Below are 116,386 nucleotides of genomic sequence, written 5' to 3' on the forward strand. Positions count from 1 at the left end.
GCTGCAGAAAACTCGAGGTATTTGTTGGCTCACTGGTTTTGCTACATCCTTAGCAAGTAGATTGAATTGAATGCAGCATAAAACATGCGATTTAAAAAAAAAAAAAAAAAAAAAACTTGTTCAGGTCGACTTCAGTTTCAAACTACAGTAAAAGCACATAGATCCATGCCACACAATGTGCACAGTCACATTTTTAACTCCACAAAAGGTACGACACAGTCCATAAGGCAAACCCATGGCCAGAAAGTAACAGTTTTAAATGTGATCACCATCAATCAAAGAGGAGGTTGGAATGACACTGGCACGTTTTAGTGTTTGAGTCCTCTGATAACAGCGTTCATACAGGTAGAGTTAAACAAAGAGGTGATAATGTGGGACTGCTTGTGTTGCCTTGTGATGAAGAGTTGAAAAGAAAGAAACACTCGGTCAGCCACTGTTTACCACAACTTAAAAATGCCACTATCAGCAGAATGTAACTGAAAAATGTCTTTTTCTGTCATATTTTTCACTCTTGACCAATGTTGTTCAGATTCATGGATTCAAAGATTTATTCTGAAATTCAAGGTCAGAGTCACAGAAAATATAAAATCTGGATTTTTAGTTAAACCTTTAACAGTGAAGCAAAAAGTGTCACTATTTCTACTAGTAGACCTCAAAAATCATCACTAATATTACCAGTTGGGGCGTCGCAATAACACTTTTTGACTTCTGATACAATATTGATATTGCAGACTTGTATTTTGGCTGATACCAATATTAATCAAATACAACATTCTACAGAATTTTATTTTATTTTGTAGAGTGGGATGTTAGAAAAGACATGATCAAGTGATATTATTCAAACAGGGATCAATAGTCTGAACTATTAATACTAACCAATGGGTTACATACATTTTAACCTTAAATATAATGTAGATATTCTACAAATAATAAATAGAATAAATAAAAGTAGAAAACCCTAAAAAAAATAAAACCATCAAACTAAATTAATATTAACAAAAAACTTTATTGAAATTTAATAAAATGAATAAAAATTGGAAAAAAATCCTGAAAAATAACCTCAATAAAACTATGACAAAACTAAATTAATATTAATAAAAACTATATTGAAATGTAATAAAATGAATTAAAAAAAATGAAAATAACCTCAATAAAACAAACAAACTAAATTAATATCAACAAAAACTATATTGAAATGTAATAAAATGAATTAAAAAAACCTGAAAAATAACATCAATAAAACCATAAAAACTATATTAATATTAACAAAAACTATATTGAAATATAATAAAATGAATAAAAAAACTCTGAAAAATAACATCATTAAAACCTTAAAAACACTAAATTAACATTAACAAAAGCTATATTGAAATGTGATAAAATGAGTAAAAATAAAATAACCTCAATAAAACTATATTAATATTAACAAAAACTATAATTAAATGTAATAAAATGAATAAACATTTAAAAACCCTGAAAAATAACCTCAATAAAACTATAAAAAACTAAATTAATATTAACAAAAACTATAATGAAATTGATATTTTCATCAATAATAAAAACAAAGCTATAATTTCATGTATTTACAAACATTAACACCATCCCATATCAGGGTGATAAATTTTAATTGAATCTTGAAATGTAATTTACTAAAACTATAAAAAGTTATAACTGAAATAGTCCTGATGACTCTATTCAAACAGAGAATAACAGTCTTACCATTTAATATTAATCAATGGGTTACATACGTTTTAACATAATATAAATATTCTACAATTGAATAAAATTAGAAAACCCTGAAAAATAACCTCAATAAATCCATTAAAAACAAAATGAATATTTCCAAAGTTTAACTGAAACATTCATATTCTACAATGTATCGAGTGATTATATCAGAGCTTTTCAGTGGAGGCTGATATCATCCAATGCTTGTTTTTGTTGCTGACATCGGATCAATATTAATATTGGTTAGAGACACAATAACTACTAGTATGCATTATATGCTCATAAGGGGGTGGGAACAAGCTAATTCAGGCTGTCAAAAACATTACAACCAATCAGGGAGCTGGATTAGGTTCCATACCATTCTACTTCATTTGCTTTAGGTCTGCTAGTACTACTAGTGAACCCTTCAGCATTACTAGTACTACTAGTGAACCCTTCAGCATTACTAGTACTACTAGTGAACCCTTCAGCATTACTAGTACTACTAGTGAACCCTTCAGCATTACTAGTCCTACTAGTAGAATAAAAACAGTTTATTAGCACTAGTAAGAACGCAGGCTAAACACATTATTGTTATTTAGCTCCATAAAACCGTGTTAATAATGAACTGTAGAGGCACTAGCTGAGAACGTATCTTTCTTTTTAACTCTTCCATCACTCACAAAAATAATACTGTTTCAGATCTACAGGTGTGAGCTTTTTTTCAATGCAACATCAAGAGCATCATCAAGGCACATTGTGTATGGTGTGTGTGTGTGTGTGTGTGTGTGACGAGTGAGACGCCTACGCTTATAAAACTTGGATAAATGTATTTCCATTGGAGCTAATGTTCTGTGACAAGAAAGACATATCTGCAGTCAGTTTGGTTTAACTTTATACAAATCATGGCAAAAGTACAGCATGGTCCACACCATACAAAGTCCTCAGCACACAGTGGCCATGCATTAGTCCTCCAACAAGGCACAGGATGGGACGGAGGGTGGGGGGAAATGTAATTTGCATTGCAAGCACTGCCACAGTTCTGGCTGTTCTCTGACCTCCTCACTCCCCCTAAACAGCCACGTTAAAATACAATCCTTGAATAGTTTAAAACTGTGTTTATAAATATATCACGTAGTAGCACATTTACAGAATTACAAAATAAGATCTGTTACCCTGGAGGAGATGCAAGTGACTAAAGAGTTACTGGGAGCAAAACATACCAGACAAACCACAGCAGAGACAAACTCCAAACATTCTCCATGCCTTGTGCAGAACGTTTGTGCAAATGCCCAAAATCAGTTCATCGCAATGGCTGTTGTGTTGACCCAGAGGTCTGAGATTCATCTCTTACACAGTCTTTATCAGCTTGGGACCAAACACACCTCTGTCTGCCTCTATGGACGGAGCAGAAAAACCTCTAACATAGCGCCACACTCCAGTCTAAAGCTCATCTCGAGCAGCAAAAGCAAAGAGCAGAGCCCACAGACCCCTGCATGCACTGCAAAGCCTCTGTCGCAGGCTGCACTCAACAGGGAAAAAGCCAGAGATCAACTCGGAAGCTCGGGAGGCCGAGGTTAAACGACAGCAGTGCTAGCGTCTGAGCTACAGCCTGTTTTAGCCACAGAGCAGCCACTGCTTTCTGTGTTTTCCCCACTGCAGGGACTGGATGGAGCTGAGATGCTCTGGCGTCGTTGTCTCTCCTTGTTTAGCTCCTCCCAGTTAGCCCTGTTGGCTTTGATCATGTCCAGCATTGGCTGGAGTTTAGGATTCAGCTTCACGAGGGTCTAGACAGGGAAAAGAAAACGGGAGAATGATTAGCTTAAAATACAGTGTTTTCTGTGCTTACAGCTTAGCTAGGACATGTGATCCTTAGGAACCACACACATACTGTACGTACGTATCTAGGAAAATGTTGTCTTTAATCTTTATTTTTCCAAGCAAAAGTTGCTTTGAGAAGCATTTCTTTCATTTTACGAGTTCACTAAAGAAGGAGTTCTCAAACATTTTAGATCTATGGACCCCTTAATGGGGAGAAACATTTTCAAAGACCCCTTCATAATCCTCACAATGTTTGCGCTCTCTCTGTGCTCTTGTTTTGTATTTTATTTCTCATTTTGTGTATGTCTTGTTTTTTTTGTTGTGTATATTTCTGTCTGTTTTTGTGGTAATTTTGTGTGTTTTTGGAGCAATTTTGACAATTGAAGTTGTATTTTATGTATTTATGTTGTCATTTTGTGTATTTTTCTGCAAGTTTGCATGTTTTTATAAAGTCAAATTGTGGATTAAAAACAAAACAAAAAAAACATACTCCACACGTTTTTCGTGCTCTTAAATGCAATAGGAATGATCTATTGTTTTTAACGTTCCAACTGAAATATTTAAGATGTTTGTAGTAGAAATGGACATAAAAAGTGCCTGTACTAGTCTTGTATATATGACATAAAATGTATTTAATGTATTAGCAGTTTTTTTTAAAAGTGCACATGCATTTAAAAAAGAAAATTGCAGTGCGTCACGTGACTCATGTCCAGTACATAAATACCATGCATGATGTAAACTGTTTGTTTTACTGGTGCATTAGTCCACATGTGTTTTGTAATGACACAAAAACAGTTTACATTAAAACAATTCATAGACCCCTAAGTTACGGCTCACCCCAGTTTATGACAATGGCAGCCTATCTATGCTCTCTACTGCCACCTATTGTCACACAGAATTACCGTACTTATTCTATCTTCCATTTTTTGAAGTTAATGACGCTCTTGTCACACCACAGCATAAAAAAGGAACTTTCTCTGTTTTAAAACACACTGTAAAACATCTTGTATTTTTCTTTAGTGTCCTACTGACACTGCCATGCCCTATTAGCACAATAACTTAACCAACATGACATATTTTATCTTTGTTCAAAGTAAAGTATATCATAAGTTCTCAATAAATACAGTATATCTTATACTATTCATTGTTGTTTCTTTTTCTCTCCAGCTTCTCCACATGAACTGTCCTGTTATTGTACAAAAGCTCTGGTATAGATAGTTTAGTCGAGATTGTGTAACATTTCTACAAATGACCAAATGAGAACATTCTTTATTAAAAGACAAAGAGAATGAAGAAGAACTCATTAAGAGCTAGTTTGAACTTGTGGATCAGTCATTTCTGAAACTGAATTAGCTTTGTTTTGTGCTACTAATAATGAAGTTGTTTTCCTTTGATGTGCTGCATCAAACACTGCAGGTTAAATCACATATTTATGGGTTTGCTTCTAAAGCTGTTTTACATAAAACACCTTTATAAATCTCCAGACGGTGCATCATATGTGTTGCACTTTAGTATCAGTGTTTTTTTTTTATATTTCAAACAAAATGAAATAAACACATGCGCACAGTTGGCATTTGGTTAGCATTTTGTCAAAATCTGTGAAGTATTTTTGACGTATTCCTTCTAAAAAGCAAACGAATAATACATTTTGGTGAACTTATTACTTTGGCGGAGGTAATAATTGACTCACAAACAGTTTAGTACACGTTGTACATAAATATTCAGTCACATTTAAATAATACAAACTTTTATACAGTATGTTTACACGATGACAACTCTCTATATTTCCCTCGTGGGCCAAACTCGACCAAGCCAGATGTAGCCCACAGTCCATATGTTTACCTCTGGGGCTATAATTATTTACAATCTGCCTGAAATGATGACGCATAGACTTAAGTGTTATGTTTTACACTTTAAACACCATCAAATGATTACAAACAGTGGCCAAACAACTCAACTATGGCAGCAAAAGACGATAAAATATGAATTAAATATCAAGAAAATAAAAATACAAAACAACTGAATAAAGAGCTAAATAACATCTGATCCTTGATCTGTGTTGATAGATCTTTGAATCCAGTCTCTCACAATGGAATTTAAACTGAAACAGTTGTTTACGCCGTGGTTTGACGCTCATGAAGAGCGTTCTCTGTAGCACAGCATCATTATTCTACAGAGAGGAGAGGAGGATGCAGAGAGACTGTCATATGGTGGAAGCAAGGTTATGTAATGGGGGATTAATATTCTGCGAGCCACCAGGAGAAGGAGATCAGTGAGATCAAGGAGGAGCTTCTTTTCCTCCCACGAACCAAAGGCCTGCCCTCTTTGAACTCCCTCTGTTCTGCTCCCTTTGCAACTTTAATTGGTGTGATCAGGACAGTAAATATACACTATCTGCATTCTCCAAACATCAGCAGGCAGTACTGTATATGGAAACACCTACACACTTTTAACATTGATCTTGGTAGAATTCAGTGGATGAGAAGATGATAAACGGTTTGTTTGTGGGGCTTTTGACTCAGGTTGACTAGAGTAATGTCTTCAATATGACGGTGTTTGAAAAAAAAAAAAAAAAAAAAAAGCTTGTTTACCAGTACATTAAAGCAGCGTCATGGCTGCATTTTATACCTGACTATTTACAACCTCTTGTTCATAAATTTCCCCTTAGCACATTTCATCTTCTATCAGGCCTGATCCCTCAACTAAGCCTGCCTTCCTCTTCCTCCCACACAGCCAACAGCGGGAGGTGCAAGTAAATCACACACACACACACACTACTATACCAACAAAATTAGCCCATAAAGGATGCATCAGTAGATTTTCCTTTTCATTGGAGTGTCTGAATAAAAGTACATTTCACCTGAGCATTCACACAGCCATTCACTCTGCTACTCTCTGAAGAACAGGATGCATCCTTGAAGTTGTTCCCCCACCTTTCACTCTAACACATTTATTTTTCTTTGCCACTGCTGCCAAGAATGTCCAATAGATGTTGGAAAACAGTTTCACTGCTGGCGTCAGCAGCAGAACGAGGACAATAACTAGGGAAGGACAGCGAGTGCTGATGTCACACTTGGATGTGGAAGTGTTCCATTTTTTTTTTTTTTTTTACCTCGTACAGTGGAGCACATATTCCATCAATCCACTCCAGCTGAAGCCCCGGCAGCTCGTCCTTCCTGTTGCGGTCGAAGATAGCCTGAAACGTAAAAAGGTCACATGTGTTTACATTTATGTTTTATCTCACTATCTGTAGCAGAGATGGGCAACTACGTCCACAGAGTAAACAAAAATGTGACGGACACGTTATGAGAATCGATGTCAGTATTTAGAATCTAACCAATCTGAACAATATTATTGTATATTTTTGTATTTTTTGTTTTGTGTTTTTCCTTTCTGTTTGTCTCTTATTTTGTTATTCTTGATGCCATTTAATATATTTTCCTATCATTTAATATATTTGTTATTTGGTACATTTATGTCTCATTTTTGTAAAATGTTGTCATTTCATACATTTATCTCATTTTGTGTTTTTGTTGTCATTTGGTTCTTTTATCCTCATTTTGTGTGTTTTTGTTGTCGTCTTTGGTGTCATTTGTTTTTGTTTGGTAAATGTTTGTGTTATCTTTAATCTCTTTAATCTCTTTAATATCTTTTATCTTGCGTTATTTTTAAGGTCATCTTGTGTGTTTTTCTATCTGTCTTCTGTGTGTATTTGCCCATGTCTGATCTATAGCTTCTGCAGCTTTAGTTCAACTCAAGTGATGAAAATCACAGCAATGAGTTGTTCATTCACTCCATCCATCCATTTTCTTCCGCTTATCCATTGCCGGGTCACAGGGGCAGCATCCTTTGCAGAGAGGTCCAGACTTCCCTCTCCCCGGACCACCACCCCGGTCTGCCAATCCAGAGGCACTGCCCCCGATGTCCACGCAATGCTGTAGAGTCGTGTCAACCATGACAGCCCCACAACATCCAGGGTCTTGAGGAACTCCGGGTGGATCTCATCCACCCCGGTGGCCCTGCCACCGAGGAGCTTTTTAACCACCTCGGCATCCTCAGCCCCAGAGATAGGCGATTCGGTGGGATTGAGGAGGTCTTCAAAGTATTCTTTCCACCAATCCACAATGTCCTGAGTGGAGGTCAGCAGCGCAACATCTGTACCATACACAGCGTTGACGGTGGAGTGCTTCACCGTCCTGAGACTCCGAATGGTGGTCTAGAACCTCTTCTAAGACGTCCGAAAGTCATGGCCTCACCAAACTCCTCCTATGTCTGGGTTTTTGTCTCGGTGACCGCCGTGGCTGCACTCCACTTGGCCCGTTGGTACCTGTCTGCTGCCTCCGGAGTCCCACAGGCCAAAAAGGCCACATAGTACTCCTTCTTCAGCTAAACGGCATCCCTCACCCCTGGTGTCCACCAACAAGTTCGGGTGTTGCCCCCACGACGGGCAGCGACTACCTTGCAGCCACAGCACTGGTCAGCCGCCTCAACAGCAGAGGCAGGGAACATGTTCCCTGCCTCCCCGGAGACATGGTTGAAGTATTCCCGGAGGTGGGAGTGGAAGTTTCTTCTGACGGGAGACTCTGCCAGACATTCCCAGCAGACCCTCACAATACGTTTGGGTCTGCCAGGTCTAACCGGCATCTTCCCCCACCATCGGAGCCAACTGCTGAGTCATTAATGTGCAGGCAGAAAGTAAGAGGCTTCACTGAGGCTGTGCTTCAGAGATAGTTCCTGGACTCTGCTTTAGAAGTTAATTTCATTTCCAACACCCACACATGGAGCGGGAAAGGTTCGAAACAGGCAGCAGACCTGAGGCAACTGAATTACTTATTTATTGAATGCAATGTGGTCTGCTTTGATTACTCAGCAGCCATTAATTGCACAAACAAGGCTGTTGGCTTTCACCTTTTAAGGATTTGCAACACAGTTCAGCTTCAAAAACTCTCCTAATCAAGTGAGCGGTGCTCATTTAAAGGCTGTGGCTTTAAGAGTGAAAGCAAAAAACCTTCAACTCGACCAAAGACTTTATTTTCTTGTATTATCCTGCTTCTTTAACTTCACACACTATCAGCAAGGAAAAGATAGCAAATAAGTGCTGAAAAGCCACAAAGTCTGTGAATGTAAAGGTCAGCATTTGCTTTGAACTCAGTGCAGAAGGAGTTTTCATTCTTTTTCTGTCTACCAGTGACTGTGAGCAGGCTCACAGTTTGCTGTTGGCACAGCAGCAGTGCAGTGGAGCGATCGAGCTGACCAAACACTTTTTCTCACACTCGGACACGCACACGAGCCCTGGTGTTTCCTAAACAGTCGGAATGGGTGAGAACTGCAGAGAAAATACATCTTCATCAGCGCTCAGAGGTCACACAGGAGCCAAAAAGGCACCAAAGCAGGATTACTCACAGAAGGGGTGAGTTTCAGCTCCAACCTCTCTCTGTCTCCCTGCTCAAAGAACTCACTCGTCACCAGCTCAGCCACCTGAAAGCACACACATACAGTACCTTATACAAACCACACATCAGCACAAGATTTCTGAGTACAGTGTTAATATCCTCGTATTTATAATCAAATGATTTGATTGAAAAAGGAATCTCAAAACTTATAACATTGATATTGCAGCTATAATACACCACCTAGCCTCACAATTAAGATACCAGTTACAATAATCATGTGACTTTTAAAAACTAATCAAAAGCATTAAAAATAAATTATAAATAAATATATTTAAATCAGTTCAAACTAGTCCTGTTCAGTATAAGGCCAATGGTCTGAAATGGGCACCATGTAAATAAACTGAACAATTATCAGATCCATAACATTAAAGTAATTCAAGGCGTGCAGAATGAAAGTATGTTAATTCACATTATAAGGTGTAAAAAGCTAGTGATTTCAATTCTTTGGACAATGTTGCGATATTTGCTGATGTCACAAAGTCACGATTTGATTCCTTTGATCGATTTAAGACAGTATTATACATCCACTTAATACAATCTGTTAAATTTCATTGTAAGTTCATAGAATTCATGGTAAGTTTTGTCTCACTGATGATACTGATTGATGGTTTGAGTTTCCATCGATTTGATTGGATTGTTACTTAATCAATCCATATATCCATCAAGATCTATTATTCGTATCGTTAATACCTCTAATAATTCTAGTGCAACATTCATATAATCTTGAAAAAAAACTGGCATGTGCACATGTTTATATTTGATTTTTTTAAAAAGATAAAGTTTAAATAACTATAAATTGTCACCTTGCGTGATATTTCCCATGGCTTAGTGACAGCACCGAGGTCACAGGCAGTCATCATCATAGATCTAACACAAAGAAACAAGAACAATCAGCACAAGTTCACATTTATCTTATTATTCATCCTCATATTGATTCATGTGGGACTTCACCTGCACATGTCCCTGTGACCCTTTACATTCCAGTTGTATTCTCCTTTGCTCACCAGCTCAAAGAATGTGTTTCTGTTCCTGCAAAAGGACAGAAAATGCTCCCATCAGAGTGTAACTCATCTACTGTCCACCAGGGGGCAGTGTTAGGCTGGAATAAAACAGCCTACAGTGACATTTAGGGGTTGCTGGGAATATTCCAGTGTCAGTGAGCAGTATGTTTGATAGTACATACTCAAAGTAGAGTGTGAGGTCAGTGGCCAGGATGGACTGCTTCAGCAGCTGCATCAGGTTACTGTACTCAGTGGACGAAAGGTTGGAGAAGATGTTGTGACCCTGTAGACACACACAGAGGAGATCTTCACTAATGCAAGACATTCAGCATCTATCTATAATTTATCCATCAAAGCATCAAAGACAAGCTCTAAGACATGGGTTTCAAACTCATTTAGTGTCAAGTGGGCCACAGATTTTAGGTTGGGGTGGAAAAAAGAGCATTTTCAACATTAATGTGCCCTAGATTACACTTTCAGGTATAAATTACATCAAAAGTATAAAAGTGACTGACAATATCCAAGCATTAAGCGGCCTTAAACCCACTTTATAATAATAATACTAATATTAATCCATTTTATTCAAAAATATATAAATCAGGAAAAAGCAGTGTGTATTTAGTGTATGAGGGACATTGACTGCTAGAGACTAGATTCACATTTACTGTTTTACTGTTTGTTGACAGATATAGAAAGGGAAAAACAACACTGCATCACACAGAAAAAAAGAACAATGACATATTATGACAACAAATTCAAGCTGTTTGCATGTAAAGACTTGGGAGGTGAGACTATATAACACATTTTCAACATGACATAAGCATTTGATAATGTAGAAAACAGCTGAGAATTGAACATAATCATTTGCATGGATGTACCAAAGAAATACCTTCTCAACTGATAAAATGTACCGAAGTGACTGAGAAAAACTGTAAAATCTCTGTTAAATTTATTTTTGATCAGTCTCAGCAGAAGTTAGCGTCAATAGGCAACATTTATGTCAAAACTACAGTATTATTCAGTCTTTTTTTCAGTCTTTTTATGCCCGAAACATCAAAATGAATGTATAAACCTGTGAGACAGATTGAGAGGGTGGTACATCCAACTTTGTAAACTGGAAAAAACATTTAAATAAAAAAAAAAAAATACATTTATTAAATTAAAAAAAAAAAAAAGCTCATTTATTATTTTTGCCTTTTGCATCTCACAAAGCAATGCTATTGAGTCACACTTTTGCTACTTCACTGCTAAAGGATGTGATACAGTACTGCAGAAAACATTGGAACAAAAGACATTTTACATGTAGCGACAGAGAGAAACAGAAAGACGAACAACCTGACAAATGTCACATTTAACAAGACTCAAAAACATGCCTTAAACTGACCTACAGTAACCAGTAATCCCATCAGAAAGCAGTAAACCACACAGTCTCTCTTTGTGTTTAAGTCACAGCTATTAGTCCTCCATTCATTAAGTTACCAGAGTTTCTGTGAACAATTGATTTGAGAATAAATAAACAAAATCTACATTTTTAAACCATCAGGACAATGTAGAATATTAAAAAAAAAAAAAAACAGGCACTGTAACAGTTACACTATTACTCCCGTTTCCTGCAGGCTCACATATTAAGCCGTGATCTTTTTTTTTTTCCTCTCCTTGAATTAGTCACAATATTCATTTATATGCTAATTAACTAAAAACAACGTTAGCTCTAACTCAGCACCAGCTGAATCCATTATGATATTCCACTTATCAGCTTCCTCTGCTGTCAGCACTACGGTAATGAGTAAACTGTCCCTACTACTGCTGAGCCTTCACTGTAACACACCTCCATTTAAATCCACGGAAACCAGTCGCCTGGTAAAATATCTTTGTTGACCAATTATCAAAAAATCTATCGTTGCCAAAATGACCTGAGTGCAATTAACCCACTGTGGAATATTGTGAACATTGATGTCGGGCAGATTGAGGTGGAAGTTGGGTTTTTGACGATGACAATCTAGACAACGTGCTATACACCAGACACTGTATATAGCAATGTCGTTGTTTATTTATTTATTTATTTTAATAAAAAATGTACATACTGTTCACTTAACCTCCTTTATGTCCAATGTTATATTGTGTGTATATTGTTTATTTTATTTCTTGCACCGTTACTAGAGTTGGCTTGTTTTAATCTCATGGTACATGTGTACAGTGACAATAAAGGCATTCATTCATTCATTCATTTACAGTTTAGGTTAGATTGTTTTATTTTGGTTTGTATTTCTTGTTAAAAGATTAGTCTTATTTTGAAAAACTTTCAAGGGTTGCTAAAGAAAAGGCAGGTAAACCAGCATGAAAGCTAAAGCTTAAGTATAAAGTGGGAACAACAGCTAGTTTTTTAGGTTTATGTTGATGATTTCATGGACTTTATCTGAGTCTAAATGTGTAAAAGGGCGAAAGTTGTCTTAGGGAAGCGAAAAGGCTCACATTAAAACTATCTTATGGACTTTTTGATATGTTTACACGTTTTTTTTCTTCCTAAGTTCACTCCGTTTTGAAGACTCCATGTTGGCGTGCATTGATAATCGCATACAGCATACTGTACAGTATATATAATAAGCATTATGTCATTTCTTTAGTGCCCTTGACCTGCTTTGTAACTTCACATGGCTCAAAACACCTTGGATTGTCTTTCCAAAAACATTTACGGTGAATGGATGGACATATGAATGAATGGATGAATAGAGAAACCAATGTGAATGATTTTTTTATTGAACAACAAAGAGAGGGAACCACTGATCATAATGTAAGTAACAAACCAAATGTTTCAGCTGCAGATATTTGCTATTGAATAGTTTTCACCTTGAGTCCTGTAGAAATATGATTTGTAATAGAAAGTTAATTGACTGTGATAACGTTTTTCTGATTTGGTCTAATTGAAAATAAATGGAGCGTGTGTCGTAGTTTAACACCTCTGGGGGCATTTCAGCTCAGGACACTGCGAAGCGGAGTACATAGTCTTTGAAGTCACCATTTCTTTCTATATCTGAGCGTTGGTACACGACTGAGTGTGAGCAATAAGCAGGAGCAGTGTGGTAACTGCATTGCAGCAGATGCAGAGAACGTGGCTTACCTCGCTCTGCAAAATCATCACAGCGTGGTTGAAGTGGTGATGCTCCAGTGTAGCAGAGGTCCCATAAAGCAGGGCCAGAGCTGAACCAGTCCTAAAGAGTCAAACACACAGTCACACACGGTTCCAAGTTAGAAGTAGAACCCTGTGATTTCATATCTGCTGAGCGGAACCAGCGCAGTCGCTACTTTTGTTGCCAAGTCATGGCTCGATGATAACTAAGTTTGTACTCCATCTGAAGGCTGTTCTCAGTGGAGTAAAAATATCATCAAGTGTGTGTAAAGTACATCCATGGGGAGTGAAGATGAGACTTTTTATGCATCATTGGTGTGTTTCTGGTGATGTCGTCTTTAGTTTTTAATTTACTCTGTGTCTAAAGAGCCTTTGTCATCGTTTTTGTATACACGAATAATTCTAAAACAAAGACTTTCAAACCCAAAACAACATCACAAACATGAGTGTTTAAAGACATTTCAAAACAGGCAGATTTTCAGTAGTTCAAGCTGTGGCTCCATCCATTCTTGCCCATTTTACAGGAAGGAAACCTGTTTTTTTTTTTTGCAAACTTCCTGAAGTGTGTTTAGGTGAATTTGAATCTACCATGCACTCGGGATCACACTCGGCTGCTTATTTCGTGCTGCCTATTCCAGCTCATAGAGACAAACAATTACATTCACACTCCCACTCCCACCTGTGGTAAATTTAGAGACTCAAATCAACTAACAGGCATGTTTTTGGACGGCAGGGGGAAACCTGAGGAACTAAAAAAGAAAGTGAAAACACGTGGAGAACATGCAAACCCCAAGCAGAAAGGTTTTAGATGTCCATCATGGCTCTTGAAACCCAAGGAGGTAATGTTTTCACTGGCATTTATCGATTTGTTTGTCTGTTAGCAGGGTTACATCAAAAGTACTTAACGGATTTTGACAAAAATTTAACGAAAGATACAACATGGAATATTCCATTCAATTTTGGAGGGGATCCAGATCAATATACTGATTCTGGATCATCAGTTTCAAAAATGTAAAAGTATCTCATCATTGGAGAAATTCCAAAAATGAATATCTCGGTTTGTAATTGAACGATCTTTAAAACAAAATGGACTCAGTTATGTCAGGTTGGTTCCTCAATTTCCCCACCAAGTTTCACGTGGATCAGAACTGGATTGCAAAAAAAAATGGAGGTGCCCGAACATTTGGACCTACTGTAAATAGCTTGCTTGCTCTTTGTGTCTTTGGCTGCTGTAAAACGTTTTTTCCCTCACTGTGGGATAAAATCAAGTATAATCTAATCTATTGTTATTAATGGGATGGACGTTTCTTCCAAGTCTTTAAAACGTGAATGATCATGGTACCATGATCAGGATCACTGTACCAAATAACTACAAATATCTGGCAAAGAGGGTATTTGGCACTTGGTAGAAGTTTGCTCTTGTTTATTTATTTGCATTTTATGACTCAAACTCAATCAGTCTTGCCTATCAGACTGTTGGATGGATGGATGGATGGATGGATGGATGGATGGATGGCTTTGTTTGTTTCAGCTTGCATTGATGCCTTTCCTTCAACTTGTTTCCATTTTTCCATGCTTTTGAAAACATGATGGTGACGTACAGTAATTTCCTAGCGCTGTGTGGTTCCCCAGAGGTATTCAGAGTCAGCAGTGTTTAAAGCACTTACCAACTCTCCATCTTGGCTTACTTACTTACCTTACCCTACTGACTTAACAATCTTCAGACAGAAAACTCTGTACGTGTGCGTGTGTTCATATACTAGTGTGTGTAACACCTACTTTGCCTGGAAAGCATTGTTGGTTCCTCTGTGGTCCAAATCGTGGCACACGCATCCAACAATGAGTGCCAAGATCTCCACTTCGGTCAAAGTCTCCTGGAATCCTGCGGTCTGATTGGCAGAGAAGAGATATAAAATGTGTGCGCATGTACTGTATATATACTGTACATGCGCACACATAAGCACGCCTGCATTTATTTTGTCCATATGTTATGAAGCTGAGAGAGAAATGTGGAATAAAAATGGTAAAACGCTCCAACAGCAGCATCTACACCCCCGGTGGGACTGCAGTTACACAGCCACGCACTGAGATTCATGACTGAGATGAATGGATTCTGGAGGCCATGTGCTGAGCGAGTCACTATAGGTCATTGTGGGGATAAAGGCAACGACAACAAGACCCTCGCCCCACTCATTAAAACACACAGCAGAAAAGTGAGGGACCACAATCTTACACAGTACTACATCATTTCACCCTATCAATAGTTAGTTCACATGGGACAGCACAACACAGAATAATGCTGATCACATGAACTCCACCCTGTGTGTGCATAAAAGTATAGTGTATAAGCATCTATTTTAACCAACACGTCTGTATCCAATGAATTCCTATACAGATAATAACACACCCCCAGTCACCCACTGAACCCCCCCCCACCCGATCACCACCTCCATGATGACATTATCTGCTGCACTGTATATATTTATATTTATCTATCCTTTATTTATCCCTCATCCTTTATATTTATCATTATTATTATTACTGTTGCTGGGTTGTTATTTGTTTTTTTTTTTTTTTGTGCACCAACTACCAAGACAAATTCCTTGTACTGTCCTTTAAAACATTTCTTTTTTTTTTTTAAGGATTTTTTGGGCTCTAGTGGCCTTTATATGACAGTTGCTTGACAGGAAGGGGATCAGAGAGAGCAGGGAATGACACGCAGCAAGGGGTCCCAGGCCGGGAATCGAACCTGGACCGGCTGCAGGTGAGGAACTACAGCCTCCGTACATGGGGCGGGCGCTCAACCCACTGAGCTACACACCACCCCCATTAAAACATTTCTGATTCTGATTCTGATTTGTTTTAATGTGTAACTGTGCAAATATGAGTTGCATGCATGAAGTTTGTGTTTGTTGCAAGGATGCAAACTGTTGACGCAGAATGTATATAATAATACATAAAGTCAAAGAACTAATTATTCCAGTGACGACTGCAGTTAGTGTCGACTTGCTTCGCGTTTTTCTAAGTGCTACTAAACAAGTGTTTTTAAGGTACCGGTAACCACGGTACTGTCTATACTTTCACAAACCCAGACAGTCAAAAAAGAAAAATGTTCCCAATCTAGTATTTATGAGGACGAGACGTACGAACAAACACTGTTCACAGAGTGACGTCTGACTGAGGGCCTTCAGGTCAGAAAACACACTAATCAAAGATATAAATCATTTTTCTTTCGATTTCAGCGATTATATCTACAATTTTTTTGTATGTATTTCATGTGTTTCCTTATACATAACATATATATTGGTAGTATTTTTGTTTTAATTCTTTTTTACTCGTCACACCCTCTTTTCTTCATTTTTTTTTCCCATGCAGAACTTTTCACACAGCAAACACTGAAAATCATTGTTGTATTTTGTCAATACCTGGGTGTGGCCGGAAGTGAAAGTACTCACGTTACTGTCATTTTAGGTATGTGTACTTCTTTTTGAGTATATTTCTAAATCAGTCTATTTACTTGTACTTAAGTACATTTTAATAGAAGTAAAATAATTCATTACATTTCTACACCCAAACGTTGCTGAGTAAATGATTATTTTTTTGTTTTAAAATGATCAACAGACATTGTGAAACTACAAAAAATGAAATGACCAGACAACAATCAAATGTATCGCATCATAGCCGACCAATCAGATTAAACATAATGCACGGCGCCTAAACAGCATTGAATGCTGGTTATTTTCTTAGTCTTAGAGTTCATAAATGAAGCTTAAGTTAGAGCCTGAGAAGTTATTTATTTTTAATTGAATTAATTGGTGTTATTTTATATATACATACAAATTGTACATTTTGACAAACCTTTTATTTTATACAGATGCCTTTGTGTAAATAAAGTTCAAATTGGGCAAGATTTAATTTCTTCCTTTTTAAGTTTATACATGAGATGTTTACTGTACGCAAGGGAACCCTGGCAACACTTATTACCAAAATAAACATAAAAGTAACTTTTACTTTGAGTACTATTTAATTGAGCTACGTTTTACTTGTACTTGAGTATTTTATGTATGACTTATTTGTACTTCTACTTGAGTACAATTTATTTTTTTTAATTTAACCTTTATTTATCCAGGAAAAGTCCCATTGAAGTTAAAAACCTCTCAAGAGAGACCTGGGAAAAAAATGTAAAAAAAAAATCAAGTAGCAGTACTTCTACTTGAGTAAGATATATATCAGTACTCTTTCCACCTCTATGTGTGACCTGATGTGATGATGATGCACTGCTGCTTCTTACCGTGAGCATGGCGAACATGCACTGGCAGACGTTAAACGCGTGTCTCCAGTTGTGGTAAAGAACCATCCTGTAGTTTTTCCTGACAGTCAGCAGCCATCTGCACAGTGTCTGCAGGGTAAAGGCAGAGAGTGGATCACAACTGAATCAAATATTCAAAGGAGTGAGAAAACAGAGGAGAGACTGCAAACTCACCTCGTAATCAATCTTGAATTTCTGCACCATTCCCAACTCCATAAACATTCTCAGGGCCGCAGTTATCATGGCATCAACGTCCAGTGAGAAATCATCAAAGGAGAGTTTATCAATGCCCAGCTCGCGGACCAGGGGAATGTTAGCAGCCTGTTTCATCATGACGGGAGAAAATCGTAGGCGAATAAATGAGAATATGAGTTCACAGCTTCGAAGGAGGAAAATGGAAGGGTCAGAGGATGCAGTGCCGTTTTTAGATGATATATGGGAGACATGCTAATTAAGACTCCGAGGCCTCATTTGGAGAGGGTTACGATTAATGAGGAAGCTTTACAGAAGGATTTCACTGTTTACTTTCAGCGCTCATTGACAAACACAGTCATGCAGTAGTAGTTATCAACAGATTCTTCATTAGAATCTAAATGAAAAAAACAAACACACAAGATTCTAATTAATCCTATTCATACTAATGCTAATTTTCTGAGCTTTAAAGAACACAATGACTGTGTGAAGCACTGAGATCAGGATGGTTATTAGGTTCCTAACCTGCAATGATATGAACACACAAACCTGTGTTAGATAATGTGTTTCTATACGTTCTGCCTTCATTTCAAGTGTTTCCTCCACAAACGCACTCACTCGCCTGTCAGGTCACCAGGTATGCTCACCTATTCTCAATTCCCTGCCCCAGTTTGGAACGTGTCAGCCAGGTTTAAATGTCACTGCCATTTTCACTCCAGAGTGTTTGCAGCCCCGTGTATGGGGCTCAATATGTGGAGCAGTTATAAAAGACATGGGGGGGTGGGGTGGGGTGGGGGGGAAGCAGGAAGCGGAGCACAGTGCTTGGAGATGGGGCTGAAAGATCACACAAGCGCATGAAAGAGACAGGGGGGGAGAGGGGGGGATCCTCGTGTGCCGTAATGGCCACAGGGGAAAATCCCACACATGAAAGTGCAGAAAAATAGGTCATATCTATATTTCAGATATAGCACGCCAATTAAAAATGTAGATGTCTACAATTCATTCTTAATGATAAATAATGCATTCAGAATGATTGCTTATTGATTAGAGTAATCCATTTCAAATGCCACAATTAGTTTATTGCCACTGGGGAATTCTCCGCCTTTCTTTATGCTTGTGCACTAACGCATTCCTTTAGAAACTTCAACATGAACACAAGAAAAAGAGGCTGTCAATAGAGCCTCAGTGAGGACCATGCTATTTATCTTCATTAACTCCCTCAATGTTTAATATATATATATATATATACCGTCATGCTAAAAAAACAATCTGAACACATTTTAGACTCAGATTAATAAGACATGATTAAAATAGTTCCTTTACAAATCTGGGGTGAATTGCCAAAACAATAAGTAACACATACAATGTTTTTTTTTTTTTTTCTTCTTGCATTTAGGTGGTTATAAAGTGCTTTACATTTTATCCATGATTACCTAATGAATACACTATAAGTGGTTCCCAAACTGTTTCTATTGTAACCCCCTTTCATTTTTTAATTTCATTTTTTTTTAACTGCGATAAAATTAGCTAAACAGTTCAGATCTGCATGAAACTCAATGGGAGAATTGAGGAACCCACCTGACATAACTGGGTCAAATTTAATACAAATCAGTTCATGACGAACCGAGATTTGAATGTTTGAAATTTCTTCAATAACAAAAGACAGGGATTTCTTTATTTTTTAAACTAAACCAGAATCAGCATATTGATCCGGATCTCCTCTACAATTTAATGGCATCTTCAATGGTCTGAGGTCTAACTTTGGTTAAAATTTTGACAAAATCTGTGACGTGCTTTTGATGTAATTGTTAACAGACAAACAAACAAATGAACGTTTAGCGCAGACACTGTTCCAAAACAAAAACGTGTGTGTGTGTGTGTGTGTGTGTGTGTTTGTGTGTACACAATCGTACACTGATGACATCACTGTCAATGACATCATCAGTGTTCTAAAACAATGTTTAACAGGAGTTCCACAGTGTGGATGGGAAAATGAATGGGATATATATATATATATATATATATATATGTGTTCTTTTGGTAACCAGAACATCACCAAAATTGAATCAGCTGTTCCTTGACCGATTATCAACATTTCCTGAAAATTTCATCAAAATCCTTTCACACACACACACACAAACTGACCAACATAGTTCCGAAAACCGTTTTCGAAAATAACAAGTAAACACCAATGAAAATAAATACTCACTTGGCAATGGTAATGAAACAAAAAATATACCTGCAGTGTCAGGAAAATTCGTAAATGCACTGGTTTATGAAAATATTTGAAAATGTAATTACATTTTTTTTTTTTTTTTTCAATAAACAATGTACCTGAAATGGCCTATTTATTCTAAGTTTTTCAACAAATCCCAAATAAATCACCATTAACACAGTAACACAGCAAGGAGCCAGAAAGGAGTTATATCATGCTGTGTGTGTGAGGGTACTGTTCATTTATCCTCCTACAGTCCAAAAACATGTATGTTTATTATAGATTCTGTGCCTGCGAGTGTCGCTTTGTGTTAGTCACTGTTTGATGAACTGGTGACCTGTGAAGGGTGTGACCTGCCTTCCACTCTGAGGAATCTGTGCTTGGATCGAGTATTCTCTGACCCTGAACAGAACAACGGAATATAAAGAGTAGAATAGAAGTGTACTTATGTACCATATTCTATATAACCTTTAAACGGAAGCTAAAGGAAACAAAATTCATACACACTTACTTCTTTGTTCTTGTATAAACTGAAACATGAAGGTACAGCAAGACACCATCTAAGATGTTTATGAATTCATTATTTCACTAGAAAACAGGTAAAAGTGTTTCTATCTTTAAACTGTGGCATAAACCGTTAGAAACAGACTTTAAGGACCAACAGTCTTTGAATTATGGCTTTAATATGTTTGCCTGCAGAGAGGAAAACACCTCCCATAGCAAAGATTTCACTGAACAAAAGGCAGTTGGCTGCGATAAACAAACTGATTTGTTACCTTGAATTTGTCCACTTCAGTCTTAGAACAAGTAGCGTGGTAAGAAAGAACCTGCAAACACAATCACATTATGTCACTCATTGTCCGTGAGTTTTAAATGTGCCCACAGAGCCACTAGAGTCGTGACGACGGGCACAGTGCTGCACTTTGGCATCACTGCACTTTAGTGGATCTTCCAGATGACATTAACATTTGCCTCCGGAACGGTCTGTACGAGCGGCGATGTCACTCCTGTTTCCATCGGCGCGTTCACCTTCCCTGAGAGAAATACCACGCGCAGAACCTGCACTTGTTTATTTGATCATGAACGCTCATGTTTATTCAATGCTGTCAGCAGCAGTGCATCCACACATTAGTTTCAACTCAGCCCCTGCATAAAAGCTCTATCTGTTCCCTTCTTCTTCTTCTTCTTCTTCTTCCTATCTTCAAACAGCGCTGCTAACTTCTACAATGCAGCTAAACCGCAGCCTATTGTGATCTAAGGACAGGCTGACTGGTGCTCAATGGCTGCATACTGCGGGGCAGATGAGGGATTGCCTTTCATCGCCTCTCATTAATTTTCAATAAAACCTTTGTGAGAAGGTTATCTGCAAAGAGCGATCAGCACTTTTTTGCTGGTGCTCACATTCTTGTGGAGGTATGCGACTGTGGGATAGCAGTACAAAGACCCCCGAGAGAGAATGGGTGGGAAACGGTTTCATATTTTCTGTGTAGCAGCTGTTGTTTTCTGCTACTTCACGAAAAATGTGTCATCCAAGAACACATGTTTATTGGAAAGGAGGAATATAAGAATAACACATTTTAACAGGACATATAAATAACAATTGGATGGGACACACGGGTTTACATCATCTGAGGAGGAGCTCGAACAGAGATGGGCAACTTGTATCACAGTGGGGGCCACAAAAATGTGATTGTCTAATCCGAGGGCCACATTATCAACATTCATGTCAGCATTTAGAAAAACGACCGATCTGAGCATCATTACACAAAAGTAAAAAGGGGTTTGTATTCTTTTTTTGTTGTCGTTTCGTCTATTTTTGTCTCATTTTGTGTGTTTTAGACTCATTTTGTGTATTTCTTTTCTCATTTTATGTGTTTCTGGAGTTTTTTGTGTGTTTTTTGGTATTGTTTTGTAGGGATGTCCCGATACAACTTTTTCACTTCCAATATGATACCGATATTGCAGCCGTGAGTATTGGTCGATAACGATATCGATGCAATATCAGCACAAATCCTACATACTTTTATTACTTGTTTTGTAGTGTGGACAGTTAGAAAAGGCTTGATCAGGTGATGTTACTCAAACAGAGAACAATAGTCAACAATTAAGTTAATTTCAGTTATTTTTTTACTGTCAGTATATGGTAGGAACAACTGAGGGCGGGGACAAAAACAACAAAAACTTATTGGAGCACTTATATCGTAGATTTTTGATGCAGTCCAATAAAATCAGATATTCGTTTTCTGTCCTTTGGTGTATTTTCTGTCATTTTGTTTATTTTTTTGGTATTTTTTAATGTATTCTTGTGGTTTTGTATGTTTTTGTATGTGTGTTTATAAAGAAGTGAAAGAAACAAAGTTTGCACTCTTACATCCAAAGCCACAGATTGCTTGGCCCAAGATTTCTTCACCTGGTCGTACATGATGGTGTTGTTGATGCCCAATCCACAGAAGATCACAAATGCCTGTAATGAAGCAATATGATAAATGAACAATTCAGCATACATCTACAACTAGTATTTGGAAACACGTGGAGTGAGTGTCATACCTCAAACAGACGCTGATCTGCATCATCGAATGGCTGTCCATCCAGCCTGTTGAGCACTTGTGCCACACCTGTCCACAAAGTTTTTTAATTACAAAACATTTCAGCAAGGATTCGACCTTGATAAATCCAGAATTTATGTACACTTAACTCAAACAACTGAACTTTTTAAAGCAGTAGCACGTATACGCAACAGAAAAATGTGGAATAATGAGTGAAATTATTTGGATTCTTTAAGTCTGGTGTATGCTGACACCCTTTATTATCATCGTCTGGTAATACAAATATTATACAATAAACTATAGTTCACTAATTTAATACTTCCTGAGATTATAGTGTTTTATGACAACAGCAACTGCTAAAGTATACCTAAAAGTACACAGAGAACTGCCATGATAACCTGTCTTAAGCAAACGCACTGTTCCACTGTGATGTAACATTTTAAAAAGGTGTAGAGAAAATGGATTTAAACAGCAGCTAAACAACATTACCAGTTAATCCACTCACTATGGTGCCTTCAAATCCATGCATGCATTTGTCCATTCGAAAAAGGAAAAAAAATACATTCAATAAAATAAACAGAAAAATAAATAAATAATATAGGGTTAGGAAAAATGCAGGTATTCATCTTATTCACCCCAATGTCCTGTGGGGTTCCTCAGGGCTCTGTTCTTGGACCCCTTTTGTTTAACCTTTATATGCTTCCTTTAGGACAAATTTTACAGAACTGTAAGGTTGATTATCAGAGCTACGCAGATGACACACAACTATATCCATCACTGAACCCAGATGACTATGGTCCCATTGAGGTGTTGTGTGACTGCTTAGAAAAAGTAAACTGCTGGATGAGTGAAAACTTCCTTTAACTAAAACATGACAAGATGGAGGTGATTGTCTTTGGTAACAAGGAAAAGAGGACTGCTGTCAGTGAGTATCTTGAGTCTCGATCTTTAAAAGCTAAAAACCAGGTCAAAAACCTTGGTGTTCTGATTGACTCAGATCTTACATTCAGCAGTCAGATCAAATCTATCACAAAAACAGCTTCTACCACCTAAAGAACATCTCCAGAGTGAAAGGTTTAATGACTCAGAAAGATCAGGAGAAACTGGTCCATGCTTTTATCTCCAGCAGACTGGACTAATGTAATGGTCTTCTGACAGGAATCCCCCAAAAGAGCATCAAACATCTACAGCTGGTTCAGAACGCTGCAGCTCGGATTGAGTTGGATATAACCTTAGCAGATGACACAAAGACATTCATTGTCTGTCTGAATGTGTCTTTGACTGGAGAATTTCATCTCCGGCTGCTTTGTTTGTGTAATGCTTTTTCACTCCACATCCTCAGGTGCCACCCACGCACTGCATTTCTTTCTCCCCTCACTCTTTTTGTTCCTCTCCCTTTTGCGTCTCCCCTCACCGACAAATGCACTTACACCTACGCATAGACGTGCGCAGGTCTTAACCAACCATTTGCAGCAGATATGCTGATCACTTTGCTCTCCAATAAAACTAATGACTTCCTACGTCAGATCTCAGCAGACTGAGAGGAGCAGCTACAGTATCTTTGCTCCTTCCTGCAAGAGTCAGCGCCAAAAACCTGGACCAGAGATCAATGATTTAACAGGTTGTCTGGGTGGTGTTAGCCTGGGGGGCTAATTCACATACACAAAGCTCAGTGCTAATACATGCCAGCTTCACCTCCATAAGTAGAGTGAAGGTGCAGTATGGGTGTAATTATGCATATGCAACTTTAGCTGAACACCCCCTCCCCCTGTCTGCTTTACACAGCTAGCAGATGAAATGGGAGGGCTAGCAACCTTATTCCTGAAGGGGCTACTGTAGATATGATTATGGACACAACCAGGTTTTGTGTGATAGATGAGGCAGTAGCTAGTGAGTGGGTAACTTCAATAATTACGCAAGGAATTTATTTTATGCTTTTCTTAAAAAATGTAACAACAACTAGCAGAAGTTTAAGTTATTGGGTGAAGTTTATCACCTTCATCTCTAAACTGTGGTTTTAATGCTGTATGTATATGTATTAGTATACAACACCCATTATTTATTGAAACTTTTGGTTCTTTGAATAGTTTAAACAAGTTTTTTTTCTTCCTGAATATGAAAAATGTTGTGAATTGAAACGTTGTAAAACTTTCGAAAAAGAAAGTTTCTGTTCTAAAATAATGGTTTGCATTAATTGACACATTTGATAAATCAATGAAAGCAGTCTAGGCCTGACATGTCTGTTTCCAATAAATGTATACAGATAAACTATATGTTTGTTAGTCTGTGCGAAAAACCAGCTGGAAATGTTTGGAATAATTGGAAGGCCATCATAATGGTTCTTATTTTAAGAGACCTGAAAGACCCTCCGTACTGAATGTTGGCAGTTTTCAAGTTGGGCTTCTATGAACTTGGTCAATAACATAATGTTGATCAATTTGTTTAATGATTTAAAACACTAAGAAAATAAGAGAACTTAGAGAGCACAAACCTCCACTGGGCTTGAAATATCCTCTTTGCCAGATATTCCCAGTTATATGGATCAGTGATTCTGATCATGGTATCAATCAAAACTTCTATGACATGTCTAGCCCCATTATTAGCAATACAATCAGTCCAAATGTACGGGCACCCCCATTTTCTTAAAAAAATCGCAATGAAATGGGCAATACGGATCTGATTCGGATGAAACTCAGTGGTTTAAATGAGGAACCAATCCAACAATACTGGGCCAAATTTCATTTTTTCAACAGTTTGTTGATCCAGATCCTCTACAAAATTTAACATAATCTTCCAAGGCATAAGGTCTCTCTTTGGTTAAAATGTTGTCAAAATATGTTAAGTACTTTTTGCAGAATCCTGCAAAAAAAACCCTGGTGAAAATATGACCAGCGTTTGTTGAAACCAAAGCTAAATGTGATGTCAGAATTGCCGTGAACAAGGAACAATCTTTTTATGTGGGTTTAAAATTCTCGTGGAAAATCTTCCAAATAAAGCAAAGACAAAAAAACGTCATAAATATTTGATATTAATGCTACTTTGTTGTTGGCTCTTAGAGTCACTGTGAAGCAAAATTCCCCAACATGAAAGCGAAAGAGAGGTTTAGCAATGGTTAGACATGCTGACATGCATGTTTTAATCTTCCTTTGGTTGTATTTTTATGGTCAGTTGTCGTGCTAGGGTTTACTTACCAATAATCTGATGATTGCTGTTCCATATAGGAACACAAAGCACAGAGCGGATATGGAAGTCAGAAAACTGGTCCGCCTACAGAAAGAAGGAGGAAGTTAGGGTGTGTAATAGTTAGTCTGCATTACAATAACGTTCTGTGAAACATTTTACTTTCTTGTTTTTTATTACATCCACTTGAGACGTGTGCTGTTTTCAGACTATTGTTCATTTTGCGTCACAATTTAATAACAGTTCTTTTTTTCATACTGTGGCGCTCAGAGGGCACAAATATAAAGATATTTAAAACAATAGTCAAGTCACTCGTGATGAATTAGTTAGCTGAGTATTAAATATTTACACATCCCTGACATCTACAGCAATAATAGTGCAATATGAAACAGTATTTCACTGAGGTCCTCAGTAGATGCCGCAGAGGCTGCGTTATAAAAAAGTAGACAAATTTATTCACTACATCACACTTTAGCTGCCTGCAGCTGGATGAGAGTGCTCTCAGCTGCTAGACAATTGGATTTTTTTTTAATTTGGGACCTGAATAAGAGAGGAAGACGGGACTGCTGGCTCAGAGAAGGAAACTGGCCTTTGCTTTTAATCTCTGCCTTTATTTCTTTTCATCAAGAATCTCTGTGGGCTTCCCACACTATTAATATGAAACGCTTTACAGCAGAGCAAGTCAATAGGGTCAAACGTGAGTCAGTGTGATCAGGAATCAATCTAACGGGGGTAAGGAGTCCAACCGCTGCAGGCCTAAATGTTATGAAATCAACTTAAATGCAGAGACGGCAACACAAAAGACGCCGAGCGCAGGGAGGCTTGCTAGTTACACGCTGATGGAGTCTCACACCTGTCTCATCTAAACGCACACTGCTAACGCCATGCTGACATCACCTCCCAGATGGCGCCGTTAATGAAGCCATCAGTGACTTCCAAGAGACCTTATTGACTTTCGTGTAACATCAGCATCCAATAGGGGCTTGAAAGAAAATGGTCTCCACATCAGGCAGAGGGACTGGATTTGCATTAGAAACATCTACCACACCACGTACGATTGATGACAAATGGTTACAATTCATACCTCAGCATCAAAGCGTGGATCCTGATAAGCATCACTGATATTCACAGGTAGTCCTGTGGATGCCACCAGCTCTGCAATGCTGTTATTAATGAGCCAGTCAGAGTACGAGGATTTCTCCATGCTGTCTTTGAAACTAGAGTTAGAAAATAAAATGACAGGGAAACAGCAATGAGCCTTTCTTTTCCACAAAAGTTTCACTAGGCTTCGCTTACACAAGGTGAATATATCAGAATGTAAAAGGCAGGTTTATGAATACGCTGAGCTTCCTTCATCGCTCTATACGTTCAATACATTTCTTATGTAACCAGCCATACCATAGTGACCACAGACAGGGGAGATAAAGTGTTAATGAAGTGGGTTGTTTTAGGCAACAAGTAGAGATTTTGTCTTCAAAATGAAAGTGTGGAAAAAGGTCAATGCTACAGTCATGATGTGGTTTGTAGGGGTTGGATTTGATTTTGTTCATGAGATTGATTTTGATGTCTTATTTGAGAGTTTATTTTCCGTACTTATGCATTATGGTTGGTGGTGCGCGTTAAATTGCCAGTATTGAGTTTGGAAGATCGTGGAGTCCTTTTTTATTTGGGGGTTTTATTTGTTTCTGTTTGATGTTTTTGTAATTTTTCAGTAATTTGTGTGTGAGAGTGGGTGTCTCCGCCTCACCCCCTGATTACCTTCCTTGTACTATTTAAGGTGTGTTTGTCAGTACATTGCCTTTTGTCGGATGCCACTTCCTCTCTGTTTTCCCTTTCCCAATGAACTCTGGAATGTTTTTTTCCTTCTTCTTCTTTTAACAGAGATAATTTGCACTTGTTAGATTTTTTTATTCCTACTCAGTTGCACACTTTGAGTTCTTTGCAATAATTACGCACCATTTACTGAAGCGCTACTCCTGCCTACATCCTCTCATTTTGGGTTCTCCTAGCACCGCTTTGTGACCACTCCAAGAAAAAATACAGCTCGTGTAAGAATGTTAATAAAACAAAAATGGTAGAATCAGCTTAAGCCTTCAAACGAATTCCAAACAAATCTCATTGAACCTTTAGAAGATGATTTGCTTTACATTTTCAAGTGTATTATATTACTATTATTAGGAGATAATCTGTTTGCATAAAATAAACTTCCTGAGCTGAAGTAATGGTTAAATCTTCTCATGATCCCGCCCCCTTTTCGCAAATACAAAAAACTAGATGCAGGTTAATTTTTAACATTATGTTTCGTGAAGGAGTTTTGGGTTCAAAACCAGTAAAAAGGTTCTGTGTTAGCAATGAAAAGAGTCATTTAATGTATTTGAGTCACAGAGTGGATTTCAACACTAAAGTGAAAACATACCTGCTTTCGGTGTCAGCGCTACACTTTGGGGATAGAAGTTCAAACGACTTGGTAAACCTCACCACCTGATTGGACAGATTGGTTTGGAAATGCTTTGACTTCCAGAATTTTTACAGAAGTAAAATTGAAAAGAAAAAAAAACATGAAAATCATTCCCCAACAAACTGCAGAGAGAGAGAAAAAGTACCGGTGACTCGATGTCCTCCAGTAATTGAACAGAGCAGCGCTCGCACTTTAGCAGCGTCTGGGCACGGTGCATGATCTTCCTGACAATCTTCTCCAGGTCAGTCTGTTCCTCAAACAGGTCATTGACAACCTCCAACAGTGCCTGAATATCAGTAACAGAGAAAGGTATTATTGGCATTATACTCAGCCGATGCTGTTCGAGAAAAACCCTCGAAATAAGAAGTCTGTCAGCAGATAATAGTGATAACCCTCAAAATAAAGGTGTTTTGCCTTACTCAGCTTGAGGAACTTGGGTTTTTCGCTAATCCTTTAACCATAACCTGACAGGATGATAAAGCACCATTCCTTTATGCAATAAAATTAAATCATGTCCTTCATCTAAGGTAACACTAATCCAATATCGTTCACAAGCGCATCAATTTCATATCGTGCGAAGGAAGCTGCTCTTATTTCCTTTCTCACCAAGCAGTGTTCTCATTACGTTCTCTTCCATCACAGATCAATGTGTCTGATGAATTAGTGCATCTCTTAACATTCCCACTGAGGTTGACAAACCAGGCCCTCATCTGGATGCACCCATCCCCCTCCCCCTGATCCAGAGGAAAGGTCCATGTATGGCTGCATGCGGCTCAGCAATTCCCACTGCAGTGGCAGCAAGTGGGCTAGTGCTGATCAATACTCAGCTTCTCTTGTACCATCGGGGGGCATGTATGTAATGCTGATCATGGGAATGGAGGGATTAATATTGTGCTTGGCCCATTGGATCTTACCCGACTCCTATCATACTCTTTTCTTGAGGCAGCAAAAAGCTGTGCATTGGAGATCGCAATACCACAGAAGGGCAAGTACATCTGCAGCACCTGTGGGCAAAGAAAAAACACAGATTTGGCAGATTTATTGTAGCTGTGTTTGGTCACGTTTGCTGAAAATGACACAATCCTAGAGCTCATGTTACCAAAAGCTATAAAGTATCTATAGTCTTTATATCTGTTTGACAAACCAGTCATGACAAAAGGATGCTAGACTTAGACCCTTGAAGTTAGCATTCACTGGACCCTGTGGCACACTACTGTGATGAAAGCTATCAACAGCTTTGCTATCAATTACTCACGTCACTTATTCCAGACGTGTTTTTACTTTATCCAATGAGGATATGTCTTTCCTGGCATTATTGTATTTATTTGTTTATCTTATCAGTGAACAGTCTAACTCAAAATCAATCAGCAGATTTTGATGAAAATTTCAGGAAATATCCGAAATGGGATAAGGAACAAGTGATTTGTTTTTGGGGGATTATACGGATGAAGATACTGATTCTTGTTGAGATTCTTGATTGAGAAATCGATAAATCCCTATGTTCAGCTCTTTGAACTGGCTCTACAAACCTCCTGCTGGGGACTTTGCGCATTACAAGCTCTAGTCACAAGTCCTGTATCAATTTCTGTTTTGAGCATACAACAGCACAGCCACATGTGAGAAAATTCCTCCAAGCCTTTAAAGTGTGAATGATCAGGATCACTAATTCAGATAAATGCCAACGTCCGACAAAGAGGATATTTGGCGCTTGGTGGAGGTTTGTGCTCTTGTTAATGTTATTATTTTTCAATGGAATGCCATCAGCACCTTCAACATTTAACAAAGAAGTATTATTCCATACTACAGTAATTGCTGGCAGCGAGTTGCACTATTTAGCTGCATTGTAATCCAAATTAATGAATTATTTGACAGTTTTAATGCATAAAGTGGATTATGTTTTACTAAAGCTTGATTTAAAAAAAACAAACACTGCATTAGATGGAGCATATGTGTGACAATACACTTTATATTTGACTTTTCTATCTTTTCTACCTTGTACATATATATGTTTATTGTTTTTTTTTTTAGTTTTTAAATTATTATAATTATTGTTAGTATACTTTTCTCTTTATTTGTTTGTTTTTTTTTTTGTTCTTTGTTTCAAATTTGCTATTTTTTTTTTTTTTTTTTTTTGTGGCATCCAGTGTGATGAGCAAAGTAGGAATTTCATTGTGCAAGGAAACATGTTTCTTTCCTGAGCAAATGACAATAAACACCTTGAATCTTGTTGTATTTCAGATGTGCTATCGATTGATTGATTGATTGATTATACTTTATTAATCTCCGAGGGGAAATTCAGTTTCAGTTACATCCCGACCACGAGATCTCCCTCTTTCACTCATTCACAAAAATGTGTAGCTTTATGTGCTAAGAATAGAAACGATCAACAGAAACAGCTTGCTTGGCTGAGATTGCATGGTAATAATGGAATTTTGTAGCAAATTAGGAAGATATAAATAAAACAGTAGCTCAAGACCAATATGTTGCCTTTTCGACTGGAGCAATAAGGAAGTGGCCCTTTGTTGCTATTAATACATCCCAGCACAAAGTGTTCAATTCCACTGCCATTTCACATTTGACTGAACGGTCTGACTTACCTTGCCTCGGGCTAATAACATACATTACTTATTTCACTCATAATTTCAACACATAAATAATGTAAACCACCTGATGCTGTCGAATAAGGGCAGTGCATTTGTTTACTCAAATCAGATCAATGTCTTACTTGTTTGATGCAATGTTTCTTTCTTTCTCAGCCCAGTTACGGGAAATATCAATATTCAAGCACACTCCAGAGAAAAGGCACAAATCAAATAAAAAGAAGGTTGTGACCAACTGCTGCGTACATGAGCTCGCATATAAATGTGCAGTCGACTGATTCCAATATGGTGGCAATCACACATCGTTGACCTATGTGTGTGAAAACCATTCAACCACCCTTTACATAAAATCAATATAATGGAGATTTCTATCTTAGGCCGCCTCATTGTTAAGTTACCTTTCGTTAGCATACAGCTGCTGTGCAAACAGGGCAGGTATTAAAACAAGCTTGCTAAGATTCATCAGCATGCAGGCATACTTAAGGGCAAGGACTCCGCAAAAAATCATGAATGGAGCATTCCTCTGCTGGAGCCGACGTGTGTCTTTAACCAAGTTGCTCTCCATGGTTAGCGGAAAAATCTCTGAATCATTTATTGATTGATTTATTTATGTATATCTCTCATTCTCTGTCTATATTTCAGGGGTGGCAGTACTAGATTAGATTAGAAACTATCCCACATTGTCTAAGACTATAATACACTTGATATATTTAAAACCATTTGGAACTATTCTCATGAAAAACTGGTCATCAGTCAGGTTGCTGGGATTAATGGTGATTACCTAGGATATTGTAACATGGATGGATGTATGTAGTATGTATGGATAATGTGCACATTAGAATCATTTGAGCAGGCAACCAGGCAGATGAGTTGGGCTACAGCATTGTTATTTTTGTTCATCCAAAAACAAATGATTTGATTAACTTATCATCAGTTGGATCCAGTCGCAGATATTGATGTTTTGATCAAAACATCAGAGATTTTAAACGATTCATCGCTATCTGCATGAAGGTGAGTAAATAAATTATCCTAAAAGACGTTGCATCTGCATAAAACCAATAAATCACGGACTCAGCCTAATACAAGTGTTTACAGAATGGGTAAAAAAAACCAAAAAAAAACAGATGACGCTCAGGGATAAGTTCATTCATAGCTTTTCTCAGCCGTCCAGTGGAATTCTCTAATAATGGTCCAGCAGAAAGGCAGTGGCCATCAATAGCCCCAGCAGGAGCAGATTCATTAGTGAGCAGGACTTTGGGGATCTGGCTATGGATCTGCTGGTGGAACAAACAGGCAAACCTAAGAAAAGCAGCTCTCTCTCTCTCTCTAATTACATTCTGTCAGGCAGGCCATTATACAAGCTTGCATTACAAACAAGACGCTTCACCTTGCGAGCTACGGTCTCCCCAGTAAAGAGTGGTTTAATAACAAAACTAACTGGCAAAGGCCCGAGAGACAGTTACTTCCTCTGCACTCAACAACTTCCTTTTCTACCGGTGAAATTTCTTATGGAACAAATCGAGGAAAATTACAGGACAAAGTGTTGATACTTCCCAAACGAACAACTTTTTTTTTTTTTTTAAATAAAATCTATCTTTACAGACGCTTAAAGAAAATTGTATCCAGTAAATCTTTAACCAATAAAAAACTATTTAGTAGTACCTCAATATTTGTTGAAAAGTTCTTGAACAGACCAGTTAACAGTTCATCCATTCATTCACTCAAACAATGATTCTCATTCACGGATTGCCACAAGCGTTTTGTGATTTGTTCACCGATTCAAAACAGCGTTTTAATAAAAAATAAAGTCCAAAGAAATTCAAAGTCGTGTTGTTAAACTAGCAAATGTTCACAGAACCAATAGTGGTGATCTGACATTGTTTCAATGTCTAGGCTTTTACATCAGTACAAGTGGCAGAAACGTGACTCAGTAGAACTGCAGAAATCCCCCAGTTTATAGTGAACCACCATGTAAGCAAAGGTTAACAAAACAACCAATGCACAGCAATAGAACCTCACAGCAGACAGTAGCTGGGTGATGCTACTGGATGAACATCACTGCACAATGACTTTTGTAACTTTAAATACGTTAACGTACTAGTTCAACAGTCAAATGTAGGGGATCAGAGATGTTCTCGTAAACAAACATAAATGGCTTTATGTCAGTAGACTGTGGATTACAAACACAATTTTCTTCAATTTATTTATTAATTTTTTTATCTTCACTTTACATAAGAGTTGATCATTTTTGGTTTACATTTGTTCTTAAAATGATTGATGTTTGAACGTGTTTTAATTTCATTTTCCAAAGAGTTCCAGTGCTTTTCACCAGCCAATGAGATGCACATTTGTTTGAGTGATGGTTCTAGCAAAAGGCAGTTTAATGTCAAGGTTCCTTCTGCTGCTTTCGCTGTTTACAGTAAAGAACCTTTGCAGGCCACATGGCAAAAGACAATGTGTCGCCTTGAACGTAATTCATAAAGTCTGTATGACAATTAAATCTTTAAGTTTTAATAGTCCTGACTTCAAAAATAGTTCTGAGGTGTGTTCTCTTTGAGCAGTATTTGAATATTGTTCATAGAGCTCTTTTTTGTTAAGGAATTAAATTAGTATTGTACAAATTTCCCCAGATTTCAAGGCAATACATGAAATATGGCAGAATGAATGAAAAATATAACATTTGCATTGAGTTATAAGTGAACAAATGTTTTACTTTGCTCAAATCAGCAACATTTTTTAAAAATTTTCTTTTTACATTAAACAATGTGTTGCTTCCATTTTAAGTTCTCATCAATAATACGTTCTCATCGATAATAAATGAATCTGAAAAACTGGTGCTTCCTAAGAACACCCAAATCCATGAAATTTTTAGCTTTAGTCAAAAAGCTGTGTTAGATGCACTCTTGCTGTCTCATGAGCACAGCATATTGTCTGAAACTGTACTAACTAACTGCTAAACTCTTTTAAATCTGGCCTTAAAACCCATGTATTCAGACTTTTGGATGCCTAAAATGACTTCTCATTAATCATGATTTTTGGTGTATTGTCTTTTTCTGCCTGTATTTGATCATTTTCTGTAACATGTTTTTCTTGTTTGTTTCCATTTTGCAATTGTATTATTTTTCATTATTATCGTAAACCTTTGGTCACCTGCCACTCGTCTAATTAGCTGATTTTATTTTGATACATCCCAATTTTTTAAACATATATATTGAAGCCTTTCATCGCAAAAGTCACAAGGAATAAATAAATGAATGAAGTAGACGTGACGGAGCTTTTCACAGCCATTGACAAAGATGTTTTCCACAGATGCAAACACGCTCCCTGAGTGAAAGATGAAATTTCACAGGTTCATTGATGAATTCCAACAAACCCTCATTGGCTGATGAATCTGGACAGAATTGCCTTGTGTTTTGCTGTCAAATTATTATTGTTTTTTTTTTTTTTTTTTACCTCAAGCTGTTATTTTATAGCTTTTCAATCTTTTCTTTCCTTGTTTTTCTTTTCAAAGTAAGAGGGCAATAGGCTTGCAGAGAAAGTATTACACCAACAACAACCAAAAAAAAAAAAAAAGAAAGAATGAATCAACAGTTTATGAGAAAAACCACGCTCAGATCAGATTAAATTTATTCTCCACATGCCAGGCCGGCAGCAGGATACAAATTACATTGCGGCACTGTGTGTTCTTCGATCCAAATGTCTCAGCGCTGCAATAATGATGAAATTACCTTCTCATCATCTTCGGTGAAGAGTTCTCCACTTGAGGTCTTGTTGATGGCTTGAGCAACTCCAATGATCTCTCCATCGCTGCTACGAATGGGCATGCACAGAAGGGACTTGGTTTTGTATCCAGTGAGCTTGTCAATTTCATCACTGAAGCGGCGATCCTGCAATCCATAGACACATTGTAAGCACTTGGGGGGGAAAATGCAGACACCCCTGTTTTTATTTTTTGTTGACATTGCACTTAAATGTGCTGCAGGTCCAGCTAATAGGAAAGCAGGACGCAGATTACAGTATTCTTACATAAGTATTTTTTAGATAATCCTATAAATGATTAAATGCATCGTAGAATATCAAAAGTTAGTGGTATTCATATAGAGTGATACAAATGTAAATACATACATTTTCTAGTTTCCTTTTCCCTCCTGCAGGCACTTACCGCTCTCTATCTGTGTCCACCCACTCTAATTTCTTATCACATTAGTTGTGGTGTAATGTTTTACTTTTTTATTGAAGAAAAATCCAGAAAAAAGTGCACTCAAGGGGAGAAATTATATTATACTTTTGTTTAACATTCTACCTCCCAAAAAAGCTTTAGTTTAAAACAAAACAAAAAGGTTCATCATTATAATCAAGTTTTTATAAGCTTTAACCACAATCCATCCATCTATCCATCCATTTTCTGACCCGCTTGCTCCTTTTTTCAGGGTCTCAATGGGCGTTTGGCAGGGGGTACACCCTGGACAGGGCGCCAGTCCATCGCAGGCTAGCACAGAGACAAACAACCACTCACATTCACTCCTACGAGCCATTTCAGAGACACCAATCAACCTAGCAGTCATGTTTTTGGATTGTGGGAAATAACCCACGCATGCACAGGGAGAACATGCAAACTCCACACAGAAAGGACCCAAGTGTCCACCCCAGGAGTTGAACCCAGGACCTTCTTGCTGTGAGGCAGACGTGCTAATTCCCATATTCTGTCCTAGGTTTAAACCAAATAATCCAAAGAAAAAATCTCAAGCAGTTTTATGATACATCAAGTATCAAAGTATCGGCGATACTGGCCCTGTCCACTTCTACTACAAATCACCACAACACAGCAACAAAAAAAAAACACTTAAAGCTGATATCCGGAGTTTCTGTGAAATCTATAGTTTATGTATCATTCTTTTGAAATGCATAAAAATGTCTAACTAGTCTTTTACTATGGTCTACTGCTGATGGTCATTCATATACATTAATGTATATAAGTCCCTCCTTCGTCCTATAGACCCCTATACAAATGAAAATCATGCCGCGATCGCCCAGCCAATAGGCTTTGACTTCCTGTAGCGGAGACTGTCAATCAAAGTGAATGCCGGTGCAACCCGATGCGACCTTGTTACGTTCCGCTATGCACGTGCACACAAGTAGAGGCGTGGCTTCTGGTAGATTGGCAGTGGCAGGGGGAGGAAGTGGAGTTGTTAAGGGAGAGACGTTGAGACGTCCGCTCTTGAATTTTCTCTCTGCTTTCATCCTCCAGATAATCGCTTTAACATAGGGCTGAGCAATATATCGAGATTTAAGATATATCAAGTTTTCTATTTTGGCGATTAGAAAATGAAAATATCGCCTATGTCGATATAGCTTATTTTGTTTTAAAACACTAGTTTTAGGAGTGAGTGCACAGTGTCGGAATGCATCCTAACCCAGACCTAAACAATCCATTCATCCATCCGTTTTCTGACCCGCTTCTTCCTGTTTTTTCAGGGTCGCGGGGGTCTGCCGGTGCCTATCTCCGGCTCACACTGGGCGCAAGGCGGGGGTACACCCTGGACAGGGCGCCAGTCCATAGCAGAGCAACACAGACACAGACAACCACTCACACTCACAATTTAGAGACTCCAGTCTACCGATCAGTCATCTTTTTGGATTGTGGCAGGAAGTACCTGGAAAAAACCCATGCAGCACGGGGAGAACATGCAAACTCCACAAAAAAAAAAAACATTTTTAGCACCTGGCATTTAGCATCAGCAAATTTAACCCTGAATTATCTTTATTCACTTAAATCAAAATTATCCAGATTTATATCGTATATCGCCATTTTGAGGAACGATATCAAGATATGAGTTTTTGGTCCTTATCGCCCAGCTCTAATTTAGCTCTTGCTAAACATATAGAAATATTAAAGCCCACAACTTGTCTAAGGTTTAAGTTTTGTGCAGCTTATCATAGATTTTTTTGGAAAACTTTCTGATCTTTATATATTCTTTTAACTATTCAACTTTGAAAAAAGCACAAGCTTATGCTGTACTGTCTGATATGCATCAGATCAGCACAATGCTATATACTGTACTATAGGCCTACTGTATATGGCTGTAAGGTTTTCCAACTGACTCATTGAAGTCAACTCCACCTGTTGCACACTTTCAATGATGAATGATTGGCTCTGACAGAAGCAGAAAATATGACTTTTCCTGTGCATGGATTCCTGCACACATTGCGCACACATGCACGCGCCACAGCACGCACGCACACACGCGCACAAGGACGAGCAGCGGGCACCTGATAAGCGTCAGGGATGCTCACGGTCTCTCCATGCTCGGCCACATAGCCAATGATGCCTTTCCCCCAGGGCACTTGAACTTCGTCTGAATTCATTGAGGGTAAAACGGTGGTTCCCGCGTGCACGTCAAAAAATTTGGACACCAGTGTTTTCTTGTTGCCAGTTCCTTCCACTAAAAACAAGGAGCATCGGTCTGCGTCGACCATAATGCAAACAAACACCAGGATTTTGTAACTCAGGCTCGTTAAATCCAAGTCATTGGAGATGTCTTTAACCAGCTCCAGGAAAAACTCCCTCTCGTTGTGCTCTTTGAGGTAATATTTGAAATCCACGGCCGTGGAGGGGTACTGGGGGATGTTGACTCTGGACTCCAGCAGGGCGCTCAGAATGTGCGCAGTGGTGGGGGGCAGAGAGCTGGCTTTCCTCAGCAGAGCTCTCCTCCTCATGCTGCTGAGGGGCTCCTGTGCCCTGGAGTTGACGTGTTCGTCGTACGTCCTGTTGGCATTGATGGCCTTGGATCTGGCGAAAGTTTTGCGGAGCTCCTTCTGAGACGCTCTCCGCTGCAGGCCGTCGCATTTGCTCGCCCAGCTGTCCTTGCGGGCGCTGCCGCTTGTTTTCTCCTCCCTGTGCTCGGCTGGAGCTCCTGTACTTTTCCTCTCCTGGTGGTTCTTGAGCCATTTCTCCACCATGCCATAATTCCCCTTCCTGTTCAGGTAGTCCTCAAACAACTCCGGGTGCGAGTCCAGAAAACTTTCCACGTCAGAGAACAGCATCTTTGCCACTGCCATGTCGGTTCCTCAGATGGTTCCTCAGTGAACCTGACGCATGAAGCGGTGCAGAGAAAAAGCATCTATAAGGCTTTATTGGAGATTAAAGTAGGATATTAGAGGAAAACAGTGCTACTTCATCATCATACTGGGGACACCCCCGGAGCTCCAGTAAGCGCATCCAGTTTCCAGTGAGAAAATGATTGGAGAGTCCCTTTGCGCAGCGTAATCCTGCCCATCCATCTCCACACGGCTCACTTTAGATCATCCTCACAGCAGCAAAGTGAAGCTCACAGAGAGAAGCTGCTGATGCTGATGCTGATGCTGTGAGCGGATGATGCTGCTGAAGCCAACGTCACACACACAGTCTCTGCTCTAAAGCCCTCTGGACATTTGAACTGCTTGCCCTCTAAAGTGAGACAGACGATGACGAAGATGATGCTGCTCAACTCATACAATGCAAGCAGCATCAATTCTACCTTTTTTTTTTTTCAACTAAATATCTACTACTGCAACCTACATATGCACTATGCAAATCATTAAATAGATGGGTGGCACTCATTTGTCAGCTCAGAAAAACCTACTTTTAACATTATTGTTTTATTTATGTATACATCATTTACTGATGAAAGGTTTTACTGTCACACATGAGCCATCTTTATGGTAAACCCACAAACTGACGCAAATATGACAAAAATTGTGATTTTATTTCGTATGCAACAGTTACATGTGAAAGAGTGAAGATTGAGAAATGTCAGATGTCCTTTGTACTTTAAGCTCAATATGTAGTGATGCTCTATGGACACTAGGAGGCGCTCAAATCTATTACTAGATCTGTTAATGCGGACTCCACAAAACCAATGTGCCATAGAAATGAACCAAAGCTCTGAATATTGTGTGTGAGGTAATTTAACAGCATATCTCTGTCAGTAGATATGTATGCTATGTTAAGGTTACATTTATTCAGACTACTTTTTTTCAGAAAATGTACTTTGATCCAGGTATGGGGCAGTATTTTAAAAGTGAGGATGTTCTAAGGTTTAGGGCAACAGTCAACTCCCAATTTAGTTTATTAAATTATTTTACTAAAACCCTGATAAAGGTTTATGTCAGTGATGCTCAACATGTGGCTCTTTATGTCTTAATTTAAATGATAACCCCAGCAAACCTAAAAAAGCAAAACTTTTAACCCCTTTTTCTATTTCGCATCTTGTTTCGTCCAATTTTTGCCCCTTTTCACTTTTTAGTTTAAAAAAAAAAAAAAGATTTTAGCTTCCTTTTGCAAACAAATATCACTTTATCCATTTTTTTGCCACCTTTTATCCAAATAAACTACCTTTTACCCATTAAATAACACTTGATTCCCTAGATTTTGTTCCACATTTTTACTGTTGTTTGCCACATTTCGCTCATTTAAGCTCTCTTTAGCCATTACATACCACATGTTTCATTGTTTTGGCACATTTCACTTTTCTTGCCACATTCAAACCAATTTTTTGCCACCCGCGGCCGTTACTCATTTTTGTCACATTACTCATCACTGTTAACTCTTATGTTTACCTCCTCTGAACTCATAAGAACCCAGCAAAGTGATCAGTAGATGCATTACCTATGAAATAACTTGTAGGGATACATCAAAGCATTTAGTAGATGCCTCTGAAAGAGACTGACAGTTGGCAATCATAACATGTCAGGGGATCAAAGTCAATTTCCTGAAAAATTAAACCTTTAACATATTATTTGAAAGACAACAAAATGAGCTCGCTGAAATTAGATATGTATGCTTGTTTAAACTATAAACAGTTTCAATCTTTATATTCAGGCCTGCTTGACAAACATCTCACCTGAAACAAAAAGCCTGATTTGGAAACAAATATAATACATTTCAGCTGTGACTGGTGACATACTACACAAATTAAATTACCCATACATGCGTTTTTATAGTTATTTTTAATCTGAAAACATTTCTGTGAATAGTGTTTTATCATGCAAGTCACATATGAAAAACAAGTATTGAAATCTCAGCAAACTAACACTTTTTGCACATTCAAAATACACCAATAATTAATTGTCAGTTTTATTCATGTTAAAAATGACTTAAGACAATTGAAGTGTCATCCAAAAAAAAATAGACAAATATTAAGACCAATTATTAACCAAAAAAAAAAAAAAAGGCTCATAAAAAAATACTTTTGACCATTAGTTTCAATCTTTACATTCAGAATGCACAGTATATAGATTAATAATTTATGCAATAAACATCATAAAACCTGGAGGTATCATTTACTCAACATAAAGTGGGGGTGGGGGATTACGTCATCAACAAAGATGACATCTTGTCATGAAAACACTTCTGAAACTAGTTTCATTCTTTCTTTTTTCTAATATGCTGAATAAAGAAACTGCAAGTCCTTGTCTCAAGTCATCTATCAGCGCATAAATAACTGACGACACCAGCGAACTTCACGATGTAGCAGATTTCAGATATGCGATAAGGTCCGTGCGCTCGTTCTTCTTTTTGATGCCAGCGAAGATCATCTTTGTTCCTGGAATGTATTTCTTGGGATTCTCCAAATAGACCATCAAGGTGTCCTCTTCCCAGACGATGCCTGTGGGCAAAGAGATGCACAGTGAATGGCAGTGAACTCAAACAGCAACATTACTCAGGTTACTTAAATGTTACGCATCAACGGCCCATAATTACCTTTGCTTTTGTTTGCATCAGTGTAGGAGTATCCCTCCGCCTGGCCTGTTTTACGTCCAAATAGTCCCCAAAGGTTGGGTCCAACCTTGTGTTTTCCACCATTCTCAACAGTATGGCACTGGGCACATTTCTGGACAAATGCCTTCTTGCCCTTGTTGATGTCTCCAGGCATGGTTCCTATAGAGAAAAAAACAAACTGAAGTTAAGTAACTGACGTTTTCATTTTGTGTTCATACGCTTCTTTTACAGAGAAGAATATATATTTACATTTTTACATTGTACAAGTCATTCCCTGATTTATCCACACGGGGGCGCACTCTACTTTAGCTTTGATAACTTCACGACCTTCACAGAAACTACAAAGACAACGGGAGTGAACAACAAGCTCAAAGTCTTTACTATAGAAAGCGCATTAAAGTAAGTCTTTAAAAACTGTAATCATAGTATAGCAAAATCAAATGCAACGTCTAGGCTCCAAACAAGGACAAAAAACTATTTACTTATATAACAAAAACAAAAAACTAACAAAAGAAAAGTAGAGAACAGCCTATACATTGAATGAATGTAATTCTATGACCACAATGCGTGTATTTAAGTTAAGTTAGGAGGATGTGGACCTTCATGGGGAAACGCCGGTAAAGGACCACGTTGCGTAAGTAAGAAAAACCGACACCGGTAGCTTCCAGTCGCTTAGCGACGATATAAAACATGATTTATAACCATCAAATACGCACAATAAGTTCTTCATAAACACCTTACCTTATGTTCTTGACCAATTATAGGAGTCGTTAGTCTTTAAAAATGTGTAGGAGTAGCGTTTCTATAACGTGCTTCCCTTCCGTTTCCTACGCTCAATGTCACGTCATCAGTCAGCTGACCATTTCATCATCCCGTAACGTCACGAGACGACCGTTACACCAGGGCGGGGCCAAAGAGGAAAGATCACATGTTGTGCAACGTACAACCGTAATTAGTTGTTCGACTCATTCATCCTTTCATTGATGTTTTCTTCTGGAAAATTTGAAAACGAGTGAAAAATAAATATATTTTTAACTGTTACGCATTTGGGTTGTAAACGATTTATTGTCGTTAATTACATTTTAAGAATAATAATATACCCACAACTAGAAAGAGTTTTTGTGTGTTAGTCTATGGCAGTGCTTTTCAACTTTGGGGTCGGTACCCCATGTGGGGTCACCACCTAGATTTGAATTGGGGTCGCCTGAAATGTCTAGTAATAAAAGAAAAAAAATAAAAAATTCTGATTAAAAATACATTTTCGTTTATTCACTATTATTCTTTTTCAAATTAAAACAACACCCAATCTGAAACAACTGTATTCTTTTGATTAATATTAATCTAGTTATAATAATAATAATAATAATAATAATAATAATAATAATAATAATAATAATAATAATAATGATAATTAAATGCAGTAAAACTAATTGAATCCTGATTACTCTGTTTTTGTAATAAAAAACAATCAAAAACTAATTCTGGAAAGAAAATCATCAGAAATTCTTAATATCAACATGGGGTCGCGATCCAAAAAAAGGTTGGGAACCACTGGTTTATGGTGTAAAATTATTGATTAAATTACAATTATTATTTATGGAACAAACCAGTTTTAAAGGAAATTTAATGAGGCTACGTTAAGGACAATAACGGGATGACCTATAATCACTGTATTGTTATTGGGTAGGCTATATCTATGTGTATATATGTGAAAATCAACAGGGAATACTTGTTTTTTTTGTTTATTTACATGTATTTATGTGATAATAATAATAGTATCAGTGGATAAGTTATTTACATTTCAGCTGTTGACATGTGGTTACAAAAAAAGTGTCAACATATAGTAATTTCTTACCACTAACTGTGGAAAGGTTTTAAACGTGATGTACAGATGACAAAACACTGCAATTTAGTGAAGCCGTAGGGGGGAAAATATATATATATATATATATATATATATATATATATATATATATATATATATATGAAAAAGAAATGACTACAAATGTCCCTTAATGAAAAGCACGGAGTAGGTTATTTCTTTACACATGTATTATTTGTATGTTAAACAAATGGATTTCTGTGTTTTTAGGTTGTTTGGTTTGAACAGAAATTTGGGATTCAGTGTCAGTAACCATGACATATTGAGCTAAACGCCTTCATTTACAAGTCAATGAAATATCTCAATGTCAATCAAAATACATCAGAGGCACAAAAATTCTTCTTAAGATGTTTATATACATTACCAGGTTTTCATTTCAATAAAGCATGTTTGATAATTAAAATACGGTCTTTTTAATTGCATGTACTTGAGGTACTTCAAACACTTTCGATCTTTACAATAACATCCCATTCTATCGATTTTCTGTTGCTAAGCAACCATACAGCTGGAGGGTATGTTTAAAAAGTAACTAATCCAGACATAATGGTTTCAGTGCCTTATCACGATGGGCTATTTGACCTTATTGTGTTGCTGTGAAGCAGCTAATATGTGCCTTAACAGAAGTCCACCAAAAAAAACATTTTATATAAAACATATTAGAAAACTGTAGGGCAATGTGGATTTTCGTTATTAATATTACAAAAAATATTACATAATTGTCCATTTGTACAAATGTTACATGTTTCACGGTTAGTTATAAGTTGTGAGTTAGAGGCGAGTAAAATAGGAACATGATGATTTTCTCTGAAGTGTAATGAAAATTAAACAAGTGCATGAATTAGGAGAACTAATTCAGTATATTTGAAGTAGCTTGCGGTTTCAGAAAGGTTAGTGATCTCTGCTTTAAAGGCTTGTAAGACATTTCTACCCCATTAATAACGATACCATTGGTCCAAATGTATGGACAACCTCATTTTCTTTTTTTTTTTGAAAAATCATGATGAAATGAGCAATCTTGATCCGATCCACATCCAGAATCAGTCATTTGATCTGGATCACCTCCAAATTTTAATGGAATCTTAAATATGGTCAATCATTGGTTGAAGTTCTGTTAATTAACATTGACATAAACCTGCGAACAGATGGACAAAAAACAAATAAAGATGATGATACTATTACCACCATGGAGGTCATTTGCTTTTTGGCTAACTATGGTTGGCTACATGTGAAGAAATGCCACGTCCTTGACAAATATGGATATGGAGATATTTATACTAATTGAATGATCTGAGCTAAATAAAGGTTAATATAAGCTGTAGAGAGGCTATGGCAAGCCCTTTTAACATTTAATAAGTCTGGCGGACATGTAGCAATTTAATTTTCACTAGTGGAAATTACAATTGAACATGTTCAAATGTAATTTTGACATGTTGAAATGTTAATTCAAGATATCTGTAAAGCCATTTTCACACGTAACAAATATATTTCAACATGTCAAAATGTCATTTCGACATGTAGAAACTGAATTACAGATAGGTATCTGCAATTCAATTGTTACATGTAAAAATGTGCCATTGACTTCCATTCAAATTGAATTGCAGATATCTGCAATTACATTTTTACATGTAACAATTGAATTGTAGATATCATGAATTAGAATTGCCATATGTCAAAATTGAATTGCAGATATCTGCAATTGAATTTCAGATATCTAATTAAATGTTAAAAGGGCTTGCCATAGTGAGGCCGCGCTGAGCATCATTGAACCAATCGTTCAAACATCGGCCAAACGCGCCGATGTCTCCGCGAAGTCTGCCCAATGAGCAAACGCTCTCCATAATACGTCTCGCCAGTGCAACTTCATTCAGATGTATGTGTGCTATCAGGGAGGGGTACACATGTTTTGACAAAAATGCAAAGGGGGTAAATGGGACAAAAAAAGAATGGGAACCTCTGATCTATGTGAACGCATTCGCCCCTATTTGGCAAGTTTAGGTCACGTGATAGGTGAGTCATTGGCCAGTTTAGGTCACGTGACTAATACTAAACCTAACCCTAAAAATTGTTGCGATATTGGGTTATAACCTAAACCTAACCCTAACCGTACACATAGACACTTTCTAAAAGTCAGGGAAACACTGGCTGTAACAATTCCCCAACCTTCGTCCGTCGCCATGTTTTACACGTGGCCGGTCACTTCCGGTCCATGATCCACTCCGTTGATTGTTTCCCGCTCAAAGCCCGTCTTGCTGCAGGGAGGAGCGAGCGGAGTGGAGCTGATCTGTGATGAGCATCACAGCCCCGCATTGAAGGAAACGGGCAAACACAGCACTTTTTAGACTTTCCATACTGTTCCAGCCTCCGGAGGTTACACACGTCTACACACTAGGAGGACGTAGTCTAATCTATGTGGAGCTACGGGGACGCTGCCCGTCTGTGGAGGGGCTAAGTGAGAGTCTCAGCTCAGCCAAGGGAGACCCCCCCAATTGTTTCCTGCGCCAATAACTGTACAGACATGATCATCATCACTCCGTGATCTGTGGTAAGCATCTGAGCGTTCATCTCCTATTTCCCACCCCCTCCTCCTTCTTCTTCTTTCTTCACGAACCCAGCTCTCAGTGCCATCATTGCATGTAACATCATTCCAACACTGAGGGTCTACAGCCTGCTTATGAAGGAGACCCCAGCATCCCCATCCCTTCCCTTTGTACCCACATCCACAGTGATTCACCGAGGACCAGTCAGACGTAACCAACCAGTCACTGCTGACAGTCTGTCTGACATAACAAGGATGGTAACTCCTCCACTGTGTGAGAGGATCATCTGCTGTCACTCATTGATGCACCACAGTGGAGTAATGTATTGTAATGTAATGTAATGTAACAACTCTGAGAGTGACTTTCATCATGTTGACCCAATGCGTCACTGACATGTTCACCTCACTCACTGGGCATCAGGCTTTTCTCCTGCAGCACCATTAAAAGAATTGGCCAATAGTGAACTATAGAGCTTGACTCCTCAACTTGACCTTTCCTCATTATTTCCCCCACCACCCCCCCCCCCCCACCCTATCCCCCCTCCACCTTTGTGTCATCAGTTATGAAATGGCAACTAATTGAAAGTTGGCCAACTTCAGTCCCTCACAGGGTTGCTCCACACCATCACTCAGCGTCTCATTTCCATCTGAAGGTCAGTCTGTGACTTTGCAGACGTTTGTGACGGAATTGTGTCACATAAAATGAAGAGAGCGAAAAAGAAGAAGAAAAAGAAAAAGCTCAGTTCATCTACTCATTACACGCTTTCCTCAATAGATTTGGAATCGATCGTCATCCATTGATTCTGTGATGTGCTGCCTGTCACATTCTTTCTTCTCAGAATACATTGGAAACGAGTACAAAAAACATGTCCAAAGTTGATATTTATTATTGAAATAATTATTAAGATTAGCTAGATTCTGTACCGTAACTATATTGTTTACAGCAGGGGTTCTCAACTGGTCTCACCCTGGGACCCACATTTTTCCACGGCCAATAAATCACTACCCACATTTTTCAGAACACATTCATTCAATAACACACATTCTCTTTTTTTAAAACATAAATCTCTTTATTTTCCTGTGCAACATGCATTTCACAGCATTCCTGTCAAAAGAAATGTTTTTTTTTTTCAAATATAAGACAAGGTCCAACATGAGAGACTTTAGTTATTTATTTATTTATTTTTTACCAGCTTTTTACCCACTTTTGGGTCCTGACCCACCAGTTGAGAATCACTGGTTTACAGTATATGACAACCTATTTTTTTTAGTTTTGCTCAATAAATTAGAAGATCGTGTAATTAGACATTCACGCACAAGGTTTGAAAGTTTAGCCTTTAGACCAGGGGTGTCGCTCTCATTATTTGCTCAGATTAGTTTGATCTCAAGTGGGCTGCAGATTGTTAGGAGGAGAAAAGAAAGAGACATTTCAACATTTGCATGTCCTAGTTTGCATTTTAACGTATAACCGATATATATATATTTGTAAGGCACCTACAATACTCTAGCAATAAATGACAGATAGTGCTGGATCTTCTATTCAAAATGTTGTAATTTTTTGTGTAATTTCCTGGGATTTTATTTAGGAAATTGCATGATTTTTTAAAACTGAAGCGTTTTGTTGTGATTAGCAAATACTGTGGAGGTAAAGAGACTCTGATGTATTTAGTAATTTACACAGTGATTCATGTTTTCTCCGTCATTACTTTCTACTGCACCGTGGGCAGAAATGGATGCTCTAAATTTGCCTTAAGTTTGACACATATGCTTAAAATATAGACTTAGATACAATAATGTGTCTTTTTTGTTGTTGTTAGTTTCAACGACTATATTTAACACCATCACTCACCTATTTGCTGCTTGGTAGTTCTAAAGTTGTAGTTTTCTTTTATATTTCATAAACAAAGACAGTGACAGAAGTGACTAGTACCGTAATATGAATTCATACGGAAAATTAGTTCTCAATATAAATACCTCAACTTTTTCAACACAGGCAAAAATATAGCTACAGTTATAGAATCCCAGCTCTCCATGGATGATGTAACATTTGTAGAGTCTGACAACTTGTCCCATCCAGTGTTTTTTTTTTATTTTAATACAAGAATAAATAAATAAAATAAGGGAATGTGCTGCTCACAGGAAGTACATCCTTTTTAGCTTCCTGTTGTACCTGAATGTAAAGAATCAAAACATTGCTGAAACTCCAGAAACGTGGAGTCGTAGAATGATCGTTATTAAAGGAATTTTGTGTTTTTTTGGATTTGGTGGACATCATTTGGTGTGGGATGTTATTACATTTTTATAATAATAATAAGTAACGCCCTCGTTGTCCATGTTTATTTGTGTGCGGTCGTGGTGTGTATTGCCTGGCATCTGGCGATGCGATTCTCCTGCAGTGGAAAAGACTTTTTAAGAAAGAAAAAATTGATATGCATGCATTTTGAATCGATACGAGAATCGCGCGACGTAATATTGAGGTTTATCGCCGAATTGATTTTTTGTTCAACACCCCTAGTGTGCGGTAACGAGTGTCATCTCAGAAATAGTTCCTGATGTTTAGATTTTCCTTTTTTATTCCTTTGCCGAGTCATTATGGCCTAGTGTGACGCTTGATTTTTCAAAAGTCTTCCTCCATTCGAACAGAGAGAAAGTGGAACTCCTGGAGTCTTTTCTTTTTGCCTCTTTGTCCGTCTCCTCTCTGTCAGGACAGTTGATAGTCATGTCTCTATTTCTGATTCTCTAATGATCCCTGAAGTCTGACTTTACACTTCACTTAACACTTCTCTTATTCACCAGCAAGGGCATAAAACAACTGTGAAGCCTGAGGGATTGTAGCATTGTTTACAAAGACGAAACTTTGCCACTCTTCATATTTATCTAGTTGGTTACTTGTTTGTTTGTAACCTTTGTCAGTTTGTAACAGTTATCAAATAAAATAGATTCGATTACGGTACTAGATGCATCCAAAATGATAAGAATATTAGCAATATTAGTAGATAATGGTGATCTCATCAATTTTTTTTAGCCAAATAATCTCCAACCATCAATCAAAGAGTTTCAAGATAAAAACTTAACTTTCTTCTACTTTAATTCGATTATAATCACTTAATTGTCACCTTATGTCTGAGTACATGAAATTTGTGTTCTGCCAGCTCATCCCTGAGGAGCCACGTGTAGCACCGGGGGAGCGCAGGAGGTTTTTCCACAGGAAGTGCTTTGATCAACAGACACAGTTTTACAAACACGAGACCATGCACCGTCTGGGACATATGCTGCTAGTCTTGTTTTTCATCATCTGTTGTTGGTTGACAAAAACGTTTAGTATTTTAAAAGTCGGTCATTTGAATCCTGGTCAACGGAGGGCATTTCACGTCTCCACACATCTGTTGTCGTATTTGTTTTGGTGTTAAATTAGTGATGATCATGTTATAAGCTGTAAAAAGAGGAACAACAGTTGAAAAGAACTGTGGAATTTCTTTGTACCTTATGATTGAAGCGCAAGATAACTCGACTGTTTTAGTTTCAATGTTCTTGTTTGAATATTAAATCTCATAGTGTTCAATTTGTAAAAACTGCTCTGATCATAATGTACTGTATATAGTTTTCAAAAAGTTTATTTTGAAGTTTTTTTTTTTTATATTTTATTGTGACGTCTTCTCTCCAAATTCCCATGTTTTCTCAGAGGTTTCAGGCCAAAATAAGCTTTATGTTTTTGAGACGATAGGCGTTTTGCTGTGCATCAGAAATACAGGAAAAGGAAGTGAAAGTTTCCCCTTTATCCACACATTTGATGACAGGGCTGGTATTATAAGAGATATATGAGGAAATGATATAGTGAGCACAGTGTCTGTTGCTTAGAAGGAGAATTGCATCATGGGCAAAAACGCTGCAATGGCAAGATTATCAACAGACTTTCCTGTTTTCTAAGCCGTCATTTGCCACAGTGTTCCAAGGTTGAGAACCGGTAAATAAATAACTCCAGAAGTTTCATTTTCATTTGTATTTCATGATACAATTGCGTCAGTCCAATAAAATATTTTTAGCTCACTTTCTCAAAGTGTAGTGTTCAAAATGAGGCATTCAGAAAATGTCGACCCCAGGCCAAGTGAATACTAGGGCTACTGTTCCACCACATAAGTTAAGGGCTCCTTCTGTCTTGTAGCACCCTGAACACCAAATACTGTTAAATATCTAACGCTGGAGCCAATCAAATGTTCAAACGGAAAAACCAAATAACCTTATGGCCAAAACTAAAAAGATTCCTACAAATCAATCAAATTTAACACATTAAATACCACATTACGACATCTGTGGATAGCATAGAGGCTGCATTGGCTTTTTGGGGGGAAATCTCAATGGATGATTATAACTATTGGGGCCAGAGAAAGCATTGAGCTTCTTTTGAAACTGTTCAAGCAAACCGTAAACAGACGGTAACAGACTTTTGTTTCTAAACGATTGTAGCACCTCCAGGGCAGGTCCTTCCTTATCTTCCTGCTTCAGTGACCCTAATTATTCCGCCTGGATTTAAAACAAAAAGTTTGTGGCTAATCAAGCCCCTATAGGACACTCTTCGTCATGGTTTTGCCTGGAGCAGTACTGTTACTATCGTTAGACCTTTTATGACAGTCGCTGCTTTATTTTGCTACTTTTATGGAGCTATATGCCATTTATTATAAATATTTTATACCTTTTTGTTTTCAAACCATCCTTTTCAGTCTTGAAATGCTCATAATAATGTCACGTTATGTCAGTCATTGTTACTCACCACAGTAACACTACATCCTACTGCCCTACTGGCCTGATTATCGGTGTTTTAATGCAGTGAGGAGGTTACCACCATTCTTATCCTATAGTTATTTTTTATTAGGTCAAGGGCAGTGACAGTATAAATAGGCTAAGTGGATAACTAATCTGAGTGGACTAAGTGTCTTGTCTTACTGTAGCTTGCATCAGGGCAGGCTTAAGTCAGTGCAGGGATGATGACGCTCTTTAAAAAAATGAATTATAGATTACAGTGTGAGGAGGATAGTGCACGCTTGAATGTGAACACACTGGCTGCTGTGACGTGCAGCATGCTCAGTTGACTGGGTTTCCTCTACATACAGGAAAACCTTCCAGAAACATCTGGCAGTTGAACCAGGGGAGGTCCCAGGATGTAGGCTACAGTAAATACTATATAGCACCACAACGGTTTGGTCGAGTATTGACCCACCTGACTGTTTTTTTTCCAAGTCCTCTGTTTTTGTTTTTTTCTTGATACTGTACAACCCCTAATGTAATGAATAAAAACAGAGCTGTTTATTATTATTTAAAATAAAATAATAATCCATTCATACATTTTCTGAACCACTTGCTCCTTCTTTTCAGGGTCTGCCGGTGGTTCTCTCCATCTCTCATTGGGCGTTAAATAAAGTAATAACAATCATGAATAATCAAACACCCTCATTAAAATATCATTTTTCAATCAATTCCCCTTTTATGGTTATTCCACAGTTGTTCTCCTAAGACCTAGAAAGAGAAGAATGACGCCTAAACTAAAACTTGAAGTATACTGTACATTGTTCAATTCAATTCAAATTTGTTAATTCAATTTTATTTGTCCCCCAAGGTGCAATTTATAAGAGCTTTATTTAGAGCACATTTAGATTAAAGGGGATTTAAAAATGCATAACATTTATTTAAAACTTTAAAAGTGCATTATTAAAGTTTATGTCACTGTAATCATCCATTTATACACTAAATAAGATCCTTTTAGTTTGAGCTTTTTTAGATTTATTAGATAGATAGATAGATGATATTTCAAACTCTTAGTCCAGATTATCAACACACAATATATACAGATATATTAGCTAAATATAAGTTCTATTTTATTGAACAATAAATGTGTTTGATGTCATTTTGTTTTTATTATTTATCAATGGTACGAGATCATCCGTTTCTGAGTACATCAAGGTAAATGCAACATTTTTCAGTCAGAAATCCCAGTATTACCACTAAACTGTTTTATCAAACGTAGATTAGTATTTACTCTTTAGAATCTAACGGCCAAACTATGGGGGGAGGGGGCTTATTTGTTTGTTTTCTTGCAATCAATGTGTGTCTTACCTCTGCTGAGACCTCGAGAGAGCTCCATTACACTGTCTCACAGCAGGCTGTGTTCTGGGCGTCAGCATGGAGCAGCACAGCTCAATGACTATGGGAAAAAAGCTGCACGGTGCTGTCTAAACAGAAAACATGTTAAATCTGATGAAATTATGCAAAAAAAAAAAATAAGTGGCTTGACCTATAACCCCTGAAAAGTTACAAGGTCAGAACATTCCCAAGCGACAGCCGTGGTTTGTATTTGATGGTGTTCATTCTCACAGTTTCCAATAACACATTATTGATTGTGCTTTCTTATCTTAATAAAGTCTTTATTAAAGTGGTAATTACAGGTGAAATGATGGATGTTGCAAAACATCTCAGTGGGACGCTCTCAGTCACAGAGGAGTTGAGGCAGGGACTGCTCTTAAAATATTAATTACCCCAATTTGTATTGATGTTGAGTTTTTTTTTCACTGTAAGACAATTATCTGATTAGTATTTAGCAGAGATTTATAGGCAACACATTAGTCAGAATGTCTTTCCTCTTTATCGGATGAATTGGAAATTAGCAATAAAATTTCAGATCTGTGTGCTGACTAATCCTGATTGACACAGGTTTTCCAGCACACATAATGAAAGGATTATACCGTAGTACACATGTAATGAGAAGCATGTTGAAAACTAGTAGCACAAAGCCACTTGCAGGGGACCGATTTCACCGTTTTTATTGCCCAGAGAGAGCTTGGAGTCCATTTTAGTGCAAATAAAGTAATGAGGAACACGCTCGCCGTAACTTCCTGACTCTTGTGTTTCAGATCACCAGTGAGCAGGAAGTGTTCAAAAGATGCTTAGACTCTGTGGGGCCCAGTGCTGAGGGAGGTCCGCCCAGTCCACCCAGCATGTCTCATCACCAACACTACCAGAGAGGCCCCCACGGGCGCACCGTCAGCTCTGAGGACCGAACATCCATCAAAAGCTCCACACCAGTTCACAAGAGTGTCTCGTCCTCTTCGTCTTCCCAGCGTGAAAGCCGACAGGTAACTTTCGGTGTTCGTGAGGCTTCATTGACTGGAAACACTTGAATGAATGTGACTGCAGCAGAGGTGGCAGTAGGAGGGGTGAATAGTATTCTGGTTTGCTTTAGCCTTTCATCACAGAACATGCTTGTGTAAGAGATACATAAGGAAGAGAAGTAGGCCTGGTAGAAGCAAGTACATCATCTATTAATTATATTTAAGGCCTCTGACTTTTTGTTTTGTATTTTCCCAAATTCTGTTTAAGGGTTTATCCGTTTACATTTTTATATGCTTCAGATGATTTACAAAAACAGGATGGTTAGAATCATTAAACATGACGTGATGTTACACTGTCTTTTGTGCTAAAAAGACATGTCACATGAGGTTAATATTTGAGAGTGGCATAGGAGCTGTGCCTCAGATATCGGAAGAATGTAATTTGGGACACATCATCAGGAGTGTTCCTTAGTGAATCACGGGGGTGTTTTGACACCCTCATCAAAGGTGGCCAGCTACAGGGTGATCAAGCTTGCGTCCCATAACTGTTTCCCACGCTCTCCTTTGTTACAACTGAAATTAGGCTGGGCGGTATGACCAAAAATGTATATCATGGCATTTTTCTAAATTCTAACGGTTTCACGGTATATGATGTTTTTTTTTTTTTTTTACTTTTTCATGCGTAATCAGTTGTTCACAGCATTTTCTGTTGGTTGAGAATCAGAATCAGAAATGTTTATTTTGCCGAGTACAGATAAAAAAAAAAAAAAAGCACATGAAATTTGACTTGGTAGTTGTTGCGCAGGCACATGCTCATATGCAGCTTCAGAGATTTCAATTGCGTCTTTCTTATTCATTTACACGTACTGTATGATTATGATTTTCACCGCAACTAACACCAGAGCGCTACCTTCTTTTTAAAATTTTTCTCTCTTTGTGTGCACATACTGTTGGTATGGGAAGGTTAACACTGCAGGAAGTGCAATCTTTTATAGACAACAATGCATATTTTGTAATTGCAATTAAATAAATGAATTTATTTATTGCATTAATTGTGACCATCAGCAGCCCTCCCTAAGGACAGGTACTATTTATCTATTTAGAAGTGCAATGTTAAAAAGGGTGCGGTCTGAAACGCGGCACAGCGTAGCGTTCCGAATGTTGTGTAATCAAATACACCGGTATATTAAAATTCATATCATAACGAAAATATATACCGGTATTCTGTATGAACCGGGTCTACTGCTTGTTTATCACAACATATTCAAAACACACTCCAGATGTAGCTCCGCATGCATTTTTAATCACAGGATAACATGGTTACTACTCCAACCTTAACATGTAGCACAAGATTTTGAATGGGCGGAATTGGTCCATTAGTCACACTTCCTCGACATTCAGTCACCTGTTTTAGATGAAAAATAGTGTGTATGTAAATGCGTGATATTGTCCCAAAACATGCATGTAAGGCATTTCCGGGAGAATTGGAGGCCCTATTCCTTATACTTTGTAAAACAGTGACTTTGTCAAATATATGATACAATGGATCAGTCTAAACATCTGGCATATATTCACATTGTACAGATAAATCAATATCTTGTTTGTTCAACACATGTTCAGCTCAGCGTGTCCATTTAGATGGGCAAAAAATATACTTGTTTTATGTATTTCTACTCTATTCGTCAGTGCATCTATCTTCTGAATGTCTAATCAATTTTAGGGCCACAGGGTTCCAGTGTGTCATCATAAAAATCCTTCCAATTTAGCGGCAAATGTCTGTAGAATCCCTCCGTTATTATCAAGACGAGGTTCACATGTAATATATTCATGGTAGCTGTTTCGAAGACTTTAAAGGTCGATCCACCTTCCTACAGCAGAGAAATTAAAACACGTTCTTTCTTATGCAATCATTTATCGTGTTGTGTAATGCACACATGTCTTTTCTGTGTGAAAAGTCAATTAAACCAACAGAGAAATGAGAACTTATCAACTGGTTAACTGACAGATTAGCTCATTGAAGTAAAAGTCAATTGTAAATAAGCATCTGTCAGCAGTAAACAATGAAATACAGTCTTATTTTGACATTTACTGAGATAAGTGCTTAACCCTGAGGGCCTGAAGCCCCTAACCTTCCATCCTCCCATCGAGCTGCTGTGTCACTGTGGCCGGGCAGAAACACAACACCCTAACTGGAATCATCACAGCTTTTCCATTGGCTCAGAGTAATGAATATTTCATGAGGGACTGGCAGAGTTGGTGCTCCACTGAACATGTGGCACACTCTGGTTCACAGTGTGGCAGCCCACCTCAGTGCCTGCAAGCATCGGCTTGGCTCTAAACACAGAAAAGAAAAGTCCAAGGCATGCAGCATGAAGCAGTTAACCCTTACAGTCTCTTCTGAACTTGTTTGTTCTGTTTGCTAATGTTGGATATTTGCTTTTGATGAGAAGTTGTCAATGCTTTAAAGGCCCACATTTTTGGTTTTCCAAAGGCTTCACAACTTTCTAAGAGGAAATTATTTACTTCATTTTTTGTTGTTGCCACATTTAATTTAGTCAGATTTGCAGCAAATAAAATAACACTGCTTAGCAGCATGACAAGAATATCCCTGAGAATTGGTTATTGATTATTGAGCTGTTTATTTGATGTGAGATTGATCAACTGAGTTTGCAATGGAGGTATTTAATGTTGTGTACTGTATGTGTGTAGCCTATGTTTATTCAATTAGAAAATGGACAGTATGTATTGATGAACATATAAAATATGTACAAATGTCAGATTTTGGCCACAGGCTAATTTCCATCTGTTGTCCCTGGACAGGCTGATGGTGCCATTAAAAGCAAACAAGACATTATAATCAGAAGCCCACACATTAAGGCCACAGACAACAGGAAGTACACATTAAGATCACAAACAACAGCAAAGTCAACACAGTACAGGACAGGGGAGATGTCCCACTACAAACTGTCTGTTGCACTCAGCAGCCACATTTAAGATTAAACTTTGATGTCAAAACTTGATTGGAACAAAGAAATAATTGTATTTTCACAATAATGATGCTCCTAATGTAAACATCAACAACTTCATGTGGCTGCTCCCTATGGGTTGCATTTAAGGTATAAAATCTTGCAAAAAAAAACAAAAACAAAAAGTAGTTTATTTTTCCTTTTTTTTTTTAAAAAATAAATAAATGTGCACATATTTTGTTCATTAGTAATACATTAAACATATCACGTTATATACATTTCCACTACAAGTATTGTCTCGCTGCTACTGCTGAAGAGAAGCAGCCTCAGTATTATCCTAAGCTGTTGTAACCACAGAGTGGCTGTATTTGCTTGCTCACTGAATCCTGTTTATAGAAGCAAGCCAGACATCATTAATCCTGGAATGACTCATTTCTCCTGACAGCAACACGAAAGACGTCCGACTGTAGTGTTGTGTGATGTAATTAACGCTAGTCAAGTCTCACATTAGCAACATTAAAACAACCTTAGCATACATTCCCTACCCATTTGACTGCTTGTTGCGGTAATAGTATATCTCTATGTTTTGTCGCTGCTTTCTCTCGTCCTGATTAGGTTTGAATGTCTAACATTTAGAGCAACATTTCCAGACAAAAGGAATCAGTAGTAAATGATTGATAAACGCGCTCAAACACACTGCTCTGAGCGTATTAGACTCACTAAAACGTCACTTTAGCTTTTCAGTGAGCTAAACAACATAATTGAAGCAAGCATGTTGATGGAAAACAGTAGCATTCAACATTCAAAAAGCAAAGGGGGGTTAGAGAATGTTAGAAAAACATTTAAAAACAGAATTTGTGCAATAATATAGTAATTCTCAACTAATTTCACCTTCGAATAATAATTCTTTTTTTATTATTAATAAAACATTATTTGAATCCCAATAAATAAAAATATAGATATCATAGAACAGTGTTTCTCAAATGGGGTACGGTACTTGAGAGAGAGAAAGTGGAAAATTAATGAATGAAAGCATTTAGAATATGGGTTTTAGTTAAAAATGATCATCATAATAATGATGATAAAAATAATATTGATTAGAACATGAACTCAAAATACAAAGGTCAGTCTTGGTCCCACACCAGGTGAGAGATGACCAGAAATGATAAAAATTATAGAAATAAATCTATTCAGAAGGAAATAAATACTGTTTCATTCCACTTACTTACACAGTTCGATTCTTTAAAATGTGTGTTATCACTTATTCATTCCATCTCAATGCTCTATACTTGTTTTTTCAAAGTATTTAGAGCAAAATGATGTAGTCGGAGAAAGGGGGTATGTGGATTTAGAAATAAGAGAAAGGAGGCACTTGAGCCACTGTCGTAGAAAATACCAATAAATGAAAGAAAAAGCACAGTTTTAAAAATAAAATTAAACCAAATAATCATTATAAGCCATTAAAAGATATAAGAAATATACACAATTGTTCTTTTTGTTTGCTAAATCAATTTTTAAAGGGGACATATTATGCTATTTTTCACCCATCTCCTTTTGTTTTAAGAACCCCAACAACATAGTATTTGAGGTTTATTTTCCCAAACCCGCTTGTTTTCTGGAGTTTTCTGTCACTTTCTGACCAATTCTAAAACTGGGCTGTTTGAGTCTATAGACGCGGACTCCACACAACAGTTGATCATCACTAGCGACTTTGTTTTTTTATTCACACACTCTTGTTATTGTTTTCAGCCAAAAAACTGCACATTACAGTAAAACACGGCTATTTAAGCAGCTATTGTGATTGTGAGTCAGAAAAACACTGTTTCATGATCATGATGTGCATGCGCTGCTTCAAACACTTACTGGAGCTGCTACGTTGCTTTCTTGTCATCATCTCATGCAGAGATTCCAGGAATAGTCCATTGAAGGTGATAGTCCGCTGCTTTGTCCAACCGCTGCGTCGCATTGTGTCACAAACACAGTGTTGCCAGATTCGTGGTTCGTGTTTGGGCTGCTTTTTATTGGAATGGACGGGTTCTAAGATGTGATTGGGCTGGAAATTGTCAATCTGATCTGGCAACGCTGATTCACGATTTTACTTGTGATGTCACAAATGTGGAAAATATGAAACGGAGCAATTTTCTCTGCGTTATAACACTTACACAGACCACGAACAAACAACTTTTATTTCACATTTTGTGTGCTGGTGGACACTCAAGTTACCTCATATGTGATCAAAAAATTTGCAAAAGTAGATTTTTCACAATATGTCCCCTTTAAAGGAGAAAAGGAGAAAATGTTAAACTGAACTGTATCTGGAAGAACGGTTCATATCATATGTGTAAAGCCTACAGGGTCTTCATGATAGTTTTTTTTTATTGAATTTATTAAGATCATTATTCTTCCTTGCTTTCCACTCAGTGTTTTTGGTGCTATAGAGTTTCCTGGTATACTGTGTTGTTGCTACACCACAGGGTTGATCCAACAGCACAGTAAATGTTCCCGTGGACATCAGACACAGCACATGAAAAAGCACCTTTGCTACTAGCATGGCCGTGTTCTGCACTGTAAGGAGAGAAGAGAGCAGGGCATTTCCGTTTGGGGAAATCCTTAATGGGATCCTGCCCTCATACTCAAATCAATACACGTCACTTTATCCTCATCTGACGAATACTGTTCGCCATGTGCACCCTCATGGGAGCAATTAGAGGCACCGTCTTCAAAAGGCATGGACTATCGCTAATGCAAACAACTACAGATGTTACAGGCAGCGACAAGAATTTTTTTTTCTGTAATTGCTTGTTATTTCCTTTTTAGATAAGATGAACAGGGCTTTGACATTGTTGGCTGAGATTAAATAATTTTAATCAAGATTTGGTAAGCTCCTGTAATGAAATCCAGACTCATTTATGAGTATCTGATGTATTTAGTCTTCTACTTCTATTCAATTATTGTTTTTTATTTTTGATATTTTGCTAGAAAAAAAACAGTTAGGTTCTTTTTTTGAGATGCTGTGATATACAGTAGCCTTTTTTCATACTATTAGTCATCCTAAAATGACTTCAATTAATGTATATTTTACACTGCACACTGCGACACAGTCAGGGCGCTCACATCTTAAATAAAAAAGTTTTACTTAAATAATAAAAAAAAAAATTGGAAAACTCAAGAGAATAAACTGACAGAACAACCAAGATAGGGACCAGACAGATAATGTCAGTCAAAATGTCTGAAACTGCCAGATCAGGAATCGTCATCTCCAAAGCCTGAGCTACCTGTAGATCTGTGCAGAGAGATAAAAGCACAGACTGCAAAAGAGACACAGAAACACTGTTAAGACGTCCAATGTTGACATTTTTAAGCTTACAGTGTGAAAGAACCGCTCGATGGACCAGAAAAGCTCTTCTGGCATCTGAAACTTATCGCAGCATAACAAGATAAAAGAGCTTTTAGATTTCTAGATATGCTTTATAGTTTCTATAACCTTTAAATTACTGACAGTGCAAGCTTCTTGAAGAGCTGGTTCTACAAAATAAGGAATAATATAATAATATTATAATGCATTAGATTTTATATAGTGCTTTATCATAGACGCTCAAAGCGTTTTACAGAATTTTTTTTTTTTTTTTTTTTTTAAAGGATTTTTTTTGGCTCTAGTGGCCTTTATATGACAGTTGCTTGACAGGAAGGGGGGTCAGAGAGAGCAGGGAATGACATGCAGGAAAGGGTCCCAGGCCGGGAATCGAGCCTGGACCCGCTGCAGGTGAGGAGCTATAGCCTCTGTACATGGGGCGGGCGCTCTACCCACTGAGCTAAACACCGCCCCAGTTTTACAGAATTAAGACATTATACTTTCACGCCTCACTTACTGTAGTGGTGGTAAGCTACTATTGTAGCCACAGCTGCCCTGGTGTAGACTGACGGAAGCGAGGCTGCCATAGTGCGCCATCAGCCCCTGCGACCACCACCAACACTCACTCACACACTACATTCATACTAGGCAATGTTAGTGAAGTGTCTTGCCCAAGGACACAATGACAGATACCGCTGGAGCGACTGTCCCCCACTGTTTAGCATCACACCAATGAAATCTTGTGAGATGTTTGATGTAAAACCTTTTAGTTTCCCCATAACTGACCAAAAAAAAACTAGTTTTAGTTACTTTAACATATTAACTGGCACAGTGAATGACAGAGGTAGTGACTACTCCTCACATTTAGGTGATGTTGACAGTCAACTAATATTAAATACATTTTTAAAAGGAAAATTGAACTGAACTGTGTCTGGAAGAACAGATTGCATCATATGTGTAAAGCCTGCAGACTTTGGTTTACCCTATTAATACGGCATTTTTAGGATGAGGCGGAGCTTAGATTTGTATGAAAACCACGGTCAAATAGAAATGAGTGTAATGACTCTCCTTGTATTGTCTTTAAACCAGGACTAAACAATATTCAGAACATTTTATTTTATTTTATGCTTATTTTTTTTTCTTCTCACATTTTTTTCCTTACTTTTTTCCCTTCTGTTCTTCTCTTTTTTCCCCAGAATATTTTAGATTGTATTACTCTTCATTTGGTGGCCAAATAGCTATGTCAAATTCATATAATTCATACAATTTTTGTTTGATGTTTGCTTGTATTTGGATCATTATATTTGTTCTGGTGTGTCCACACAGTGAGTCCTGGAGTTTTCTGGCTGTTGAGCGGCAGGCTTCAGTGTCTATGCATGAAGCAGAAGTGGGTTGTTGCACTGATATTTATAGAGCTGATTTAGCCTAAGGTGTCCCCGAGGAGTGTTTGTCCTTTCTGCTTCTCGGGGAGACCTCAGCTGTAACAGTTTGATTCACGACTGCATTCAAAGGTTCCTTTAGCTACAGTACTGAGTGTCAATGCAGAGGTGGTTCCCTCATGACTTATGAACCTGACACGATCGAACTGTTACGTCAACATAGTTGCGACTTCTTTTGATCGCCTGCTGGCTTTTTTTTAAAAAAAAAAAAAAAAAAGCTAAATTAACCATGTAGTTCCCCACTGACCTGAAGAGTTATTAGCGATCAAAAGAGAGAGTTTGAGGAACAAACCCACAGATAAGCATGCAACTACTGCTTACTAAGTCTATCACAAGGGGATTGTGCAAATTCAGCTTCAAATTACTATTCTGCAACAAAATCAATTAATGCAAACTATGGAAAGGAAATAATTTTGGCTAACTTTACTCCACTACAGGGCAAAACCTGAAGAATTTTCTCCACTACCCAGTATCCATGTACCAGTATTAGTAGGTCTTGCATGTGTAATTTATTTTGTCAATGGAGCCCCAAACAAAGCCTGGGAAAATGCAATGAGTTGCAATCATTGTAGCACAAGCAGTTCTTTATTTAGGTTTCTATTGATACACAGTAGTCCATTGAAAGAATGTAACGGTGCAGATAAAGTAGAGGAAGTTGGTGTTTTGAAGGCACTGCAGCTTGTTTTGGTTTTATAGGCATTGGACACGGAAGGACAGCCATAATATTGCTGGGGTGTATTCCATAAAGGAGGGTTAACAAACACTGAGTCTATCCATAAACTCTGGGTTAACATACCCCTCGATGGGAAACTCTGGGTATCTGATTCAATTACAGCTGGTATGAAGTGGGTCAATCAACCTTGAGTATGTAAACCTTACATGTACATGCACGATAAAAAGCCATCATCGGTGGAGCAAAGGTTACACGAACTACCATGAAAACTACTCTGAAGAGTGATTTATTCACCCTGATGGGTGAAATAAGCTGGCGTTTTCTAAAGGTGCGTTCACGCTGAACGCCACTTCAGTGACTATTGTGTCTTAAATCACCCGTGATTAGTCCCGATTTGGGTCGATTCGTCACTTTATCGCTTCAGTGAACATGACAGCGGGGAATAATATGAATAAAAATGCGTTTCAGGAGATGTGGCAGCAGCATAGGATGGCTGCATAGAGGCCCGTTACACTGGGAATAAAGACAGTGACTGCCGCTTGGTATTGCATCATTCATATTGATTTTTAATGTAATATTGTCGCCAGATTAATCTCAACGTCCAAAAAATGTCATTAAAAAAAGACTGAAGTGGGACACGAGCCTGCGACTTTATGCTTCCAAGACTGCACCACCATAACTTCAGAACTACGTGGTCTATAGATCAAACTGTATTACAGTATGAAACAACAATCAAGCCTTAAAAGTGGATTCATTTAAATTGGCATCTCGCCCTTTACATTTGCCACAAGTTTGTGTCCAGGGAACTTTACTACAGATGTCAGTAGGCGTTTTAATTAAGATGAACCTCTCTGTGTCTTTCACTTAAAGGTGCAGTCCGTGACTCTCAGATCCCTCTCTCCCCCTCCCTACCCACTGCTCTCTTGCCCTGCCTCCAAACTTTCCAAAGTCCCTCCCTCAGAGGAGCTAACAAGCTAACGTTAGCCTGACAGCAAAATCACAGTAATATAATATGCTCTGTTAAAAAATTACTGCAGCGCTTCTCTCTCTCAATGTGCCACACCTCAGCAGCAGCAGCAACAACACAGTGTCACTCACAGCAGCTTACTGTGCGCACATGAATAGATGTATGCACCACAGAGTTCTAGTGTAACAATTACAAATCAAACATAATGTAAATCAAGCAGCAGTAATTACCTTTCAAGCTGAAAAGTCACCAATTCCATCTTCTACTCCTCCAGACCATACACTGTAAAAAAAGACGGCGCTCTAGCGCCGGGAAAGGGGCGGAGCCTGTGAGCAACAGCTGTCAGACAGTCCATCAAACACAATCCTGGCTGTGATTGGTTCTTTTCGTTCGGTCGCGGTGCATTTTGGCAATTTGCCAAAGCAGCAGGAGCAGCAGGAGGACTCACTGAGCCTGTTTTTTTCACACAAACTACGAGTTTGATGTAAAGCTGTCCTTACGTAGTGACAGCTTTAGCAAATATAACAAAAAATTACTTTTATAAGAGTGGCAGACTGCACCTTTAATGCTTTGCATCCACAATGTTATAGAGAAAATGACCCTTTGGAAAAAAAAAAGTAAAGCAACACAACATTAATAATGAGGTGAGCACATCTGTGGTGTGTGATGTTACTAATGTGTGTCAGAGAAGCGTGTCAAGGTACATTAAAGTGTTCAGAAGCAGTGTTCAGGTGGGCGTAGCCAGGTAGAAACCCAGGGTTATTTGATAAAATCTGCCAGGGAGCTTAGTTCACGGACAATGTTGCCATGGTAACAGAATCAGAGAAGAACATACCTCGCATTCAGGAATGGAATACTCAGAGTTGGCCTCAGAGTTAAAACATAACCTGCTTTATGGAATACCCCTCTGATGTGATGTGTCTTATATGAGTCATCTTGTGTATTTTCTGTTGTCATTTTGTGTTTTTTGTAGCCATCTTGAATACTTATTTTAGTCTTTTGATGTGTTTTTGTTCTCTTTTTGTGTATTTTTGTTCTTCTTTTCATAATTCTATTTTCCTTTTGTGTATTTGCTGTAATTTTTGTGCGGTTGTTTTGTGTGTTTTTGTGTGTATTTTAAGTTACTTTGTGCATTTACTTTGGAGGCGGCACAAAATTAGTCTGAGGGTTGCATGTGGACCCTGGGCTATGAGTTGTCCATGTCTGAATTCTTCAGGAAAAAAATATCCCTTCTTTTGCAAGACACATCATTTTTAAAAGCCTATAAGTGTTTTAGTAAAAAGTTCAAAACCTGAAGGATTTTCTCCACAGCCCATTATCCATATACCAGGTCTCGCATGTGTAATGTATTTTGTCAATGGAGCCCAAAACAAAGCTTGGGACATTGCAATGATTGCTGCACAAGCAGTTCTTTATTTAGGTTTCTATTGATACACAGTAGTCCATTGAAACACTGTGACTGACGGTGCAGATAAAGTAGAGGAAGTTGGTGTTTGGAAGGTAATACAGCTTGTTTTGGCTGCCCACTGCTCCTCAGGGATGGGTTAAATGCAGAGGACAAATTCCATGTGAAGTAACAACATTACATGGCCAATTAAAGGCGAAAGCCCCGATTTAATCTTTAATCTTTAATCTTTAATTTAAAGACATTGGACACAGAAGGACAGCAGTTTTTTTTTCCTGAATAGTAATATTCTAGGTCCTTGACCAATCTTTGTCACTGGGACCGACATGATTTCAGTTTGATTTTAAATGCCAAAGACATCATTTTAAGAAATAATGATATTATTTGCATCTGGAAAAATGAGCCATCAGGTTAAATGATTGCTCTAATTCAGGGATGTCACATTTATGTTAGTTGAGGGATCCTGCTACTACATTTGATTCTAAGTGCCAGACTAGGAAGATCCTTGTGATACATATTTTAGGTAAAGACGCCCTCAAACGATTTCTTTATGTTCAAAGTACATGTTTAACACTCACAGATAAACCTTTTGTATAAGATCTTTTCTATGAAATAAAAAAGTTATGGTTTTAAAGGTCTGTATCATGCTAAATCAACTGTTTTGAGCTTTTAACCTTGTTACAATGTTAATTCCTTATCAAAAACACCCCCAAAGTATTATTGGGCTTTCTTCTTGCATCTCTGAGCAATCCTCACTAATCCTGCTCTCTGAGCTGCTGCTCTGCCCTTTTGTGAAAAACAAGCGGAGAAACTTCAGTGACATCACTAAAGTCTGAACCCCCCCTCCAGGAAGTGCCTGCTGTAAGTATATCCAACTGCAGCCGCGGGTACAATACAAGCAACGCCCCCTACAAACCACGCCCACGCAAGCAGTTTTTTAATGCGCTGAGTCGTTCCATTTTTAGTATCCGTTATATCGCCTCGTATCACCTTTGACTTGATCTGACGTGTTTGTGACAATACGACGCAGCGGTTGGACAAAACAGATGCATTTCACCTTAAATGCACTATTCCTGTAGTTAATAGAGTTGAGGAGGAGAAGAAAGTGACTTAGCAGCCAGTGAGTGTTTGAAGCAGCTGAATTATTCCGCTGCTGCTGCTGCTGCTGTGATAAACATACAGCCTGAAGCGCTGATACGGACTCACAAACACAATAGCTGCTTAAATATCCATGAGTTTTACTGTAATGTGCAATTTTTTGGCTGAAAGCAATAACAACAGTGTGGATAGCAAAAACAAAATAGCTTTGGTCATCACTGATCTCCCTCGCGAGAGCGAGGCATAAAGTCAGCGTCTGCAAACACGCCTACTCATGAATATGCATGAAGGCAACAAAACAGCCTGTTTTTAGAACTGCTCAGAAAGTCACTTTTTAGAGGACTAAAACTCTAGAAAACAGACGAGTTTGGGAAAATAAACCTCAAATACTACATTTGTTGTTGGGGTTCTTAGAACAAATGGAGATGGGTGAAAAAAAATAGCATGATATAGGACCTTTAATACTGTAATACTGAACTAAATCTGTAAATGCATTCAGCTGTTTATTCTTTGCTTTCACTGTATGATTGTGGACCCCCAACCCACACATCACTATTATTAGGTGGTTCTGCTTGGACTATTTTTTACCATTTGTTTAACATGATGAAAAACAAGGTTGGGTGTTGTGTCCCACTGGACCAAAAAGCGGCATTCTGGCAAGCTGCTCATGAATTTTGCCTCTTTTTTTTTTTAACTCTGAGAGAAACATAGCCTATTATGAACTAATAGATGTTAATCATGTGATTTATATTGATTTAAAAAAAAAAAAGTTTATTAATTTTTTTAGCTTCGCTTTCAATCCTGTGATGATACTTTCTTCTGACATTCAAACAATGACTTTGTGACATATCAGGGACAAGACAGAGGCACTTTAGCTTAAGGATGAACTCAAGGTGGGGCTATTTCGACATGTGGCACGTAGAAAAACTATCAAACTTAGTTTGTTCTACTTTTCATACATGCATGATCTTGACCTTTTTGTGTAGAGCAGATAGAGAGCAGTTTGTTTCTTCTTCTCTTTTAGGAACCAGACAGCTGGGAGATAATCGAGGGGTTGAAAATCGGTCAGAGCAACGTCCAAAGGCCTGATAAACATGAAGGTTTCATGCTGAAGAAGCGGAAATGGCCACTGAAAGGCTGGCACAAGGTGAGAGAGCCACAATTATACCGACTCAAAACACAAAACATGTCGATAAAGGTAATAACAGGAGGAATGTAAAGTAATGATCCACTTTATAGAATAAACCCTCTGCCATTTTATATAATGCTAATCATTTATATAAATGCTAATGGGAAAGATGTAAATCTTATGTGACTTCCAGTGCAGCAGAACAGCATTCCTCGAGGGATAGTGAAACAATTACCAATAGCTGATGGAACACTCGTTTAGAAACTACAGTCATTACTGGAGCTGCGCAATTATTCTCCATTGTATGCTCTTCCTGTTATATGGTTCACACATTGTTTCTGAGCTGTGTTTCTCTCCTCCCCAGCCCTTCTCTTCTTCTTCTTTCTCTTCTTCTTTCGTCTTCTTCGTTGACAATGGCATCCTAAAGTACTCCAAGTCCCCAATTGATGTAAGTTATCGTGACTATAGCCCACAGGCAGAAACAAGGCAGCATGTCTGACATCAGCTAAGGTCCGCAATGAGTCAGCAGAAACATCAGCAAGAAGGTTTTCCTGTTTGGCGCTTTTTTATCTTGACATGACACAAAAAATGGGACTAAACGACAGAATCTAAGCCTGAATAAAGTCTTGTGTTTTTTTTTAAGGTTTGATACATTTGGTAAAGGACACACTGCAAACACTATTTATTAATATTTACTGCTAAAGCTAACTGCTAAATTAAGCATGCTTTGCTTTTCTGTATTACCAAAGCTCCTCATTATTTGCAGGAGTATTTAGTAGCTTAGGGCAGCGATTCTCAACTGAAGGGTTGGGACACAAAAGCTGGTCAAAAACAAATTAATACTTAAAGGTGTAGTGGACGATGCTTTTTTGGCTTCTAATTCCAGGTGGAGCATCATTCTGATGATTTGTTTGCGTAAGGACGTCGTACGTGCTTGTGCCCAGTACCCGTACTGAGATTATAACCCTAACCTAACTCAAACATAATCCAATAAACAAATAAAACACGTGTCTGTTTACTTTGAAAACAAAAATGAATTATTAGCAAAAATTCATTTTTCGGTAGTGCGCATGCGCATATATGCACATATACAATCTCAGTACGATGTGAACTCAGACCATGATACCGGGTCCTTTGAAAATCGATTTTCACTTACTGGCGCTGAGTCTGTCATAGGGGGAAAAGTTCAAATTTGGAAGGTAAGCTTGCCTCAGCGACCCCAACTTGTAAACTAGGAAAACTGGGCTCATGCACGTTTGCTCATGCACGTAGGAGTTCCCTTTTGGAAGCAGGTAGAGTGCTGCATGTGCAGAGGGCGTTTCTTTTCTAAACTTCCGGAAAATCGTCCACTATACCTTTAATGTCTCTCATGTTGGAGTTGTCTTTTGTTTTGAAAGGAACTTTTCTTTTCTGACAGGCATGCTGTGAAATGCATGTTATATAGATTTATGTTTTTAAAAAAGATGATATATGTGTGTTTTTCACAGCTATTTTTGAAAGACTAAATTTGGTTGGTTGAATTCTAAATAAAGTGGGTCGCGATTTATTGGCAAAATCGTGGGTCCCAGGGTGAGACCAGTTAAGAACCTCTGGCTTAGGGCCTTCAATGTCCCGGAGTTATGGAAAATGAATGTAAATTAATTAAAAATACGGATACCCTCATTTCATGTTCTTGGAGAATATCACACTTCCTAAAAAAAATGTTCTTCATAAAACGTGTAGCAAGTGTTTGGAAGACAGATTTTTATTTATTTATTTATTTTTTTTTATATATAACACAAAATCTTGCACTACAGAATTCTGCGAGTTTTTGCAGTTCTGTTCCATCACACAAATTGTGACCATTTCGGATTATTTTGAGCATTGAAAATTGATTGGTCATTGAGCCACAGGAGTGGGGCAAAGGAGCCACAAATGGCTCCGGAGCCATAGGTTGCTGACCCCAGGGTTAAAAAGACAAGTACCTCTTTTTATTGCTACACACAGAGAACACAAAGTTCAGATTTTACACTTTCACAACATGACCCCTGGACATACATGATATGTACTTGTAATAAACAGATAACTTGGATTTCTGTTTACTGTTATGATGATACAAGGAAAAAAAAAGAAAGCAATTTCAAATTAATTTTGTATTGATTCACCATTCTTTCATTACTACTTCTTTAATCTCCCAATGAGTTGTGCCCATAATATTAATTACAGTAGCACCACCTGGAATAAGTGTGATAATGTATAATCTGTATGTTAAATGTATTCTCAGATTCAAAAAGGGAAACTTCACGGCAACATTGACGTTGGCCTGTCAGTCATGTCCATCAAAAAGAAAGCCCGCCGTATCGACTTAGACACCGAAGAGCATATCTATCATCTGAAGGTAACACACCAGTGATCTGACTGTTGATTGGTCATAAAGAGACTCTTTTTACTGCACAGCTTTGAAACCTTTGACCTGGAATTTGATCTTATTTGATGAACTGTACAAACATGTGCAATTAACTGAGAGTGAATGTATTACAGTTGGCAAAGGGTGGGTTCTAACTGAGGAGGCGCAGCGTTTTGAAAAAGAGCTTATACTCTTATTTTAGCGTCTACGTTTTAAAATCCGTCAGGGGTAGGCATCCTGGCTTTACATCTGCAGCTTAACAAGTGGGATCAGGGATTCTGTCAGTGGAGAAAGAATCTGTTTAGAGGAGATGCTGTTGAGTTTCTTTTTTGTATTAAATATAGTGAGCTTAACCTGAAAATGTACCAGCTTGATAAATTATTACCAACAACTGAAATTAGGGATGCACCGAAATGAAAGTTTGAGGCCGAAGCCGAATAAAATATAAATGCTTGGCCGAATACCGATATCAATTATAGTTGTTAAGTTTTTTACTATTTTTTTTAATAGCGCATAAATAGCATGTTTTTTTAAAGAAAGTAAATGTTTATTGAATATTCTTACATTTTTTAGATATGCCAGTAGCCTTTGCTTTTCAAAAAAAGCACAACAAAGTTTTCATTTATATTAGTTCTTCAAATAAAACAAAACATCCATTCCAAAAAAAACTAAAGTGCATTAAAGGGGAGGTATGATGAAAAAAATTACTTTATAATGGTTTTGCTACAGTGATATACATCCCTTTAGCTTCATTCGTAGGGCCAAAGTTGAAAAAGTTCTGTTTTCTCCCTCCCTTGTTATTCCACATTTTGTAAAAATTCAGCTCCAAACAAGCGAGTTGGATTTTGCCCACGTTGGCAGGTGAGCTCCTCCTTCTCCAACTATCTTACAGCTAAAACAACACTGCAGTTTAATATAGAATATATAATACTTTATTACCATATACGTAAATGCAAACTGCACTACTTTTTCTGCTGCCGATCGTGTTGGGAGTCACTGCTTGGAGCCAGGGACCCATTGTTTACACACATCAGCTGTTAGCACGCTGTGCTAATGCTACACCAGCCTATGCAGCGAGACCCGGTGTAGTGTAAGGAGGAAACGAAGGGGATGCTTACGGATTCGTGGCTCACAGCACTAACAACGGACTCGGTTGTGGAACTGGACGGCTTCCAACTTTTACGCGGTGATGGAAAGCGGAAAGGAGAGTGTCTGGCTGTGTTTGTGTGTGAAAAGGAGGAGCTGCTGCCGTTGCTGCTGCTGCTCTGCTCCTGCTGCAACGCGCTCCTGCTGCACTTTTCCGACTCAAAATCACTGCACGTTGTCTGATTGTGTCATTACGTCACACGCTACTATTCGGCCTTGCTTTCAACTCACTAAACCAAAGGCCGAATGTGGCCTTTTTGCAATATTCAACCGAATATATTTGACCACCGAATATTCGGTGCATCCCTAACTGATATCACATTAACACAACATATATTTTCAGTTTTCCAAATTTTACACAAATGACAATCCGATGACTCTGCTTTCCTTCCTTCAGGTTAAATCTCAGGACATCTTTGATGCCTGGGTGTCAAAGCTGCGTCACCACCGACTTTATCGACAGAACGAGATAGTTCGATCCCCTCGGGAGGCGACCATGAGGAGCTTTCCTCCCTCAGCAGCCATGGAGTCTCCCCAGCCTGCCCCAAGTTTGGTCTTTGAACCCAAGGTGTGCTCCTGTCCTATCACTGTACACACTATATTATTATTAACATTACCACTATTATTAGTAGTAGTATTACTCTGTGTCTTCTGAAAAAGTTTAGTTCACGCTAGTGTTATTCATTTTTCCTAGAATTTTTACTATAAGCCATTATTCTGGCAGAACTGCTTCCTGATTATAGGTATAACTTCCTCGGTAAATAAATCATCAGTAGATCATTAATGAATAAGGTAATTAAGAAAGTAATGGACAAACCATTCCCGAAAGCCTATTTCAAGCTCAAAATATTTAAATCAATTTAGATTCATACGTGTTTGTGGTTATTATTGTAATTAAAAGAAGAAAACAAAATATGTAAGTGTGCCTATCGATACATACTAAATTAATATTTGAGAAAATGAAAGTATAGAAATACAATAGTTTGAGATTGTGTGGTGTTTTGATTTGAAAAATAATGATTATTTAAGTTCTTTGAGCTTTATGCCTCTTCCTTCACTGTTTATCCATTTCTGTGTATACATATGATAATGATAATTTAAATTTTTTTTTATTATAATGAGTATTTTATTTTATTTTATTATTACTTGACATTTCAGGTGACCCCATTTTTTTCCAGGTGACCCCAAGGATAAAAAAAAACCCCTGGCTTAGTTGGTGTTCAAAGTGACACTTTCTTGTGTGACACAGGTGTGACTGACACAGACCTAAGCATTCTGAAAATGTTTGACACTTTGTTTGGTTTCAGAGGAAGCTTCACTTTGTTTTCAGTAGATTACGTTACTAATATATCAACAGGAAAAGATGAAGAGATGTTAGAAGTCATGTAGTCCAGTACGATGCAGTAGAGAGAAACTTTTGGTCAACACTGAATAGTCACTGATGTTATCTAATGTTAAGGTGTGTGTAACCATGGTCACACAGAGTGAAGGGAAGTCTGCCTTGTGTAAGAGTCTCTGAAATTGTGTGACCTAAAAACTTGTTCCACATTGCAGGGTTTTTTTTTTCCAGCTTTGACGTCTCCCATGTATTATCTAACTAATTACTTTACTAATGGATGTGGATGTGTGGCTAATGCAGTAACATGGATTGGACAGGTTGTCTTCTTCACACTATTAGGAAAGCAAAAAAGCTAGTTTGTCAGGAGTGATAGTGAGTTTAAAATGAAATGAAGTCCCATTTATCGTGTTTGTGAGGATGCAGCCAAATTGTGAAGCAAAGCCACATGGAGGTCATTAGATGTGATGAGGAGAATTTAGATTTGGAGCAGTTGCCTGAGACATGATGAGCTATTTGAGGAACACATCTGAAGTGGAAGAATCCTGCCTCGGACTCAGAATGATAAAAGAAATGGTGTTTGATTGGTATTTTGTTAAGATGATTGTTATTTTACTGCAGAGTTCTGGAATACAAGTCCTTGAAGGAGTTTTTCCTTCGAAAACCTAAATGTAGCTGTTGTGTTATCATCATTCAAAGGATTCATGGTCTGTTTACTGTTGGGGAAATTTAGCATTTTATGTAGACTGAATTCTTAAGTAGGCAAGGCAAATGTAATTGTATAGTGGATTTCATACACTAGGCAATTCAATGTGCTGTACATGATTTAAAAAGTGCAAAATGTAATAGTTTAAAAATCAATAAAAAAATGTTTTTGTACAACTAGTACAGTGCCCGTTGGAAGTATGTATTCATATAGTGGGGGCTTAAGTAGAGTTGTCAATTATGACCAAATGAGTATGTGTTTGAAGGTTGGATGTACAAAGAGGTGTATACTCTGTACTCTGTAGTGTTATAAAGGGGTATATTTGCGGATGCAAAGTAAAATAGCGTGTGCAATTTCCCTGGTTTAATTACATCGGACATGTACATGATAAATGTGTTTGTTGTTTATTTTACAAATTTTTATATTTATTTTTTGTTTGGTGTACTTTTCTGTAATGTATGTTTTTTGGAGTCATTATGTGTATTTTTTGTATCTTTCTGTTGTCTTTTTGTGCATTTTTTGTATAATTATTGTTTTTTTGTTGCCATTATAATGTGATTCTGGAGTCATGTTGTGTATTTCAGTCTTATTTTTTAGTTTAGTTTTTTGCATTTCTGTTGTCATTTTGTATTTTTTTGTATAGATATTTAGTTTTCTGTATTTTGACTTATTTTCATATTTTTGTTTTCGTTTGGTGTGTTTTACTGTAATGCATGTTTTTTGGTGTCATTTTGTGAGTTTTTGGAGCCTTTTTGTATATTTTTGTGCATTTCTGTTGTCGTTTAACTTTTGTGTACTTTTTGTATAAATATTGTTTAGTTTGTCCCATGTCAGCTGTGGCTATATATGTATCTTTCCTCCCCCTATATTAAGCTGAAAAAAATAGAAAAAAGGTACTGTTTAACTTTTTATAACAAAGTTGTTCTAAAGCAAAGTAACATCATGTTTTCTTATTTTTAATGCATTTATTGTTGAAGAAATAAAAAAATTATCCATATCTTTTTACTCTCACTTGGCTCCTTTTGGCCTCTTTATCTTCAATAAAAATCCAACAATAACATCCAATCCATCATTTATACTTCATTTATCCAGTGTTCATCCATCAGCACTAACACAGCTGAATTATTGAAACATTACAGAGCCTCACAGCTTTATCTCTCCTGCACTGCAGTTTCTTCTCTCATTATTAAGTCGTACAGAAATCACCCTGTCCCCTGTCTTCCATACTTGGTCACAGCAGGTGAAGCCCAGCAGCCTGCCCTGGCCGCCTGCAGCCCCCAGCAGCAGCAGCAACAGCAGCCTGCCCTCCTACAGTAATGGACAAAGCAAGGTAGTGGCTTGGCTGCAGGAATCAGAGGAGATGGATAAGTGTGCAGAGGGTGAGTTAGAATCAAAGAGTAAATGTGATGTCACCCAATCAAGCCCTACCGTTAGCCTGACAGTCAATAGTGAGAGGTGTACTTGTGACCGTGTAATGCTGAATGTGTGAGCACGTGGGTGTGAATGTTTATTTTCAGAGCTCTCACGCTGCCAGTCCAACCTAGCCGAGCTCCGCCGCTTACTGCAGAGTCTGGAGATTCTACAAAGGACACAATCAGCACCCAACTTTGCAGATATGCAGGTGAACACACACAAACACAGGGGAGGGGAGGCCTGCTGCTTACGTTACGTCATTCCACTTTCTCAATCACACAGGCAGCATGGTTGGAGTTCAACTTTTATACTCAGTTGCTGCTTTCATGAACAGCCTCTCTTTACTGATCACTTCCCATTCATGATTTACTGTACGTTTGGAGCCCAATATGTTTTCATCCTCCCTTTCTGCTCATTGATGAGACTGTTTCCCTCTTCTGTCATCTCACTGCTATTGGTGTGCTGCTTTTTTTGGTGATGTGTTTTGTCCTTCTAACCGCACTCTGCATATTTTCATCCACGTGTGCCTCAAAGAGCAATTATGTAGAATTGTCAAAGAAAGAAAAGCGCTTGAACAGAAGATGGAGAACAAAAAGTGTCGGCAAAGATGCAAAATTCCAGCTTCAGGTATCACATCTCTTTCACTTAGAAACACACACACACACGCAAACACACGCACACATGCGCACGCACACTCATACATACACACGGAAAGGAAGAGAATGTTTGGTCTTTAAATGTTGCTTCTTGTGTGCTACTTTCCATTTCATTTAAAACACTGCTTAGATTTAATTTGTACACAATAAATGTAAATATAAGACTTTATAGGGTTTTTTATTCTGTGCTAGTTACACACTGCTTTGTTTATTTGACATATGAAATGCTGTGATTGCAGAGATGGCAGAAAAATGTAAATTAGGTGATCTTGGTATTAACACAGGAAACAAATGGGTTTTGTGTTTGTTTTTTCTGTTTGTTTTTTTTCTGTTTTTTGTTGTTTTTTGTGTTTTTATTGTAGTTTTGTGTGTTTTGGAGTCATTCAGTGTATTTTTGCTGTTGTTTTGTTTGTTTGTTGTTGTTGCAATCTTATATACAGTATGTTCTGTTATTTGTGTGATGTGTTGTAGTCCTTTTATGTGTTTTTGTTCTCATTTTTTGTATTTTCTTTGTTCTTTTCACATTTTTATTTTCCTTTTGTGTATTTTGATGTGATTTTTGTTTGTATTTTGACTCATTTTATGCATTTGCTTTGAGGGCCACACAAAATCAGTCCGAGAGTTGCATGTGGCCCCTGGGCCCATGTCTGATCTAAATCCTTCAGAATAAAAATATCCCTTTTTTTTCAGGACATTTATTTTGTAAAAGCCTAAAAGTGTTTCAGTAAAAAGTTGTATTTTACTTTTTTCAGAGCAGTCCAGAACGTAGTTACATTGCACAACTTATTTGTTAACTTTGGAGGATTAACAGTGATTTCTTGACAGAAAATAAAGGTGTGTTTTAGTTGTAAGAGTAAAATAAGAATTCTTTATATGAGGATGTGTTTACTATGAAATCACTCATACTAAGTTACTGCTGGCCATTGGTGACGTTATTATAATGTATGGTTTGAGCTAAGTTTATTGCTGGAGGACACTAGCTGTCTCTCTCACACACACACACACACACACACAAGCATTAGTGTAGCTTTATGGGGACTGAGTGCTGACCTATGTGGTTGTCCACTCTGTCATCAGGTCCCTCTATCAGACAGTATGTCTCCTGTCCGCCTCCACTCGTCCAACCCCAACCTGTGTGCAGAGCTGGTGGACTTTCAGCCTCCGGTGTCACGGTTAATGGACAGCACGGAGTGTGCCAGCGACTACATCAAACTCCAGGAGGATTTCTGCACCATTGCCCAAAAAGGTGAGCAATAATGACGTCAAGGATGAGATGCTGTTTTTTTCCTTGATCTAAAAATGTATCATATTTATCTCAATTTTATTTTTTGCTTGAGCTTAATGAAGTTACTTGAGAAATAACTAAATAAGAATGAATTGGAGGAGAAATGTTGGTCATTTATTGAACCATGTAAAGACGTCACACTGACTGTCCCTTCAGGAGGTTTGTTTCCTCCCTAACTATCCATTCGTCGGCCTGTTTCCTTTCCATTTCATCCTGATGTGAGTTTGTGGTTATGTGTATCCATGGTTACAAGAGGCAGGAAGCAGAGTTCACCCTGGAGACGACGCTAACGTGGAAACCAAACAAGCACCAACTGTTATAGCATGCAAACTGCTCAGAAAGAGCAGACTTGTAGCTGTGATATTGTTGCTTTTCTTGGCTCTACCAAGTGGCCCCGGTTGGCTGTAATAAATAATCTGTTTATGAATGTGAATAATGATGGCAGTTGGAGGGGCTGGTGGTGCAAACAGGCAGCCACGCTTCTGTCAGACTGCTCACTGTGGTGTGAGTCAATCGTAGTTTGTGTAAAACACATTCAGTTTTGTTTATTGATTTTATTGCAGTAATGTACGGTAATTCAGTGGCACTTCCTCTAGTTGGCCACTCTACCGTAATCTGTTTTCTTTCCTATCATCTCTTTATCTTCTTCATTTTTGACCAACTTGTTTGTTGATTTGTCCCTGTTTTTGCATATACAGTACTGTATAATAAACAATATAGTACATAAATTACTTTTATGTTTGAAATACATCTATCTTTTATAGAAGAGAAGTGTAAAATACTCTACATTCATTATCTGAAGTGTTGCTAATATTCTGTTGAGCAAAAATAAATATTTTATGCAATAATTGCAACAAATTTGCATCTTTTTTAATTTAATTTTTTATGGAAGGGGGTTTTACAATGCATCAGTGTCATATTGTCTTATAATTAATAATACGTATTGATAAGGTCAGCAGTTTTCATACTAAGGTCATGAACATTAGGAACTTATTCTTCATCAGATCCAAGTAAACTGCTCATAAACAGTCACCACTTGTATAAACCAGCTTTTGTAATACTATTATGTAGAAGTCACTTTACTTTTTGTATTTGCATGTGTATACGGTTGTATGTATGTATATGTATATATGTTTTAATTTTTTATTTTTTTTTGATTTTCAATTAATATTTTGTTCAGGATTTTTATTGTCTTTTGATATTGATTTTTGTGTACTTTTTTTACATATTATTTTTGTTCATATATCACAGATTCATTGTGCATTTTGTCTCCTGTTTTTATGTGTTTATTTGTTTGCCTTCATTTTAAATTGTATGCGTTAATCGATGCACATTTAATGTTGTAGTTTTTTTTTTTTTTAATGTGTGCTAAATAAACAAATAAAATGAAATGAAGTCAAACTAAAAAAAACTCAGTGAAAAAAAAAAGTTTAGGAGATTCCAATTGGTCTGTTTTCAGCTGCATTAAAATAGGGAGGTTTTTTTAATAAGAAAGGAGAAAAATGTTTGTGTGAAAAGGAAGTTTTTGGAGTAAATATTTTCTTGCAATGACTGTCACCAAGAATCTGAAGTGGGTTTTATTTTGTGATGCAAGGATGAGTAACAATATTATTTCCTTTCCTCTTGTCATTCTGCAGCTCACTCTCTGCTAAAGTCAGCCTTTGACACCGTCGCCATCGAGAAAGAAAAAATCAAACAGATCCTGTCCGACCAGGAACAGTCAGAGCCTTCAGCTCAGATCTGTTCCCTCAGGAAGTCTCTGTCACAGGTAATGAACTGTCCATAGCTTGGTTACTTCATCCCAGTCTGTTTGATCCATTGACACTCCTCTATAAAGCGTTGGATCATCAGACTCCTCCTACGATCAGAACATTAAAAGAGGGAAGTCACCATATTAATTAGTGAGGGAGAAATGTGCTGTGTCGTGCTGGTGATTTAATTGGACCATTCCTCCGCTAACATGACATCGTTACATCACTCGCTGCTGTTTTCTCAAGCTGGAGGTCAGTGTCCATCGGGACTCCCAGTGGGAGGTCCATCATCAAGAGACATTGATTTTAATGCCAGCAGGATAATGACCAGCAAAGTTTTTCCCTTTTGTAAATTGTGTTTGATAGCTGCCTTGTACTTTTCTTTGTAAAGTCTTGTTTGAGAGCAGTAGGTACACAGAGCTGTGGAAAAACAACAATCCCGTAGTATGTTTGAAGTTGCTTTTGTTTATATTTGATGAAAATGGTAACCGTGTATACCGTAGCAATTATTTCCAGCAGTTCAATGCTTGACAAAGTATTTTTTGATAGTTCAAAGCACAATGTGTAGATTGGACCTAGGAGGATGAGGCGTTATAGACTAGTTTGTAGATTTTCAGCGCTTGGCATCTGACTTTGTGTTTAGTCTTTATCCAGCCTTCCTGTGTGAACTCCAGGTTTTGTTAAAATAACAGATATATTTGATCAGACAGATTTTGAGCAGCAGCCAACTTAAAGCCCCTTAAACCCTATTTCTTCCTCATTGTGATGCTCTGTTTAACTGCAGCATATCACCCTAAACACAAGCACACTAAAGTACGTTGATCGGCTTCTTGCAGTATAGTGCTTTTTATTATGGGCTGTTAGGTAAAACAGCTATTTCATGCTAATGAGATTAGCAGTAGTGCCTGTAAAGTACTGGAAGCACTTTATCTTGCTCTGATAAAGGACTGAAGCTTTAGTGGATAGTTTACATCAGCTGTGATGAGTGTTTCTCTTTATTAAGAGGAGTGTGGAAAATGATGCTTAAGAACCACACACTGTAAAAAAAAAAACTACCTATAAAATCTAGTCAGTTAAATTAAAGTAACAATTTACACTCAATGTGTTATAGTAAATTTAACAAATATTTTTAGTTCATAGCTTCCCATCATCTGGTATTTTTTTTTGATTTAGCACGTATTTATACACAATTTTTAATTTCAATATGTTACCTTGTCCGTCATGGTTAATTAATTTCTGGTCGTGTTTGTTTTAAATATCTGTTTTATTGGGATATTCTCTGTTTATTATTATTTTCATTTTATCTGACTTTCCATCCAAGGAATGTACATAGAGGTAAAGATATAACAGTGAGTGTCATAATGTACAAGTAGACATAGGCAACTGGTGTTCCTCGGCCTATATAAGTAAATGCACTAAAATTACTCACAAAACACATACAATGACAGAAAGATGCACAAAAAATTGCTAAAATACACCAAAGACAGCAAAAATGCACAAAAGGAAGCTGAAAAAATGAAAAAAAATGACTTGATAACTAAGACAAGTAAGCTATTATCTATTAGCAAAAGTAGTAATTAGTGCACCTTAAAATATGTTTTAAAGTGTTGTTGTTTCCTTTGTGTTATTTCAGTGATGGTGATTTAATATTTTCTGCTCATCCTGATCACAGTCATCACTTGGGGCTCAAGGGATGATGCACCGTAATCTGGTGTCCAGATTATAACAGAGCCAAACATTTACACTTATTTACTCCAACTATAGAATTCAGAGTCCTTAATAAACCAAACCCGTGTTTTTTATTTGTAATAAAGTATGTGAGGGAGGAGTTTACTATGCACAACAAAATGAAGGATGTTAGGATGACCTCAGAGATGATAAATTATCGATAAAATAAATGTAAAAAAGTTGTTTAAAGTTATTTAAAGTAACTAAATGTAATAATTCATGTTTATATGTTTATTCATCAGGCATTGCATTAAGTGACTTGATGATGCAATTACTTGTTTTATTACCTACTTTATTGTCACTACAGTTGACATTTGTCTGTAATTAAAGCCCCAGCGTCATAATCATAACAGATAAAAAAAACTTTTTGGTGTTAGAAAGTGTTGTTTTTGACCACGCTCAAATACATTATCCAAGAACACAGACTTGTATGTTATGAGTGACATGTTATGATTTGATATGTTGTCATGATGTTCTGTAAATTGAATGTGAACCGAGAGTCTTTGAAACTTTTTAGGCTCTTTCCCAGAATGCAGAGCTCCGAACCAGACTCAACCGCATCCATTCTGAGTCGGTCCTGACTGAACAGGTTGTGAGTGTGAACATCATCTCTACACCCGATGAGGTACGTCACATTTACAGTATCAGTCCGTCACTGAAATTGCTAACTCCTTATTTTTATATTGATGAATGAACAGCTTTGTAGAGTGGCCATGTGCTGTTTGTGTCCTTATGGACTGATACTCGTTCCGTTAAGGTCAATGAGTACATTTTTGTGATTTCTTAGGTTCACGTTTGTTCTCGTGGCGAGAAACAGTGAACGTGTCTTGTGTTTTGCTTGCAGGCCGTGGAACAGATGGGGATCCCTCTGACTCAGCAGGCGTCTAATGAGAGCCGACTCTCCATGTCAGAGTCAGTTTCCGAGTTCTTTGATGCCCAGGAAGTGCTTCTTTCAGCCAGCTCCTCGGAAAATGAGGTATTCTGCTTCCTGTTGAAAACTCACAGAGACGATAGTGAAGGGAATTAAAGGGATCCTCCACTGTTTTTACAAATGTGGCCTAAAACCTTTCAAATGTCCTTATTAGAAAATCTATGCCTAACAAAACACATTATTTTGCACCAAATTCGTTTTATTAACTTTTAAAACTGGGACTACTTTACCCTGTGCGCCGCCATGTTGAAATGACGTCATCGGTGACGTGATTAGCTCCTTGTAGTTCATTGAGTTCTATGGGAGGTGAAGCATTTAGGATCATTTAGCAGCTTTTTCAGTCAAAATGACAACTTGTGCTGCTTTGGGTTGCTCTAAAAATCAGTAAAACTTTTTATGTAAACCTCTTTTGTTAACCGAGAGATGACAAATTAAAACCGTTTTTCAGGTCACGGTTTTAATTTGTCATCTCTCAGTAAACAAAAGAGGTTTACATCGACTTTTTTTTTTGAACTTTCATTGACAGTTAGAGCAACCCAAAGCAGCACAAGTTGTCATTTTGACTGAAAAAGCAGCTAAATGATCCTAAATGCTTCACCTCCCATAGACTTATTGGTCTAAAAGGGGTTAATCATGTCACCACTGACATCATTTCAATATGGCGGCGCAAAGGTTAAAGTAATCCCAGTTTTAAAAGTTAATTAAATGAATATGGTGCAAAATAATGCATTTTGTTAGGTATAGATCTTCTAATGAGGACATTTCAAAGGTTTTAGCCCACATTTGTAAAAACTGCAGGATCCCTTTATAGAAGGGGTTAAACAAGTGTTTTTGAACTTTAGAGAAGAAAATATCACTTTGAGAATGTTAGGAGATTAAGACAGAGCAATCAGAGATCCACAGCTTCTAACGTGTTGCTAATAGAGGCTTTGCACCTCATTTAAAAAGCCATTTTAGATTTTCTCCTCTTCATGTTTCTGCATATTGTTGTTTAGGATTACAGCTCCCCAGGCATGCATTAATGCATTCGTCCCAGAAAACAGCCATCGCTGAATGTGATATGGGTTTTCACCTGAAATGCACACAGTCTGCTTCCATCTGCCTGCTGCCATGATGTGTTACATCTCCAATATAAAAAAAAACGCTGCAAAGGCTTGTCTGTCGATTACTGCAGCGGAGCAGATAACCACTGACTGCTGCAGTTTTTTAGCCACCGGCAAACTGCAGTGACTGTGTGCGTGATTCTAAGTCCATCTGCTGTTCTTGGTTCATTTGCGTTGCATGTGACTGTACTGATTCTCTACCTGTCCCCCCCACCCACCTCCACAGGGCTCTGATGATGAGTCATATGTCAGTGATGTAAGCGATAACATTTCTGAGGACAACGCCAGCGTGACCGATAACGTCTCCAGACAAAGTAGGTTCAATTCTGGACAGACTAATGAAATAAGCAGGGAGATCCCATTTTCTCCCTGACGTCACACACTGTGTACGCACATTTATCATCGCTGCTGAGGCAGTTGACTTTGCAGTCCTGCTGTGTGCCAAGGGCTTCTCCCGAGCTTTAGGAAAACTGTGTAAGTGCCAGATCTCTTATAGTCATCCTTTTTATCGAACACACTGAGGAAAATACACAGATATTTAGCTTTTTTTTTTAATGGAAATTGGTCAACAATTGTTTTTTTAAATTTTTATTTAAATCAAAATCACAGGTGTACATGAACACAAACTAAACATTTTAGCTGCTGCTCAGCAATAGTCGAGGCCAGGCATTTTTAGGCAAAACAAGACAGCAGCTGTTAGCGTTTAAAGCTGTCAAAAACTCTGTTATTAAGGAAAAAATCCATATAAATACATATTGCATCTTGACAGCATGGAGATATTGGTAATTTGTTTTAATAAAAATTTATTGGCTCCATAAGTGGAAAAACTGATGCTAAAAAAAAAATGCCATTTTGCATTGACTCCAATTGTTTGCATGAGAACGAAATCCAAAATGCTGTATAAAAAAAACAATTCAATTTTTGATATAAAATTCCAAACGTTATCTACAATGACTCCAAAATGTTGTGTTTTTTTTAACATTGAAAATGTATTTAGCTAAAATTTGCAAGTATATATTTACATTACCGTTTACAGTCTGAAGACGTGCTATAACAAGTTTGGTGTCAATTGAACAGAAATTGTGGGAGGAGAAAGGTTAAGTTTTTGGGAAAAAAAAATAGAGTACTGGACTTCCTGATTTGCAATAGGTTTACATGTTCTTCAGTGTTGGGACTACATTTTAGTGAAAGTTGCACATCTGTAGCACATATGGATGATTTGTTGTGAATTTTAAAAATGTTGAGTTTTAGAGGTTTGCTGTAGCACCACTTTTAGGACGATTGGCTTGTTTTTGCAGCTGAGGCAACCTTTCATTGGAATAGACCTTTGTGCAAACATTGTTAATTGATCGTGCGTTATTGGAAACAAAATAAATGAGCTTTACGTCTCATGGCAGATATGAGAGCAGAGTGCAACCAGCAAACTCTCAGAAGCAACATCATACTAAATATTAAACAGAGGCAGTGAAGCATAATGATTAGAAACACACACAAACTCACACACACACACCTGGGACATGCTATGTAAAATGCAATTAGATTTAAAAAAAAAAGTCAAGAAATATCAGTTTTCAGTCAAATCATGATGATCCTTTCAAAAAAAATGATTTACCTCTGATCTTATTACCTCTCTTATTCAATATCTAAACAATTATACTATTTGTGATTGACATTGTGGATTATAAGTCTGGTATTTCCCAGCAGTCATGGTTAATGTTTAAACTAAATGCTTGATTTCCCCGTTCTTTTGTTACCCAAATGGCACATGATGATAAATGATGTTGAGAGAGCAGCAGCATTTAAACATGATCCTGCCCCATTGGATGAATATTGCTTCCTTTCTTTCTTTCAGTGGCCAATGGAGACTTTGCTGGCAGTGCCTTCAGAAACGGGCGACGCATCTGCCTGCCAGCACCCTGTCCAGACACCAGCAACATCAACCTCTGGAACATCTTGAGAAACAACATTGGCAAGGACCTGTCCAAAGTGTCCATGCCTGTGGAGCTCAACGAGCCACTCAACACTTTGCAGCGCATGTGTGAAGAGCTGGAGTACAGCGAGCTGCTGGATAAAGCAGCTGAGACTGAAGATCCCTTTGAGCGCATGGTAAACAATCCTTGTGTCAACACTGTGGTCTTCAGCTGTAGGATGTGCTCATCCTCCAAAAGAGATCTGAAGGTTGTAGATCTCTTTTGGATTATTATTATTATTATTATTATTAGGTAAAGCTTTAATAGATTGTCTCTCCTCTTGACATTGTTTAGCTTTTTGCTATTTCAGTTATTCACAGGCTATCATTATAAGCCCATCAATCCACACTTGGTAATATTCCCTCTGTTTTTCTCGCAGGTCCTCGTCGCTGCTTTTGCTGTCTCAGGCTACTCATCCACTTACTACAGAGCAGGAAGTAAGCCATTCAACCCACTGCTCGGAGAGACTTATGAATGTATACGAGAAGACAAGGGCTTCTGTTTTTTCTCTGAGCAGGTAAGATCTGGCCCAGTTTGACTTCAATACGTCATAGGCCCGGTCCCAATACTCACACTGCACCCTACGCTCCTCTACGAAGTGTGCACTTGCTAGAAGTGCACGAAGGGTTTGAGTGCGCAGGTTACAAGTGTGCAAAAATTGCAGAATTGGGACAATGCGGTTCACGTCATCGACTTGCGCTGGTGCGTCATATATGCGACATTCTTTCCAGGTTTCTGCTCCACTACTTTAGAAGAACATCTCTCTGAACATGATTACATTTAGTTTTATGTTTAGAATTTAATTGTTATGCAGTTCAAGTGTAAAATTTTAATATTGTGACAACTCTTAGATCGATTTCAAGAGTAAAATATAAATTAAATAGGGATGCATATTCTGTTCAGTTTCTTTATTGGATTAAATCATGATCATACTGAACAATTATCGATAAAGAAGTGGTTCACAGTTTATCACATTGAACAAATAATTTTATAGAATTTCTACAGGTAGCAGCAAGTCAGATTTAAGGTTTTAATGCCCAATTGTTGTATTTTTAATGCCACAATTAAAGATAATTATGAATATTTTCTTTAAGATTTGTAAACATTCCATCAAGCAGAGTAATGAGGAAAATGTCAGAATTCAAAAGAAAATTGTACACAACAGGAAACTTTGGAGCAAAAAAAAGTACAGCTTAAACGTCATAAAAAGATAGTCCATGAACACATCAGTTGCAAAAGTAGAAAAAGCCTTTATTACAGGGTTAGAAATATTTAAAAGTACACCAAATAAATTGAAGGTCATTTCTTCAGGCACTGTGGGGAAAAAAAAGTAGTAGTTAATATGAGGGTGATCCACACCACATTGAAATAAATCTATATTTGTTATTAGTAATTTATTTTGAGCTGTATCATTTTAATGTTAAATGTAGAGTGGGTAACTAACTGGTATCTGGTAAGTTTTTATGTTTTCATAGTTTTAGTTTTTTATACATCCTAAGTAAGTGTAAAAGTTTAAAGTGGATGTTATATGAATGATTGCACAAAAAAAGTTATGAAATTGTTGGCATCGAATGTCCATAAATACCGGTGCATAAATCACCGCTTCATCAGATATTTATGCTTCTTTCCAAGTAACAGAGACACACATATACAGCATAAAAAAAGTTAAAATATTTCAATACTTACACTTAGAGCACATTTTTTCAGCACAGGACCTAGCAGACAGATTAACAAAATGAGGGGCGTGAGGGTGGAAGTGCGAGTATTGGGGACGGGGCCATAGCAGCATTTTAAAATCTCTTGAATATTTAAAGCTCCTCGTGTTTTTTGTTTTTGTTTTTTTTTTTTTTACAAATACCAGAGTAACTTTTTATTTCTCATTTTCCACTTTCTCATTTTTCATGCCTTAGGGTTATCCCTTTTCACCATGGTTTAAGTGTGCACATCATTTTTGCACTAGTTTTAGGGTCTTGTGAATTGCCTTATCTCAGAAAAAAATTCAGAAGTTTTTCAAATTTTATGCCTTACTAAAAACCTCTGATTTGAGGTGTTTGTCACTTTTTCTCATTTTACACTATTTTTTTCATTTTTCATGCCTTACTCTGCATTTTAATCCCAGTTTTAAGTGTGATCATCATGTTTGTACGAGATTTAGGCTAGTGTGATAGCCTTATCTCAGGAAAAAAAAAAATCCAAAATTTTTCAATTTTTATGCCTTACTATAGTCTTACCTCTGATTTTGGGGGTGTTTGTCACTTTTTTCTCTTTTCACACTATTTTTTCATTTTTCATGCCTTACTGCATTTTAATCCGAGTTTAAGTGTGATCATCATGTTTGTACGAGTTTTAGGCTAGTGTAATTTTTTTTGCCTATCTAAAGCCTTACTTCTGAAATTGGGGTGTTTGTCACTTTTTCTCATTTTTTCGTGTCTTGCTGCATTTTTACTCTAGTTTAAGTGTGCCAAATCATATTTGCACTATTTTTATGCCTTACTATAGCCTTATCTCAGAATTATTATTTTTTTTAAGTTTTTCAATTTTTATGCCTTAAAAATTCTGAAATTGGGGTGTTTGTCACTTTTTTCTCACTTTTTATGCCTTACTGCATTTTAATCCCAGTCTAAGTATGCTCATCATATTTGTACTAGTTTTAGGTTCTTGTGATAGCCTTATTTCAGAAAAAAAATTCAAATTTTTTCTATTTTTTATGCCTTACTTACAGTATATCCTTACCTCGTATTTTGGGGTGTTTGTCACTTTTTCTCATTTTTCGTGTCATGCTGCATTTTTACTCTAGTTTAAGTGTGCAAATCATATTTGCACTTGTTTTAGGGCCTTACGATAGCCGTATCTCAGAATTTTTTTTTTTTTCAAGTTTTTCAATTTTTATGTCTTAAAAATTCTGAATGGGGTGTTTGTCACTTTTTCTCATTTTTTCGTGTCTTATTGCATTTTTACTACAGTTTAAGTGTGCACATCGTATTTGTACTAGTTTTTGGGTTTTGTTATAGCCTTATCTCAGAAAAAAAAATCCCAAATTTTTCAGTTTTTATGCCTTACTAAAAGCCTTACCCTCTGATTTGGGGTTTTTGTCACTTTTTCTCTTTTTTTCATGCTTTACTGCATTTTTAATCCCAGTTTGAGTGTGCTCATCATATTTGTACTAGTTATAGGGTCTTGTGATAGCCTTATCTCAGAAAAAAAAAATCCAAAGTTTTTAAATTTTTACACCTTACTATAGCCTTACCTCTGATTTTGGGGTGTTTGTCACTTTTTTTTCTGTTTTTACACTTTTTTCTCATTTTTCATGCCTTACATCTTTTTAATCCCTGCTTTAAGTGTGCTCATCATATTTGCACTAGTCTTAGGGTCTTGTGATAGCCTTATCTCAGAAAAAAAAAATCCAAGTTTTTTAATTATGTTGCCTTGCTATAGCCTTACCTCTGAAATTTGGGGTGTGTCACTTGTTTCTCATTTTTTGTGCCTGACTGCATTTTTACCCTATTTTAAGTGTGCTCATCATCTTTGCAGTAGTTTTAGGGTCTTACGATAGCCTTATCTTAGAATTATTTTTTTTTAAGTTTTTTATTTGTATGCCTTTAAAATTCTGAAATTGGGGTGTTTGTCACTTTTTACATTTTTGTTTCATGCCTTACTGCATTTTTACTCTAGTTTAAGTGTGCTCATCATATTTGCACTATTTTTAGGGTCTTGTGATAGCCTTATATCAGAAAAAAGTTTGGTTTTTTCAATGCCTTACCTCTAATTTTAGGGTATTTGTCACTTTTTTCACTATTTACACTTCTGTCCTTAATTTGTAATGCTTTGCTTTTTTTTCATCCCAGCTTGAGTTTGTTGGGTTCTTGTTGCTCTTCCATGTCTGATACTTGGAGGAATTGAACCCCTGTTCACTTGTGGATTGTGACCTGCTGCCACATGTTACCAAATAGTTATCCACTACACCAATTGTACCTGACTTGATAAGGCTGGTACTTGTAGCGTATTTGACTTTTACTTTTAACAAATTAATGTTTAAATAGTTGTTCACACATACTGCTGTCTGTAATGGAATTTGAGCTCTTCCTCTCCTGTGCAGAAGTCACAGCATGACACACTACACTAAAGCTCTTCTTGTTCTGTGAAAATCTCTTAGCGTATTTAACTTTAATTTAGATTAACTTGAAATTGTGTTTGAATGTTTGTTGCTGAGTAAGCAATGAGGAATTGAACCCCAATCCTTCCAGATGAACAAACAAGTATTGTAGCCACTTCTTATTCACCACACTATGTTTCCACTATCAACATATGACTCATGGGGTATTTGACTTTCACACTTGTGTATATTAGCTAAAATTTCAGCTGTTCACACAGTGAGTATTGAACCCATGCTTTGTTAGTTTGAGGAGCAGTTCTCACAGCCTGAGCTAAACTCTGTTGCACTGCCTGATGACAATATGGTGTGGTGTTTACTATTCAAAACAGTTCTCTGGAGGTTCAAGGTTAGAGGGAAAAAGGACAAGACATGGCACTCAGTGTTAACATGTTTATTTAGAAAGAGAATTGTCCATTTTGCCATTTGTTTACCTTCCTGCAGTATTTCCTTCTTATTTTGAGGGTTTGTCTGATTTTCATCATTTTGTACCCCTTAATACAGTCTCAAACCGATTCAAGTGTGTTTGTCCATGTTTTGCTCTGGTTTTTAGGTTTTTAACTGTAGTTGATGTGTGGACATCATATTATTGCTATTTTTTGGGTGGAGTGATAGCCTTATCTCAGAAACAAAAATTTCAAAGTTTTTCAATTTTCATGCCTTACTATAGCCTTACCTCTGAAATTGGGGTGTTTGTCACTTTTTTCTTTTTTTACGCTTTTTTCTCATTTTTTGTGTCTTACTGTATTTTTAACTCTCTTTGAAGTGTGCACATCATATTTGTTCTAGTTTTAGGTTCTTGTGATAACGTTATCTCAGAAAAAAAAAATCCAAGATTTTTCAATTTTTATGCCTTACCTAAAGCCTTACCTCTGAAATTGGGGTGTTTGTCACTTTTTCTCATTTTTCATGCTTTACTGCATTTTAATCCCAGTTTAAGTGTGCTCATCATATTTGTACTATTTTTAGGGTGGTGTGATAGCCTTATCTCAGAAAAAAAAAATCCAAAATTTTTCAATTTTTATGCCTTACTAAAGCCTTACCTCTGATTTGGGGTGTTTGTCACTTTTTCTCATTTTTCATGCTTTACTGCTTTTTAATCCCAGTTTAATTGTGCTCATCATATTTGTACTAGTTTTAGGTTCTTTTGATAGCCTTATTTCAGAAAAAAAAAATCCAAATTTTTTCAATTTTTATGCCTTACTATAGCCTTATATTTTATTTGAGGGGTTGTCACTTTTTTTCTCATTTTCATGTCTTACTTCTTTTTAATCCCAGTTTAAGTGTGCTCATCATATTTTGCACTAGTTTTAGGGTCTTGTGATAGCCTTATCTCAGAAAAAAAAATTTCAAAGTTTTTCAATTTTTATGCATTTCTATAGCCTTATATTTGATTTGAGGTGTTTGTCACTTTTTTCTCATTTTTCATGTCTTATTTCTTTTTAATCCCAGTTTAAGTTTGCTCATCATATTTGCACTAGTTTTAGGGTCTTGTGATAGCCTTATCTCAGAAAAAAAAATTTCAAGTTTTTTCAATTTTATGCCTTACTATAGCCTTACCTCTTAAATTGGGGTGTTTGTCACTTTTTCTTTTTTTACACTTTTTCTCATTTTTCGGGTGTTACTGCATTTTTATCTCTAGTTGAAGTGTGCACATCATATTTTTACTATTTTTAGGGTGGTGTGATAGCCTTATCTCAGAAAAAAAAAATCCAAAATTTTTCAATTTTTATTGCCTTACTAAAAGCCTTACCTCTGATTTGGGGTGTTTGTCACTTTTTCTCATTTTTCATTCTTTACTGCATTTTAATCCCAGTTTAATTGTGCTCATCATATTTGTACTAGTTTTAGGTTCTTTTGATAGCCTTATTTCAGAAAAAAAAAATCCAAATTTTTTCAATTTTTATGCCTTACTATAGCCTTATATTTGATTTGAGGTGTTTGTCACTTTTTTCTCATTTTTCATGTCTTACTTCTTTTTAATCCCAGTTTAAGTGTGCTCATCATATTTGTACTATTTTTAGGGTGGTGTGATAGCCTTATCTGAGAAAAAAAAAATTCAAAGTTTTTCAATTTTATGCCTTACTATAGCCTTACCTCTTAAATTGGGGTGTTGTCACTTTTTTCTTTTTTTACACCTTTTTTCTCATTTTTCGGGTGTTACTGCATTTTTAACTCTAGTTGAAGTGTGCACATCATATTTTTACTATTTTTAGGGTGGTGTGATAGCCTTATCTCAGAAAAAAAAAATCCAAAATTTTTCAATTTTTATGCCTTACTATAGCCTTATATTTGATTTGAGGTGTTTGTCACTTTTTTCTCATTTTTCATGTCTTATTTCTTTTTAATCCCAGTTTAAGTGTGCTCATCATATTTGCACTAGTTTTAGGGTATTGTGATAGCCTTATCTCAGAAAAAAAAAAATTCAAAGTTTTTCAATTTTATGCCTTACTATAGCCTTACATCTTAAATTGGGGGTGTTTGTCACTTTTTTCTTTTTTTACACTTTTTTCTCATTTTTCGGGTGTTACTGCATTTTTAACTCTAGTTGAAGTGTGCACATCATATTTTTTACTATTTTTAGGGTGGTGTGATAGCCTTATCCCAGAAAAAAAAAAATCCAAAATTTTTCAATTTTTATGCCTTACTAAAGCCTTGTCTCTGATTTGGGGTGTTTGTCACTTTTTCTCATTTTCATGCTTTACTGCATTTTAATCCCAGTTTAAGTGTGCTCATCATAATTTGTACTAGTTTTAGGTTCATTTGATATCCTTATTTCAGAAAAAAAAAAATCCAAATATTTTCAATTTTTATGCCTTATATTGATTTGAAGGTGTTTGTCACTTTTTTCTCATTTTTCATGTCTACTTCTTTTTAATCCCAGTTTAAGGGTGCTAATCATATTTGCACTAGTTTAAGGGTCTTGGGATAGCCTTATATAAGAAAAAAAAATTCAAAGTTTTTAAATTTTATGCCTTACTATCGCCTTACCTCTTAAATTGGGGTGTTTGTCACTTTTTTTTTTTTTTTACACTTTTTTTCTCATCTTTTTGTGTCTACTGTATTCTTTAACTATCGTGAAGTGTGCACATCATATTTTTTCTAGTTTTAGGTTCTTGTGATAGCGTTTATCTCAGAAAAAAAAAATCCAAAATTTTTCAATTTTATGCCTGACTAAAGCCTTACCTCTGATTGGGGGTGTTTGTCACTGTTTTCTCATTTTTCATGCTTTACTGCATTTAAATCCCAGTTTTAAGTGTGCTCATCATATTTGTACTATTTTTAGGGTGGTGTGATAGCCTTATCTCAGAAAAAAAAAATCCAAAAATTTTTCAATTTTTATGCCTTACTAAAGCCTTACCTCTGATTGGGGGTGTTTGTCACTTTTTCTCATTTTTCATGCTTTGCTGCATTTTAATCCCAGTTTAAGTGTGCTCATCATATTGTACTATTTTTAGGGTGGTGTGATAGCCTTATCTCAGAAAAAAAAAATCCATAATTTTTAATTTTTATGCCTTACTATAGCCTTATATTTGATTTGAGGTGTTTGTCACTTTTTCTCATTTTCATGTCTTATTTCTTTTTAATCCCAGTTTAAGTGTGCACATCATATTTGCACTAGTTTAGGGTTTTGTGATAGCCTTTTCTCAGAAAAAAAAAAATTCAAATTTTTTCCATTTTTATGCCTTACTAAAGCCTTACCTCTGATTTGGGGTTGTTTGTCACTTTTTTCTTTTTTTACACTTTTTTCTCATTTTTTCGGGTGTTACTGCATTTTTACTCTAGTTGAAGTGTGCACATCATATTTTTCCTATTTTTAGGGTGGGTGTGATAGTCTTATCTCAGAAAAAAAAATCTAAATTTTTTCAATTTTTATGCCTTGCTATAGCCTTACCTCGGATATGGGGTGTTTGTCATTTTTTGTCATTTTTCATACCTTCCTGCATTTTTATCCCAGTTAAGTGTGCTCATCATATTTGTACTATTTTTAGGGTGGTGTGATAGCCTTATCTCAGAAAAAAAAAATCCAAAATTTTTCAATTTTTATGCCTTACTAAAGCCTTACCTCTGATTTGGGGTGGTGTTGTCACTTTTTCCTCATTTTTCATGCTTTACTGCATTTTAATCCAAGTTTAATTGTGCTCATCATATTTGTACTAGTTTTAGGTTCTTTTGATAGCTTTATTTCAGAAAAAAAAAATCAATTTTTTTCAATTTTTATGCCTTACTATAGCCTTATATTTTATTTGAGGTGTTTTGTCACTTTTTTCTCATTTTCATGTCTTACTTCTTTTTAATCCCAGTTTAAGTGTGCTCATCATATTTGCACTAGTTTTAGGGTCTTGGTGATAGCCTTATCTCAGAAAAAAAGAATTCAAAGTTTTTCAATTTTTATGCCTTACTATAGCCTTATATTTGATTTGAGGTGTTGTCACTTTTTTCTCATTTTTCATGTCTTATTTCTTTTTAATCCCAGTTTAAGTTTGCTCATCATATTGCACTAGTTTTAGGGTCTTGTGATAGCCTTATCTCAGAAAAAAAAAATTTCAAAGTTTTTCAATTTTTATGCCTTACTATAGCCTTACCTCTTAAATTGGGGTGTTTGTCACTTTTTCTTTTTTTACACTTTTTTCTCATTTTTCGGGTGTTACTGCATTTTTATCTCTAGTTGAAGTGGTGCACATCATATTTTACTATTTTTAGGGTCATGTGATAGCCTTTTCTCAGAAAAAAAAAATCAAATTTTTTTCAATTTGTATGCCTTACTATAGCCTTACCTTTGATTTAGGGTGTTTGTCCTTTTACCCACTTTTTCTCATTTTTCATACCCAACTGCATTTTAATCCCAGTTTAAATGTGCTTATCATATTTGTACTAGTTTTAGGTTCTTTTGATAGCCTTATTTCAGAAAAAAAAAAATCCAAATTTTTTCAATTTTTATGCCTTACTATAGCCTTATATTTGATTTGAGGTGTTTGTCACTTTTTCTCATTTTTCATGTCTTACTTCTTTTAATCCCAGTTTAAGTGTGCTCATCATATTTGTACTAGTTTTAGGGTCTTGTGATAGCCTTATCTCAGAAAAAAAATTTCAAACTTTTTTCAATTTTATGCCTTACTATAGCCTTATATTGCTTTGAGGTGTTTGTCACTTTTTTCTCATTTTTCATGTCTTATTTCTTTTTAATCCCAGTTTAAGTGTGCTCATCGTATTTGCACTAGTTTTAGGGTCTTGTGATAGCCTTATCTCAGAAAAAAAAATTTCAAAGTTTTTCAATTTTTATGCCTTACTATAGCCTTACCTCTTAAATTGGGGGTGTTTGTCACTTTTTTTCTTTTTTTACACTTTTTTCTCATTTTTCGGTGTCGGGTGTTACTGCATTTTTAACTCTAGTTGAAGTGTGCGCATCATATTTTTGCTATTTTTAGGGTGGTGTGATAGCCTTATCCCAGAAAAAAAAAAATCCAAAATTTTTCAATTTTTTATGCCTTACTAAAGCCTTACCTCTGATTTGGGGTGTTTGTCACTTTTTCTCATTTTTCATGCTTTACTGCATTTTAATCCCAGTTTAAGTGTGCTCATCATATTTGTACTATTTTTAGGGTGGTGTGATAGCCTTATCTCAGAAAAAAAAAATCCAAAATTTTTCAATTTTTATGCCTTACTAAAGCCTTACCTCTGATTTGGGGTGTTTGTCACTTTTTCTCATTTTTCATGCTTTACTGCATTTTAATCCCAGTTTAATTGTGCTCATCATATTTGTACTAGTTTTAGGTTCTTTTGATAGCCTTATTTCAGAAAAAAAAAATCCAAATTTTTCAATTTTTTATGCCTTACTATAGCCTTATATTTTATTTGAGGTGTTTGTCACTTTTTTCTCATTTTTCATGTCTTACTTCTTTTTAATCCCAGTTTAAGTGTGCTCATCATATTTGCACTAGTTTTAGGGTCTTGTGATAGCCTTATCTCAGAAAAAAAGAATTCAAAGTTTTTCAATTTTTATGCCTTACTATAGCCTTATATTTGATTTGAGGTGTTTGTCACTTTTTTCTCATTTTCATGTCTTATTTCTTTTTAATCCCAGTTTAAGTTTGCTCATCATATTTGCACTAGTTTTAGGGTCTTGTGATAGCCTTATCTCAGAAAAAAAAATTTGAAATTTTTTTCAATTTTTATGCCTTACTATAGCCTTACCTCTTAAATTGGGGTGTTGTCACTTTTTCTTTTTTTACACTTTTTTCTCATTTTTCGGGTGTTACTGCATTTTTATCTCTAGTGAAGTGTGCACATCATATTTTTACTATTTTTAGGGTGGTGTGATAGCCTTATCTCAGAAAAAAAAAATCCAAAATTTTTCAATTTTTATGCCTTACTAAAAGCCTTACCTCTGATTTGGGGTGTTTGTCACTTTTTCTCATTTTTCATTCTTTACTGCATTTTAATCCCAGTTTAATTGTGCTCATCATATTTGTACTAGTTTTAGGTTCTTTTGATAGCCTTATTTCAGAAAAAAAAAAATCCAAATTTTTTCAATTTTTATGCCTTACTATAGCCTTATATTTGATTTGAGGTGTTTGTCACTTTTTTCTCATTTTTCATGTCTTACTTCTTTTTAATCCCAGTTTAAGTGTGCTCATCATATTTGTACTATTTTTAGGGTGGTGTGATAGCCTTATCTCAGAAAAAAAGAATCCAAAATTTTTCAATTTTTATGCCTTACTATAGCCTTACCTCTTAAATTGGGGTGTTTGTCACTTTTTCTTTTTTTACACTTTTTTCTCATTTTTCGGGTGTTACTGCATTTTTAACTCTAGTTGAAGTGTGCACATCATATTTTTACTATTTTTAGGGTGGTGTGATAGCCTTATCTCAGAAAAAAAAAATCCAAAATTTTTCAATTTTTATGCCTTACTAAAGCCTTACCTCTGATTTGGGGTGTTTGTCACTTTTTTCTTTTTTTACACTTTTTTCTCATTTTTCGGGTGTTACTGCATTTTTAACTCTAGTTGAAGTGTGCACATCATATTTTTACTATTTTTAGGGTGGTGTGATAGCCTTATCTCAGAAAAAAAAAAGTCCAAAATTTTTCAATTTTTATGCCTTACTAAAGCCTTACCTCTGATTTGGGGTGTTTGTCACTTTTTCTCATTTTTCATGCTTTACTGCATTTTAATCCCAGTTTAAGTGTGCTCATCATATTTGTACTATTTTTAGGGTGGTGTGATAGCCTTATCTCAGAAAAAAAAAATCCAAAATTTTTCAATTTTTATGCCTTACTAAAGCCTTACCTCTGATTTGGGGTGTTTGTCACTTTTTTCTCATTTTTCATGTCTTACTTCTTTTTAATCCCAGTTTAAGTGTGCTCATCATATTTGCACTAGTTTTAGGGTGTTGTGATAGCCTTATCTCAGAAAAAAAAATTTCAAAGTTTTTCAATTTTTATGCCTTACTATAGCCTTATATTTGATTTGAGGTGTTTGTCACTTTTTTCTCATTTTTCATGTCTTATTTTTTTTTAATCCCAGTTTAAGTGTGCTCATCATATTTGCACTAGTTTTAGGGTCTTGTGATAGCCTTATCTCAGAAAAAAAAATTTCAAAGTTTTTCAATTTTTATGCCTTACTATAGCCTTACCTCTTAAATTGGGGTGTTTGTCACTTTTTCTTTTTTTACACTTTTTTCTCATTTTTCGGGTGTTACTGCATTTTTAACTCTAGTTGAAGTGTGCACATCATATTTTTACTATTTTTAGGGTGGTGTGATAGCCTTATCTCAGAAAAAAAAAAATCCAAAATTTTTCAATTTTTATGCCTTACTAAAGCCTTACCTCTGATTTGGGGTGTTTGTCACTTTTTCTCATTTTTCATGCTTTACTGCATTTTAATCCCAGTTTAATTGTGCTCATCATATTTGTACTAGTTTTAGGTTCTTTTGATAGCCTTATTTCAGAAAAAAAAAATCCAAATTTTTTCAATTTTTATGCCTTACTATAGCCTTATATTTGATTTGAGGTGTTTGTCACTTTTTTCTCATTTTTCATGTCTTCCTTCTTTTTAATCCCAGTTTAAGTGTGCTCATCATTTTTGTACTATTTTTAGGGTGGTGTGATAGCCTTATCTCAGAAAAAAAAAAATTCAAAGTTTTTCAATTTTTATGCCTTACTATAGCCTTACCTCTTAAATTGGGGTTTGTCACTTTTTTCTTTTTTTACACTTTTTTCTCATTTTTCGTGTCTTAATGTATTTTTAACTCTAGTTGAAGTGTGCACATCATATTTTTACTATTTTAGGGTGGTGTGATAGCCTTATCTCAGAAAAAAAAATCCAAAATTTTTCAATTTTGATGCCTTACTAAAGCCTTACCTCTTAAATTGGGGTGTTTGTCACTTTTTTCTTTTTTTACACTTTTTTCTCATTTTTCGTGTCTTAATGCATTTTTTACTCTAGTTGAAGTGTGCACATCATATTTTTACTATTTTTAGGGTTGTGTGATAGCCTTATCTCAGAAAAAAAAAAATCCAAAATTTTTCAATTTTTATGCCTTACTATAGCCTTATATTTGATTTGAGGTGTTTGTCACTTTTTTCTCATTTTTCATGTCTTACTTCTTTTTAATCCCAGTTTAAGTGTGCTCATCATATTTGCACTAGTTTTAGGGTCTTGTGATAGCCTTATCTCAGAAAAAAAAAATCCAAATTTTTTCAATTTTTATGCCTTACTATAGCCTTATATTTGATTTGAGGTGTTTGTCACTTTTTTCTCATTTTTCATGTCTTACTTCTTTTTAATCCCAGTTTAAGTGTGCTCATCATATTTGCACTAGTTTTAGGGTCTTGTGATAACATCTCAGAAAAAAAAAATCTAATTTTTTTCATTTTTATGCCTTACTTATAGCCTTACCTCTGAAATTGGGGGTGTTTGTCACTTTTTTCTTTTTTTTACACTTTTTTCTAATTTTTTGTGTCTTACTGTATTTTTGAACTCTAGTTGAAGTGTGCACATCATATTTGTTCTAGTTTTAGGTTCTTGTGATAGCCTTATCTCAGAAAAAAAGAATCCAAAATTTTTCAATTTTTTTATGCCTTACCAAAGCCTTGCCTCTGATTTGGGGTGTTTGTCACTTTTTCTCATTTTTCATGCTTAACTGCATTTTAATCCCAGTTTAAGTGTGCTCATCATATTTGTACTAGTTTTAGGTTCTTGTGATAGCCTTATCTCAGAAAAAAAGAATCCAAAATTTTTCAATTTTTTTGCCCAACTAAAGCTAACACTGCATTTTCACTACAAGTGTGCACATTGTATTTGTACTCGTTTTAGGGTCTTGTTATAGCCTTATCTCAGAAAAAAAAAATCCAAAGTTTTTCCATTTTTATGTTTTCCGCTTACCCGGAAACGGCTATGCGGAAGAAGATGGATGGATGGATGCCTTAAAAGACAAAAAGTGTTCGTTACTTTTTTCTCATTTTTCATGCCTTACTGCATTTTAATCCCAGTTTAAGTGTGCTCATCATATTTGCATTCGTTTTAGGGTATTGTGATAGCCTTATCTCAGGAAAAAAATTCTAAAGTTTTTAAATTTTCATGCCTTACCTCTGATTTGGGGTGTTTGTCACTTTTTTCATTTTCCACTTTTTGTGAAGAGCAATCGCACCAAATACCCACACTGACCAAATACAACAGCTGATCAGCTGTTCCATACAGTATGGGCTCTCATTATTATATTGTCACATTGTATATATATATATATATATATATATATATATATATATTTTTTTTTTTTAATTCACTTTGAGTATTTAGATTTTTGCTCGCAATAATATAGAACCCTTTGTGTGAACCCAATGATTGATCTGTTCATGAAGCGCACTGAATTAGCTGGAACAGGCTTGAACATTGTCTTAACATTTTAATATATTATACTTGAGTGACGCTCATTATTATCGGTCTCCAACCAAAGTAGTTTTCAAATGTTGATCCTCCATTTTAGGAGCAAATTTACTTTGATCTGACTTTTAACGTGATTAAATTTGCCATTTCATATAAATTGTGTTTATTGTTTATTAAAGGTTAGCCACCACCCTCCTGTTTCCTCCTGCCACTGTGAGTCTAAGAACTTCACCTTTTGGCAAGGTAGGCCCTGTTTAATTCAACTGCAGCGTAACATTTAGGCTTTCATTTTTCTCTGTTTATGTTATTTTAGTACAATAATAAGTTCAATTTTTCGTCATTGTTTTTCAGATGTAAGATGGAAGAACAAATTCTGGGGAAAATCAATGGAAATTTTACCAATCGGCACCATAAGCCTTGTGATTCCCAGGTAATTTACACATTGACATAACACCAGACGAGCAGCCTGAAACTGAAAAAACAAGCAGCTCCTGTAGTTTATGAAGGGCAGCCACATTAAGTCTCCTCAACTCATTATAGTCTAGACCAAGGGTGTCAAACTCATTTTAGGTCAGTGGCCAAATATGGACCTGTTTCATCTCAAGATTTCAGGTAAGAAAAAAGAGCAATTTTAACATCATTGTGCCCTATTTCCTGCAGGGTTTTCACTTTACAACTTTTTGATTTTGTACCCAATTTGTGCGTAATTTAGAGGAACTTTGTGGAATTGTATGTGAGAAATTGCAAGATTTCCACAATATACATTTAAAAAAAAGGACGAGCAAGCCCCTCAAAATATTTGTGTTGTTTCACTAAAATTGTAAATTTGAGATATCCACTAATGAATTATTTGGTCATTTACACAATAATTTTTGTTTTCTCATGTCACCTGCGGGCCGAATTTGATGCTCCAAAGGCCAGATTTGGCCCCCTGGCCTTGAGTTTGACACAAGTGGTCTAGACTAAACAGGGAAATCATATACTTCCTATTACTCTATATTTTCAAGGTGCTTTAATCAAGGCTAATAGATTTAACTATTCATTGATGTTTTTTAATTAGTTATTTGTAACTGAAAAGACAGTTTTCCTGTTGATCATCTACAGTACAATAATGTATTATGTCCTTCTAGGTTTGGAGATCATTATGAATGGAATAAAGTCACCACATGTGTTCACAACATTCTCAGTGGACGACGGTGGATCGAACACTACGGGGAGATCACCATCAGAAACATGAAGAGCAGCGCTTGCCTCTGCAAACTTACCTTCATCAAGGTAACCCCGACAGGCTGGAATAATAAATGTTCCAGATGCTTTAGCTGGAGTGAAACTCTTAATAAGTGATGTCTGTGAGTGTTTTACTGTTGCATGTTTCAGGGAAACTACTGGAGCTCTAATGTGAACGAGGTCCAAGGCTTTGTGATGGATCAAGAAGGGAAAGTGATCCACAGGCTGTTTGGAAAATGGCACGAAGGTCTTTATTGTGGCGTTCCACCATCGGCAAAGTGCATCTGGAGACCAGGTCGGGTCTTTTTTTGTTGTTGTTGATCTTATTGCTTTATAACCTGTGTTGCATCAGTTATTCAAGGTCCACTGGTAGATTTGAAGCTGAAAATGGATTTTCACGTTTTTAAATTTCATTTTCCATGTTAGGCTCGATGCCCACAGACTACGAGCTCTATTACGGCTTCACCAGGTTTGCTATTGAACTGAATGAACTCTGCCCAGAGTTAAAAGATGTCCTGCCCCGCACTGATGCACGTTTCAGGCCTGATCAAAGGTACTGTAGCTTTTCTATATCCCCACCCCACATCCCTGAGGTTATTTCTAATTCTGATGTATGACTGTGAAAACTGTTTGGCTCACACAGACATCTAGAAGAAGGGAATGTGGAGATGGCATCGTCAGAGAAGCAGCGTATCGAGGACATGCAGAGGGCCAGGAGGAAGTGGAATGAGGATAACAACATCCGACATGAGCCACGCTTCTTTAAGTAAGACAGAGAGCACGCAGCCAGATGTTATATATCCAAGTGGGAAACAAATTCAGCCACAAATCTCTTAGTTTAAGGACAGTATAGACTTAGTATAGTGTTTAGTGCAGTCTTTTATCACAATGGAAGCCACAGACCTGTGATTGTCTGATCTAAGGACTATATTATCATTATTCATGTCAATATTTAGAATAATGACCAATCTGAATATTAATACGGGACAATATAAAAGGGTTTGTGTTTTTTTGGAGCTATTTTGGATTGTCATTTTGTAGTTTTCTGTTATTTTGTCGATTCTTGTTGTCGTTTTGTGTGTTCTGTCATTTTGCATTTTTTTTTTGTCATTTTGAGTATTTTTTGAGTTATTTTGCCTATATTTGATGTCATTTTGTAAGTTTTTCCCGCCTTTTTGTGTACTTTTGTTGTCATTTTCAGTGTGTTGAGTCAATTTGTCTGTTTTTTTAATCCAATTTTGTGTATTTTTGTTGGTTTTTGGAGTCATTTTGTGTAGTTTTGTTGTCATTTTTTGTTTTTCTTCTGCCAGTTTGTGTATTGTTTTGTTGATTCTAAATCAATTTGTGTATTTCAATATCATTTTGTGTACTTTTGTTGTCATTTTGTGTGGTTTTTGGAGTTATTTTCTATATATTTGTTGTTATTTTGTTGTATTTTACATTTTTTTTTTTAGGGGGTCATTTTGTGTATTTTTCTTTTCGTTTGTGTATTTGTTCTGGGGAGTGCCACGAGTTGCCAATCTCTGGTATAGGGTACAAGTTAGTAGAAGTATTAACTTTATATATTTAGGACTTATTTGCAGTAATTATCACTTGTGATGCAGCAATTTGTCGCAGTAAATATATGTGCGAGTACCTCATCAGCTGTGATTCACAAAGGGTGGCATTGAAAATATGATGGATTGTGATATCGTTTAAGGTATTAGGGTTGCAGTGCTAACACACACACACACACGATACGCATTCTATTACACGTTTAGTGGAGTAACAATATATGAGGAAAATATTTTGGTGTTAGAAAATAATGAGGATGGATGGAAGGATGGTATATTGTGTTACACCTAACACAATATTCACATTATTTATGATACATAGCAACAACCAGTCAATAGGTGGACCCTGTGTGATAGGAGCTGATTTAAATGCAAAATAAATATTTCATAATAACCTTTAAAATGAATTTATTGCAGCTCTCTAGATAAAACAGAAACATGACCGTTCCTACGTGTGGTCTGAACAAATGATCTCCCAGTGCTGTGAGGCAGAATTTAATTAGCCCTGCTGAGTGGATCTTCAGTTGTTGATAACGGTCAGCGGGGTTTTTTCTCGACCTATTTTGAAAACTGCTCAGAAGAAGAAAAAAAAATGGACACAAAAAAATCAAACTCATTAAGATGTGCAGGATAACGATGACAACGGTGTATTTGTATATAATCTGTCACCATCACGTCAACATAACCAACCATTACCTGCTGAATAAGTGCCTGCAGCTTATAAAGTGCTGAATCAACAGCCCGGCCACCTTTGGAGCAAACCATCAATCATTTACAGCTGAGCCGCTGAAACACAACCATTAAATAATAACTCAATGAAATAGGACGTATACAGTATGCATCATGATGTTTTATGATAATAATAATAATGAGCAATTCCATCAGATTAAAAGTGTCTCAAGTGTCACAGACTGATGTCAAAATACTGAGCTCCCCTTTGTGTTTGCAAATGAAGGTCATGTTTAACTTCATAATAAGAAAGAACAAGTCTTTTAGATGCAACACTGTAAACATTACAGAAAGTACAGTAGAAAATTAGTTCCGTTTCCTCCTACATGGAATAATTCATCCGTTTATGTTCACATACCAGCTCAATTTAAAGCCAATGCAGCCACACTTAGCGGTGCAGCTTCAAAGCTGCTTCACAGGTCACAGGCCTTATTAAATGATGCAATCAGGACGGCATCATCTGAAAAGAGTGGAGACTGGCGCCCCCACACATTGATCTGGAATCCACATCCTGTCCATGAAAATTAGCAGCAGGAGACATCCTGGACAGAGCTCTGGAATCCAACATAAACACTATAAATAACTCAAGTCTCGTCGTCAGTAGATCGTTGCCTGTTTTTATATGAAACACGTGCAGAGTAAATGTTTTCTTTCACACATCAGAACACTTAGGGATGCACGATATTGGGATGATATTTTTCCCCTACACTTAATGGCATAGATCATCTGGTTTCTGTAGAGGAATTAGCATATTATACAGAATTATTACGATTACTCTATCATTTTGGCCAGCTAGCAAATGTGACATAAAACAAACTTTCGAGCTGCAAAATTTTAACCTTATACATCATTTTTCTCAAACAAATCATCTTTGATTTATGACGCCTACACTGAGAATTATTCTGATAAAAAAAAAAAAATGGCTGTGTTCGAAATCACATAGTACTCATACTAAGTCTGACGTTAAACTGAGTATGTAGTGCATTTACAGATAGTATGGAAAGATTGAGAAATACTAGGATTCATACTATATCTGGACATTTTTGAGTATGCACGGTGGGCACACTAGTCATACTTAACTGATGATGAGTTGAGAGCGGAACGTAAAATGTTTTAAAGACTTTCAAAGATGAAGAATCAATGGAGACATTTAGCCTCACTGTGCTTCAGGCTTTTGTCGTTGTAGGTTTGAAATGCATCTTGGGAAACTTGGAAGTATACTACAGTGGGTAGTACGTTAGTGTGTGATTTCAAAGAAAGACCATTACTTTAAAGGTCCTATATATATGCTATTTTTTTACCCATCTCCATTTGTTCTAAGAACCCCAACAACAAACGTAGTATTTGAGGTTTATTTTCCCAAACTCGCCTGTTTTCTAGAGTTTTAGCCTCTGAAAAGTGACTTTCTGAGCACTTCTAAAAACGGGCTGTTTAGGGGCCTTCATCCATATTCATGAGTAGGCGTGTCTGTAGACGCTGACTTCATGCCTCGCTCTTGCGAGAGAGATCAATGATCATCAAAGCAATTTTCTTTTTGCTATCCACACACTGTTGTTATTTTCAGCCAAAAAAACTGCACATTACAGTAAAACTCATGGATATTTAAGTGGTTATTGTGATTGTGAGCCCGTCCCAGCGCTTCAGGCTGTATGTGTACTTCAGCAGCTGCTGCTGTAAACACCGGAGTGTTAAACTGCTAAGTTACAACTCTATTAACTACAGGAATAGTGCATTTAAGGTGATAATCATTTGTTTTGTCCAACCGCTGCATCGCATTGTGTCACAAGCACGTCAGATCAAGTCAAAGGTGATACGAGGCGATATAACACATACTAAAAATGGAACAGCTCAGCACATTGAAACATTGCTTACGTGGGCGTTGCTTGTACTGAACCCACGGCTGCAGTTGGATATACTTGCATTTGGCACTTATGCCGACAGCAGGCACTTCCTGGAGGGGGGGGGTTCAGCCTGTAGTGATGTCACTGAAGTTTCTCCACTCCACGTTTTTCAGAAGAGGGCAGAGCAGCAGCTCAGAGAGCAGGATTAGTGAGGATTGCTCAGAGATGCAATAAGGAAGCCCAATAATACTTTGGGGGTGTTTTTGATAAGTAATTAACATTGTAACAAGGTTAAAAGCTAAAAAAAAAGTTGATACAGCATGATACAGACCTTTAAAGTTCCTTCCTTCCTTCCTTTTGCAGGAAAGTGGTAGATTCTCATCACAGGGAGCGATGGGTATCTAACAACACGTACTGGGAGCTGCGCAAAAACCCCGGCTTTATCAACATGGACCCCACGTTGAGCCTGTGGTAGCACAACCCCCCCCACTCCAACCTCTCTGCCATCACCCAACAACAAGGTTATCATGTGGGGAATAAGGGATGGCTCAGACGACCATGGAAACATCTTCACTGCTCCCCGTAAACCACTCCCTATCCTCTACGACTTCCCAGTTTGTCTTTGCCTTAAAAAAAGAAAACACTCCCTTAAGTCCCACGAGTTAGGCTCCTTTTAGTTAAAGCCATCACTTCCTCCAGAATTAATCTATGAACTTTTAATGACATCCAACACCGTGCATGAGTAGAGCAGCTTTCACTGGCTTAAAGCTGTATGTACTATATCATCAATTATTGTAGAGAAATGGGTATTTTTGTAAAATATCTTGCGTTTAGTGAGAGAGCTAACTGTACCGGCAGATTTGATTTATATATTTGCCTTTTTATCATGAATTAATCTGTGAGATAGCCACTCGGTCTCCTGGGGACACATCGAAGCATCTTTACATTATTTTTCATTATATGTGAGATGAGCACTCAGTGGAAAGTGGGACATGCTTTAAACTCCTGTTGCCGTGTGTGGGACACACACACACACACACACACGCACACACTCTATTTTTAAACATTGTTACGTGGAAGCAGCTCAGTTACATGGACACTAACATTAGCCTGTCCTCATCTGGTGGCCACAGGACCAAAACCAGTGCGCCCCCATGCTCCCAACAACAAAAGACTAAAATCAAATGAGAAAGTTTGCACACTTCAGCCATTCAGCCATTGCAAAGAAAGGTGGAAACCTACTGCAGAGCCACAGCACACACACATTTTAATTACTTAAGCCGCAGAATTTACCAAAGCCTGGAGAGATTTTTATTAAATGCAAATTATCTCACAAAATGTGCAACAAAAACTGTTACTTGTACACAAAAAATGGAGAAAAACAATATTTTGGTAATTATCTTCAATTTAGTGACACCTACAGGTTGGCCTGTAAAAATGCAGCATCTGTACCCACTTATCCTGTTCTGATCCTGTGTAAAAATTCAAAATAATTCTTTTTTTTTTAGTATTATGTAGAATTCCTTAGGGCTGGGTGATATGGACCATAAGTCATTGCTCAATATTTTTTCTGTAATTGATGATTTACGATATAAAAGACTATAATTATCAATTCAAATAAAGTCTGACCAGAAAGGGTTGAGGGACAGCACGTGTGAGTGAGTTCTGTAGTGTGGCTAACTGTGCTTTTAACTGTGCTGTTCTGAGAAGTGAAAGCAACTGCTAAAATGAGTATTTTAATTAAAAAAAATTGCTATAAAAAAAAAATATATATATATATCAATATAGGTGATACTGGCATTTTTTATATCGCCAAAATAGAAAACTTAATATATCTTAAATCTCGATAAATCGCCCAGCTCTAGAATTCCTCCTCTACATATTCCCACACATGGTCTAAATATTTAATTTAGTTTAGTTTTGTGTGTGTGTGCGTGTGTCCGTCATGTGCCACGCCTTGGTTTGGCCTCAGCGCCTCATGATAATAACCTGAATACTGTAAGTCAGTGTTTTTCAACCTTGGGGTCGTGACCTCATGTGGGGTCACCTGGAAATGAAATTGGGTCACCTGAAATGTCTAGTAATTGTGGGGAAATAATGATCAAAAAATATATATTGATTATTATTCTTTCTCAAATTATAACAAACACAATCTTAAACAACTGTGTTTTAGACTTTCACTTTCTCAAATATAAATCTAGTTGAAATAAAATGCGGTCTAAAAACATCTGGTCACTTTGTGCACTAATTCTGGACTACTCTGTATTTTTAACACATATAACAAACATTATGAAAAGCTAATTTTAGAGAAAAAAAAAAAAGTCTCTGGGGTCGCCAGAAATGTGTGTGTTAGGATAAAGGGGTGTGGTCTAACTAGAGACTAGACTGTGCTCATATTAAAACCAAGGATTTAATCTATTGGATTTTCTGAGATTTGACCCTTGAGTCGTTCCACGCTACAAAGCACTGATGCCTTTTTAATGAACTCATAGATTTATTGCAAAAAGAAAAATCAGCTTTAAACGGTTTGAACAAGCAGCCGGTGTTTTAACGCGGGACACACGTGAAAAAAAAAAAAAAAGTGGAGCAAAGCAACAACGGTGTGAAGCAAACCCATCCTGTAGGATTATAGATGGATTAACCAAAAAAAAAGAAAAAATTAAAGGTAGCACTAGTTTGTTTTAGTGTGCTTGTTTAATTAACATCAGCGTATTCATTCATCAGATACGTTTTTTTTACTTTCCTGACTACAAACTCAAAGCTACATCCTGTCAGCATACGTTTCACTCGCTGTGCCTTAAAGCATTTAATAATAATGCCTCACCAACAACTCAAAATCTCATACCAAAATAAAAAAAGGAGGAGGAGGAGGTATGCCACTAACTGGAAGCTCCGCCCACCATGATAAAGAACAAAGAAGGACAAAGTCAGAATGTGGAAAAAAAAGAAAACATGGAGCTTTCTTCATTCATTGTTCTACTACATGCATGTTCTAGACTCCATTGCTTGCCAATGAATGTTGCAGATTTTTTTTTTGGTTTTTCAGTCCAACACTTTTGGTTCAGTTTGGACTGAAGGGTTCGTTTCATGATGCACTATGTGCGTCGTGTCTCATGGGTATCTACTAAAGTGCAATTTTAACAAAGGACATATCTTTCCATGAACACTGTCCACTGCTGCTGCGTAGTGCTCATTCTAATAAAAACTGTCAAACTCAACAAAGAACTGCATGTGTGCTTTTTTTTTAGTCAGTGGGCCATTATTGGACTATTAATATTTGGAATCACTTGAAATTAAGAAACATTTACATGGATGCCAGGATTAAGGTTTAATGTGGAAAATGTATAATCACCATATTTGGTGTTTTACGGAGTTACATTGAGTCTTTTGTTGTATAATTAGTGTTTTTTTTTTTTTTTGCCAGTCCACACACATCAGACGTTTATATTAAGTGTTATTAATTGCATGTTAACATAAATAGGGTTATTTTCAGTTCATCATATTAGACCGTCAGTGCATTCCATAATTTACTGTTAAAAGGCAAAAATAAACATTGATTTTTCTTTTATTTGTCAAGCCGACAAGAGACTTAAATGCTCCGCCTCTTGGGCAAAAACAAAAACAGTTCTGTCACAACGCAGGCCATGAGCAGATATGAGGGATTCTCAACTGGTTGATCACATGATTAATGAAAACCTTTTAATAACAAAAAGCTGGGGCAGTTTAAACCTCTGATTATATTACATATCGCAACATGAACAAAACGTCAGTTTAAAAAAATGACGACGCTAAAGTGGAAAATATTACTCATGGTTTTGAAGCAGTGACATCAGACTTTAAAAACGTGGACGTCACTGCTTCATTACACGCTGGTAAAATGAGGAAATAATGCTCTGAAGGAAACTAATTATCAATTAATCGCCACCAACTGTTAGAAATATCATTAATTAAAAATAAAAAAAAACTTTTTAAAATAAAGGCACAGAATCTTGCTCTTAATGCCTGCACGGACCCACCAGTTGAGAACCTTTGAATAAAAAAACACAAAACAACAATAAACATTTCATTTACTTTTGTTGAAATACAATAAAAAAAATGGTTTAAAAAAAGAAAAAAAAGCAAACTATCTGATTTTTTTTCTCACAAACACGAATGACATAAATATTTATATTTCTGGTTTTTAGTGAAGCTGCCTCTACTTTGTGTTTAAATGATTACAAATATATACTCGGATCTCAAACCACAGCAACATCTGGATGGGCAGTCGTGTACGAAGGCGCTGGTTAGCGTCACTTCTTGGTGGCCACGATCTTCATGTACTGGAGGGCGCTGTGTGCGGCGTCGTTGTGGGCGTTGCTGCAGGAAATGCCCGTGCCGTGGCACACGATGGTGGGGGACGTGGACAGCTCTGCCAGACACTGGTACTGTCCGTTCACCGTCAGCTCGTCTGCACAAACAGGACACATTTCTATCAGCTGACAATACATGCTTATTTTTCTTTATCTCATTGTCAACGCTAATCAAACATTAGGGTAACACTTAAAGTTTTATGCATAATGCTGACATTACACTGTCATTAGCATGAATAAGGTGTCATTAAGTGTCGTTTGCTCAATTATGACACCTTTGGAGCTATGTTGGCATTTTTTGGGTTAGGTGGAGAATCTAGCGTGGTTATGTAGTTTTTTTTTTTTGCCGTGGCTATTGATATGGAAACGTATGCAGCGCCCCTCATTGGCCAGTTTAGGTGACAGTGATAGTTGCACTACGTGACTTAAAGTTCCATCAGTTTTATTTTAGCTCATATTTATTCTTAGCTACCCCGCAAACCCTTTTATTTTAGCTCTAATCCTAACCCAGGAAATACCCTAAAATGTTTTTTTTTTTGTATATGTATTTTTAAAGGTGGAATTTGCCATGTTAAAAATGTTAAAATGAAACAATATATATGACAAAAGTGGGATTCGAACCCACGGCAGCGGAAGGGAGAATTCTTGAGTCAGGGTCCTTAGACCACTCAGTCATCCTGACTCGCTTATGTAGAAAAGGTCTGAAAAATGTATCCATAATCCCGGGGCTATTGATATGTTTCCTTTTTTATAGGGTTGGTAGGGTTAAAGTTAGGGTTCAAGGTAATAATCTATGGTTAGCTGAGTGTATGAAGAAAATTGATAAATGTAAATTATATATTTAATGAAAATATATTAATGGTAGTGGTACTGTGAGATGGTGAAAATACACAGAGAAGAACAGAATATACTGTATCGCCTATTTCCTGACTTGGTTTACTCTTAATGTGTTCATGACTAACAATTGATCCATATCACAGACATGTACTGTACATGTATATAAACTAGACATTATATAGGGATGTGGACCAGGCAGGTATTACAGTATGAGTTCTCACTTTCAAAGGGTACATTTGTGAGGTACACTATTCATTAACCAGGTCCATATGATTATTTTTTATTAAGCTATTATATTATTTAAATTTACACATTTGAAGGAAGTGCACAAGACGGACAGGTCATTTCATTTTGCACATTTTCTTTTTGCGTGTGTATAATTATCATTATTACTGTTGTTTTATTAACACACCGCTCTTTGTCATTTATATTATAATTTATTAAACCCCTCTGTGTTTAAGAAAGTATTTTCTGATTCTGATTACATGAAACCGCACTGATCAGCTGATTCATGTTTACAAAATATGACTATAACCTGAGTCACTGTTGAAACTTCAGGCAAAACCGGAATTTCCAGCTCGTGTGTGGCATTAGCTTTATCAGCTAACTCGGTATTTCTGCCTTAGAGACTGATGCTACGTTTGAGCAAAAAATATCTTAAGGTATCAACGCTCCAACGGCAAAAATAAGAGTGGCTTCCTACACCGTCAGCCATGGCGAGTTGATCCCTTTTGACCTTTGACCTAATGCGGAAGAAGTGAACCAGAGCGAGGGTGTAAAAAGGCTTATTTTCAGACACATCCTTCTAAACTATACCAGGAAACCTTGACTTGATCCGAACTCAATGCTCTTGATGTAAACTAAAATACATAAAACTAAACAAACTGAAGGATTCACTCAGTTTTGTGTCTTGCTAATTAAAGTAAATTAAAGGCAGGATGTGAAACGAGCTTAGATCTGTGGAAGCTGTGGAACGCTCTGCCCCTCCACATCCGTACGGCCCCCACCGTGGAGTGTTTTAAATCTCGTCTCAAAACTCACTTTTATTCTCTGGCTTTTAGCACCGCGTAAGTTGTGTGGTCCTCTGTGTCTTTTATTTTATGTTTTTGAGTTTTATTCTTATTTATAGTTTTTAATGTGTTTTTATTTATATTTATTCTTTTAAACTGTTTTATTTTTTATTGTTTTATACTCATTTAGTGGCAGAGCTCATTTGTATTGTTTTGGTTTTATTGTTGTGGTCGCATGTTCAGCACTTTGGAAACGTTTTGTTGTTTAAATGTGCTATATAAATAAAGTGGATTGGATTGGATCCTAGTGTGAGGACAGGATTCTTACCGATATCAAAGTACGTGACCTCAAAGCCTTGTTCTTTGGAAAGCTCCAACAACATTTGAATGTAATCAGTGTTGGGAACACTCAGCTGGTTTCTCCTCAGTAAAGAAATCTTCTCTGCAGTTGAGTTCTTTATTCTCTCAAATGTCACGTTTGCTGTCGGACTCTGACAAGCACAAATAAAAGTAAAAAAAAACAACGACATAATTTAAACATTTCGAACAGCTTCCTCTGGACATCAAAGGTTTTATAGAAAACATGTGACTCACCCATGTAATTATGTCTGAGCCTGAAAGACTTTGAAGCTTTGCCACCATTTTTTCAGCCGCCGCCTTCTTCGCAGCTTTTTTTGAACCCCCAACAGCTGTGGGAAAAAGAAAAACAGGATAAAGATTGTAAAAGATTTAGATTTAAAGGACCCATGTCAAGCTATTTTTCACCTCCATTTGTTCTAAGAACCCCAAAAACATAGTATTTGAGGTTTATTTTCCAGAGTTTTAGCCTCTGAAAAGTCACTTTCTGAGCAACTCTACACAAACAGGCTGAGTTGCGGCCTACTTATGCATATTCATGAGTGGGCGTGTCTATAGACGTGACACTGACTTCCTCCTCCCCGCACGGTGACGTATGGCCAGAGGACGACCCGCCCTCCTCCCACCCACTCCGTAATCGAGCTCATGCTCAATGCGCACCTTTGTGGGCGTGTCTGTTCACATGTCAATCATGGCAGAGAGCTTTCTGGAGGCGCGGCTTCTCCAGCTCAGTGCTGCATCAAATTCGTCATGAAAGTGGGAACGCGTCATCAAATTGGAGCGAGGTGTTTGTGCTCACCCTGCAGTGAGAAAGGAGCAAATCACCCTCTAACTAACACTTTGTGCATGTGTATGGTTTAAAGCAGAGAAAAGTTAATTTAGCTTAACATGAGCCCTTTAAATCAGTCTGGACTTTAAATCAGAACCCACCGTTCTCTGACAAAGACTCTATTCGGCAGGTAACGGTGAACTCTCTTTTGTGTGGTGGACCAGCCTCTATTAACACAGTGTATTCAGGAAGACGCCATCCTCTGTGTAACGCCAACTCCTTCAATGAATCACAAAACAAAATGAAATGAAAACAACATAATCATGATTCACAAATTAATTTTCATCCCAAATAACATTCACACACACCTGCAATATGCCAACAGAGTTTGGACTGTTGTCTGTTTCCATTAAACCTCTGATATGGTCCGACTCTCCCAGAGAATTTCTGTTGGAAATCACAACATAGCTCGTCACCTCAGCTTTAAATTAACTTATAATGTGTGTATAAATACAGTATATGGTTTGCATTTTTGCTTATACACCAACTATTAAAACTACAGTAGAGACTGAGGGTTTTGGCTGCACTCACTCTGCACCGCTGCCCACGTTCAGAATGTTCAGGGCTGCTTCTGCTGCCTGGTGCTTAGCAGCCTTTTTACTCGGACCTTCCCCTGAAGCAAAGCACATTTAAACACAAAATAATCACAAATAATTGTAATAAAAAGGATTTAAGGTGGATCATGTTTATCACAGCTTAACAACTTAAAAACTCATTTGTTTGTGAGTCAAGGGCCTCTAAATTTCTAAAACAGCAATCATGAAAAATCAAGCCGAGATTCCAATATAACACAGAATATACCCTCACATGTATGTTTTGGGACAATATGATGCAGTTACACGCATTTCTTCACTGTAAAATACAAGGGCCTAATGTTTAACAGGTGTAGCAACATAAAAAAAGAGGCATGTCCCATGCTATGTAATGTCACGTGATTTAATTTTGGTGCACTTTGACAGCGAAAAAATATAAAATTGATAACAATAGATAAGTCTGAGAATCAGATGCTTTATGAGTCTATTCATGCTAAGATTTATAATTGACTTTTAACTCAATATACAGATACAAAAGTGTTTTTAATCTGGAAACCATTTTTATTAAAGGTCCCATATCATGCAATTTTTCACCCATCTCCATTTGTTCTAAGAACCCCAAAAACATAGTATTTGAAGTTTATTTTCCCAAACGCGCCTGTTTTCCAGAGTTTTAGCCTCTGAAAAGTCACTATGACCAAAAGGGCAGTTTCCTGCCTGCTTATGCATATTCATGAGTGGGCGTGTCTGTACACTGACTTGCCTGCATGACTGCTCTGAGGCAGATCAGTGATTTTCTCTTGCTATCCACACACTGTTGTTATTGTTTTCAGCCAAAAAAACTGCACATTACAGTAAAACACATGGATATTTAAGCGGCTGAGAAGCTGCGCTGAGGAGGAGGGTTTGTAAAACTTTGAGAAGCAGTTTTACTACTTGTTTGAATATTTATTCCTGTTAATGTTGATGTCATTTAGAACAGAAAGTTGAACAGTTTGTTGCTTAATGCGCATCTGACGTCATATTATTTTCCTCTGCTAATTTATGTTCTGGGGTTGTGTTGGAATGGATTATTATTCATGGTTTCTTTTTGTGTTTAATACGATAATTATATATCTTTTACTCAATAATCCTGTTATTAATATATATATATATATAAGGACGAACAGTTGTCTTTCATAATATTTCATGAGATGTCTATTTTTTACTTGTTCTTGTTCTACATCATCACCTGTTTTTATTATTTGTTAAATATTTTTTACTTGGCGTTGTTCTACCTCACCTTTGTTCATTTCAATAAATGTTGCTTTTTTTAAATTTAGACTTGTACCATTTGTTATTATCATTGTGTAATTTTCATGATGTAAACTGAGGGAACAAAAGTAGAATCGGCTCCAAATATCAACTCAAGAAAATCGGCAGTGCATATCGGTCATCGGCTAAGGCTAAAAAAAAAAAAAATCCATATCGGTCGATCCTTAATATGTATGTATATTTTAGAGCTCCCAGGAAACAGCTGATCAGCTGTTATATTTGGTGAGTTAGCTTTATAACATCTTAAAACAGGGACAGAGGATAAAACACTGATTGTCAGAGGAGGAGATCTATGTTCATTAATGCCACAAATCAACTGCATCAACTTCCTTCCACGGCTCTCTATGATAAAATACAGTCTTAGGTGTAGCATATGCTTTATATCTATTTTCCTAACTTTTTTCAAACCATTAATCTTTCCAAACACTTCCGTTTAGTCTAAATAGAGTTGTCATTGTGCAATCCTTCCATGTATTGTGTATATCCGTGTATAAATCGTGTTTAGACCCTACTGGTTACAGTGATTCTAAACTTCAAATCAACACGGTATGATCACCTGTGCAGCTGACATCTCCCACCGTCACACTGAAGACGAAGGTGGGCTCGTGAGCCATTCCTTCTTCCTTCTCCATCACAAACACAGGTAGGTTCCCAGTTCTGATCCCATATTCATTGAGGATTTGTAGTGGTGTCTTTACGAAGGCAGGGCTCGGTCCTTCGTCACTGTTTACACTGTGAGACAAACAGAAACATCAGATCACTGTTAAATCAATGTGAAAGTCATATTTAAAACAAATAACTACCTCAAATAATCCAACTAAAGTCATGTTACCCAAAAGTCCACATGTGAAATTATCAATTTGGAATTATTTGTTTTATTATTTAATACAGTGTCCTATTTTGGTGTCAAACATCTCTATATTACAGTGTTTAATTACACAAATAAATAATAAATGAAAGAATATTGCCAATGAATCCATTGTTAATGTGACAACCAGATCACAGAACGTTTACATTTATTAGCAGCCTTTCACATCTATCACTGGCTTTTATCGTGATATAAATGCTAACAGAGTTTAACCGGACGGATACCTGCTTTCGGTTCGACTTTGTACTCCTTGTGTTTGGTCTCCTTTAATCGACATAACTGACATTTTAATGATTAAGATCTTTGTAAATGCTAATGTATCAAACTTCTTCTTCTTCGTTTTTTTTCTTCTTCTTCTTTGTCTTTTTCTTCTTCGATGGTGTTTTCTGCCAGCTCACTCCCTTATTGTTGCCATAGCGCCCCCTTCTGGACTGTTTTTATATTCTCCATCATATCCATCAATTTTCAATTTTGATTTTAGTTTTAGTCAAAGTCTTTTGACTAAAATACATCTTTGTTTTAATCAAAATGTAGTCATCAGGACTATTTCAGTAATAGTCTAGATTTAGTCAACTAAATGACATTAATATTTTAATGGACTAAAATATACAGCATAAGTTTATGCTTTTTTTTTTTTTTTTGTGATTCAATTTCTATTGATCAACCTGATATGGGATAGTATTGATGTTTGTTAATACACACAGACAGAATTGATGTGATCAATGCGTAAGACCACATAATCAAAAATCATAAATTGTCACATAACAAATGTAGTCGACAAAATGAACACTGCTTAGGAATCAATACATTACAGGGATAAATATGTAAAAAAAAAAAATTGAAAACCAAAATTTGACTGGGCATAATCAAGCTTTATATTTTCAAAATGTGAATTCCAAATTGCTTTGTCTCTGGTTAAAATTGTATTATAATAAGGGATTTATTTTTCTTTTTTTTTTAATTTAAATCAGTTATTAGTTTTAAAAATCTAAAATTGATCCAAACTGGTCTCTGTGACGTCACATAAACAACGCCGGGTCAGTCGCAGGGTGAGTTTAGGGCAGTTTGCTGCCCCCTGCTGGTAGATGCAGGGCAGTGAGTGTTCTAACCTTTTAGCAAGAAATCTTTTATTATTGGAAATCCTAATAAATCCCTGTTTTAATGCATATGCATGAGTAAACTTTAAGCTTATTCAATAGGTTACAATAATGATGCTTCACTAGAAAGAAACAGTGAAAAATAAATACTGTGTGCAATATGAAGTGTTTCCCAGGAAGTTACAGGCTATTAAATTTTTTAAAAAAAAATGGTTTCTGCATCGTATTTCTGATATTTTGATCATTAAATTTACGTAAATAAACAGGCTGTACGCCTGTTTATTTACTTGCAGGCGTAATACACATATTTAATACTTTTTTTTTCCATAAGAAAATAATCAAATGAATAATAAAGACAGATAATGATAATTTATTTATACAAAAAACATGACTTCAAGTGCTTTTGACAATTTTTTAATGCACAGGTGAAGTACAAACTGTTCAAATGTGTTAATGTGATGAAATGTTTCAAAAATTGTCAGTGCAAACTTGCAAAGACAACATGTATGTTTATGTCTGTGTGTGTGTGCGTGTGCGTCCTTATAAAAGTCTCCTGATTTAATATTAATATTGTAATATAACTATTAATAATAAACAAGTAACATAACTTCTATAATTCTTCCTAAATATTTATGACAGGGTGCATTTCTTGCTGTTTGGTCTTTAAGGTCTTGATGTGTCCTCTGCTTCTTACTCTGACCCTGAGCCATGCACGAGACTTTCTGCCTGAGCTGTTGAATCTAAAAGACTCTAAAAAGAAGAAGGAAAAAAAAAAAACACAAACCGTTATAATGGAAAAGTAATTACGCTTGTTATACAGAAAAGCAAGTTATGAAAAGGGTTACAGACTTTGGGATCCTTCATTTCAATCATTATAGATAAATGTCCTCAAAAAAAGGGTTATATACTGTAAATCCAAGCCATTATTATTATTATTATTATTATTATTATTATTATTGCATTAGATTTGTCAGATTTCCTGACTCCATGCTGTTACAGAATGACAAACGCACTTGGTTGGATCTCAGCATGAAAGTGTGAAAAAGTTGTATGATCTTTAAAGCAGAGAAAAGTCAAAAAAATTTGGTTAAATAATCATTTGTGTCAAGCAAACCCTTCATATGCGACACTGCACATATTGCTGCTAAAACTAGACTATAACTGAAATAGTCCAGATGAGTACATTTTGACTAAAACTATTGTAAATTAATCAAAAGACTTATATGACTAAAACAAAATCAGAATTTTCTGTCAAAATGTGTACATTATCTTTTTTTTTTATCCCATGTACCCCCTTCATATCATATAAGTACCCTCTTCATAATTTAATATGCTTATTCATTTGTGAAACAGCAGTGTGCTCTCCTAAACCTCCTAAATCTATATATATATATATATATATATATATATATATATATATATATATATATATATACCATGCAACTTTAATATGAATACTTAATAGTTTCCTTTGTAAAATGGAGCTAATTACTGTCAATAAATGACCTCTACAGCACAAAATAATAACCCAAATAATTTCAATAAATTACAAGAAAATGTAGAAATATAGCATTTTATTACGTAATAGTACTGTTAATGATTCTCGCAAGTTCATTTTGTTTGCTTTTTGAATAATATGTTAGGGTTTTATTTATACAGACAGGTTGTCTGAATAAAAGAAACATTAACATATTAATAGTTTTTGGTGAATTTGTCCAAAAAATAAATACATTAATACATTAATAAACTAGGAACATTACGTAATTATTCTTTAAATTCATTGTTAAATCTTTCCGAGTGCCCCCTGCAATGTGCTCCTGTACCCCTAGGGGTACACGTACCCCCGTTTGGGAACAACTGGACAAGTAGCTTTTCAAGCCAGATTTGACAAGTTGTTGTGTTTCATTTTATGTAGAAACAAATATAATAAAAAGTCATAAAAATCATCCTCTTTAATAAACCTGTTGTCAAACAAACCTATGATGGTGAAAAAGAAGAAGTAATAAATAAAGGAGTGATTTATATCATCATATCCTTACTGTCGGTGAAGAGGGAATGCACCGCAGTGACGTGTCTCCGGCCCAGGCCGTGGCTCCTGGACATCACACAGTTCAGATAAAGGTCCCAGAAGACCCGGGCCAGGTCCCAGAACAGCTCCGTGTGTTTGCTGTTCTCAGAGGACCTCAGGGAGCCCATCATGGCCCAGAACCCGGGCACCGTGTCGGCGATGCTCGGGGAGCGCATCTCCAGCAGCAGAGCGGAGGAGGAGTCCCAGCACTGCGGGTCAGTCCTCAGGGCCGTCAGAGGGTCCACCTGGAGCGGCCCCGGAGCGCGCAGCAGCGGCCCCGCACACCCGGAGCTCAGCAGGAACACAGTGAGCACCGCTGGGCTGGTGGAGAACATCTGTGGAGCAACATACAAAGAATTAATAACATCACATATATAATATACTCAAAACAAACACTATTATTTACATAAATTAGACTTAGATCTAATTTATTAAACTGCAAGTTTACATCAACAGGTCATCTAAAGGTCAATTTACTGACCAGTTCATTTTACTCTTATAAACCAAACTAAATAATAATAATTTTAAAAAAAGATTTAAAAATCCTTGAAGCATAACAAATCTATGCATTGAAGCTGGTTTAATAATATTGTTCTTACCTCTGAGGATGAACTGAACAGAATATGATGGAGTGTTGATGGAGGTGGTAAATGCTCTATTAACTGACGTCAGTCAGTGCCTTGTGTTCTCTACTAGCTTTGCTTCTTATTATGACCACCTTTGTCCAAAGTTGACTATTACATTCTAAAGCAGATGTGTCAAACTCATTTTAGTTCAGGGGCCAAATACCGTGCCATTTGATCTCAAGTGCAGGGCCACAGATTTTATGTGGGAAATGATCATTTAACATTATTGTGCCATCGTTTGCACTTGTACATAAAATACTAAATATGTAAGAAACCGACAATATCCAAGTAGTAAGTGATGGATATCAGTCCAACAGGATCTTCACTTTAAATATCATAGTTTTTGTGACTAATTTCAATTTAATTTAAGAGAAGAAAAAATTTTTTTTGCCATGATTAAATGATTTTGTAAGATTTTTGAGTTTTTTCAACTGTTTAACATTTAAAATGACTATGTGACGCTAAGGGTCCATAGGCTTTTTTTCACCACAACTTTTCAAAATAAGACTTCTAACCCTAAACCTAACCTAACCTAAACCTAACCTAAACCTAACCTAACCTAAACCTAACCTAACCTAAACCTAAACCTAACCCTAAGTTATGGGTACATTTTATAGAAATGTAAAAAAAAAAAACCAATTGTTTCCACGGGCCAACCCTTACCCTCCCAAACGTTGATATGTGACGAGTTGGGAGTGAGAATGAAATCAAACAATGCAAGATTTTAAAACAGACAATTTGTTTAGTCGAAACTATCAAAAAAAAAACAATCAAACATACTGTACATTTAAACAGAATTTAAAAATCAACCATAAAATCAGTTTGTAGTGTGCATTTTAAAATGTTCACATTGGGTGCTGACTTCTGTTCTGTTGCAGTTTGTTCCACTTCTTTGCAGCATAACAACTAAAAGCAGCTTCATCGTGTTTGCTGTGAACTCTGGGCTCTAGTATCTGACCTGTGACTATAGATCTGAGAGACCTGCATGGTTTCGGACCCGACTAACATCTCACTGATGGATTCTGGACTAAACCCTATCAGAGGTTTATACACCAGCAGCAGAACTTTAAAGACCTTCAAACTGGAGTTTGCTGTAAGTGACGTTCATGGCAAAAAAAAAAAAAAAAACTCCACTACATGAGCTGTGACAATGCTTTATTGGGGGATTTCTGAGTCATGAAACCTTTCCATCTGGAAATGTTCTTTAGGCAGTAGGAGATTGTTTTTTTTTTTGGACATTTCATTTAAACTGATGCTGAATGACAGGTCTGAGTCAATAAAAATTGCTTTGTTTTGTTAAGTTTCAGCTTTCTCTGTTATAAAATTAAATGTTGTTTTAATACACTTCCGAGGAAATTCCTCAAACACTCAAATAAAATGTTACGATGCGAACATGTCGTAATTATTTTTTGAATCGGAAGTCATAGAAGTCAAATATTTTTTGCTCTTCAAAATCAGCTAGATTAAAGTTTATATATATATATATTTATATATATATACATACATATATATATATATATATACACATACATACTGTATATAAATGGTTGAATCATCTAATACACATATGATGTATTCAAACTCCTTGATATTTGTCTCATTATTGATCTTAACCCCAATAGTATAATCAGGTAATTGTCACTGCCAACGTTTCTCAAACATAAGTTTGGCAAACAGGATAAAAATCTAAATAATAGCAATTATAGCAGTTTTACAATTATTGTTATGAGTATTATCAGATACGTTTCACTCAACAGATTTACATAGAAATACATTTAATGGACTAA

At 36.7% G+C, this 116,386-nt stretch overlaps 5 protein-coding genes across 7 annotated transcripts; 1 reads left to right on the plus strand and 4 right to left on the minus strand.

Moving 5' to 3' along the window:
* Positions 1–3,128: 3,128 nt before the first annotated feature.
* pde11a (phosphodiesterase 11a) lies at positions 3,129–37,887 on the minus strand. Its single transcript, XM_028436193.1, has 20 exons — positions 36,877–37,887; positions 34,335–34,493; positions 28,921–29,010; positions 28,152–28,292; positions 27,965–28,029; positions 26,633–26,765; positions 25,560–25,635; positions 22,370–22,437; positions 22,194–22,286; positions 20,599–20,649; positions 17,590–17,736; positions 17,398–17,505; positions 14,886–14,995; positions 13,098–13,188; positions 10,162–10,262; positions 9,930–10,007; positions 9,782–9,845; positions 8,929–9,003; positions 6,638–6,721; positions 3,129–3,491 (listed from the first exon to the last, which is right to left on the minus strand). Exons 1-20 carry the CDS (start codon positions 37,663–37,665, stop codon positions 3,282–3,284), a joined length of 2,733 nt encoding a protein of 910 aa, XP_028291994.1. The 5' UTR covers positions 37,666–37,887; the 3' UTR covers positions 3,129–3,281.
* A 1,820-nt stretch (positions 37,888–39,707) lies between these two features.
* Positions 39,708–41,245, minus strand: LOC114455095 (cytochrome c-like). The gene is made up of 3 exons (XM_028436109.1): positions 41,108–41,245; positions 40,349–40,525; positions 39,708–40,253 (listed from the first exon to the last, which is right to left on the minus strand). The coding sequence occupies exons 2-3, from the start codon at positions 40,518–40,520 to the stop codon at positions 40,108–40,110; spliced, it is 318 nt and encodes a 105-aa protein (XP_028291910.1). The 5' UTR covers positions 40,521–40,525; positions 41,108–41,245; the 3' UTR covers positions 39,708–40,107.
* Positions 41,246–44,508: 3,263 nt separating this feature from the next.
* Positions 44,509–102,446, plus strand: osbpl6 (oxysterol binding protein-like 6). Of its 3 annotated transcripts, none has more exons than XM_028436528.1 (23): positions 44,509–44,790; positions 51,687–51,908; positions 64,809–64,931; positions 65,278–65,361; positions 67,177–67,290; positions 68,843–69,013; positions 71,725–71,866; positions 72,005–72,108; positions 72,435–72,527; positions 73,634–73,802; positions 75,479–75,609; positions 77,838–77,945; positions 78,165–78,296; positions 79,581–79,668; positions 81,207–81,460; positions 81,704–81,841; positions 95,541–95,604; positions 95,713–95,791; positions 96,492–96,636; positions 96,739–96,883; positions 97,015–97,141; positions 97,232–97,354; positions 101,075–102,446. In XM_028436528.1, exons 2-23 carry the CDS (start codon positions 51,771–51,773, stop codon positions 101,184–101,186), a joined length of 2,784 nt encoding a protein of 927 aa, XP_028292329.1. In that variant the 5' UTR covers positions 44,509–44,790; positions 51,687–51,770; the 3' UTR covers positions 101,187–102,446. The 3 variants fall into 3 exon arrangements, with proteins under 3 accessions (XP_028292329.1, XP_028292327.1, XP_028292328.1); XM_028436526.1 differs by having other exon boundaries at positions 65,310–65,361; XM_028436527.1 differs by lacking the exon at positions 72,435–72,527 and having other exon boundaries at positions 65,310–65,361.
* A 940-nt stretch (positions 102,447–103,386) lies between these two features.
* Positions 103,387–111,192, minus strand: prkra (protein kinase, interferon-inducible double stranded RNA dependent activator). Its single transcript, XM_028436158.1, has 8 exons — positions 111,033–111,192; positions 110,497–110,672; positions 108,625–108,706; positions 108,402–108,480; positions 108,195–108,312; positions 107,502–107,596; positions 107,236–107,398; positions 103,387–105,158 (listed from the first exon to the last, which is right to left on the minus strand). Exons 1-8 carry the CDS (start codon positions 111,092–111,094, stop codon positions 105,001–105,003), a joined length of 933 nt encoding a protein of 310 aa, XP_028291959.1. The 5' UTR covers positions 111,095–111,192; the 3' UTR covers positions 103,387–105,000.
* A 1,335-nt stretch (positions 111,193–112,527) lies between these two features.
* On the minus strand, positions 112,528–114,634 carry LOC114455119 (protein FAM237A-like). Its single transcript, XM_028436161.1, has 3 exons — positions 114,573–114,634; positions 113,945–114,308; positions 112,528–112,655 (listed from the first exon to the last, which is right to left on the minus strand). Exons 2-3 carry the CDS (start codon positions 114,306–114,308, stop codon positions 112,528–112,530), a joined length of 492 nt encoding a protein of 163 aa, XP_028291962.1. The 5' UTR covers positions 114,573–114,634.
* Between the last annotated feature and the right edge of the window lie 1,752 nt (positions 114,635–116,386).

Source organism: Gouania willdenowi, chromosome 21 (genome assembly GCF_900634775.1).
Source record: "Gouania willdenowi chromosome 21, fGouWil2.1, whole genome shotgun sequence".
NCBI classification, from domain to species: Eukaryota; Metazoa; Chordata; class Actinopteri; order Blenniiformes; family Gobiesocidae; genus Gouania; species Gouania willdenowi.

Bases quoted from the DNA above. Each gene is read 5' to 3' on its own strand.
- pde11a (XM_028436193.1), bottom strand. From the start codon at position 37,665: ATGGCAGTGGCAAAGATGCTGTTCTCTGACGTGGAAAGTTTTCTGGAC. The intron at 20,650-22,193 runs GTAAGAGTGCAA...TTGTGTTTGCAG, and splicing joins AGCAATCTGTGGCTTTGGAT to GTTCTTTCTTACCACGCTAC. The intron at 17,737-20,598 runs GTAACAAATCAG...ATGATGAAACAG, and splicing joins CTGAAGTGGACAAATTCAAG to GCTGCTAACATTCCCCTGGT.
- LOC114455095 (XM_028436109.1), bottom strand. From the start codon at position 40,520: ATGCCTGGAGACATCAACAAGGGCAAGAAGGCATTTGTCCAGAAATGT. The intron at 40,254-40,348 runs GTAATTATGGGC...CTTTGCCCACAG, and splicing joins TGATGCAAACAAAAGCAAAG to GCATCGTCTGGGAAGAGGAC.
- osbpl6 (XM_028436528.1), top strand. From the start codon at position 51,771: ATGTCTCATCACCAACACTACCAGAGAGGCCCCCACGGGCGCACCGTC. The intron at 64,932-65,277 runs GTGAGAGAGCCA...TCTCCTCCCCAG, and splicing joins CACTGAAAGGCTGGCACAAG to CCCTTCTCTTCTTCTTCTTT. The intron at 75,610-77,837 runs GTAATGAACTGT...GAAACTTTTTAG, and splicing joins TCAGGAAGTCTCTGTCACAG to GCTCTTTCCCAGAATGCAGA.
- prkra (XM_028436158.1), bottom strand. From the start codon at position 111,094: ATGTCAGTTATGTCGATTAAAGGAGACCAAACACAAGGAGTACAAAGT. The intron at 110,673-111,032 runs GTATCCGTCCGG...TTTGTCTCACAG, and splicing joins CAAAGTCGAACCGAAAGCAG to TGTAAACAGTGACGAAGGAC. The intron at 108,481-108,624 runs GTGAGTGCAGCC...GATTTCCAACAG, and splicing joins AACGTGGGCAGCGGTGCAGA to AAATTCTCTGGGAGAGTCGG.
- LOC114455119 (XM_028436161.1), bottom strand. From the start codon at position 114,308: ATGTTCTCCACCAGCCCAGCGGTGCTCACTGTGTTCCTGCTGAGCTCC. The intron at 112,656-113,944 runs GTAAGGATATGA...TCTTCTTTTTAG, and splicing joins GCATTCCCTCTTCACCGACA to AGTCTTTTAGATTCAACAGC.